Raw genomic sequence first — 120,921 nt, 5'->3', positions numbered from 1 at the left:
CTGGACATCAGGACCCCAGCCAGCAGCCGAGGCCCACAGGGCTTCCCCACTTCCAGCTCTGGACTAGGCCTCCAGGCTAGGAAGTTTGCGTCCTCCCCCAAGGACCCAGTCCTCATTGGCCTCTCCCTGGCACAGACGGGAGGGCAGGGGCTTGGCCCAAGGAGTGCCAGGGCTTGGCCCCAGGAGTGCCGGGGCTTTCCCTGACTTCCTGAGGTAGAGCAGAAGGGCCCCCGATGGGCCGGCTGGAAGCTCACTCCCCAGGCCCCCCAACCTTGAGGCCTTTCCTAAGGCAGCAGGGAGACATGAGGGATGATCCTGGGTAGAGCTGGGGAGCTTGGGGAGCCTGGGGCAGGAGCAGGAGGCCTGAGCCCGGGGCTTCTGATTCCAGTCAGACCCCCTCAGAGGGACAGGGTGGGGGACAGATGCAAAGGGTCCCAGACCCTGGGCCCCCCAGGCGGGCAGCAGGCTGGGGCAGGGGGAGAGCTGTCCCCATGCCCTAGCTGCGGTACGCACGTGTCCAGCCCAGGGGTGAAAGGGCTTGGAGGAGTGGCCGAGGTAGGTCTCCAAGCCAGGGCCTTCAGGGGGCCCCACCCTGGAGACACAGCTCTGAGCAGGATCCCCCGGCTGATGCCTGCAGCTTGTGTGGTCTTTCAGAAGAGGGGACCCCCCTGGGTGCTTCTCTGTGGAGCCCCCCAGGGCCAAACAGTGGGCCTGCCTCCCACTCTGGCTCAGTCAGGGGTGTTTTCTCTCTCCCCAAGGTTGGTGCACCCCAGACTCACATAACAGGGACTTCTTAAACATCACTCAAGCCTAAGAGGGGACAGACCTGCTTTGAGCATGACAGGAGGTGAGCTGGCAAGAGATTCACCCCTGCGCTGACAGACAGGGCTAGGCCCCAGGAGGCAGTGTTCGAGGAGGGGTGAACCCCCTAGTGTGTCCCTGAAGTCAGAGAAACAAGACTGGAGGAGGAAGGGCAGAGGCCCAGTGGCCCCCCATCACTGTGGATGTGCCCAGGACCCGGCCCCTGTGGGGCTGCCCCATGGGACAGTTCTGTGCCCCTGCCCTACCACCACCCCACCCGCCTCCGTGATGGGGCAGCACTTGATCCCTGTCCTCCCACCACAGGCCAGGCCTGGAGCCCCATCACGAACCCCAACCGTTTCTTTCCTTCTCTCATCCCAGTAGCCCCAGCTCCAGGCTAGAGGGGTACCTCGAAGCCACGTGGGCTGGCCTCCTGCTCTAAGTAAGTGCCGTCACAGGTACCGTTTCTCAGAGATGCCTGTGCCAAGGCCTGGCCTGTGCTCAGTGACTGGCTAAGGAACCCTGAAGAGACTCGTGCAGGCACAAGGGTGAGCCCCACTCTAGACTCACAGGGGACATGAGGCCCAGTGTTGTGCTGGAGTGTAGGTCCCTGGGCTTGGTGCTCTGGCACCCACAAGCCTGGCCCGCGGCACAGGAGCCTAGGCAGAATTTGGGGGAGGGAGGAATGGGTGGTTGGTGGAAAGGATAGAGGAGCTGAGGCGGTGGGTCACAGGTGGCCCAGCCAAGGCCACCAGAAGGGGACAAGATCTTCTCTAGGGTCCTGGTTGCGCTAAGGGCCTGAGGCTGCCCTCCGAAGGGTCCCTCTGGCCCCAGCAGCTCTAGGGGCCCTGCAAGAGGCTGAGGCGATAGTACAGCAGCTTTATTGACCAAACTTAGCAGCAAGAACACAGGGAGGGTGGGGCCTGTAAGATCCAGCCTGGCCAGGGGTCTGGCTCCTAGAGCCGAGTCTGGGGACCCCAGCGTCTCCCCCAGTGCCCTCCTGGAGCTGACCTCATTCCTGCTCTGGCCCCTCCTTAAGTGAGGACAACAGGGGGCCAGGGCCTGGAGGGGCTAGGAAGGCAGGTGGCACCCAGGGCAGGGCCAGGACCGGGCCTGTGCCTGTCCCAGCAGCCGGGAGTGGGGGGCGGGGGTGGTGATTCGTGCGGGTCAGTGGGGGGTACAGTGCGGGCAGACGGCCAGGCTCACCACACAGAGCACTTGTGGACAGGGTTCATGGGTGAGTCCTTGGGGCAGTGGAAGGCCCGGCCAAACTCCTCAAACTGGGAAACACTGCCCAGCACCCTGGGGTAGGAGCAGAGACCCATGCCATGTGGGTCCCAGTGGCCACCAGCCCCAGCTGTCCCCTCCCACTCCAACCTGCTCCCACCCCGGACACAAGGAGGGGCGAGGCCCCGGCAGGCAGGTGGGATACCTGTAGTGCTCAGGTGCATGCTTGTCCGTCAGCACCTGCAGGTAGATGGACTGCGACCTCCTCTTGACGCACCAATTCTGTGTCCCACCGGGGTTGAGCGGGGAGGGGAGATGAGGCTGGGTGGCCACTGACTAGGCCCTGCAAACCAGGCCCTAATCCCCCATCAGAGTCCATGGGGCCCCTGCCTCTGAGGCACAGCTGATGGGACGGGCTGGAAGCTGTGCCCCCCACCCGATACCCCAGCCGCAGCCCGGCCCACCTGGGCAAAGGCGATGAAGAAGAGCTGGTTGTGTGTATACTTGAGCCGGTGCAGCGGGTGCTCTGGGCCGTGCTCACGCACCCACTTCTGATAGGCCTGGGGGCACAGAGCGTGGAGCTGTGGCGCCCCGGTGTGGGGACATGACTCACTCTCCACCCAGTCAGTCCCTCACAGGCCCCAGCCCTGCACACCACCCACCACGCCGAGCCCCTGGCTCTCTGCCTCCCACCTTCCCAGAGCTCTGCTCCCTGACCAAAACAAACCCAAGCAGGAGCCACCCCCTCCAGGCAGTGCTCCCAGAGGTGCAGCCTGAGAGTCCCTCCTTTACCAAGGGACCCTGGGCCCAGCACAGCCCCCAACAAGGCCAGAGCTCAGCAGGACGGGAGGGAGGGGTGCCTGTGTCCACAGCCTAGCCCTCCTCGGACCCCACTTTCCCCACCCAGGATGGAGCGTTCAGGCAGGGGCAGCTCACATAGTAGGCCAGCTTGAGACCACCCATGTCTGCGATGTTCTCGCCAAGTGTGTGCTTCCCATTCACCTACCAAGAAGGGAGGAGGCTGGGGGCTGCCTGGGGCCCACTGGCATCCCTCAGGCTTTGCCACCTGGGCCCCTGCCCCGCCCCCTGCCCCCTGCCCACCCTCTCTTTCTCTTTGCTGAGGGTTTGCATGAGCCTCCAACCCCTTTATGCTGCATGTGCCATGTGAGCCTATGTGAACTCATTTATGTGCCCCAGTGAGGTGCACGCAGACCCTGGGCATGTGTGGAGACCTGGGCGCAGATTTGTCCTGGCACATGCGCGGGCACATGTGTGTGCACTCTCCTAGTCCGCGTCAAGCCAGCCTGAGGGACACAAATGCAGCAAGAGGGTCTCACCCGCTGACTGTAGACGGTGAAGTTGTCGTAGAGGTGGACAATGCACTCGGCCTTGCGCAAGAAGCGGCTGTAGGAGGCCTCTGTCCACCAGTGCATCAGGTTGCCTGAGCGGTCATACTGGCCCCCTGTGGGCAGTGGGCAGGGTGGCCAAGAGGGCTCCACTCCCTGAGCACCCTCCTGCCCTCCACCCGCCAAGGGGGATGGAGGGGCCCAGCACTGCCCTGCCCCGCCCCCCTTCCCCCCCTCCCCTACCAGCCCTCAGACCACCCACAGGCCTCACCCCAGTCATCGTAGCCATGGGTCAGCTCATGCCCGATGATGGTGCCAATGCCCCCGTAGTTCAGAGACCTGGGCCCACAGCAGCACCGTCAGCGCCAGCCTCACCTGCTCCCTGACAGCCCTGCACTGCTGCCCCGCCCTGGAAGGCCCAACTAGGCCTGGAGGTGGCATCTGCATAGTCCTGGGGCACTCAGCTCCCTTGTGGGATATGTAAAAAGGACCGTGGTACCAGTGCGGCGGCCTTTTAGGAAATAACATCTAATAAGCCTGGGACTAGGGGAGGAGACAGGGGGGAAACTGAGGTACCTCCTTTCTGTCATCCCTAGGGCTGCTCCACTTTTGAAACATCTAAAGAAGCCTCAAGCCAGCTAAGGGGTACTTATGACACTTTAAAATAAGAAAAAATAAAACTACATTTTTCTAAATAACCAAGGGCAAGTTGAGACTGGGGACCCAGGGTCCACAGCTGTCATGACCCTTGGGCCCAGCCTGGGCTGGAGGCAGTCTGAGCAGCCCCTCTGTGATGCACAGGCAAGGCCCCAACCACGGCTCCAGCTAAGGCCAGCTGTGTACTCACTGTGGGAAGTCAGGGTCATACAGCGTGGGCTGCAGGATACCTGCTGGGAACACTACAGGGAGGGAGTGGTCAGTGTGAGACCCACCCCCTGCAGGCCCCACTACCTGCCTGGACACACCCCCTTACCCATCTGGTTCTTGTTGGGTAGATAGTAGGCATTGAGGGCCTGTGGTGGGAGCAGCCATCTGTGGAGAGGAACTGGGGTTAGGTCGGGGAGCCCACACTACCTCCCCAACTCCCCTCCACCTCCTAGGCTTCTCCTCCTTGGAGGCTGACCTGGTGGCCCAGACCACGGCCATGTCCTGGGCCTTCCCCAGGCTGAACCCCACCCTGATGGCTGCCTCCCATGACCTGCATAGGCTCTGTGGCTCCCAGAACAGTGTGGCTAAGAGACAGTTTGCCCCACCAGGCTCCTGGTGTTTATGACTGGCCTTCTCCTATGGCAACCACCCTCCAAGCCCCCAGCTCCAGGCCAGGCACCCACGTGGACTTGTCCACCTCCTGCCGGATCTTCCTGACTGACAGCTGGATGCTAAAGCGGATGCTGTTCAAGATGTTCTTGAAGTAGGTCTTCTCGTGGACCTCAAACTGCATGGAGGCAGGCAGCGCTCAGCACAGGCCAGGGGCAAGGCCAGGCCAGCAGTGCACAAGCCCCATGCGCTCCCAAGGTCTCTCAGCGGAGGGTGGTGGTTCCTCCTCTGCGATGGTGTTGGGCCTCCCTGGGGGTGTCAACCAGGGGCCTGGAGAAGTCTGGCCAGCCAGGCTGGTCAGGGCAAGCTGAGGGCAGACCCACCTCATACTCTTTGTCCACAGCCTCCGGTTTGAGCAGGAAGTCCGGGTAGCCCACCATCACCATCATGTATTGGAGCTGTAAACCAGAGGGTGGCGGGAGTGGGGCCAGGGCCTCAGGAGACTGCCCCATCCCCCAGGGGAGAAAGCTCTAGGGCCAGCCTGGGAGTAGGGCCCAAGGAGTGGGGATAGCAGGCTGGTGATGCCAACTCCACAGGAGGCATTCTGACTCTTCTGTTATCCTCAGCACCTGGCACACAGCAGGCGCTCAGTAAGTGTTTGCGAAACCAGTAAATGGGAACAGGGCCCCACCTCACCTTGGCCCGGGCAGCTGCCTTGGTCTCAGCGTCCATCCAGTCCAGCTCCTCCAGGCGCTGGCCCAAGATGTACTTGATGTCTTCCACCAGCTGCTGCACCTGCAGGGTCAGAGATCAGGGATCAAGGGTCAACCCAGGAAGCCCTAGCTTCCTAGCTAAGCCCCCAGTACCTGGCACAAGTGGTACCCCTAATCATCAAGCACCACTTCCTAACCCCAGGGCTTGGTGCTAAGCACCAAGGGGGGACTTTGGAAATGGGGATACAGGCCCTGCATCCCCGGCAAAAAGCTCACAGTCTGGAAGAGGGCAAACCACCCAAGAAAGGATCATTTATGTTCCTCAGGCCACACCTACTGAGCATGGCAGAACAGGGAGGGCAGGAACTTGATGGGGAGAGTTTCCAGTGGCTGACAGACCAGAGTGCTTCCTGGGGCAGGAGGCCTGGGGAGAATAGCCTGGAGCCTCAGAGAGGCTCAGACCAAGGGGCCATGTGAGGACACCCGGCCTAGCTCAGCGCCCGCACCCCAGCCCCCAGCCCAGGGAAGCCTGACCTTGGCCTTGCTGGTGGCTGAGAAGTGCTCGTGTACAAAGAGGGCCCCAAGCGCCATGCCGAAGTGGCGGTTGGCCTGGCCTAGGCACACACGGGCCAACTCCTGTGGCTTGTCATTGCCCTCCATCTCACGTGCCAGCTCATGCAGCGCCTCTCGGAATGGGGGTGACAGGTGCTCACTCAGGACCACCACTACACGCCACACCAGGTAGTTGTGCAGGATCCTGAGGACCAAGTGAGGCAGCAAACCTGGGTGTCCACGCGGGCTCACGTGCATGGGCCACCTGAGGGCACTGGCCCCCTCTCTCCCCTGGCCCACCCCACACCTCCCAGCCTGGGATCCCACCCACCACCCTCACAGGAGCGAGGGGCACTCCAGGCACGCGGAGGCAAAACCCAGAGTGGCCCAAGCCCCAGTCAAGGAGGAGGGCTGGGTCCGTACACCTCAGCACACAGCTCCTGGGCCTGATGCTGAGCGGTCACAGGCTAGCATGGTTTTCTGACTTGCTATGGGGTGGAAGAGGGGGCATTTGGGGTGACTGTCTGCCTCAGGGCTGGCCTTGAGAGGCCCCTGATCCTCCCCACAGTGGGCAGAGACCAGAGAAGCTCTCCCCAAGGTGGCCCTGGGATGGCAAAGCTGCAGCCACTCTTTCCCTTTCTGATGTCCAGACCCGCTCAAGCGTCACCATCCCCAGGTGAGGATACTGCAGCTCAGGAAACTCACAGCCCTGCCTGTGGACCCAGAGACTAAGGAAGGCCAGGTCTGAACCCAGAGACCTGGACTCCTATTCCAGTGCTCCTCACCTGCCTTCCCAGTGTGGCTTCTGGACAGAGGTGGAAGTGGGAATTCAAAGCTCAGCAAGCAGACAGATGTGGGGTGCAGGAAAGGGGCCTGGAGGGACAGGTGGGCAGTTGTACCTGCGGGGTGTGGAGCGGATGAGCTGGGACACCTGCTGCATGTAGTCCATGGCCAGCAGCACCACCTCCTCGTCTTCCGAGAAGTCCTCCTGGAAGATCTGGTCCAGCAGCCATTTCCACCGCAGCTATGGGGCCACGGGTGGGAACAGTGGGGCTGGGCGTGGCAGGGACCATGGACAGGGAAGGGACCAGGGAGAGGCAACAAGAGGACACAAGGAGCCACAGCCATGGAAAGCCTTGCCCATCGCTGGGGCGGGGACAACAGGGAGACCCAGGACCAGCCCCTCCCACCACGGCAGAGCATCACTCACATGCGGGGTGATCTTCTGCAGCTGCCCCAGGGTCACCTTGTTGTACGCGGAGCTGACATCTCGCCGGAGGTCATCGTACTCTGACACAGTAATCTGGGGTGGAGACCAGAGTTGACCCAGCCCTGCCTAACGGTCCCCTCCCTCAGCCCACAGCAGTCCCCTGCTCACATTGGCCAGCCGCTGCTCCAGCTGCAGGATCTCCTGAGCCTTCTGCTGCACAGCATCGGCACCCAACAGGCTGAGAAGACGCTCCATGAACACCCGGTACGCTGCCAGGATCTGCACCAGGAGGGAACACGTCAGGGTGTGGAGGGGAACAGTGGCCGGCCTTAGGCTGTCCCTCCTGGGGCCCCAGGCCTTCCCTGCAGCCCCATCCCACATCCCCACACCTTCTCACTCTCCTCATCCTGAGCTAAATATAGGGTCCTTTCAGGCAGGGTGAGCCCGTCCTGGTCAATCTGGGGAGAGATGGGGGGTCAGAAGTCAACATGCCAGGTTCCTGCAAACAGCCTCAATTCCCACCCAGATGCCCAGGACACCCACTGCCACAAGTCCCAGGAATACAAAGATGCTACCCCACCCCTGACCAGCCTGGCTTAGGGGGCCAGAGGGGAGCTGCCCCATCCTTCCCCCTGTGACCCGGTCCTTCCCTCCTAAGCCTTCATAGTCCCCCACCTGTGAGGGGCACTCCTCCCCCACGCCCCTCACGAGAGTTGGGGCGCTGGCATTCCTATCCACCCCAGCCCCTAAGAGCTGTAGCCACAGGGCATCAGCACACCCTCGCTCCCTATTCTTAAAACCTGCCAGAGGGCTGGTAAATTGCGGCTCCCGAGGCTCAGCTAAACACAGCAATTACTCGAGGGAAATTACTTGCGCCCCCCTCCGCTCCTCTCTCCTCCCCTTCTGCACGGGTCGCCTGGGCTCAGGGATCATGCGAACCTCAGGGCCCTGAGTCCCTGGCCGCGGGCTGCGTGTCTGCGGGCTGGGGGAGGGGGAGACACTCACGCGGATGACGTAGCGCGAGGAGTTCCTGTCGTCCAGGCTGACCGTGAGCGAGAAGAGCGCGGAGGCGCTGTAAACGCCTTGCGCCTTGTACAGCAGCCGGTTGAGGTCCCAGCGCGCTGCTGCCCCCGGACGCTCGGCGGGGCCGCCCAGGTCCCAGCCCCCGCAGTCCTCGATGACCTCCAGCATGGGCCGCGGGCCGAGCCGCTCGATCTCGCGCATGTCCAGGCACGAACGGAAGAAGGCGCGCACCTTGCGCTGGGCAGCGCCGCCTGGCCCACCCCCGGGCCGCGCCAGCAGGCGCCGCAGGCGCTCTTCATTCTGCTCGCCGATGGCCGCAATGGTGCCGTAGGTGAGCTTGTCGTCGGGGATGGCGTGGCGCCGCAGCCAGCCACCGCACGCGAAGGAATAGAAGTCCTGGCACGGGTCTATGCTGGCGTCCAAGTTGGCGGCCAGGAAGCGGGCGGCGCGCGCAAAGGCCTTGCGCTCCGGGCAGCCCTCGGAGCAGGCGCCGGCCCCCGCAGCGCCCGGGCCCAGGTACTTGAGCGCCAGCATGGCGGCTAGGATGGCGCAGAGCCCGGCGGCGAACACCAAGCCCGACAGCAGGCACACCTCGCGCCGATTCCAGCGCGGCAGCCCGGCCCGAGCGCCAGTGGCACTGCGCCCAGCACCCAGCGGGAAGCTGGGAGGCAGCGAGGCCCCGCGCGCACCACCCGTGCCGCACCGGCTCACATACTTGACCTCCTGGAACTCGTCGTAGTGCGCGGTCATCGAATACGGGGTCTCCATGGTGCCGCTGGCACTGCCAAGGAGCCCCTGGCTATCTTGGTTACAGGATGCGCCGGGCCACCGGCCTCCTCGAGGGCCTTTGCATGGCCCCCCAGCAGGAGCTGCAGGAAGGTAGACGCAGGCTTGGAGAGGCGTTGGGATCCTACGGGGGCCACAAACAAGACGAGGAGGGGCTCAGGCCGAGGTCAGGCGCTGGAGGCCACCCTGAGGCCCCAACAGTAAGCAGGCCTGCGGCCTGGCCTCCTTCCACCACTCGGAGAAAGAGGGAAGAGGAAGGCTCAGGATGGCCACTACCTCCCACACACACGGTGGCGTCCTTTGACCTGCCTCCTCTCTCCCTGCACACATACGCCCGCCACCCATTTGGGAGGCCCCTGGTAAACAGCAGGGAAACACCGGGTACGGAGCCTGGCACGTAGTAGGCCTTCAGTGAAAGGCTGTTACTCTTCCCTTTGCCTTTCTTGTCTGCGACCTGCTTTGGCCAAAGCCAGGTGGGGGAAGGGAAAAGCGGAGGCTGGAGAAAGGAGGTGCGGTCTAGGTCGCGTCTATGCAGACCCTGAGGCCGTCTTCGGCTTCCCGCACTGGAACTAGACGCTCAAGAAAGAGACTCGGAAACCAAACTTTGTCCTCGCGGATATACGCAGGGGCACCCCCAGCTCCGTCTCCTGTTCAGTGGCCAGAATGCCCACCAGCCCCTTTTCCAAGCGACGCGCGCCGGCTGGCCCAAGATCTGGGAGAAAAACCCCCGACGGCCCTAAGAAATTGGAACCGGTACCATCCCCTGCCTACCGGTCCCCGGTCCCCTCCCTGGGCTGCTCCCAGCATCAACAGGTTCTCCCCGGAACCCAAACTTGGGCGAAGTTTCACCCCCGGAGCCTGCCGTGCGGCGCCGCGCAGTCCGCGGAGCCGGGTAGCCGAGCCCAGGAGTAGCAGCCGCACCCGGAGCCAGAGCTGCGAGGATGCAGACAAAGCCTGGAGGCTCGGCGTGGCGGTGGCGGCGGAGGTGGCTGCGATGGTGGCCGCAGCGGCAGAGGGGTCGGGAGCCACTTACCCCGCAGGTGCGCGCCCGGGCCGAGCGGGAACGGAGCAGGTAGAGCCCGGGCCGCCGCCAGAGCCGGGGCGGGAGGGAAGCGGAGAGGGGCAGGCGGCGGCTACCTCCGTGCGCCCGCCGCCGCCTCTGCCGCCGCGCCGCGCCGCCCGCCGGCCCCGAGGGAGGGGGCGCGCCAGCGGCTCCACCCTCCCCCGCCAGCCCCCTCCCCGCGCCCCCTCCTTCTTCCTGCCTCCATCCCGGCTACCTGTCAGCTCTGTAGCAGCTCGGGGGCGGAGACGGCGATTGCGGGGACACTCTCGAGGGTCTTGCACAGGCTCGGGGATCAGGCGTTCCAGCTCCAGCTGCGTCCCGGGAAGAGCGAGGGCGCCTGCTACTCCCGGGAAGGGTTCCCCACGAGCCGATGCCCCGACGCGGGACTGCCTACAAGCTGGAGATGAGATGCCCACCGGACTGGAGCACCGCCCAGGGAGGACTCCCGGAAAGACTGCGGGTGCGCTGAAACAGTGCCTGTACCCGCCTGGCACAGTGCCTAGCGCAGGGCAGCCTTCAATAAGGGGGCTTCCTAGTCCTCCCCTTTAGCAGCTGCCCATGCCAGCCCTCCCCGCAGGCGTCTGGATTTTGGTTGGCCCTGGTGGAGCCAGAGTCTCGGAAGCTGCGTCTGGAAGGGGGCCCTGCACCCCTCCGCAAGTGGCCTTGGCACCCACTGCTAAGGAAGCCACAGGCTTGGGAGAGAGAAAAGGGCTGGCAAGAAATGAAGGGGTCCCTCCTTCTGGAGACAGAGAGGGCAAGAGCCTTCCTGCCCTGCCCAGCAGCCCTGGTCCTCAGACAGGACCCTGGTATGTGGACTGCTTGGGGGGGACAGACTAGGAAGAGGGGACTCTGAATTTATCCACCCACTACCTTTTTCCCAGACACCTTGCAGTTTTGATGTGTGACCTCCCTCCTGAGGCTCCCGGGTCCAGAGGGGAGCCCCTTCTGCCTGGCTGACCACTGTACCCCACAGGTACAGGCCTGGCCCATGTTGGGCACTGGGAACTTGGGGATTCCTGGATAAGTACTAGTTTCTGGAGTTCTGTTTTCTCTGCCCTGCCCTACGTACCCCCTCAGCTTGCCGTGTCCCTAGCAGGGGGCCCCCAGAGCACCAGCATTCCCAGGCCTGACCATTCCAACCTGCAGGACTGGCCTAAACAGTGCTTGAGACAGTCCAAGATGGCCCCATACGATAGAAACTGTGACAAAGCAAGGATTCAAAGGACCTGTGGTCCTGTCCCCTCCCGGGGCTGCTTTCAGCCCAGCTACTGGGTCCCTGGCCTTCAGCGGACCCCTCTGCCCCCACTCTGCACGTCCTGTGTCTGTCCCTCTGTACATCTCTAAGCCTGGTCTGGTACGCTCTGCCTCCGCCTCGGGCCGTTTCAGGGTCCTCCTCTGCCCCATACGCTCTGCTTGGATCCAGCTAATTCTACGGAGAAGTGGGATTATGTAAAATGTGATCCCGTAGGGGGAGGGGAGGGCAGGGCGGCGGCAAAGTGGCTCTTTGTGCTTTTAATCTGCATTTTTCCCTCAACGTTCCGTCTCCAGGAGGATAATTTTCCAGCCTTTTCAGGCCCTGATTGGTATCATTTCTCTGGCAATGACAGCTTTTATTTTCCCTGAAATGAATGCCGTGAAATTTCCAAGAAATATAAAAATGGATATTGTCTCAGGGAGCCGACTCTCTTCCGACAGAAAGGCACAAAGGCAAGCAGGCTTCCCAGGGACCCTGCTGCTCCTCCGCTGGGGGTGGGGGACTCATCCCTCCTCCCTCCCAGGGGGTCAGCTCTTGGGCCCCCCTCCTGGCCATCGCTCTCCCAGACTCTCAGCTGCCACTGATCTGTTCCTGGCCTTCCCACCCGGCTAGGCCGCCCTGCCTGCTTCACTATGTACCTGCTCTGTGCAGAGCTGCGCGCCCCACGCCTGGCCCCACAGGCTCCAGCTCCCGCCCTGAGCGCAGTAACCAGGGCCACGGGAGTTGACTGGAGATTTGACCCCCCGAGCCCTCAGTCCTGGTGCCCCACACAGTCCACCAGTGGAGTGCCGGGGCCCCGCGTCCTTTGCTCCTCCACCCTCTCGCAGAAGGAGAAGCTGAGCTGGTGAGTGGAAGATGCCAGGCGTCTGGCTTCCAGCACCCACACTCTCTTTCTGAGGCTCCTAGTTCCAGTGCTCTCCTGCCCAGCCCCCAGGTGTCAAGTCACACCCTGACTGAGGAGTAAGAGAACACAGGACACAGCAGCACCCAGCCAAGCCCTGAACAAGGCAGCCAGAGGCCCACCTCGGGGTACGGGTGCCACGGCCAGGGCTTCCTTGGAGAGGGGCGGAAAGGGCGCAAGGGAGCTGACCTGAACCCCTCACCTCTGCCTCTTCCCTGAGTATGCCCAGTACCAGCTAGCCCTCCTGGGTGGGATACCACCAGGCCTGGGATCTGGGGAAGGGGTGAAGAGCAACCCCACTCACTGGGGGCAGCAGTCCTCACACTAATGACACATCTATTTATCACCTCAATGAAGTGCTAAATGCTCCACTCCAAGGTGGGCTGCCAGTGTGAGTCCAGACCTGGCCCAGCCTGGAGCCCAGCATTATTAGAACTGTTTCTGCACCCCTCTGGCCCACCTGTGTGTGGCATTTGTCTGTTCCTCCAGCCCATAGGCCTTGGAGTCCCCCAGGGGCTGAACCCCCCATCCCTGCCTCTGCTCTGAGAGATGCCCCCAGCCTCCACCCTGCCCAGCCAGCCCCTGCGCCCCCCCACCAATAGTTCTATGTCATCTTCTGTGCCCTGGAAAACATCCCCCCAGCCAGCTCCCTCTCCCCACCCACCCTCCCCGGGCTCATACTATCTATTATTCACAGCACAAAATGGATTTTTAATTTGAGAAATGAAATGACTCTCCCAAGTGGCTGGGGTGGCAGGGAGGGGGCAGGGAAGGCCAGAGCCTTGGTGTGATTGTCACAGGGCTGATGCAGACCCTTGTGGAAAGCTGGGTGCTCACAGAAGACCTGGGGAGCCCCAAAGGCTCATGTGACCCACCACCGAGCCCATGCCTTCATGTCGCCCTATTACTATGACCAGATGCAGTGAGAGGTTGCCTGTCCATCCTGCCTGAGCTCCCAGTGGGTCTCCTCCCGGCCAGGCAGGGGGCTAGTGCATGCTGGGCCCGGCACCCTACTTCAGATTCTTGAGACCAGGAGCCGCCTGTGAGCCCCCTGGCCTGGTCTATCTCCTCCTCAAATTTCCTGGACCTCCCTTCACTCGGCTCAAAAGTCTGCCTGTGCAGTCCACTAGCTGAGCTTCTCTGCTGGCTCCCAATACCATGGTATGCCCACCCCAGCTTGGACAGCTGCCCTGGCCCCCCCACCAGCCTCAGGCTCCCAGGCCTCTCCTCACCCCTTATCACAGCAGTCGCACTCCGAATGTGCCCACGAGGCAGTGACCTCTTTACCATCCTCCTCTGCTCCTCTCACTGTCCCCACCCTCCACCTCCCTCTTGCTCTGGTCACTCTGGTCTGGTTTCATTTCCCAGAACTTAGCTGGCTCCCCCCCGCCACAGGGCCTTAGTACTTGCTGTTCTGCTGCCTGGAACACCGTTCTCCCGTCACCTCTTCCACTGGTCAACCACTCATCCTCCTGGGGAGGTCAGTTGTCTCTTATCTGGTCAGGTGCCACCTCCACGGGCTGCAGGCGTGCCCCCCTGAGCCCATTACACTCCTGCAGCTTACCCACTGCAGCCCAGAGCCCCCCAGACGGTGCATCTAATGGACGTAGACGGATCTCACACAGCTGCCACTGGCTCACAGAGGCCCCAGAGCCAGGCCCTGCGCATACATAGCACCCCCGCCTGCAAACCTGCCTAAGCTCTCGGGTCCTACACAAGACCCATCGGGTGACAGAAAGTCATCTCTCTCCTCCCCACTGCCCTCCTGGGGGGAGGCTGCCATCTCACTATACACAGGTGCTTCTCTGGGGTCACCTACCAATCTCTAGATACATTTGTTACTTCATACAAGAAATTGATGAATACGTTTTTGTTTTAAAAATCTCAACTGCACAAGTATTTTGAGGGCAAATGCGAAGGTCCTCCTGCACACATGTTCTCTCCCAACCTTCCTCAAGGTAAGGTAAGGTAAGTCCTGTAACTTTATTTTTTAAAATAAATGGGACACCACAAGACGTGTGGTTTAGCAACTTGTACGCACAGGCTTATGAGGCTATATACAGGTTGTCTTGCCCACACTATCTGGTCTCGGTATCCAGAGGCCTTCCCTGGCATCGGCCTCTCACCCTCCCTCTTGGCCCACCTCCGCCCAACCCCTCCCTGGCTCCAGCTCCCTTCCATCTGCCCTGGAGCTTGCACCCAGGTGGTAGCAGAAGCACCCAGCTCTGCCCTTGGGCCCCAGGGACCACCCACCCCTGCCCACCCTGGAAGCCCACCAGGCTCCTAGACAAGCTCTCCCTCAGCATGCCCTCCCCTTCCTCCCCTGCTTCAGGGCCCAGGCCTGGCATTGCAGCCTTGGAAAGCTTCTCACTTCCTCCACCCCTGCCCATCCGTCCTGCTTCAGCTCTGGCCAGGAGTGCTCTCTTCCTTGCTGGAGGAAGGGGGTCTCATCCGCTGCCCCCCAGGCACCACTGCATCCTGCCCATTCCTGCCCCACATCCTCTGAGACCCCTCGTCATGGCCTCGCAGGCCTCCTCGGTCTGGCCCCACACCCCTTCCTAGCCTCCTGGCTCATGCCCTCCTAGATGCCCCCTCTCCTCAAGGAGCTCATGCCCCCACCTCTGTGCTGGCCGTGCCCTCCACCTGGTGCCTTGCCCCAGCCCTCTTGCTGTTGGCTCCCAGTTACATGGAGGACACTGAGGCCCAGAGAAGGAAAAAAAAGTTGCCCCAGTTCAACCCGCTCACAAACACTGAAGCTGAAATTTAAACCTGTGCCTGCTGCATTCAGGGTCTCAGGGACATGCGCAGTCTGAGCTAGGAGACAGGCAGCTCTGTGGGGGGACAGGCAGGGCACTCAGAGCCCAAGCACCGGCGACGTGGAGCCAGAGGCCTGGCTGTGATCTCAGCCCAGGAACTGTGTTGGGGGTGCTGAATCTGGGGGTCCAGGCAGGTGTCAGGGCTGGCTTTGACCAGAGACCTCTGGAGGAATCTCAGGGCCTGCAGCCAGGCCTTGGCCTCCCTTCTTGACGTCTCTCGCCCCAGGGCCCTTCCTGGATCCTCCTCATCTGACATGTCCAGTTGTTTTCTGTTACCCTGGGTACATCCTGTACCACGTTGGTCCCCACGTGACGTTATCTTGTGACTTGGCATTTTCATCTTCTCTTCCTTAGCTCTGTTGGGACCCCAGATTTTCCTATCACCCTGTCCTTCCCGCCAGCCTGAACAGCAAGGCCTTGGAGGCCTTGGACACAAGGCTGTCAGAGGTTTGGGGCAGACTGGCAGAGCCAAAGCAGGGCAGTGGCCATGCAGAGTAAGGAGGCGAGCAGGGAGAGGGTGAGGCCTGCAGGCCCCCTGGGCTCAATGCTTGACGGACTGGCCACAAGTGGCTCAGCTCCTGCTGCAAGCTGCAAATAAAGCCACAGAGACTGGATGGATAAAGGAAGGTGAACCCCAGAGCTTGGGGTGCCCCTCCCTGTCAGGGTCACCATGGCCACTGCCTATGACTGCAAGGAGTTGGGGCTTGGACAGGCAGAGCCCAGAAAAGCCAGCAGGACCTGAAGGCTTCACAGGGTCGCTGGGCCAAGGTCCCCTCCCCCAGCACTCCATCATCATTTCAAGTAATTGGAGCTGAAGGGGATCTTTAGCTAATTAAAGATGAGGCCACTAATTGTCCCTCGGAGGAGAGAGAACAGGGCTGCAGGGGGGAGGAGATAGACAGAGGCTCTGAAGAACTGAGGGGGCTGGGAAGGGCCCTGGCCCTGGGTGAGGCCTCCCGCTGTGTGTTTGGAAGGGCAATGCTATCAGACTCCCTGAATGGAACTGTGGGACAGAGGACAAGCCCACCAGAGTCAGAACAACTGTGTGCCACCAGAAACACCCACGCCCACCTCTGCCTGCCTGCAGCCCTGGGCTGAGGTGTGGATGGCAGGGGGCTCCCACAGACATCTCTGGAGGAGGTAATGGCTCAGGTTTGAGAACAGGCAGCAGGTGCCAGGGTCCCCAGTCCTGGGCTGGCCCCCAGCAGGAAGCCCACCCGCCCAGTCCCTACCCTCCTACACCCTTGGCAGAGGCACCAACAGCCGATGCACATCCACACATCAGCCACACCTGGAGCCACCCTCACCCAGCACCATGCTCTCCTCCCTGCACAGTGTCCCAGGGCCTTCTGTCAGCACTACCAAGGAGAGTTACACTTTCCTATTGCTGTGTAACAGATTCCTACAAACTTATTAACTTAAAACAACACAAATGTATTATCTGTTTCTGTAGGTCAGAAGTCCCAGCATAGCATGGCTGGATTCTCTGCTCAGGGCCTCACTGGGCTGATGCCAGGGTTCCCTAAGGCTCAGGCTCTGTTCCCTTCCAAGCTTATTGGCTGAGGCAGAATTCAGTGCCTCTACTTGTAGATTCAAAGTGTCCACTCTCAGCTGGCTGTCAGCCACAGGCTGCTCTCAGCTTCTACAGGCTGCCATATCCCTTGCACTGTGGCCCCTCTGCCTCCAGACTCATCAGTGGACCATGTCCTCTGATTTGAATCCTTGTCATGCTTCAAATCTGTCTTCCTTTCATTGACCAGCCAGAGAAACTCAAGTAATTAGGTCTGCGTGTCTCCCTATCTTAAGGTCAGCTGATTCAGAATCTTAATTACATGGGCAAAGTCCCTCCATAGCAGTACCTAGACTTGTGTTTGGCTGAGTAACAGGGAGAGTATGTGTGTGCACCAGGGACCAGGCACCTTGCGGGGACATCTTAGAACTCTGCCTACCACAGGGAATATGGGTCCAAGAGCAGAGGCCATGCTAAGAATACTAGGACCTGACTTCTAGGCCAACTTCTGGACTTTAAGTGCTACGTTGTCTCATTTAATCCTCACAATTCTAGGAGTAGGTGCTATTATTATCCTCATTTTACAGAGGTGGCAAATTGAGGGCCTGTGAGGTTAAGTGACTTTCACAAAAGTCACACAGCTGGTAAGTGGCCAAGCTGGGACACTGGGGTAACAAGTTCTGACACAGACCTGACTGTGTTTTCTTGGAAAAGTTGTATGATCTCTCCAGTTATGAAATGAAGGGCACTGATGCCTGTTCTCCACGGATCAGTAAACCAGACTCCAGGGCCCAGATTGCATGGGATCAGTGGGTTCTGGCCCAGTCCATCCTCAACCAGTGCACATGTATGGCACCCAGTGAGATGGGGTGGGTCTGGGGTCGTCAGTGTCAGCCATCCAGTTGCAGCCATTCTGGCTTCACAATCCATGACATGATGCTCCCTGGCACTGAGGCTGGGAGGCTTATGGCTACAGAGGGCCCCTGATACAGCCACAGGAACCCCAAGATTAATGGCCAGGAAATTGCTGCTCACCCCAGAAGGCTCGGCTCCTTAGAGAACAGACTAGGGGCTTTCAGACCTTTGCCCAGGAGTAGCCATGTGTGTTGTGGGATGGGGGGAGCTCTCCAACCTCCTAGCTGGGTCTCTCCCAGCTCAGCTGGGCAGGCTCTTGTTGGCTACAGCTCTAGAGGGGGAGGGGACCACGGAGGTGGCAGTAGCCGTCTGCTCCCCCCTCCCTGTGAGAAAGACTGTCAGTCAGCCCTGGCGCAGGCCCCCCACAGCCAGCCCGCCCGACCCCCACCCCCATGCTTGAGCTGCCTCCCTCAGTACCGGAGCTTAATCATAACATGCATTAGCTAGGGCCTGCTGCCTGCAATTACTGTTTCAATCAGCCACCCACCACCCACCACCCCCAGCCTCAGGCCACCTGTGGGGACTCCCCATCCTGCCCTCCCTGTCCCCTTCTCCAAAGGCAGCACAGGTGCTCCAGGCTGTGCAGATAGACAAAAAGTGACCCCTGGCAGCAGGGGCCTGGGGCGGGGACGGCCAGCAGACAGGGGGCTATAGCTCAGGGTCACTGGCAATTATTTTAAAAGCCTGCTGCTTTCCCAGCGAGGCAGGCTCATCCTGGGGGCTGCATTGCCCAGGTTGCTGACGCTTGCACACACACTCAGGTGTTTGCACATGCTAGCCACACACACACACACACACACATACACACACACACACACAGGGAGGTGTGTACCAGGCAACACACGGACCCCTAAGAGATACTGGGTGTCTCCAAGGTGTGAATCCACAGGAAGATCCCACCTGAGTGACCAGCCCTCATCCTTTGGGGTCTCTCCCTACACAGCCCTTCCCATGCCCCCTCTCCCTGTCTCTGGCACAGACCACTTCCTGTCTTTTGGTAACCCCTCCCCAGACCTGGGGCCCCAGAGATCCGAGCTGACTTTGGAGGACTTTCTGTTCTATTCAGCCTGAGAGCTGGGGCAGGGGGAGGGGAGGGAGGGTTGCTGGAGGAAGAGGGGAGAAGGCAGACTTGGCAGGGGCCATGCAGGAGGGGACCGCTGTTGTGCTGTGATTCTCTCTAATTGCTGTTTTGCTGAGAGGTAATTAAAATCCCTTTTTATTTCACACGTCAGAGCCCTCACCAGCATGCGGAGAGGGCGCAGGGGGAAGCTGGGAGGCGGGGGCAAGACAGGGCCAGTCGGCCTGGCACAGGGAGGGGCCGGGGAGGCGGAGCCTCTGAGCCTGCCCCGCCAGCCAGGAACCCACCAACAGGACCCCTGAGCACCCAGGGTCTGGCCCTGGCCAGGATCTGTGGAGCCCAGCAGAGCCAACAAAGGCCGTAAGAAGGAAGTGGTGACATCCAGGGAGCGCCTTCTATGTACCAGGTGTTCTGCTGAGCTTCCAACGTACAGGACTGTTGCAAAAATAACTGCTACCAGGTAGATAACACTGTCATCCCATGTGTCAGGACAGTGATAAAGCTGAGACCCAGAGACTAAGAAACAGCAAGCCCCCCGGCTTGTCAGTGTTGAAAGTGCATCTGACTCTAAACTCAGAAGTACTGTGCCAATGTGCCCACTCCGGCCCACATAGCTGTCCTCACCTGCAGAGCCTGCCAGAGTTCCACAGCCCTGCCCTGACCCTGCTCAGGACCCTGCGGGAAGGGCCACAGCCACAAGGTTCCTGCCCAAGGCCAGTGCACCAGTGCCATGCCCGCCGCTCTGGACCTCGTGGTCACCTGCTGACAGGCCCCTGGGAGCAGGAGAGCCAAGGCTCTTCCTGACTATCAGGACCTGTGGACACTCCCTGGAGGCCTGGGTGAGGCCAAGAGGCCATGACCAGACAGGGGCCTGGACTGATGCCCAGTCAGAGTCAGGCTGGAAAGGAGGTGGGCTAACAGAAGCTGGGCCTCGCTGGGTGGGGCAGGTGAAGGTCGTGGAGCAGTGCCTCTCTGCTTCCTACTCCCCTTCTCTTTGCCTGTTCACTGGGACCTGGAGTTGTATGGCCCCATCCTGCTCATTATCCCCATCTCCACCACCACCGCCCTCATCATTTCCATCACCATCACCATTTTCTCCAAATTCTCCATCTTCATCATCACAGTTATGACCATTATCACCACCACTTTCTCCATTATCACCATCATCAACATTTCCACCCAAATCGCTGTCATGATCATCGCCACCACCGTCATTGCTATCACGGTTCACACTGTACCAGGTACTGTGTTAATGACAGACATTTTACCTCATTGAATCTCCACAATAGCCAAGAAGTAGAAGCCAGTATCATCCTCCTATTTTTCAGTTGGGGAAACCAAGGCTTACAAAGAAAAAGCCCAAAGTCCCAGAGCCAAGAAGTAGCAGAAGCCAGATTGAACTTAAGCTGCTTGACATTAGAACCCAACGTCAGAACCACCGCATGTTACCATATCTCCGTGAAGGAGCGCAAAGAGTCCTCCGTCTCCAAGGGTGATGTCTCAGGACACAGGACAAGGTTGTGGCCAACAGAAAGGTCCCCCCAGCATGACAGCCTCCTCCTTTTCAGCCTCGGGCATTGGCCTTGACATACTGGCCACTCAGCGGGACTAGGAGGGCAGTCATATCCTCAGGGACGAGCCAGGTACCTGCCACCCTGCCTGATGTCTGATGGGAGCGGGAGAGGGAGGCTGGGGACTGCACAGGAAAAGACCAGGGGAGTCCCTAGTCCGTAAGCAGGTGCCTCAGCCTCTGGCGGGCGGCTGTGATGAGCCCTGTGTCCATGCAGCTTAGTGGGCTGGCAGCTATAGAGCAGTAGATCCAGGAAGTAAGGGAGGGAGAGAAGAGGTAAGGACTGACCCCTGGCTGGGGGTGCTCTGGGTCTCAGGGGCACGCAGCAGCTGGTCTGGGGGTAAAGAAGGGTCTTATTCATGATGTGCCTCCAGTGCATAGTGCTGGCCATAGGGGGTACTTAATATTTAAAGAATAAAAGAATGAATGAAAATATTTTCAGAATTAAAACTGTCCCCTAATAAAATTTGACACCCAAGGAGGTATCTCCCCATCATCGGAGGAAAGGGATGAATACATTGGGTCCTAGAGTCAGACTGATCTGGACTAAGTCCCAGCACCCCCACTTCCCAGCTGTGAACAGGCCCTTGGCCTCTTTAAGCTTCAGGTTCCTCATCCCAGACTGTGGACAATGACGTCCACCTGAGATGTGAACGAGGAGGGCAGGGAAGAGCCTGGTCCCAGGGCCATGCCTCCAGGCCAGGGAAACAGCCCAAGTGGGCAGACCTCATCTAAGCACCCCAGGAGGGACAGCTGGGGCCACCAGAAGTCCCAAGCCTCCCTTCTCCCTCCTCCTCCAGGCTCCTAGGGACCTCCTCCCCACACCCCATTTCGCTCCACTGAGGAGCAACTGGGCATGGCTGATGGCAACAAGACAAACTCCCTGGCCAGCTGCTCCAGTGCAGTAAGGAACCTCATGGGGCAGGGCCAGGAGGTGAGGCTGGGGCGGAGGCGTCGGGAACAAAGCTCCCAGAATATCTGGGGGTTGCTGGGATGTCTGGGAAGGTGGCTCCGTGGAGGCCAGTGGCATCTCAGACCAGGGGTTGAGGGCTCTCCCTGACCTGCTGAGCAACTTGCTGAAGCTCTTCTTGTCTCTGAGCCTCAGTTTCCTCATCTGTAACATGGGAATAATTACAGGACCAACCTCTCAGGACTGCTGTGGGCTTTATTTGAGGTTAAGCCATGAAAGCCCCCACCAGAACATCAGGTGTACAGTGGCCCCCCACCCCACACCTGGGCATTGCTGGTTCCCCCAGGGGGAGCCGTGGAGCCCCCTCCCTGCACATCTGTGGCAGCAGTGCACACCACTCTCCCCTCCTATCAGTGTTCCCTGCCAGCTAATGGGCCAATTTTTTAGCATTACGGAGATTTGGCCAATTTTGCAGCCCTGACAGAAAGGCGCACAGAGTGAACAGTTGCCTGGGGGCGGGGCGGGGGGCGGAGAAGGGTGGGAGGAGGCGGTGGGGAGGGGAAGGGGGCGGCAGGCACCCCCTATCAGGCTGCTCCTGCCCGGCTGCTCTAAGTGCTGGGCAATGGGGGGTGGAGCCAGTGCGGAGATTACAGAGATAATTAGCCCCACCATGCCCCCGCCCCCTGCACTGGCCCGACGCGAAGCACTTTGCATAAATTTTCTTTTAATCCTCCAATAACCCTATGAGGCCAGTTCTATTATTTGCTCCATCCCTCCCGGTGTGGAGCTCAGGCACCGGAGGCTCGGAGCTTGCCCAAGGTCACAGAGCCAGGAAGTGATGGGGTTGGAATGTGAGCCGAGGCTGAAAGCCAGGACTTTTAACCATTACTGAGCTCAGTTTTTAACTAAAGACTGAGAATCAGGCCTGGACACCTCCCACCCACTCATCCCCTCCCCCACGCACACACACAATCTCCTCAGCCTCCGGGGCTGCTGGGAATCCTGATTAGGCACACAGGGATTCTCCTGTCCTTCCCCTCCAGGCTGAGGGCAACTCGGCTTGAAGTGTCCCTCTGGACCCAGCATCTCTGCAGGGACAGCCTTGAGCAACACAACTGCCAGGCATATGCAGGGCCCCAGCCCAGAGCTGGCCTCTGCCCTGCTGCCCAGGCTGTGGGCTGGGGACCCCACGCTCCCTGGTGTCAGTGCCAGGCTGGAAGTGGGCATCATCTGTGCCCTCCACCACACACTCTAGGCTCTTCTGCAAGCAAGGAGGCAGATCTGCCAGTGAGAACCCGGGAGAGGAGGGGGTGGATGCTCGGGCAGGGGGAGGGGGCCGCGGTGTTCCATGCATTAAGCGATCAGAGAGCACCATATTTCATGGCCAGCAATCGCAGCCAAGACATCAACTACTTGGGGAGAGCAGCCTTAAAAGCCTTTTGATTTTATTTCTTCCACTTCATTTTTTTTTTTTCCTTTCCTTGCTGGTGTCCTTGACAAGGCTTCCCTTCCCCCTCTACTGCCCCTTCCTCAACCACACCAGGAGGCCCAGGAGCCTGAGGAGGGGCTGAGACCAGGGGCTGTGGGGCTGGGGCACTTGCAGGCCAGCCTGTGTGTGCATATGTGGCTGGGAGGCTGCTCCGGTTCCCTGTGTCCCTGTGCGTGCACCTGGGCACCGTTGTGTTCATGTCTGAAGTGTGCTCCCCGGCAGGCCCTGTGTCGCACATGTGTGGGCCTCACTATGCACGCACCTATTTCCACCAAGGTAAGAGGTCTGGGGGCAGGGTCAGGGAAGGGTGGCAAATTTCGAGGGCAAAGAGGAGTAGGGCAGAGAGAAGCAGGGAGGTTGCACTCAGGGAGCCTTGTTGGACCAAACGTGGACCTTAATGGAGACCTCGGAGGTCCAGGGCGTCCCTCAGAGGGGTGGCGCACCGAGACACAGATGTACCCCCGCACACACGAGCGGACACACATTCTCTCACACACGCAAGCACACTGCAGAGGCCCAGGGCGCGCTTGGTCGCCGCGGGAGTCCTGGCCGGGCGCCCATGGCGTCACAGCCGCCCGTGACGTCACCGCCCCCGCCCGCGGGGAGCTCCATCTCCGTCTGGTGGCAGGCGGCGGGGAACTGCACATCTGTCTTGTCGGGAATTAGTTAATTGAATCAACCGGCCCGAGCTGCAGCAGCGACCTTGGCCCTGGCCCGGGAGGAGGGCTGGGAGCGCGGGGGTGGGGAGGCTCGGCCTGCAGGGTGGCGGGAGGCAAAGGTGATCGCCTGGACTGGGGAGGGAGACCCCGCTCTTCCGGGAATATTGGTCAACGTCTGGCTCACGTCCCCAACTCAGTGAAAACCCAGGCCGAGGGCCTGGGGACCTGGGGAGCTGGCTGGGGACCAGGCCCCTGCGGACACCGCCGCGGGGCTCTTCTTCCCCAGGCCCCCCCCCTGCGCGGGCCGCTTGCCACCGGCTGCTTCTCTCCCACCCCGGCGCTTAGTGCTCAGGCTCCCTTCCACCAGTGCCTCCGCCCCGGGGCAGAGCACGCCGCGGACTCCCGAGCTCTCCGCGCTGCAGTCCCCGCCCCGGCCTCCGGAGGGCGCGCTCCCGCGCTTGGAGCGGCCGCCGCCTCCAGGCCTCTGTCGGAGCCCTTAAGTGCCCCGGGATTTCCTCCGACTCTGGCTCCGCGCTCGGCCCGTTCCCTAGCCCTGCGTCCCTCACCTCGGACGGTCCCGGACCTGCTCCGCCATCACCCGCACTCCACCCTCAGGAAGAGACCCCTGTCTCTTCCCACTCTCTCCTTCTGAGCTCCTAAGAGACAAAATACGGAAAGATGCTAAGAAGTCAGGCTCTCGGAGAGATCCGGGTTCCAGTCCCAGCTTGGCCTCTTGGGAGCTGCAAGACTTCGGCATGTAACCTACCCTCACTGCGCCCCAGTTTCCACATCCGACGCTGGGAAATAATAAAAAGAACCTACCTCACTGGGTAAAATTAAAAGATATGTGTAAAGGGCAGAGCTCAATGTACTGTGGCTCTATAGGGGGTAAGGCAAAAATGGTTCAGGGTGTGGTTTCTCTAGAAGGGTCCCTGGGCACTTAAATGATGAAAGAAAGCACCACACTGGGGCCTGTGGTGGAGGAACAAGGACCCTGGGAGGGGCTGCCAGCTGGACAAGCAGCAGTAGGCTGCAGCTCCTACTCAGGCCCAGTGCCTGCTGGCCCTAGCCAGGATTTGAACCCAAGTTCTCAGGCCTCAAATGTCAATCACTCTCCTTTGCTGCTCCTCCCACTCGGAGGACCACTCAGTTGCTAGGAGACAGCAAGCCAGTGGTTACTATGGGAACCAGGCTGCTGTGGAGTGGAAAGAGCTGATGTCCAGGCAGCAGATGGTAGGCTCCAGGTAGGCTCCACAGTGCCTTCCCTGCCCTTCCCATAGAGACAGCTCTTGGCTTCCACCGCTGGGGTCTGGGTTCCAGGTGGCAGATGCTCAGTGACAAGGCCTGAGAGGGACTCATAATGGTAAGTTACCCTGGACACTGCCCCTGTAAACCAGGAGCTCTGGTGGAGGATGTGGCCCTCAAAACAGGGCTGAGGGGCAGAAAGACTAGGCCAGGAACCTTACACTCCTGCTTCCCTCAAATTGGCTGCAGTCATTCTTGCTCTGCAACAGCTACCCAGAGCTGATCCTCTCCCCAGGAAACAAGATAAAGGAAGGGTAGGACCATGGTAGGGCACAGAACCATGCCAGAGGGCTCTAGACCTGGGAAAATACCTCAGTTTTCTCATCTGTAAGAGGGGGATGATACTAGCCCCTTCCCACAGGTACTGTGCTGAGAAAATTAAGAAAGACAAAGCACCCTGGCTGTCACATAGACTTCACTAACTGTGACCTGGGGGATAATAAGGTCTAAGCTTCTCTGAGCCCCTATAAAATGGGGATAATAATATTATAATAGTGCCTCCATCTTAGGGTCACTGTAGGGCTTAAATGAGTGAATACAGGTAAAGGGCTTGCCAGGGCTGAAGGACTATATATAGTGTTAGCTGTTCTATTTTTACTGTGAATGCTCAACAGACCCCAGGGGTCCAGGTCACTCTGGGCCCAGCTTCTTTTCTCTCTCTCTCTGTCTTGGCTGAAAAGCTATCCTCACCCCTTGCTAGGCACTCTAAGGAAGAGCAGAAGCAAGAAACAGGACTCTGGGAGGCCTCAGACCTCCTCTGCTCCAAGTTCAGCACCTGGAGCCAAGGAGGCTGGGGCAGGGGGAGTAAGGAGGTGGCACTGGCAGCTGAATTTGTTCATCGGGACTGTCAGGCCCTTCATCTGATCCCTGAGGAACAGCACAGAGGCTTCGCTCTGGATGACAAACGAGGAGGGGGGAGGCCTGCCCTGCCTGGACTCCGGGTGAGTAATGGTCTTGCATTAAGATATTAGGTCTAGACGACAAGAAATGTGCTTCTGGTCCCCCTCCACCCCAACAAAGGCAGGAAGAGAGCCTGGGGAGAGGAGGAGGCTTCCCGAGGACCAAGCCCTGGGAAGGCTCAGGGATGCTGGGGCACTGGAGAGGGGACTTGGGAAGGGGAGGGGTGTGCACAGAGAGAGAGAGAGCAAGAGACACACAGATACAGCCTAGAGAAGAGAGAGGGAGGGAGGGAGGCAGAGGTGGGGAGTGGGAGTTTCAGAGCCAGTGACACAGACTCACTGAGAGGGGCAGGGGTGGCAGAGAGGGAGGAAGGGAGAGGGAGAGGAGAGGGACAGAAAGACAGCCAAGGACTTGGAGAAGGGGTGCAGAGAGGGACGCGCCTGTGCTCACATGGGAAAGGATGCCTTAGTCAGAGCCAAGGACAGGCTCTGTAGGTCAGCCTTCAGGGGAGGCCAGACTAGAGGCCTGGCTTCAAGGCTGGCTTGGGGTCTTCAGTGGCCCTCTATTTGGTCCTGAGCCTCCTGGGCCAGGTGGACATGGGTGGGGATGGTGGCCCTGTCAGAACTGGCTTAGGCCAACAGGCAGGGCCTCCAGCCACATGGACAGCACCCTTCCACAAGCTGCCTGCTTCCTGGAGGAGAAGACCAGACCCCAAGGGTGGGGGTCTGAGGCAATACAGAGGGTAATTTCTAGCTTCAGGCTCCTACACTACTCAAGGATAACCTCCCTTGCTGAACCCCAGGCTCCCCAAAACCTGGATCCCGTGATGCAGGGCTTGTAGACTGGGGGCCTCTGGACGAGGAGGAGATGGGGCCAGGCCAAGAGCAGGGCTCAGAGACAGTGGCTTAGAGATGAGGGCTTGAGAGAGCCCAGTGGGGCAGACACACCCCAGACAGACGGAAGGGGTTAGCCTGCCTCTCTGTTACCATGCTCAGCTCCACCCGGCACCCTCAGAGGTACACTGTGTACCTCGGCTCAGCAAACTTCGCCTGCCTAGCTCCCCACTTTCTGTTGTGTCACCCTCCCCCCACACACACACAATTCATGTGACCTTGCTGTGCCTCCCTCAGTCTGTGTAAAGCGGGTGATTGCAGCCGCTGCCGCATGACTCTCCGTGAGGCATCCCTCAGTCACTTCCAGAAGGACGCCTAGAATGGGCCCTGACACGTGCTAATGGTTCACTGAACTTCACAAATGACTGTTGATTGTATCATTCCCCCAGGCCCCAGCCAAGACTGTGAGCAAGATGATACCTAGAGCAAGTCCTTGTGCCCCCTTTGATTCCCCAGAGGGGCCCGGGAATCCACTGCGCACCCCTTTAGGCTTACTGGGCTTCTGCAGGCAAGCAGTAAGTACTGCAGCCTGCCCCTGGCCCGTTCAGTTGCCCTGCTCTGCTCTGAGGGCCCACCTGACTGAGTGTGCATGTGTGTGAGTGTGTGCGTGTGCATGCACATGAGCTGGGGAGCAGAGGTCTACAAGCCTCCCAAAGGAGAGATGCTCAAATACAACGAGGCAAGGGGAAACCCCAAACCGCAGGCCCAGGGACTCATGTGCCAGGGACTGGAGGTCAGGCACCCAGCTACCTCCACTCTCTGCCCCCTCTCTCTGCCACCCGAGCCTGCAATCCAGCTTTGTGGTGTCTCACCCAGATGCCCGTGCTTGGGTTAATGCTCTGTCGTTGCCATCTTTGAATGGTTAATAACTGTTGAACAGGGGCCTTGTAAATGATGCAGCTGGTCCTACACTTGGCTCACTTGGGATTACACAGGTGGGCAAAGGTGCCCAGGGCTGTGGCTTGAGCAGGGAGAGGGCGATTCAGAAAACAAAGAGGGGCAACCTTGGGGAGGGGTGGGACAGGGTGGTAAAACCATGGGAAAGGCAGAAAACGCGAGAGGCTCACCTCCCTGAGCCCCAGAAGGAAAGGCAGCAGCTGTGCCCTCCTGCTGCCTAGGCCTGAGAGTGGGGGCCAGGGAGGGGGTCGCCGTGCAGGCGGTGCTGGTGAAACCCACACCCTCTCAGCTGCGGTCACTGGCAGCAACCACAGTCACTGAGATCTTCCTTCCACTGCCCCAGATCTCCCCCTGAGTCGCCTGGGTTCGACTCCTTGTTTCAGCTAGGCGACCCCTTGATTTTACTTGGCCACCAAACCCTCCCTGGGGTGCTGGGACTTGGTCCTGGGCTTCCGGTTCCTTCAAGGGCGGCATCCCTCCCGGAGCACCACCAGGAGGCGCCCCACACCTGCTGGCCTCCTGGCCCTGATGCATCGGGGAGGTGGGGAGGATGGGCCGGCGCTGCAGCCAGCGCGTCCTCCGCAAAGCCCTGTCGCGCGCTCCGGCTCGAGCCCCCATGGCGGGACGGAAGTCGCTCCAGATCCTCCCTCCAGGGTGCTGCTTAGCCTTGTCCGCCGTCCCCTGCTCCGGTCACTCCCAGGACCCCCCCACCCCCGGAGTTCTGCTTCCGGCGAGCTCGGGGACAAGAGCTGGGCCTGATTGGGGCCACACCTGCTGCGGAGTCACTTCCCCCGCGCCGCCCAGGGCAAGGTTGGAAGGATTAACTGTTCCTAAAGCTGCTTTATTCAGAAAAGGCCACCCTAGCTTGAGGGCAGGCCTGGAATTAGGAAGGTCAGCCAGCTCTCTGATCCGGCGCTTCTGGATACCGAGATTCCACCCTCTGCCCCCCAGGAGCAGTCTCTTCAATATGTATGTATTTTAAATTAGTAGGTAATACATCCAAATTGTTCAAAAATCAAAGCAATACAAAGTAAAAAGCCTTCCTGCCACCCTGTTCCCGTGCACCTGCCCCCAACATAACCCCAAGTAACCACTTTAAATAAATTCTTGTATTTTAAAGAAAGTAAAAAGCTATGCTCTTATTTTTCCTCCTCTCTTTGACAAAAGGTAGCATACTACATAACTGTTCTTCACATTTTGTTTTCACTCAATCTGTCTTGACATTCTATCCATAACAGTAGAGTCCTAGTTCCTTTTTTACAGCCGCATAGTATTTTACAGTGTTGCTGTATATACAGTGTATTCAACTTAGTCCCTTCTTGATGAGTACCTGGGTTGTTGCTCCTTTTTTGCTCTAACAAGGTTGTAGTGAATATCCCTGTACACTCATTTCTCTCTCTTTTTTTTTTTTTTGGTATCATTAATCTACAATTACATGAACAAGATTATTCATCATCTCTTGAGTATGCTTTTGTACATATCTGTAGGATAGAATGCCCTGAGTGGAGGCACTAGTTATAGAACAAGGGTGTTTGTAATTCAGGCAGGTATTGGAGCAGGTACTGCCAGTTGCCCTGCAGGTGCACCGGGATGAGGCTCTTTCTCAGCAGCCTCACCAACAGAATGCACTGTCTAACTTTTAGATTTTTGCGACAAATTCACTTGTGTTCAGTGCCCCCAGGAAGCCTGCTTTGACCTTCAGACTGTAACCCCACTGCTTGTGTCCTCCCAGAAACTCAGGCCTTCTTCACAGCACCTTGCACATTTGAAATGACATACATGATGTCATTACTATTAATGATATTTTGTCGTTCAGTGTTTGCCTACTTCAACCTATATGCTCCATGTATCCCAGGCCCGGCGCATCAGAGACACTGAGTACCCCTTGACTGGCTGGGATGCCCCCATCCTGCTCCCCCTGGACCCCCAGTGTGTACCAGATCCTAGTAAGTGTTTTGCCTGGGTGGCCTCAGCTCCACCTCTCAACCACCTTCTAAGGGATGCACCCGTACTAGCTCTGTTGAGCAAATGAGGAGACTGAGGCTCAGAGAAATGGTGATTTGCTCAAGGACTCACAGCCGGCCAGTAGGGAAGTCCTCAGCCATTGTTCTCCCCTGAGATGCTGGCTTTACTTCTTCCCTACCGTAGTCTGTGGGGACCCCAATTGCCAGGAGTGATCAGGCCAGGTCAGGGGTGCCCCAAGCTCAGGACTGGCCCCTTCGCACCACCTGCAATGATGGAGAGCCAAGCTGGGAGCTGGCCTGAGCCCCTGGGCTGCAGCCTCAGGGTCCCTATTTGGTGACAGTGCCAGGGCCACAGTGACCCAGTGACTGTGCAATCAGCAGAGTCCCTTCCCGGAGGCCCCACGGCTGCGCTGGCTTTGTGCCTGACTGTCACTCTGTTCCCCAGTGGCTCTTTGTGGCGGCTGCCTGCCTCCCTGCCTCCCATTAATCATGTGTGCAGGATTTATTTTCTCCAGCAATTTATTTCAGCAAATGCCGTCTGGGTGTGCCCGCAGGTGGGCAGGATGCTCTGCTGCCACTGGAGTCACAGAGCCCGGCTTTACTGTCAGGTTGACAGGCATGATTCGCCAGCACTCCCACATCAGACGCCACGTCTGGTGGGATACTAGGGACCCCATGGACCAGCCCCACCCACACATCACCACAGCCTCAGGGTTCCAAGCAGCCTGGATGGTCCAGCTTGCCCCACTTTCTTTACTGGGGTTCTGCCACCCCTACCAAGGTGAGCTGGACAGGGAGAGAGTAGCCTCCACTGTCTGCCCTGAAACAGGCATTCAGAGGCCACTGCTGAAGATGCAGGTGGTGGTATTTTTCAGTTTCCCAATCTAGAGAAGAAGGGGGACATCCTTCCTCCTGAACCCCTCCTTGCTGGCACTGCTGGGCAACCCAGCCCTGATTCCCACAGCAGTCACAGAGGGAAACAATCAGCTGCCACTTCCCCTGCCCTGCTGCCACCACACCCACTACACGTGTCCACGGCGGGGGTCCTTTTGGTCCCATCTTTACCTCAGCTCTTCTCTCTAGGCTGTTTCTAGGAAGCCCAGTAAGCCTAGAGGGATGCACAGTGGATTCCTGGGCCCCTCTGGGCCTGAGTAGTGGACACGGCTCTGAGGCCAGGACAAGAGCAGTGACTGTCCTTGGCTGTGATTTCAGATCCTAAATTAGCGCCCCACTAACAGACTTCGGAAGCAGAAAGGAAAGGACTGTGGGCAGTAGAGGCAGTGGCCGTTCACCTGGCCCTGGTCCACACAAAGCCCTTTGCAGTCCCTCCCAAGCCTCCCACCCCTGTAGGGGCCCAGGTCCCAGCCTATGGACACCTCTCGCCGCCCTTGGTATCCTCCAGGTCCAGCCTGCAGCCCCCGCTCCCAGCCTGCCTCACCCTGCCCAGCCTGGCTGCCTCTAATGCTGCAGATAATTCCTGCTGTCGCAAAGCCATTACCCTGCAAATGGGCCTTGCGCTTCAGCTGCGTGTGTGTACGTGTGTGTGTGTGTGTGCGTGCGTGCAGTAGAGGGGGCGCTTGTGGCAGGCAAAGTGCCTTGTTTATACCGTACTCACCACCATAACTGCCTTGGATTGGCTCCCACCCTCCACACACCCCCAGCTCTACCCTCCCAGCCTCTGCTGGACCCCCAGTGATAGGACTGGAGCTTGGCACAGGGGGCAAGACATCTGGAGGGTGGTGAAGCCTTGCAGAGGGGCCCCTTCTACTCCATGCCTGGCAGCGGGACTCAGAGAGGAGCGAGGGGCTGAGGCACCCCAATGTGGCCTCCCAGGCCTCAGAGGCCCTACGGAGTAAAGCTGACCTGAGCGTGCAGGACAGACACTGGAAGGGCATTGGTGACGTCCGTGGTCCTGGTTTCTCCTCTTCCCCCTCGATCCAACTCCTCCAGCCCCTGGTCTCCCCACCTCCAGGTCTGCTTCAGGGGGAAGCAAACTCTCTACCCTTTCTAGAAGCACCAACCACCTTTGCGTCAAGCCCTCGGCAAACCCTGGGACACACATGTGGACCCCAGGAGTCATGGCTGGGCAGGAGGCCAGGGTGTGGCCTTCAACCGCAGATGGAATTGTTTTTTACTCTCTGGTCCTCCATTTTCTTGTGATGTGGTCTTGGCCAAGTTACTCAACTTCTCTGTGCCTCAGTGACCTTATCCAGAAAATGGGTCTGTTAACACCTCCTCAGTTATTATAAAGAGTTAATACACTGTAATACATTGAGCCACGCGAAATTGCCTATATTCAACCAACTTTGGGCATTCATTACTATTTACTGGGTGAAGTACTGCCTCGCCAGACTGTCATCAAGGTTTCCTCTTGCGCCCTACGCTTTTCTGCTCGTTATACGATCCATGTTTTGCATTGCTATAGATGTTTCTTGCCGGTTTTAAAATTCAAGCAATGTGCAAGAAATCACAAAGAAGAAAGCAAAAAGCTAAACAAAATAAAAACAGATCTCCCTCTCAGAAATAGTAATAATTAATGAATAACCATCATGTCCAGAAAACCCTTTTTACATTGAAGCAAATAGAAGTTTAGAGAGAGAATGTTAAGAGAGAAAATCTGGTATAATGGTATTTGATTGAATGTTTTAAATATAATTCATTAAATCTCATTTAGTTTACTTTAACAAAAGAAAATAAATGGAAATAACACTGAAGGAAACCAGATGACCCCTGTAAGTGTCTCTTTGTCACAGAGGCAGTGTTTCCTAAAAAGATCATCTCAGGTTAATAAAAAGACTTGAAAGCAATAAGAATAAAAAAATATTGATTAGGAAGACTCTGTCATGGAGGAGGAGGAGAAATGTGAATATTACAGTAGAAACTGAAGATGTTAAATTAGCAAGTTTTGAAGAAACACAGCTGACAGCAAGACTGAGAAAAGAGAAAGAAAACTTACAGGGAGTGATTACAAGAAAGAAAGAAAAAGGACCAATGGAAAAAAGGCGAAACAGAATTGTGAAATGGTTTGTATTCTCTTAATCACAGGTTTGAAGAGCGGCACCCAAAATTTTGCCCCTATTCCATTTAAGAGAATTTTGCCTAGATGGCCCCTCCTTATCTAAAGGTTCCCATCATGTTTAAATGGTAAGAAATATGGAATTTCTTGTACTTTGTACATATTGATATTTTTAAATAAAGCTGTTACTGGCCTCTTTGGAATGTATATGTCCGTTTTGATGGAAAGAATGGCAAATTCGTATGTTCAACCTGAGAAACAAAATGCCCATCCCAGAGCCCGGTCACCGTGGGGGCTTCCCCAGCAGATGCTGTGGGCGGCATGGGGCTTTCTGCACCATAAACTGATCTGGGCCTGTGTTTTCAATTTTTCTTTATTTCTATTTTCCTGGTAATGTTAGCAAAATTCCTTTGAACTCTCCAACTTTTTCACTAAATGAAGAGAAACAGAAGTTGGGGTCTATGATTAAAACAAAAGTAGAGCATCCCCCAGGATCCCCGAGGCCAGGGTAGGGGGGCTGGCCCCTTGGACAAGGCTGGACTGAGCCTGAGGGAAGGGGCTGGGGATGACCCCCTTCTCCATGCTGCGTGCGTGGCGCCTGCCCAAAATGTTGGGTGAGAAGCGAGCAGGGAGGCCTGAAGCCTCGACAGCCACAGAGAGCCCCCCATACAGGTTCCAGGGCCACCGCATTCTCAGAGACCTGAGGAGCCTGCAGGGGACGGCCCCCTCCTCAGCATCCCCCACCCCCAGGAAGCACCCCTGACTCTCCCTCTTCCAGGCAAGTTCAGCCCAAAGCAGAGGTGGGGTGTCCAGAGCAACAGGCACAGCTGACAAACTGAAGGTGAAGGCAATCCATGAGGGAGGCCCCGTGGGGCAGGGGGAGCCCCTCTGCGGCTGCTGCTCAGTGTCCCCCTCCCACCTGGTCTCTGGGCTCCCATATTCTCCTGTGCTTCCCAGGATCGGGTCCTCACGGCCCTCAGTGCATTCACGCAGGGAGACAGCTTCCTGTCCGTGCCAGCACGTCGACGAAGTCCTCCTCGGGAGCAGTATGGCATGCTCTCTCTTGGCATTCTGGAGGCTGGAAGTCCAAAATCAAGGTGTTATCAGGGTCTCAAAAGCTGTGTAGGAGAATTTGTTTCATGTTTTTCTCTTACTTCTGGTGCTAGCTGCAGCCCTTGGCGTCCAGCCACAGGGCTCCAGTCTCTGTTGCCCCCCTTCTCCCCGAGGGTCTCTTCTCCCTGTAAGGACACACTGGATTAAGAGCCCACCCTACTCCAGTATGGCCTCAATTTAACTAATTACATCTGCAACAACTCTATTTGAAATAAGGTCACATTCTGACGTACTGGAGATTAGGACATTAACATATCTTTCGGGGGACACACTGCAACCTGTAACAGGAAGTGGCTCACCCAGGTTCCCCCGGAGGTCCCACCAGAAGCCCAAGCCTCAGCTCTGAATCATGTCTGAGCAGCCCTTCATCCCAAGAAAACCCTGACTTCAACCTTCTCTCATTCTTCAATGCACTAGAAGCCAACTCACGGCCACTTTAGTCAGCGGGGCCGGCACCGCTGTGGGTTCCCTATCCTGTCTGAGGACATTGCCCCCAGAGGTGCCTGGTCAGCTCTTGGGTGAGTCTCCCTCCCACTGACTTTTTCCTCTTACCCATGGCGGGGCCCAGGAGTCAGGGTGGTCTGGGGTGGAGGAAGGGGTGAGCCATGGTCTGCAGGGGCCTGGGGAGGGAGGAGGAGGAAGGTCATCCCCGCAGGACTAGAGACCTGGAAGGGCAGCTTCTGCCCCAGATGGCAAGGGCCCAGGTCTCTCCTCCCCATTTCCAGGGCCCCAGGGGCCCCGCTGCCATCCTCCTCTGTGCCAGTGGGGAGGCTGTGAGGCTGGTCCATGGCACGGAACCCACAGGAGCCTGCTGACGTGAGCCTGCTAGGGTTTCCCAGAGATATCAGCCAAAAGGCCCACATCTTTCCCTCCTCCTTGAAGTGGGGGTTCAGGCAAAGACTGCCTCCACCTGTGGGGGGGACAAAGGGGGACCACTGTGACCAGTGAGGAGGCAGAGAAACCAGGGGCTAAAGAGTCACTGTAAGTCCCTTCAGTCCCTTCAGTGTCCCTCCTTCACCCTGGGCAGTCCTCCTGGCCCTCCCTCCCACAAAAACAGGAAGCAAAGAGGGAAGAATGTGGGGGCAGCAGAAGAGGGGGGGACCAGCTCCACTGCCTATGAACCAGGTGACCTCCCTGAGCCAAATTCCTTCCCTGCCTGAGGAGATAACCTGGGGGATCCCCAGGAAACGTTGCTTCTGTGCCTGAGCCAAGCTCCAAGAAGGGGCGCTGCACAGGCCGGAGCAGAAGGGGCAGCAGGCCAGGCCCTGCCTCCAGCGTGGAAACAGAGTCCAGTGGAGCCCCGGGGGAGGAGCTGACAGGGCACCCAGAGAACCCAGGCCTGTTTTGGACAGACTGGGGTTGACGTGACAGCAGGCAGGGAATTCAGCCCCAGAGCAGGAAGAGGGGCCAGTACCGGTCACCCGGTTCCGTGGCTGTTTAGCAAACACTGTGCCAAGCTCTATTCTAAGTGCCTGCGACACCACACGGGGGAGGTCTGCAGTGAGACAGACAGCTCTTCTCTCCTGAGGCAGGCAGAGGGCAAACGGGCAGGCTCACAGCTGCAGGCAGCTCAGACCTGTTTGCTGGGAAATCTCCACTTGTCGGATACAGATTTGAAATGATTTCATTTTCCCAGGTGCTGTCTTGATGGTGCTGGGTGGAGGCCCCTTCACCGTTGCAGGGGGCAGCCCCCCACTCGACACTGGGCCAGAATCCGAGCCTTCTCTACCCACCAGCTTCAAATCTTCTCCTTCTGGGCATTGTCCACTGAAACTCCAGTTTCTCAATTAACACAAAGCTTCTCTCCCCTCCCCGGGCTTGGGTGAAGTTGCAGAAGCTCTATGGGGTATGGGGTGGGGAGTGGAGTGGGGGAAGATGGGTCCCTGCACCCCTGGTTCTTCGGTCTTGGGGTCGGGAGATAGAAAGGGGCACCTGCTCCTGACTTGCCTGGGCCAGGGAGCCCCAGAACCACAGCTGTGGCCCTAATGCTGTTCTTCCTTTTCTACCAGCGTGAGCAGTACTGGGGGACCAACCTGCCTGTCAATGGAAGGTTCACCTGGGTGGCTCCCCGGGACACAGGGCCCCACAGTTGGTTGAATATTCTGCGGCACTGTCTTGAAATCCTTAATAATTGCTGAACAAGGGGCCCTGCGCTTTTGTTTCACGCTGGGACTCCTGGAAATTAGGTAGCCAGTTCTGCCTTCCAGACATCCGTGTATAACAACAATGTACAGCTGGCAGCAATGGGCCACACTGCACTTTACCCCCGGCACTGCAGTGGTCCCAAAAGCCTGAAGTCACCAGTTTCATCCACACTCAGGCCAACTCTGAGGCCTGTGGGCACACATGGAATTACCCTCTGAAAATTCTTAGGGACCAGGAACCTCAGAAATCTAAGCAGGGGACTAGCAGCCTCTCCCCAGTTAGCAGCTCCCACCCCACCATCACTCCAGGCTGGTCTGCAAGTCCTCTAAGTTAATTTCCACCCAGGCACTGCAATGCTAGCCTCTCCTTCTTGCCAGGTCCTTTGATTCCTGAGTAAGGAATTCCTTGATTCCTCTGGGGACCCCACCCCTCTTTCTAGCTTAGCTGGAGAAGTGGGGGAGGATGCTCTCTCCACAAACACTGTACCACCCAAACGCCCCCCAGTCCTTATTTCCTGTCCACTGGTGTGGGGTATGAGTGGGGCTGCAGGGAGGGTGTAGGTCTGATAGCCAGCAGTGAGCCCTGTAGTGGGGGTTGGGGGTGGTCCGGGGGCACAGCCCATTCAACTAGCCTGTGGGCAAAGGAGCCCCTTGTAACAGGCAAGCACCCCGTGGACAGCCTGCAAGTGAGGCATGATTGCGCTGAATAAAATCCAAGAGTGTGATGTGATGGAGAAGCAGAAGGCCTCCACCATATTCCTTCATGTCTGTGAGAGAAGCCGACAACAAGCAAGCGCACCAGCCACCAGTGATGAGCTAAATAGCATCATGAAGGGGGGATCTAGACCTGGTCCTCAAGAGGGGCCTGTGGAAGTATATGAAATTGGCCCCAGGTCTGGGTGGAGTGCGTGTGGAGGAGGGGAGAGAGTCCCCAGCTATGGGCACAGGAAGTGGTAGTGGGGCCAGAAAGGGCAGGGTGGGGTTTGAGTGGAATTGCTATGTATGCTGTAGTTCCTGCCGGCAGTGGCGAGATCTTTGCCCTGAGGCCAGCTGGGGCAGGACAGTAACCAGCCCAGCAGCTCCTGGTGCTCGTGCTCCTCCTGCCTCCTGCCCTGAAGACCAGTGGAGGCGAAGGAGGCGAGGAGGCTCTGTACTGGTGCTCTGGCCTGGCCTGCCTGGCTTTGGCAAGATCCAAGCAGCTGAGCGGCCTGGATGCTGAGTGGTCATGAATCCCCTCCTCCCTGAAGAATGCCCCCGGGGAAGTGGCCACAGGGGGCTCCAAACTGGGAGTTTGCTGCAGGCCTTAATCCCTTCAGCTTGGATGCAAGAGCCTGCAGGCCAAGATTTGGAGGCCAGGTCAGAACTGTTAGCCTTTCCCAACCCACAGGCCTGCAAGGCTTTCCTACCCCTCTTCTCTGCTTTCTGGATCCCTTACCTTGAAGGCTTTTTCTTGGAACCACAGATAATTTTCCTTTGGACACTTCTGTTTATGCTTCAAATATGGACTGTGTTGAGCTAACACTTTCTCTGCCAAGAATTTGGAGACTGGATAAAAAAGATAGGCCCCATCTTATTTAGGTGGTTAGATATTCTGATGAATACAAGTAACTTCCAGCTTCATAATATTCACCCACAACAATCCATACTCAGTATTTTCACAGCATGGTGGTAACTGGGGAGGGGGAAACAGGGTGCATACATGGTGTGCTGGTAAATGCTGAACTGGCTCTCTGGGGCAAAACAGCTCTGATGTGTAGCTTTTGATGATTTCTGTGGTGTAAATACTCCTACCATGACTGACTGCAAGCTACCAATGTGATGTCACTGAATGCAGACTTGGGAAGTGATGCTGATGACTGGCTCTCAGGAGCCAGTCTGAGCTGACTCCAGCTCACCCGGGGGAGGGTGGCCACTTCTAATGGAGTTCCATGGGGTGGGAACCTTTTTGTGGCCAGTGCCTAGAGAGGTAGGGGGGAACCAAAATGCTGGGGCATCACAGTGGTCAAGGGGGAAGAGAGTCTTGGGAGGAAAAAGAGGTCATGGGACATCCTCTGCTGCCTGGGGGCATGGAAGGAAGAGGTCAGAGAGGCTGCTGGGCTTGGCTGCCCCTCTCTGCATCTCACCCCCTCCACCCCGGGGCTCTTGGCTCTAGGCCCTCTCCACAGGTCTGGGGTTCTGTCTTACAAAGGGGGGCAGATCCCCATTAGAGGCCTGTTCACCTGGGCAGGAGCAAGGGCTGGAGAGGAAAGGATGTGTCACCAAGGAGAGTCTGACAGAGTGCACTCTGGGAAAGGACCAGGCCTGCCAAAACCACCCCGGGTCATTAGCAGCATGAATTTGGGTGCCAGGATTCTTTTTTGGCCTCAGGACAGTCTGTGGGGCAGACGGGCACTTCTCTGCCCCAGGTGGGAACCCAGCACCAGGAGAGCTGCACATTTGTGGCCCTTCCCGTGAGACCCCAGAAGACTTCTTCCTGCCAGGTCAGGGTCATAGCAACTGAGAACAATGCCAGATGGCTGAGTAGGCACTGTGCAGGGAGGGGCACACGTTCTGGGATAGCATCAGAAGCTGCTGGGGCCTGTCCTCCCTGACATGGGCCATTGCTGGGGCCTTTTATCTCCCGCCTTCCTCCCTGGGCCACGCCAGCGCCCCGCCTGCCTCTGCCTCTTCCCACACCACTACCCCCAGTGCAGCAATTACGGCGCTAATTAGGGCACTTTGATCATCGCTAGCAATGGCCACACAGGGGAGGGACACTACCAAGCAATTAGGGGTAAGGGGCTGGGACTTCGGGGCCTCTTCCAGGGGAAGGGTGGCCAAGACCCTCAGGCAGCCCCCACCCTTCTCCCTCCGGGAGTGTCTGCCCCCGGCACAGCCAGAAGCTCCTGGGAGAGCAGAAGCAGATGGGACCCCCCCCATCCAAACCCTGGAGACTGGGCCGGCCCCTGCCCACCAGTACCCCTCTGCCTGGCCCCCAGCCCAACCGTCAACGCTTCGGGCCCGTCCAGGCCCCTTTGATGGGGCCGCAGAGACAAGAGCTCCTTTGACAGAAGGGGGGCCTCAGAGCCGGGACAATGGGACTTCAAAGGTGAGTGTGGAGCCCAATATTCTGTTCCTCCCCCAAGACTGACCCCCCTCCCGGGTACCCCAGCCTGTCCTCTATATAGCCCCCCAAGCCCCATTTCCCTGTGGGATCCCAGGAGTTAAGGGCCAGGTGAGGGACCCACTCAGGGAAATGGGTAATTCTGATGTAAGAGAATAGAGGCAAATGATTTGAGGGACAAGAAGACAGTACCCAGGGGGAGTAAGGCAGCGGGAGGCACATGCCAAAGGACACACTCCTGGAGGCTGGGCCCCGAGGGAGAAAGAGGACAGGGCCTCCGGCTCCTGGTCGCCATGCTGCTGGCCGTGCTGCTGGCCCTGATGCTGCCCCTCCCAGACTGGTCTGCCCACGGGCACCCGCTGTACATGCGCCTGCCCCCCAGCACTCTGCGAGGTGAGCCCGGGCTGGAAGGGAGCTGCCTGGGGGGAGGAGGAGCACAGAGACGCGCGTCCCAGGCAGGGGAATGCAAACTTGCCGTCCCCACTCACAAGGACCTTTGCCCCTCTGCTCACCCTGCTGGGAGAAGGAGCCAGGGACTGGGGGAGAGGAAGGGGAGGCCGAGGATGGAAAGGGAGGGGGACTGGCCAGCAGTGCCATGGGTGTGCTCTGGGGAAGGTTCCCAGCTTAGCAGGAGGAAGGGGCCCAGGACAGCACTGGGCCCCAAGGAGGGCAACACGACCACAGCTATGCTGCGTCAATAAGCCTGGTGATGTGATGACTGTCCCTTTGGGGCACCAGTCTTCCTTTGAGGTTTTTAAGGAAAGGCCCTTTTCAAAGATTCCAGCCCAGCTCAGTTGAATGACAGATACGTTGGGCTGAGAATCTGGGAGCATCTGCTCTGACTCTGCAGCCCGGGAGGTCTCTCTCCTCCTCACTGGTGAGCCCAGCCTGCTTCACCGTGGGTCTCCCAAGGGCTCAGGGCTGGGCACTGAGAACAAGCCTGAGGCTCTTCAGCAGCCAGATGTGACTTGTGCCCCATGTCCTAGCAGCTCTGTCAGCCCAGGGCACGAAAGCATTACAGGCTGCCCAGAGGAGCGCTCAGTGGATGGTAAATCGCGTGGCGATGGAGATTCAGCACACACTGAATGAGTGCCGAGGCTGTGCCGACCACACACCCCCATGCCCTGGTGAGCCTGCACCTACTAAGCTCAGGCGGTTCTCCTGCCCAGCCTCCCCTCAGCCTTCAGACTTGACTCCCTCTTGGGGACAGAGACTATGGATCTGCAGCCAAGACAACACTCATGAAGGTCTCTCCAAGTGGAAAGGGCCCGCCAGGCTAGGGGCACAGCATGTGCAAAGGCATGTGGGAGGGCAGGAACGGTCTGGGCTCACTGGTGAACGGGGAGAAGTTTGTGGCTGCCAGAGCAGGCCCTGGCTGCCTCCATGAGGGGCTGGGGGCAGCGGCGGCGGGGTAGAAGGCACAGGGGTAGGAGATGATAGCGCAGAAACAGGGCTCAGGCCCAGCTTCGAGTAGGGGAAACGGGAGAGGGTGGCAGTAGGGCACAAAGGTCTGTTTCTCAGCAGGACCTGGGCGTCCCAAGCCTCAAGCCCCCCTCCAGGATCCATCTGAGCCAGGTGAGGCTGAAAGGCGGAAGGGGGCGGGACTGAAAGCAGGGTGGATCCTGGAGGCGTGTCGATGGTGAGGATGGCCAGGACTTGTCCCTTGTGACTCAGATTCCCCTTTTCTGGGGCCGTGTGGTGAGAGACGCCCCGACACAGTCAACGTGACGCGGGCCCATGGCCGCATCGTGGGGGGCAGCCCCGCACCGCTGGGCGCGTGGCCCTGGCTGGTGAGGCTGCAACTCGGCGGGCAGCCTTTGTGTGGCGGCGTCCTGGTGGCAGCGTCCTGGGTTCTCACCGCGGCGCACTGCTTCGCAGGGTATGTCGGCCCAGGACCGGCCCGCCCATCCGCAACGCGGGGTCCAACTTTTCCCGGGTGGTTGGGAGGACGACCCGCGCGAGGCCGGTCTCTGCTGCCCCCTGGCGGCGACTGCCGCCCTCCCGGGCTCCCTGGCCTCAGGCTGCCCACGGAGGGCCTGTCTACCCTGTCTGCATTCGGCCCACTCGGAGCAGTGGCTTCTCCACGGCCCGCCCTCCCGGCCCCCAGGAAGAAACAGCCCGGCGTGCTGTCTCGCTGGGTGGTGCCCGTAGGCGGAGGGCAGAGTTTCCAAAAGACCTCGCTGCATCCTTGCCTTGCCTATCATTGGCTGCTCGCCCTGCAGCGCCCAGAACGAGCTTCTGTGGACGGTGACACTGGCCGAGGGGCCCCAGGGGAAGCAAGCGGAGGAGGTGCCAGTGAACCGCATCTTGCCCCATCCCAAAGTAAGAGGACAGCCCCCAGGCCCTCAGAGTTGGGAGCAGCATCCCCACCCTAAGCCTGACACTGCGCGCCACCCTCTTCCCAGTTTGACCCCCGGACCTTCCACAACGACCTGGCCCTGGTGCAGCTGTGGACGCCGGTGAAGCCGACAGGGGCAGCACGCCCCGTGTGTCTGCCCCAGGGGCCCCGGGAGCCCCCGGCAGGCACCGCCTGCTCCATTGCGGGCTGGGGGGCCCTCTTCGAAGGTATGGGGCAGGGCGTAGGGGGTGAGCGCCCCTGGAACGGGAAGTACCGGGAGGGGCTGGGGTGAGGAAGGTCGAAGGGCTGGGTGTAAACAATCCGGCCTAGGCCCAGCTGCGGTAGTAAAATGCCGACCCATCTTGAGCAGGGAGAGGAGTCAAAGAGGAGTGGGAAGGCGGACCCTGCCCTCAGGCCTGAGAGCCCCCCCACTGCTCTCCTGTAGACGGGCCTGAGGCTGAGGTGGTGAGGGAGGCCCGCGTGCCCCTGCTCAGCACCGACACCTGCAGAAGGGCCCTGGGCCCTGGGCTGCACCCCAGCAGTATGCTCTGTGCCGGCTACCTGGCTGGGGGCATCGACTCATGCCAGGTATGAGCCTCAGTTGATCGGCGAGCGTTGGATGGGCCGCTTTCCAGGGACAGGACAGTCTCTTTCCTCCTACAGTCAGGTTGTCACTCAACTTCTCGAAGCCTCTATGTCCTCACTGCTAAAATGGGGATGAGTGGTAGCCCCAGGAGAGCTCTGAGCTGCCCTACCCTGCCAGGTGTAAGGCCCGCACGGGAGGGGAAAGGTCACTGCAGTGCCCTTTTTTTTTGGCTCGGGTCCCCGCAGGGTGACTCTGGAGGCCCCCTGACCTGTTCTGAGCCGGGCCCCCGCCCCAGGGAGGTCCTGTACGGCGTCACCTCCTGGGGGGACGGATGCGGGGAACCAGGGAAGCCCGGGGTCTACACCCGTGTGGCCGTGTTCAAGGACTGGCTCCAGGAGCAGATGAGCGGTGAGCCTACGGTTCCTATTTCCTCCAACACCCCCAGCCTAGAGTGTCTCGCTAACAGCCAGGGGACGAACCCGTCTCCAGCCGGCCCAACCCTAGCCCCCTACTGTGTCAGTAAAACCAGTCTCCCCCGGGGCAGAAAGGTGGGAGCCAGAGCTCAGAGCAGGGACTAAGTTGGCCCCTGCCGTTCCCCGCAGCGGCCCCCTCCAGCCGCGAGCCCAGCTGCAGGGAGCTTCTGGCCTGGGACCCGCCGGAGGAGCTGCTGGCCGATGCCACCCCGCCCTGTGCCTTCTACGTCCGCCTGTGCCCGAGGCCCATGGGACCCTGTGAGCGCTTGGCGCACCAGCAGTGCCAGCAGCGCCGGCGGCGATGCCGTCAGTCCTGTTAGGGTGCCGGGCCGGGGGTGGGGTGGGCCGGGGTTCTGACCCACATCTGACCGCCGCTCCGACCCTGTCCTACCGCAGAGCTGCGCTCTCTGGCTCACACCCTGCTGGGCCTGCTGCGGGGCGCCCAGGAGCTGCTCGGCCGGAGTCCTGGGATGCGACGCCTGGCCCCGGTCCTGGCTGGCCCCGCTGCGTCGCTCCGGGAGCCTCCCAGGCACCCCGCCCGCGAGCAGGGTCTACACGCAGGTACCGGCGCCCTCGCAGCCCAGCCCCAGCCCCATCTCTGCGCGGCGGAGGCTGTTTCCTAACTCTGCATCTCCCCGCTATCGTGGGCGGCAGGCGCGCGGGTAGCGAAACGGGGGCCAGAGCAGCGCCGGGAAGCCAATGATAATGACGCCCTCTGGCGGCCGAGTAGGCCAAGGGCTGGCAGAGGCCCGAAGGGTATTCTCAGGGGTCTGCCTAGGAAAGCAGTCACCCCGTGGGGCAACCGGCCACCCGCTCTCCCTCCACCCGCAGTGGGGCGGATGACTCTGGGGGTTGACTTGTGGCTTTGGGCCCTCCCAGTGTCAACAGAGATACTGGGCTCTGTTATTCCTTAATCTCTCTGAGCCTCAGTTTCCCCATCTATAGCATGAGGAGAAATCTGCCCACAGGGAGTTGAGGTATTGACTCCATGCTGGTGTCAGTTTTCTGTATTTCTAGGGCCTCTCCCTTTCCTGCAGGCTGTCCTGGGCTGAAACCCCTGCAGCAGAAGTTGGCCACCCTTCAGGGCACCCATGCCTGGATCCTGCAAGTCCCCTCAGAACGTCTGGCCGTGGACTTTCAGGAGGTAGGTCCCAAGCTTCCCAGATTCCTTCACAGTTACCTCACAAAGCTGACCTGGTCAGCCCTGGTGGGTAGGGGGATGCAAGGGGTACCCTCCCCAGCAGGAGGGAGGACCTCTCCCCCAGCAGCTTGAGGTGGAGGTGATGGTGGGGATCCGAAGAGTGGGGGCTGGGGCACTGAGTGGGTGTGAAGGTATAGGGGGAAGGGGAGGTGCAAGGGGAGGGGTTGTGGGGGTATCCAAGTACGCAGGAAGTGTGCAGGGTTGCTGGGGGTAAAGAAGGGGAGGGGGACCTGGGTGAGAGTTTCTGGGGGCCAAGAGGAGGGAAACAGGAATGGGGCTGTGGGCCCCTGAGCCCCCTCCTCCCTCTGCAGGTCCTGGCAGAGCTGGGCTCCAAGACGCTGACCGGGCTCTTCCGAGCCTGGGTGTGGGCATGTCTGGGGGGCCGGCGTGTGGTCTTCAGCGGCCTGGTGGGCCTGGAGCCCGCCACACTGTCCCGCAGTCTCCCCCGGTTGCTGGTGCAGGCCCTGCAGGCCTTCCGCTCTGCTGCTCTGGGTGAGGCAGAGACTAAGGGACCCCAGATGGGTGCAAGGCAGAGCCGGGAGCTGGGAAGGAAAGGGCACCATCCACTCAGCCCTCAGCTTCCCCCTGCCAGGCAGCCGTAGGCCATGTCTGGGCCTCCAGCCCCCAGTCAGGACCCACTGCTCCCAGGGGCTTGGAGGCTTCAGGAGTCCTAATGACCAACTGTCAGTGCCACAGTCAGCTGGGGGGTGGGGGTGGGGTTCTGGGCCCTGCGTGTCTTCCAGACGCACCATCAGAAAATCACAGCTGCTTTAATAAATATTATTTATGATCTACACAGACAACTCTGGAGCTTTCTTGGTATGGGAACCAGGTGGGTGGACATTAGATCTCTGGGGGTGTGGCCCAGGCAAGCCCAGCTTCCAGAAGCAGTTGGCAGAGGTTACTGGAGAGGGGCTGCAAAACCCCCCATCTCAGACACCTGTCTGCTTCCCAAGAAATGGCAGCAGCTGGCCTGCCTGTCGCCACTCCTCTGGGGTGGTACGTTACCACCAGTGCTGCCCCACTGCTCTTCTGAAGAGTCCCAGCCTGGCATCTTTGTCTTGTGTCCTTGGACTCTTTCCCTGCTGGCCAGTCCCTGTCCCCACCCCCTTGCCACCTGCTCTGGGTTCTCTATCCTGAAGCAGGGGCTAGAGGTGTCAGATTGCGTTTCCGGCTGCCTCTTCCCTTCACCACCCACCCCCACCCTGCACCTGTCCCCTCTCCCACCCACATTCCCCAACCCTGCAGACAAGAGGGGCAGATGCAAGACGCAGTCGGAGGGAAGGATGGAGGGGCCTGGGTTGATGTTGGGGCTGCTGGCCACCCTGGTCGTGTGCGGTAAGAATGGACATCACCCCGCCCTGAGGAGGCCCTCAGGATGCCACCGAGTCTCCATTGCATGGTGCCTTCCTGCCCCTCCTAGCATCAGACCCAGCTCCGCATGCCCACCACCATTTCTCCCCAGAGGGGCTGACCACCAGGACCCTGCTCCTGGAGAGGGTTGGATTCCCCTGCTTAGGCCAGTCACAGGGCCCCGCAGGACCCCAGGGCAGCTTCCTTCCTGGGCCTCCTCCCAGCATCTGTCCTGTCCCTGTCCTTCCCCAGGCAGCTGGGGCCTGAATGAGGAGGAGCGGCTGATCCGGCACCTGTTTGAGGAGAAGGGCTACAACAAGGAGATCCGGCCTGCAGCGCACAGAGAGGACAGCGTGGAGGTCTCGCTGGCCCTCACGCTCTCCAATCTCATCTCCCTGGTGAGGGGCCCCTCCGTGGGGGTGCTGGGGAAGGGAGGGCAGGGACAGTGTCCTGGAAGCCTGGTTGTCTTGCAGACTAGGATGGCCATGGAGGAAGTTCAAGGCTTCCAAACAGCCCACGGTGGCTCTTCCTGCCAGGAAACGTGCTCCAGCCATTCTCCATGCCCTGCACCCCCACTCCCTCCAGCTTCGGCTCCGGGTGCCCCATTATCACACCCATGACACACGTCAGAGGTCGTGTGCCCTCCCTGCTCCGTGGTCTGCCCACCCAGTCCTGACTGTGCAGGCTTGGGGCAGGAGTCTGGTCGGGCCAGTTGCCAGGGTTTCCCCTGGGCGGCACCTGGCAGTAGGTGCCTGGTGAATGTGTGCAGATGAAAGAACGTGGCAGGCCCCTGGGGGACAGCCTTCCTGTTTGATTACAGAAAGAAGTTGAGGAGACCCTCACCACTAACGTGTGGATTGAGCATGTAAGTAGAACACCCCAGTGGGAGCAAGGGGATGAGGGTGCAGGGCCCAGGCTCCCTGTGCTTGGAGATTTCCAGCCTATCCCAGACACTGTCTTCCAGGCCTCTGCTCTGTCCTGCCTACAGAGAAACTCAGGTCCACCACCTTTGTGTGGATTAGGATTCTTCATCTCTGGGAAAACTGTCACAGTATCCTGATTTTATTAGAAAACACTCTTCCGCCACCTGTCAGAAGGTCATAATACAGACCATGAGTTTTCTATGTCCACAGTGGAAATATGCTCCCTTAGTTGTGCAGTGTGCATCCTGCACAGATGTACGTGACAGTTCTGAGTCCCCACTCTGTGTGCGCATCCCCCAGACCTCCTTGGTTACAGTTCCTCGGCCCTGTCCAATCTTCTGCCAGGGAACTGGGGGCGTGGGGAAGCCTGAACAACAGCAGAGCCCACTGCTGACACACCCGGGCTTCCAGGTCTGGATAGACAGCCGGCTGCAGTGGGATACCGAAGACTTTGGGAACATCACCGTCCTGCGCCTGCCTCCGGACATGCTGTGGCTCCCAGAAATTGTGCTGGAGAACAAGTTGAGTCACAGTCCTTGGCCTCCCCTCCCTTCTCTGCCTCCTCCTCCCTGCCAGTTCCAAGCTGGCTGATGCTCACTGTGGCCCTTGTCCCTGTCCCCCAGCAATGATGGCTCCTTCCAGATCTCCTATGCCTGCAACGTGCTCCTCTCTCCCTCGGGCTCTGTGTACTGGCTGCCGCCTGCCATCTTCCGCTCCTCTTGTCCCATCTCCGTCACCTACTTCCCCTTTGACTGGCAGAACTGCTCTCTCAAGTTCAGGTACGCCCACTTCTCCAGCCACCCCTCACCCCAGGGCACCCTGCCGGGGCCGAGGAAGGTAAATGAAGCACCCTTTGCAGAAGCCCCTGCCCTGCCCTAAGTAGAGTGCCCTCCCCAACAGTGGCCCCTCCACCAGGAACCTCCTGCACTAGCCCTTCCCCTCACGGCGTCCCCAGCCTGTGGCTGAGGACCACCCTCTGCCCACTGCCCCCCTAGTTCGCTCAAGTACACAGCCAAGGAGATCACCCTGAGCTTGAAGCAGGATGAAGAAGGGGGCCGCCTCTACCCAGTGGAGTGGATCATCATCGACCCCGAGGGCTTCACAGGTGCCCGGAACAGCAGCTGTTGGCTGGGCAGGCCCCTCAGACACATCTCCATGGTACAGTGGCACTGACAGCTGGGACACAGACACACAGGTACACGGACATGCAGAGCGACAGACAGGACACACACAGACTCTCATATTCACTGACACGAATCCAGCACACTGGAAGGCAGAGAAGTACGACAGGGGGCAGGGACTGTGTCTCCAAGGCAGAGACAGAGGGGTGCCAGTGCCCCGTTCCCACCCCACCCCAAGCCAGAGACCCTTCTGGGTCTGAGCAGGCTCCCTGGGGGTGGACGTGGCTGACAGATGGATGTGAAAAGTGTGGCTCATCTTTCTGTCCCTGGAGAGCCCAGGGGTGCAGTTGGAACTTTGGCCATCACCCCAAATGTGTCACTCCCATCCTTTATGTGTGGCCAGGCTCAGCTCTTTCATGGGGCCCCCACCACAGGCCCCTGTCCTTCAGAGGAGACCACAGCCCGCTGGTCCCAAGGCTGGTACCTCGCATGGGCGTGGGCATGGGGTTCTTATTCTCTCTCGCTTTCTTACCCAAGACTTCTTATTCAAACCAATATATAGCCTCAGATTCTATTTTTTCCAAGGAGAAAAAAAGATCAATCCCAGAGGAAAATTTCTCCCTTGCAGACTGAAACCTCCACCCCAACACCCAGGGAAAGACATCTACACACAGAACCCTTCTCTGGGCCCTGCAGGCAGGCCTGGCTGTGCTTCTGGGCCAGCTCACTCCACCCAGCCCCTCATCCCATCCCCAAGGCCCCCCAAGGCCTCCGCAGACCAGACCCCAAGATGTCCATGTGCTGCCCTCAGAGAACGGGGAGTGGGAGATAATGCATCGGCCGGCCAGGATCAACGTGGACCCCAGTGCCCCGCTGGACAGTCGCAACCGCCAGGATGTCACCTTCTACCTCATCATCCGCCGCAAGCCGCTCTTCTACGTCATCAACATCCTGGTGCCCTGTGTGCTCATCTCCTTCATGATCAACCTGGTCTTCTACCTGCCAGCCGACAGTGAGCCTCAGCGCCAGTCCCCAGCTCCCAGCCCGCCTGGGGCAGCCTCTCCCTGTCCGTGAGGACACCGAGCACCCGCTGCCTCGGCCCTGCCCCTCACTTCCTTCTAGGAGCCACAGGGGACTCACCACTCCTGGGGCTCCCTGCCCAGGGCCCGGGCACGTGGAGCACAAGGGGAGCCGTGGGGAGGGCTCATGACCTTGTCCAGCATCCCCAAATGGACAGGGTCCCTGGGGCGTTCTCTTTCTCTTGGACCCTACTTGGCCTCTCACAGTGGGCTTCCCGAAGACCCTAGGGAGATTCACCAGACTGTCCCTCTGTCAGGGCAAAGGTCAGGTCTGTGTGGTCACCATGTGTGACTGGGGGGACACACCAGAGGCCATCAACCATGACCCACTGGGTAGAGAATGGGATCTCTAGAAGCCAAGGCGTGGGGTATATAATGCACTCACCTGGTTGTAGAAGGGCATGTATAGTCTGTTCTCACTTGCCTCCAGAATAGTGTCAGAATGTTTACTATGAGCAGTGCACCATGAGTTCCAGAGATGCACGCAGCCCAGGCCCTGCCCCTGGCAGAGCGGGTAGGCGCTGTAGGACTCGGAGCGTGCCTGAGGGGTGGCAGGATGGGAATGGTTTCCTGCAGGAGGCAGTGCTTGAGCTGGAGACAGGTTGGGAGGAACCGTGCAGATCCAGGGGGTGTGGCCCTGAGATCACGGCGGTCACTGCCCAGTGTGCTCAGGAGCTCAGCAGGGAAGAGCAGGGCAGTGCTGGGCGGGGATCCCTGAGTGAAGGGATGGGAACTGGGGTATTATCCTGGTGCTAGGGGGGTGCCCCGGGAAAGCTGTGCGGGGGGAGGGACACACACAGGTCTGTGACTGTAAGAGGGCTGAATTGCAGGGGTCTGGCTAACATGTAGCTGGGATTCTCATGACACTGGTGTCAGGCAGAGTGATGAACGAGCATTTAACACACACTCTCTCACTTCGTCCTCACCATATTTAGAAGTTGAGAAAACTGAGGCATGGAGAGGTTATGCTACTTGCCCAAGGTAACCCAGCTGGTAAATGGCAGAGCCAGATTACCACCCAAGTGCTCTGATTCCAAAGCCCATGATATTAATCAGGACACCATAGCATTGCCAACAGTGGAGCAGGGGCCACGGCGGGACCTCCTGGGTCCAAGGCCAGAGGTCGCAGCTAAGTCCAGGCTCCCCCAGGTGGCGAGAAGACGTCAATGGCCATCGCAGTGCTCTTGGCCCAGTCTGTCTTCCTGCTGCTCATCTCCAAGCGGCTGCCCCCCACATCCATGGCCATCCCCCTCATTGGCAAGTGAGTGCTGGCCCACCCCACCACAACCCCCCAACACATGCCACCCTCCGTGCCCCTGCCATGCCACTCCCTGGGGGCTCTAGGCCGAGTGTGTGCCCGCAGGTTCCTGCTCTTCGGCATGGTGCTGGTGACCGTGGTCGTGGTGGTCTGCGTCATCGTGCTCAACATCCACTTTCGCACACCCAGCACCCACGTGCTGTCCGAAGGGGTCAAGAAGGTGAGGGTTCTCAACAGGCAAGACCTGGAACTTGTCCAGATGCCCCTGCACAGGAGAACGGGGAGCCACCCTGTTGTGCCAAAGCGCCAGCAGCTGCTACCCACGCCTGCAAGGATGACTCCCAGGAGTAGTGATACATGAAAGATGCCAGACACAGGAGAGCACAGACTGCGCACCTTCCTTCCTATGAAGTTCAAGGAAGGGCAAAGCCAGTCTTTAGTGAGAGACGTCAGCATTGGGGTTACCTCCCAGGATGGGTAGGAACCGATGGGGGGCAGGGGAGGTATGACTGAACTCTTTTGGCATCATGTTGGATATCTTTTCTGGGTGGTGTTCACGCAGTTGAACGCATCTGTAAAGGTTTGTCTTGCGATGTTCTTAAGGTTTGCTCATTCTACTGTATGTTTGCTTTACTGCCACTAAAAAGAAGTGAGGAATGTAGGGTGAGGGTATCTGGGAGAGGGCTGTCCTTGCCTCTCGGCCACTGCAGGGCTACCTGGCTGTTCTGGAGCAGCTAACGGTAGTTAGCAACTTTTTTGACTTTTAAGCATTTGAAGTACAGAGCTAAACTTTTAGGGCATTTTTCTTTTTTGTTTTCATGTATAATTCATTTTCAACAAAGGAGTAGTGCTCTGTGCTGTGAGCAATAGGGAGAGTTGAAAGCACCCGCAGTGTAGGGGATCAGGGGACTAAATGACAGTGTCAGACAGGGGAGCACTTTGTGGCTGCCAGGAATGGAGTCACAGATGTTTGCATGTGTGAAGGTGACCCGTGTTTGTAAAATGGCCTTCCTGTGTCCCCAACATGCCGCAGCTCTTCCTGGAGACCCTGCCCGAGTTCTTACATATGTCTCGCCCAGCGGAGGATGGGCCAAACCCTGGGGCCCTGGTTAGGAGGAGCAGCTCCTTGGGCTATATCTCCAAGGCTGAAGAGTACTTCTCACTCAAGTCCCGAAGTGACCTCATGTTCGAGAAGCAGTCAGAGCGGCACGGGCTAGCCCAGCGCCTCACCACTGCACGTGGGTCCCTGGTGGCCTGGGATTTGGCTCATGCATGGGAAGTGTGGTGTGGGCAGGCCTCATGCTCATCTCTGGCCTGGCATCCATAGGTCGGCCCCCAGCAGGCTCTGAGCAGGCCCAGCAGGACCTCTTCAGCCAACTGAAGCCAGCTGTGGATGGGGCCAACTTTATCGTCAACCACATGAGAGACCAGAATAATTACAACGATGTAAGTAGCCACAGGGTTGCCATGTATAGGTGTTCAAGTAGTGCACTGATCAAGTGGACAGAGTTCCCATCAGAGACACATGCCAACTTAGATGAAGAAGGTCATAATGGGTACAGATTCCAGGCCCCCCCAGCGAGGGAGAGCCCTGCCTAGAACCCCATAGCAGCACATGGCAGGCACACAGCTCTGCCCTGTTAGGGCCACATTGTCGACGTCCTTATTATCTCTTCTTTCTCCCAGCTGCCAATCGTTTTCTGTCCACATTCAACTCCAAGTCTGATACTCCAGACACACCCAGACATTTAAAAGGCAGCCTTATATGGTTGTTTAATATTATACAACTTTAAAAATCCTCTCTGGAGAAAGGGGTACCTTTCTGCAGTCTGCATATGGGTGAGCAGCTGCCCTGAGTGGCGGAGACAGGTGAGGAGGGTGGAGAGGGGCCTGTCCATCTTTCACTGTCCCTGAGAGTCCTGGTGGTCCCAGCTCCTCCCCAGCTCCTGGGGCCCTGCAGTGGCATGAGGAGGGAGGCTGTGGCCCTGCTCTCTCTCTCCTGAATGGACAAAATGACCAGCCCTGCCTGTGGCTGGAGGGGGGCTGGGCCCTTGCTGAGGATGAACTGGCTTGTCCCATCTACTGCAAGCCTGAGGTGGCCCCCGAAGATGCACCGAAGCCATGCTTCTGTCCCCGGGCCCCAGCTTGGAGCATGGGTCTGTGGTTTGAGGCCTTCCTCTATCCACTCTGTCCATCCCCCTTCCCCAGGAGAAGGAGTGCTGGAACCAGGTGGCCCGCACAGTGGACCGACTCTGCCTGTTTGTGGTGACGCCCATCATGGTGGTGGGCACAGCCTGGATCTTCCTGCAGGGCGCCTACAACCAGCCTCCACCCCAGCCTTTCCCTGGGGACCCCTTCTCCTACCAGGAGCAAGATAAGCGTTTCATCTAGACTGAGCCTGCCCTGCCCGGCCTGGCCCGGCTCCCAGGGCAGCTTCTGGAGGCTTGAGCCCAGGGGGTCTTGCAAGCCTGGGGAGAGACGAACTGGGCTTCACTGAAAGCCTGGGAGAAGCCCACTCGTCCACAGTGGTTCCTCTGCAAATAAAAGCAGGACCCACCAACTAGGTTGAGAACGGACATCTCAGGGGGTGGGGCAGGATGACCGGGGGCAACGCAGGAGCTCAGGGGCCAGAGAGGATGCCACTCAGGCTGGCCTTTTGTGGGTCAGGAAGCAAGAGTCCTCTCCTTGCCTGCCCCCGCCCCCAGGTGGGCGTAGAGCAAGTAGGATCCTGTGCCTTTATTTCCAGCCCCTCCCACCAAGCCCTTAGCCTCAGCTCAGGCTTCTGAGGTCCCCCCTGGAACCGAGGCTGGGGATGCTCCTTAAGGAAGGAGGCTCCTTAGGGAAGGAAGATTTGGGCCAAGGTGGAAGCCACAGGGTTGGAGAATGGCCTTCCCCAGCCCTTTCTGCTTTGGCCACTCTGTCTGGGTCTGTCAGGGAAACTGAGGTTTGGGGTGGAAGGGTCAGGCTCAGCATCCACAAAGCCAGGGGTCAGTCTGTCACCCTCAGGTCACATGATCCTAGAGCCCAGAACTTAGGCCTTCCCCAGGAGTATCCCCTGGGCACCTACTCTCCTTCCCAAAGTAGGCTTTCCATGCAATGTTTGGGACATAGTTATACAAAAAATTATTCTGTGTTTATCTGAAGTTTGAATTTAACTGGATATTCCGCATTTTTATTTTCTAAATTTGGCAACTCTACCCCAAAGGGAGCTCCTACCAGTCTTATCCTAAGGACTAAAGGCTGAGGCCATAGGAGCTGGGAGCCACGGCAGCCCACCCCATCCCCCAAAGATGGCCCCAGTGATCCCCGCCTCCCGGCACTGACACCCGTGTCGTCCCCTCCCACACTGCACCAGGTGGGTCAGTGTCATCAGTAGGAGGCAGAAGTGATGGAGTGTCGCTTCTGAGGCTGTTACAAAAGACACTGCAGCCCTTCCCTCATTCCCTCTCTCGGTGGGACCCCTCACTCAGGGAGGTCAGGGGACATGACGAGCAGCCCTACAGGGAGGCCCACAGAGCGAGGAACTGAGGCCTCCTGCCCACAGCGACATGAGTGACCCTGCAAGTGGATCCTCCAGCCCCACCGGGGCCTTCAGATGAGATCACAACTCTGGTCAATATCTTGTCTGCAGCCCCATGAAGTCGCTGAGGCAGCACCACCCAGCTCAGGCACTCCTGCATTCCTGACCCTCAGGAAATGTGTGAGATCATTAATGCTTGTTGTTTTAAGAGACAAAGTTTGGGGACACTAGCAATGGAACCTTGGGTGAGCCACTCCTCATCTCGCAGCTTCATTTTTTTTATTTGCCAAATGTGTCTATACTAAGTCCAGCTCATGGGGTGTTATGAAAATTGAATTTTCTAGTAAGTGCAAGGTACTTAACTGTGTCCTACAAATTTAAGGGGTGGTTATGTAACTCATTCCTCATTTGTGAGCCTGAGTCGCAGAGGACAGGCCTGCAACGGTCTCCCGCATCCAAGCCTGACTGTTGACAGAGAGGATTGAAGCAGGTGCAGAATTCTTGATGTACAGGCTTCATCTTCAGAGCTCAACCCACTTCCCTCAGAAGGAATCAGTGACCTCATTAGCTCAGTTACCCTTTGGCTTCACAGGAAGCTGGCCCCTGCGGGTGTGACTTCTTGGAGAGGGAGGAGAGAGTTCCACGGAGGGCCTGAATCGGACCCCTCAGCCTCTGTCATTGCTTCTCTCTGCCACACGGTGGTGCCCTGTTGGCAGTAGGTCCCATATAGTCCAGCTGCCAGGAGAATCCGTTGGGTCAGGGCCTGCTCAGGTGGCTGTGGATCTTCCAGAGAAGGCAACACAGAATGCCACACCCGAATGAGTGTGCCTCTTGTGCAGGTTCCCAGGGTCACAGAGGGTCGGCAGCAGCACCAGTCCTCCAGCACTCCAGCCCCAGGGCACTGTCAGGACTGGCCCACTCTCTGGGCGACATGGAACTCTGTCTCCTTCCTCTCCAAGAAGTCACACCTGCTGGGTCCAGCTTCCTGGGAGGCCAAAGGGGAACTAATCTCCCCAGGCCCGCAGGGCTACCTACCCTCTTTCAAAGGCAATAAGTCTATTAGGAGTGCACTGAGCTGCAAGGAACAGAAAACCCAGAGAACCAAGGTTTAAACAAATAAGGTTCCCTCTTCCTCACATCATAAGAACCGCAAAGTAGTGACTGCCACACTGGCTCAGCTGTCCCACAAAGCTGTCAGGAACCCGGGCTCTGCGCCCCCTGCCCAGCCCCCCTCCTTAGCAGGTTGGCCTTGTCCTCATGCTTGTCACCCCAGGTTGCAGGCTGACTGTCACAGCTCCACACTTCACATTTATGTTCAAGGCAGGAAAGGGGCGGCCCTTTCTGACCCCTTTTATCAGGAAGCAAAAGCTTTCCCCTGAAGCCCCTCTGCCGACTTCCACAGACACCCCATTAGTCAGGAGGCTATCTCATGGCCACCCCTCTCTACAAGGGAACTAGAAAATGAGCATTTCACTCTTCCAGCCTCTAGAGAAAGTGGAGGGGAGCAGTTATTAGATAATGAATGGTATCCATAGAAGCTTTTCTCCTAATGGGTCCCATACCTCTCCTCCTAACCACTCCAGTGCAGAAATCCCCACTCCTCCTCCTGAGATGACCTGCCCTCCGGGGAGATTTCTCAGCTTCTCTCCCAGAGCAGAGAGAAAGGGAGGAAATGGCAATGTAAATCTCATACTCAGAAAGGTGGCAAAATTCCTATCAGAGGGAAGTTACCTTCCATCATGTTCCTTTCGCGCCAGACATCTACAGGGAAGGTGAAGGGAAAGTCAGACACACTGGAGCATCAGCCGGACCACCTATGCCTGGGGCATGGCAGGATGGGCGTGGGCATTATTTAGCAGAAGGCATTAATGATCTTTGGTAAAGTGTGGTCTTAGAGAGGAGTACAGAGGGGGAGGGATACTGTTCTGTAAAATGGGTGAGGGAATTGAGTCTGGGGGCACCAAAGGGCAGAATGGGGAGAAGGGGCTGGCTTGATAAACTCCAAGAAAAATGAGCTATACACCCAGATGTGCAGTGAGTGTGGAGCTTGCAGGGGCGGCATGGGGGCTGTCAAGGAAAACTGAGCATGGGTCCCAGAGCAGCATGAGGACAGAAACTGACAAGCAGGGGAGGCAGGTGCCGCCACTACCCCTGATCATGAGGTCCTGGCAAGGACAGGAGAGCTTGTGGCCCCAGTGCGGGGGGCTGGGCTCTGAGCCAAGCTCATTTGGCTCTTCAAGAACAGGACATCTCGAGGGCTGACTTCTGGCTTCCTGACACGCATTGAAATGCTGCAGACCTTATTCACTTGGGGGCAAGGGGGTAAGTCCTCAAATGGTGCTTTCCCTCCAGCCCTCAGAGGCCTCCACCACCCTGTCCCCCAGTTGCTGAAGGGTAGATGGCATGTATGGGAACCTGCATTTTCTGTCTTGCCCAATTACTGGGACATTCTGACCTGTCTGCTTGGAAGAGATGGTCAGAAGACAGGTGGCCTGAGCCGGCTGCTGGGCCCTCAGCTCCCCTCTTTGCCCCAGCCCGAACCAAAAACCATCAAGTGGATGGAGCTTGGAGCTTGTTTTCTGGCCCTCTGGGTTTCCTCATCCAGCTCTCCTGAGGGCCACAGCCTTGATCCTGTCTGCCTGCCCCCTGGACTGTGCACTCCCAAGAAGCTTACCTCTGCCTATGTCCCCTCGGGCCTGCCACGTGCTGGGGACTCCCTAAGTGTGGATGACTGATAAATACTGAAGAGCCTCTATGCAGGGCCTGTCCTATACCCAACATCCCTGAGTTCCAGAACTTCCTCAACCGCCTTCCTTCAAACATCACCAAGCCCATGTCCCACACCTCAGAGACTGGGAGGATCCTTACCTGGCGCCCTAATCTGCGTTAAGGTGTCAAAGCCTGGAAGTCATGATCTATCTTTTCCATAGGCTTTACCCGCCAGTGTCCTGGCCCAGTGGGGTGACCCATGAAGATACTAGGCTGGTGGGACAGGTTTGGGGTCCTCATCCATGTTGTCACAGAGAAACTCAGGTACCAAACATGCTTTCCCAAAAGCCTTCACACTTCCTCAAATCCTGACCCGCAGGACCAGAGCAGGAAGAGGGAGCCTGCGTCAGGGCCCTTCCTCAGCACCCTGCCCTCTCCCCGACACGCGGCTGCCCCTGGCTGCACCCTCAACCCCCAGCTGGAACACGGATAGCGGGCTGGGACGGTTGAGTCTGAGTGGGGATGGAGACTGGACAGGCTCCGTTGGGGCAAAAGGGGCCCCTCTGCCCTCCCCAGCCCAGGTAACCTGAGCTCGGCATTGTGTCCATCCTCGAACAGCTGACATTGCTGCGGTCAGACAGCTGGTGGGGCTGGGCTGCCTGGCCAGGCTGGCTGGGGTGTGAGCTGTTACATGAGACGGAGAGTCTGCATCTCTGCCCCAGACCTGGGAAGCTACAGCCCCAGCTCATCACTGCAGAGAGCTGTGGCGCCATGCACGGGGGCCAGCGGCTGCTGCTCCTGCCCCTGCTGGCTATCAGCCTGGGTGTGGACACAGGGGGTCCGGGCCAGGGTGGGGGAGCCCTGGAGTAGGGGCCCAAGGCCTCAGCGGATAGAGGTGCAGAAGGCCACTGAAGCCTGCCCCCCACCCCCAGCTCCCTGCTTCTCCACATCACTCCCTCCTGCGGCCCCCCCCTTCGCTCTGCCTCAGCCCTGGCCCCCAGGCTCATCACTGCCCTCATCACTACCCGTTGCAGGAGCCCAGGGCAGGAACCAGGAGGAACGTCTGCTCTCAGACCTGATGCTCAACTACAACCCGCACCTGAGGCCAGCCGAGCGTGATTCGGACGTGGTCAATGTCAGCCTGAAGCTCACCCTCACCAACCTCATCTCCTTGGTGAGCCACAGGCCTGCAGGATGGCTGGGGAGGAGAGGGCCAGCACACACAGCCCTGGGACCTGCTGGGGAGTGGAAGCAGCTGGCTCCAGCAGCCAGGAGAGGGAAGGGCCCCACAGGGGAGAGGGAGGGTGGAGCTGGAAAACTCCCGTGGGGTGTCTTCCGGGGCCCAATAGTAGTCTACAGGGACTAACATCTGGGGAGGGCAAGTGATACAGGCTTAGCCCTCTGTTCTGCACCCCTAGAATGAGCGAGAGGAGGCCCTCACCACCAATGTCTGGATAGAAATGGTGAGAGGCCCCCTGCTGCCCTCTTTCCCACTATCAGGCCACCCATGCTCAGACCCCAAGGCCCTGAGGGCTGTCTCTCCTGCGTTCCCCGCCCCCCCCATCCCTGCCTCTTCTGTGGCCCCTGGGCTGGACTCCAGTTCCTGGGGGTGTGGCACAGCCGAGAGTAGGGGTCTGGCAGCCTCTCTCCCCTGCAGCAATGGTGTGACTATCGTCTACGCTGGGACCCACAAGACTACGAGGGCCTGTGGGTGCTGAGGGTGCCATCCACCATGGTGTGGCGGCCAGATGTCGTGTTGGAGAACAAGTGAGGGGGTGCAGGCAAGAGTGGGGGGACCAAAGGGCCCAAGGGCAGCACCCAGCAGGTCAGCGGGGCTTTGGGAAAAGAGGTGAACAGAGGGTGCAGACTGGGTGTGCCCCAAGGAGCTGGGGAGGACTGGACGGAGCAGGTGCTGACCGGAGGGCCCAGGGCTGGCAGCCCTGGTTCTAGGCCTGGCTCCATTACCTCCATCACCTCTGGGCTGGGATGTCTGGGCAGGCTGCTCCCCTCCCTCTAACATGGGGTTGAAGACAGCCCCTAGAGAAGCTGTCTGGAGTCAGAGTTAGGCATGGAAGGGCTGAGCTCCTGCTCCGGCACTGCAGGAGCTTAACAGGTATCAGCCACTATCCTGACCGTCCCTGAAGAGAGCTGGAGGCAGCGGTGATGGGGTGGGCCTCAGGAGGCGGCAGGAGGGGTGCAACAGGAGGTCGCTGCTGGGAGGTAGTGGCTCCCTTGGCCAGGTGGGGACCAGGCAGGGGCAGGACAGGCTGGGACGGGTTGGTGTCCCCCGCCCCGACCACATGGGACACAAGGCTAGCCTGGGGTGCAGGTCTCAGCCAAGTAGGGGGCTATGAGCCCTCAGCCTGTGGCCTGGCCTGTGTGCAGTGTGGACGGCGTGTTCGAGGTGGCTCTCTACTGCAATGTGCTCGTGTCTCCTGATGGCTCCGTCTACTGGCTGCCCCCTGCCATCTTCCGCTCCTCCTGCCCCGTCTCTGTCACCTACTTTCCCTTCGACTGGCAGAACTGCTCCCTCGTCTTCCAGTGAGGCCATTTATTTGGGGGGGAGGGGGTGGCTGGGGATTCAGGCTGCTGCTCTAAGGTGGGCCCTGGCTGGGTGGGGGCTGAGAGGCTTCTGACCAGGGGCCTGGCCCCATCTCTCTGGGGCCTCTGTACCTGTCTCAGGCCCAGATACCTGAAGGCGCCTACATCTTTCCTAAGTCCCAGTCCCCACTCCTCCTCCTTCACTGCCTCAGTTTCCCTGCCTGTGCCCAAGGGGAGAAATTAATGACTGGGGTGGGTGAACGGGAAGGCACATGCATGCCCACAACATGAGTGCTACCCCCCCACACACAAGACCACTACACCCCACAGCCCTGCGGAGAGGCAGGGGCTGGTTCCGTTTCCTCTCCGTAAGGGAAGGAAAAGTCTGTGTGAGAGTTTGCCCGTATTTTAGAGGAGCAGCCTTATTACAAGGAAACCTTGCAGGGAGACCCTCCTCAACAAACAGACCCAAGAGGTACAGACACTATTTCCTTTGTTATCCATCGGCCCTGGAAGCAGTGGGAGGGAGAAACACAGTGGCCCCGGGCTCTTGGCGCTGAGCCAGAGCCTCCTGGCCCTTCAACTCAAACTTCTCTGGACCCCAAAGAGCCCAACTCCCCCCACATCTTGCTGCCAGGTTGTATAGAGTGTTGGATGGACTCTTTGAGGCAAAACTGCCCACAGTTGCCCTCAGATCACTGTCTATGTGACTTCATGGGTGGGTTTACACACACACAAATTTATCCTCTTTCTCTCCGTGGCTTCCAGGTCCCAGACCTACAGCACCAATGAAATCAATTTGCAGCTGAGCCAGGAAGATGGTCAGACGATCGAGTGGATTTTCATTGACCCCGAGGCCTTCACAGGTAACCTCCACCCAGGGCCCTGCTGGACCTGGCTTCAAAGGCAGAGCCAGGCCGAGATCATGCCCCCTCCCATGTAGCTCAAGATGAAAACTACAGTAAGCCATAAAATGTTTTTAAAGGCCCAATGAAGTTCTGATTTCCCAGGATAATCACTCCAGCTCCGGTGGGAGGGGTGTAGTATGCAGTATCCTGTCTGTCTCCCTCCATGGTGCTCCTTTGGGCACACACTGGCTGTGCTGCTGTCGGGTCGCGTGCGCCGTGGGGATCTGCCCAGCCCCCACCCCTGGGACCCACCCTAGCCTGCTGCCTGCAGAGAACGGGGAGTGGGCCATCCGGCACAGGCCAGCTAAGATGCTGCTGGACGACGCGGCACCAGCCGAAGAGGCGGGCCACCAGAGGGTGGTTTTCTACCTGCTCATCCAGCGCAAGCCCCTCTTCTATGTCATCAACATCATCGTGCCCTGTGTACTCATCTCTTCTGTCGCCATCCTTATCTACTTCCTGCCTGCCAAGGGTACCTGGAGCCTGTGGGAAGGGAGCCATGACCAGCAGCACAGGGGACAAGTTGGGAGGGGACAGAGTGACACTATTCTGGGACAAGGGATACTGGGCTCTTGTAGAGTGAGGGGAGGTATCCCACGGCGGGGAGGTTGAGATTTGCTCTTAGGACCTCTTGGTCACGGGCAGCGGGTGGCCAGAAATGTACTGTCGCTATCAACGTGCTCCTGGCCCAGACCGTCTTCCTCTTCCTTGTGGCCAAGAAGGTGCCCGAGACCTCCCAGGCGGTGCCACTCATCAGCAAGTAAGGCCAGTCTTCATGCCTGCCACCCATCTCCTCCTGTCCTTTCTTGGCAACTCCAGGCACTGCCCACCCGCCACCTCCCCACCCCCATCCTCAATGGCAGCCCCTCAGTCCAGGAGATCTGGGGAATCAGCCGCTAAGGGTAGGGGTGGCACCTGGGAATGGAGTGCCAATAGGCCAGCCCTGCCTCCTGCCCACGCCGCTTCCGCAGGTACCTGACTTTCCTCCTGGCGGTGACCATCCTCATCGTTGTGAATGCTGTGGTTGTGCTCAACGTGTCCTTGCGGTCCCCACACACACACTCCATGGCCCGAGGGGTCCGCAAGGCAAGGCCCTTCCCTGCCCCCACCAGCATCCTCCTGCTTCTCCCCCCAAACCCTGACCCTAGGCATTTACATTTGCTGCCACACTGAGTAGCAAACCTGCCCTGTGCAAATCTTGAAGCATGTGCCCAAGGGGATTTATGATAATACTGAGTGCTTACAATGTGAAAGGTGTGTTACACACACTAACTTATTTAATCTGCATAGAAGCTGAATGAAGTGGGTATTAGTGTCATCTGATTTTACAGATGAGGAAAATAAGGCACAGAGAGGCTAAGTAGCTTATCCAAGATTGTACAACTACAAAGTGGAGGGGAGAGTTCTGCCCAGGCAGTCTGGCTCCAGGGTCTGTGTGATCAGCAGCCCAGCTGCAAAAGTCAGCTAGAGCCCTTGTCACAAATGCAGATGCCAGGGCCATGCCACACATCCTGCCCAAACTAGCAGGGGTACTGCCGAGAAACTTGTGTTGTAACAAGTGCCCGGGTGATTCTGATGTGCACGAAAGTTTGGAGATCCGGGCTCAGCATCTAGTACAGAACAGCACTGAACCAGGGACAAGCAAGCCACTGCTCCCAGCAGGCTGTCTCTGAGTCCCTGGCAGCATGAGCCCTTCATGCCAACCTCTACCTTCTGCTCTGAAGCCAGCCTGGCTACCCAAATGCCGAGGTCTGTGGGCTGCGGAGCTAAGCTGCCCAGAACATCCCCTCTCCAGGTGTTCCTGCGACTCTTGCCCCAGCTGCTGCGTATGCACATTCGCCCGCTGGCCCCAGTGGCTGTGCAAGATGCCCGGCCCAGGCTACAGAATGGCTCCTCCTTGGGGTGGTCAATTGCCGCAGGGGAGGAAGTGGCTCTCCGCCTGCCTCGCAGTGAACTCCTCTTCCGGCAGTGGCAGCGCAATGGGCTGGTGAGGGCAGCGCTGGAGAAGCTAGGTGAGGCGGGGCTGTGGCGCTGCGGGCACTCCTTCCAGTGACTCCAGACAGGGAGGACTGTCTGTTGGCCAATGCACCAGGCGCAGCAGATGAGTGCTGGGCGAGCGTCCAGGTTGGGGGGAGAGGGACATGGGTCCCTAAGAAGAGGCCGCTTTCTCAAATGTTTCCCCTCCTTTCTACTCCCAAACCTCACCTCTCTCCTCAACAGAGAAAGGCCCAGAGCCAGGGCAGAGCCAGGAGTTGTGTGGCAGCCTGAAGCAGGCCTCGCCAGCCATCCAGGCCTGTGTGGAAGCCTGCAACCTCATTGCCCGTGCCCGGCACCAGCGGAGCCACTTTGACCGTGTAAGCCAGTCCGGGGGTGGGGTTGGCGGTTGAGTACCTGGTGAGGGACGTGGACCTGAGAAGGGGACAGGATGAGTCAGGTGGCCATTAGGGCAGGGGATGGAAAAAGTGGCATTGGGAATGGGGAGGGCAAGGAGCATCAGAGCCAGGGAACCATGAAGAAGCCAGGCTGAGGCCTTGAAGTAGGTGAGAAGGGCACAAGGAGATGGAGAATGGAAGCCTGCTGGATGGCCAAGGATGGTACCGGGATCAGAGCAGGCTTGGTGTCTCCTGTCCTCAGGGGAACGAGGAGTGGTTCCTGGTGGGCCGCGTGCTGGACCGTGTCTGCTTCTTGGCCATGCTGACGCTCTTTGTCTGTGGCACTGCTGGCATCTTCCTCATGGCCCACTACAACCAGGTGCCTTTGCTGCCATTCCCTGGAGACCCCCGTTCCTACCTGCCATCACCTGACTGAGCCAACCAACTTCTGTTAGCCATTGGGAGCCTTAGCTGTGTTCCGCTGCTGCTGAGGTCATGAGTGTGCCCTTCGGGAAGTGCCCTCCAGAGCCATGTGAGCCAACTGGCCTTGAGAAAAGCTGGGGAAATAAAAAGAGAGAGCTGGAGTCTTGGAGTGGTTGGGAACAGGCTGTGGGCAGGGCAGACTGTGGGGTCAGTATCCACGTGGCACTGGCTAGCCAGTCCTGGTGATACCCTCACTTGAGGAAAGCATTATCAACTTCCATCATTTCGGAAGCCCTAAAGACTGTGTTCTATATGACGTCCCCAACTAGGCAAGGTCCTATGCCTCCAAGCCTGGGTTTCCCCTCCCTTTCGCGAGTGGTCTGCAGGCTCCTAAGGGAGGGAAGTCAAGAGAGATGAGAGGAGTAGCAACCAGTGTTCTCTCAAAAGAGGACAGCAGCCCACTCCACCTGGCATCTCCCTCTCCTGGCTTCTGGGAGCTATAAGCACCTAATACCTGCGCCAGTGACCTTTCCATTCACATGCATTTTTTGTCACTGACCACAAAAGATTTCATGGTTTTTACTATCTTTTTTTTTCATTGTTAAGAGCTCCTCGCAGCAAAACAAGAGTCTTGACAAAAAAACAAGAGTTGCTATTCTCCCACGTTTCAGATGGCCTAATTGGGGCCCAGAGTAAGAGGGGCTCCCCAGGACTGGTGGCTAAATAAGATTTGGAGTCCAAAATTCCCAACTCTGACCCAATTTTAGACACTCTAAGAAAGATTCTAGGGTCTGGATAATGGACCCCTCTCCATTCTCTTCTCAAAGACCAGGGCATTTGCACTGGTCCCCAAAGGACGGTTAACATGAGGAGCAGGGAGGCTGGGAGGTCACAGGAACCCTGGGCTCTGCCTTCTGGTAGGAGACCCTGGGTCCCATTTAGGAAACAAAATGGCCAGCTGAGGTCTTCCTGGGAGAGATACATGGCCCTGCTTTGAGAGAACAAATGGGGCCCGAGTTCTGTTGGTGACAAGACAACTTGGGCAAGTCTTTTGTGCTCCCTGAGCCTGTTACCTCATCTGTACACATGGGCACAGACAGTTCCTATCTACCCTTATCACAGGATCAAATGTTCAGGTGAAGGCGTTTCAAAATGTGATAGTGTCCCGTAAAGACGTGACAATGGGACATGGTGGGAGGGAGTGTTGAAAACCTCAGAAATAAGCCCTCCTCCAAGTACAGTGCTCCTGGCTTTGGAGCTCAGTGACCAGCAAGGTAATTTCGTTTACTCCAGCTAGTGTGTCTTGAGTGCATGGCCACTCTATATTTGGAGCAGAGACTTAAGAGCAGGGAGGTAATTTGGTGACGGTGGCACGGTTTCTGGCTTCTGTAATGCTCTCACTAGCTTTGTCACCTAGGGTTAGTCTTTAAACTTCTCTGACCGCCTCAGGGGCGGAGATTAGCTCTGTAGCTCCTGGAACAAGTAAGCAAAGACGCACAGCAGCTACCACAGCTTGAGGGTTACTGTGTCTAGCGCCTGACACTGATTATCTCGCTCGGTCCACCCGGCAACCTGCAGACGCCGGTTCTGTGACCCAGTACCGCGGGTACCGAATGGACACACCCTCGGGGAGGTGAAGAGGGAGTCCAGCCCCGTGCAGCCCGCCCTGGGGGTGGAGGGGGGATTTACACCAAACGATGGGTCCGAGCCCGCGCTGCCCCCTCGTACGCGCGCCCCGAGGCGGCCGGCGAGGACGGGCACACGGCCCAGCCCTCCGCCTGCGCAGCCGCCCTGCGCGCGCGGGATACCCGCCCCCGCCCCCACCCGGCCAGCGCGCCGACGTTCCGTCGCGCCCCGCGCAACCGGAAGTGGCCGGGCCTTCGGCGGAGGGACCTGGCGGAGCGGAAGTCACTCCGTGAGGCAGTAGCGGCAGCGGCGGCGAGAGGATGAACAACAAGTTCGACGCGTGAGTGGCGCGTGGCCGTCCCCCGGGACCCCTTCCCACAGCCGTTCCCCGCGTCCGCCCCTTTCGGGGCCAGTGGCGCCGTCGCAAGGTCTGCGGCGCCGGCCTCCCTCCCGGGGCTGGGCTGCGGGCCAGCCAGGGCCCGGGCGGCCGGAGGAGAGGAGGGGGCTGCGGAGGCGGGGTGCGGGGATCCCGAGGACCCCAGGGTTGTACGGACCGAGGGGAGCGCAGGGGCCCGGGGGTAGAGGAGGTGGCGTGCTGTCCGTCAGATTTTAGGACGCCCGACCCGGTGGGTTCGATGGGTGCAGATCGCCAACGGCGTGGAGGGGTGGAGACCTCAGCGGTTTGGGTGTTCTCGCAGCCCGGCCCCCCTGTCTTTGAATCCAGCTTTCCTCACACACTCACTCTGGTCTGGCCGTGTCGCCTCTCCTGTCTGAGTCTGTTTTTCCATCTGCAAAGCGGGGACGGTAACAGAGCCCGTGTCCTAGAGCCGTGAAGATGCAATGAGGTAATGTGGCTGCTGCGCTCGGCCCAGTGGCGGTTCAGTTACCGAATTCTGAGAGCCTCCCTGAGACTCCTTCTTTCTTTCTCATGCCCCTCCTTTCCCTTCTTCCACCACACTTGATCAGAGATGCTGGGTTTCAGGCCCAGTGGGTATTCCTGTCATCACCTCCTTCTGCCCCCTGCCTAGCTCCAGCATCAAACAGTTGGGAGGTGTGGAAAAGAAAAGTATTTTTGGATATTTCCCTCCAGCAATTGTATCTTGAGATTAATGATGTTCTTACTTCTAGTCGTCTAGTAAAGCTCTCTGATCTAACAAAGACCTGGATTTCCAGTCCCAGACCCGCCAGTCACCAGTTATTTGACAGCAGAAAAGTTACCCAGCCTCGGAGCCTTTGTTACCCAAACCACAGTAGTGGTTAGTGCCCTACTGCTGCACTGGGGTGGGATAGGGATCAAGTCATTCAGCCATGCTTAAAAGTATTTTGTAAATTGCTAAATAGTGACATATAAATGTACAGTGGAATTACTGTTAGTTTAGATTGTGAACTGCTGCTGCTGATGGGAAATTCGTGTTTTTCCAGTACAATGAATGCTAATGCACAAATTCAGGTGGCTTGGATTCCAGTAGCCCAGGCAGTAACTCAGAAATGTTTCCTGGTTGCTGAGATGTCTTTGCTACTTGAAAAAATTATTTGGCAGGTCACTACAGCCTGCCACTTCTAGCCTGTTGCGTAGCTGAGCCCATCCCCATATGAACCCTCTTTTCCCCATAGTAAACTCTGCAACACGTAACTCCAGATCTAAATCCCGCCTCACAGAGCTTTCTGCAAACCCTGTACCCCTTCCTCACTGCATTGAACAAATCAGTGTTTCATGTTAAGGAGACACTGGGTCGTCTGGCCCCGCTTACCCAAATCATTTGGAGGTCTGCAGTAAGCTAATTTAAGAATGGTAATGTTTCCACCGGCACATTACCTGCTAGAGACTTTTTATGTATTATTTCTACTCCTAACAACCCTGCAAAGGGGATCTTGTTACCTCCTTTTACAGGTAAGAAAAATGAGGCTCTCTGAGGTAAAATAACTTGCCCACAACGAAAGGAAGGGCCATATGGTGGGATTCAAATCCAGTTTTATTGCTTAATGGTTCAAGCACCTCTTGACAAAAATTAACCTGGGTCATTTTTAATTAGTTCTAATTATTAACTGCCCTTAAACTGAGCCAGGATTTTTTAACATCTGTCTTCTGTATAAGCAGGAAAAAACAAGGCTTTCATTTGCAATAGCAATTTACATCAGCTCTCCTGCCCCTAGTTTTGTTTTTGTTTTTCATGCAGAAAGTCTGCAGTTTTTAGAACATTATTACATATTTGCCTTCTACACTCTTTACCTAAGGAAGTGGACCAGTTTATCAGAAACGAAAAGTCTAGTGCCTGGAACTAAGTACAGTAATTGGTAATCTGATGGGCTCAGATTAAGGAGGAACTCTAGCCTCTTTTGCTGTGTGGCTTTGAATTCTACCAGCATAAGTAAAAACAATTATTGTTCCCCGCCCCCACATCTATTGCCATTGATCCTATTGACATGTAAAACCCCACGATGTTTTCACTATTCTGCAGTCCCAGTTGTGATAAGCTTGGTTTTCAGATGTAGATGTCATACTTGATTTTGTCCCTATTCTCTCTGCTAGTTTTTGGCCCATTCTTAGCTCTTGCCTCCACCATTTATTTGGCACTCATCCTATGTGAACTTGCATTGCAAAGATTTTAGAAAACCATTCATTAAACATAATTTGTTTTCTGCCTCTGTGTGACGCTGGACATGTAAAGGTGAGTTAGACTCAAGTTCCTACCTGCAAGAAATTAGTCTAGTCAAACAATGTGCAGATGTACCTGGGCAGAAGATCCCTGAGCTAACTAGGAGCCATTAATTAAGTCTGGACAGCCTCAGAGATGATAATTGCCTGCCTGAGTCTATGGAGCACTGATTTTAACTCTGGATTGTTATCTTGGCTCAAATCCAGTTCCAAGCTGGAAAGAGTAGCCTCTCAAGATAGGATGCAAATGACTTGCCTTAAGTGTAGGCTCAGAGGACAGGTAGCTGGTCAGCTCCACCCTCAAGAAATAACCTCACAAGATGAAAATCGATTAGGGTTTCCATTTACCGTCACAGAGAAGAGTTGGGCAGTGTGGTCGAGGGATCACAGTACAATTGTTTCTTCTCTGACATGATTATTTTTTATATTCTTTTATTGCTTTTAGTAGTGATTACCACTAGAAAGAAAGGAACTTACTATTCTTTGCTTGGGACTAGCAATATGAGATGCTGAGGTGACTGTGTCACTCTCCAACATTTAAAGGGAAGGGATCCCAGAGGAAATTGGGGTAGGGGGAGAGCTGAGAAGAGAGGGAAATGGTTGAGTCCCTGGGCTATGCCTTGAAGAAGAGAGGTAGGAGTGTCTTGGGCCTATGCCATATAAAAACCCTTGAGATGTTCTTGATCAGGAGACAAAAAACTAGCCTGACAGTATAGCTGGGACAAGTGCAAACATTTATATAGGGGATTTCAGAAGAAGGGAGCCTGACTCAGCTTAAGGAGAGATTAGGAAATATTTCCAAGAGAAGTTGGCCCTCAGTCTGAGTCCTGAAGGCAAGTAGGGGAAGGGAAGTTCTCAGAGAGACCATGTAATGAGCAAGACAGGAGTGAGGTCGAGGAACTGCCAGTAGGTTGATACCACTAGAGTGGAAGGAGTTTGTTGCGGCCAGGCAGGAGGTGGTGTCCTGTGTAAGCAGAGCAGGGCCTTGATATCATGCTGAGGCCTGAATGTGGTGCCTTCTCTCTTGAGGCAGGTCCTTGGGAACAGGCACTCTGTAGTACCTGATACACACAGTAGGTACTTGGTAAATGCTGTGGGACTTATGTGCTAGACAGGCCCCTTTTGGAAAAGAAAACAAACCAACTTAAGTTTAATAAAGGGGAAGGGGTATTGTACACTCAGTACTGGTCTCCCAGAAATCCAGGGAGGTTGAACTAAGCCAGCGAGATGGGAGCATCGCAGACAGCCACTGGCCTGCCCACTTTGTCTGCTCATCCACTTCATTCCCTTCCTCCCTGCTGGCTTTCTCTGCTTTTGCTCACTGTGTTTCCCTCATGATTTTTCCATATGGCCCTCATATGCTGCCCCAGCTCCTGAACCTGTGTGATCTTTCATCTCTGGGTGAAAAGCTAAGGGAGAATTCTCCGACTTTGAGCTTGGCTCTGATAGGTTATTAGCCAGGCTCTCCTGCTCTCTGGCCAGGTGCCCTTGGCTAGGGTGGCGGTGGGAATGTCCATGGGGAGCAAATGACCACCTGAGTATACCCTACAGCTAGGGCTGTGGAGTAGGCAGAGCAGTTGTCACCCCACCACATGACTAATACAAATGCTTTACAGTGTGTTTCAGTATCTGTGTAGGGTAGTATCATTTCTAGTACCTTTCTTGAGAATTACCTAATTCCCATTTAACTAGTCATTAGGGCCAGAAAGGTAATTTTGGTGAAGATCTGTGATAAGCTAATGGTCCAGCTCTAGACTAAACAGCATTCTTACTATCTTTGTGAACACACTTTCCATTGATTTTTTTTTTGTCTGAATCCAGTGCACTTTAGGTGTACCTGAACGTCTTAGGGTAGTTTCACTTCTTTTAAAAGGCTAGTGCCTGAAGTACATTTGACTGTTTATAAGGGAGGAAGGCATTCATTCCTTCTTTCAACCATTTTTTTTTTTTCCATTTAACATTGATTCAGTATCTTCTTGTGCTAGATCTTCTTGTTAGGGCAATATCTTCTTGTCCTAGGTGCTACAGTTACAAAGGTCAAGAAGGTAAATGTCTAAGGGATCCCTCTGTCTAATAGGAAAAACAAACACGGGAGGAATGGCACAGCAGGTCGAGGGAGTGGTGTTCACAAACAGTGGAGATGTGGGAATATAGGCTGCTTTGCGAGGTAGGGGAAGGGACAGAGTAGGTCAGTAGGCAGGAGTCAGATTCTAGTACATTTGAAGTACATTCGTGCAGGGTGGGCACCAAAGGGCAAGGACAGTGGAGAGTTTGGAGCATGGAAGTTAAATGAGCAGATTCTTTCTTAGGAAGGTCATGGTTGTGGGAGTGTGGAGGATGAATGGAGGGAGCAGCTCATTTGAATCAGGGAAACCACTTGAGAATTTCCTGTAATAATTGAGATGATAGGAGGAGAGGGCCTGAACTACAGCATTGGCAGTGGGGGAGGGATAAAAGAGATGGTTAGAAGAAGTCACAAGAAAGGTAGGTAGGTTTTTAAACTTCATTTGAAATGCTAAAGCAGTTATTTAACACAGAAGCTCTTCTCGTTATTGACTGTTTATTATTGTTACTATTTTTATTTTAAGGTATGATTGATATACATTCTTACGAAGTTTTCACATGAAAAAACAATGTGGTTACTACATTTACCCATATTATCAAGTCCCCACCCATACCCCAGTGCAGTCACTGTCCATCAGTGCAGCAAGTTGCCAGAGATCCACTATGTCCCTTCTATGTGATATAGTGTTCTCCCCGTGATCCTCCACACCATGTGTACTAAACATAATACCCCTCAGTCCCCTTCTCCCTCCCTCCCCACCCGTCCTCCCACCTTTGGTAACCACTAGTTCATTCTTGGAGTCTGTGTTTTGACTCTTTATTTTTGGCCAAAAAAACCCCCAAAACAGTCCCTTTAACTGTTTACCTCTTGCTTCTTTGTGCAGCCTATTGGAAAATTGCAAGACAGTGCTTTTTGGAATTCACATGTTACCTAAGGGGCATTTCATTTTTGTTCGATCCTCCTAATTGCCCTTCTGCATTCCCTGGTCCTTCTTCCATCTCATGTGCTTCTCATTGCCTGTATTTTGAGTAACTTCGGTTGATTGCATGGTTGTTCATTTGACCTGGTGGCTTTGTCAGGTAAGCAAGAATCAGTTCAGTCATGGAACAACATTGTTTTGTCTTCTCATTCAGATTAAAAGATGATGACAGCGGGGACCATGATCAAAATGAAGAAAACAGCACACAGAAAGATGGTGAGAAGGAAAAGGCAGAACGGGACAAGAGCCAGGGTGGCAGCAAGAGGAAGGTGAGTTCCCTGCTGCAGGATGTAGTTACCTTTGGACTTGAGACTTGATTATCTATTGGAATTGGTTTATCTGGGAGACCTTGGATTAACTTGATAGCACCCTGTTTTGGAATACGTAGTTTTGTTCCTTAATTAAAAAAAAGGGATTGTTGAATCACTGGAGTTTATTTTGGTACTTAGAGCTTTTCCCTTGTCACAAGAGTCCCTTAGCCTGAGGGACGGAAGATTAATCCTGGTGTTTAACAAGGCTTTTAGTTGCTTCATAAGCTGCTGTTGAGTATTTAAAATCCTGCACGTTCCTTGAAATTCTAAACACTTTAGTCAGTAATAGTCTAAGCTGAAAGTGACTTGGAAAATAAAATTAGGAAAATGAGAGATACTGATCAATTTATTTCCTCAAACATGAAAGCAGTTATTAATTCATGTGTTCCACAATATTGAGTACCCTCTGAATGCAAGCATTTTAGGTGCTAAGAGGACACAAAGATGAATGAGACTGTGGATCAAGGAGCTTATGTTTAATATTGGCAGTAATAATAGTAACTGACGTTGAGCACTTACTATGTGCCAGGCACTATGCTAACAAGCACTTTACATCAGTTAATTTATTTGAGTCTCTCAGAAACCCTGTGAAATGATTGTTACTATTTTTCGCACTTTTCAGATAAGCAGCTGAGGCACAAACACGTTAAGCAATTTCCCCCAGGTCACTAGTCAGTAAGTGATAGAATGTCATAGAGAAGGCGGTACTTGGCCTGGGAATACATTGAGATAGACACAGACATAAATATCTATGATAGGAAAGAGAAAGTTTAAAAAGCCATAAGAACACCAAAAAAATGTTATAGGAACTTTGAATCAGCTAGCCACTAACAAAATTTACTGTGTAAGCAGAATTTTGGGCACATTGCAGGTAATCGAGGATGTATCCTTTTTAATTGGGGAGGTGGTAAGGGGTGACACTGTAAAATGTTTTCTCCATCTCTGAGTATTTGAAAAATGTCCAGGATTAACACATCCTCTCTAATTCACAGGCTGTTGTCCCTGGACCAGCAGAGCATCCCCTGCAGTATAACTACACTTTCTGGTACTCCAGGAGAACTCCAGGCCGTCCCACTAGCTCACAGAGCTACGAACAGAATATCAAACAGATCGGCACCTTTGCCTCTGTGAGTACTTAGTGGTTTAACGTAGTGTGCCTTGGTGACACATTCATGCCCCCGTTTTATCACTGTGTTTATTTACCCTCTTGGTGACCTATTTAGGATCCCGGTTTCTTTAGTTGACTGAGTCCCTGAGGGGTCAGGATGTTCATTCTTAAATATTTCTCATTAGACATTCATTGGTAACATACATAGGTGTCAACAAGTATGTGAATTGTGGAATTGATCAGAAGGGGACAATACCGAAATACAGCTTTGTTTGTTTAAGCAGCTGTGTGCTGAGTCCTTAGTATGCGCAAAGCCTCATGGGGGACACAAAATTTTATAGTACATGGAGTCTGTTCTCATGAAGCTTGACATTAGAGTTCAAAAGTTTATTTTGTATTTAAGAACCTCATGTTAGGGTTTTGGATATTTTAGTGATTATGCATAAAAGTATCATCTTTTTTCTGTGTTCAGAAAGAAAAGTGAAATATCTTAATTGTTCTTGACAGTACCATCAGTGTAGAAAGCCCAGGCTCAATTACTTGAGTAAGTGGAGGAACCAGCATTGAACCTTAGGTTTGGTAAGCTATAAAAGCCACATTCAAAAGCCCATGCATATTTTTCACTCTTTAATACATTAATATGCATGCCAAGAGACTCCAAGTTTTAAAATATTGCTTGCTAGACAAATTATATTTACCTATTATTAATCAGGTATATAACTGGTAATCAGATCATCTGATCACTATACTGAGTTATATCATTTCAACCAGAAGCAAAGATCTTGCTTTACTTGGCCTGTTTTACAGTGTACCCTTTTTACTGGTAAATTTACGCTTTTTTGAGACATGAAAAACAGCTTGTGCCCTGCTTCGTATTTGGTTCAAGAAATGTTGAATGAGCTCAAAGCACTCATAAGGTTCTAAAATGAACTGGGACCTGCCCTTAGGGAAATAAGTCACACCCAGGAATTTCTCTTACAGGAGACAGTGAAAAGTGCTGTAGGGAAGGCGTAGCTGTAGTGCTTTCGGAGTACAGAGGAAAGAAGGAATTAATTCCTATGTGGAGAAAGCCTCTTTGGAGGAGACAGCTTAAGACTGAATTTAAAGAATTTGAACAGCTGATAAGAGAAAGGAATTCTTGGCAAAGGAAACAATAGAATTAAACTTTTAAAAATATCTATACTTTCCTGACATTCCAATCTATCACAGAAAATTTGATTACCTGCTATGTGGGAATGCTAAACATTCATTACAGGTAGAATAGCAGCCATTATGTTAACAACTGGCTAATGAGCATCTTGAAGATCAGAGGAGAAACTGAACTGGGAGGAAGTTCTTTTTCAGGATTCTGTTCAGGGTTTTTTTTGGTAATTAATATTTCCAGCATTTTTCCTTTCCTCTTAAGAGAGGCGTATATGAATTTACCCAACTGGATAAGGTGCCAGGAAGGTTTTTGTTTTGTTTTGGATGTATGTTGAGTTGAATAGAGTTTATCATCAGTTCTTAGGATAATGCTGCTTTGATACTCACTGGGTGTGTGGCAGAGTATTTAAAGTGTGCTGTCATGTAATTCAAGGCATTAGGAAATATCTCATAATTAGTTAAATTGTTCACAGAGACATAGTCACATTGTGAAACCTTTTATCAACTCCAAAGCAGTATTTTCCAGTGGACCTTAATATCCAGTATTTGGTAATTATTTAAAAGTTTTATAAATCAGGGTGATTAAGAGGGCAGTGTCTTAAACTGGAAAGAGCATTGGACTTGGGGAATCCCAAGGCATCTTTATTCTGGTGCTTGACTCTGTGGACTGGGACAAGTTCTGAAAATATTTTCTCAACTGTAAGAGGAAGAGTAGTTGAGATGATTTCTGAGGTCTTTCTCCACCTCATATTCTGAATCTGAACATATATTTTTTTGGTTTGAAAAATGCAAATTGCCTAAAGAGAAAGAAAAAGTCTTTCCAAGTTTAAGAGTATTTCTTGAGCTGCTGAATTGTTTCTCTTGTGTTTTAACAATTAGATTGGAGGAGACCACACCTAATAAAGTAGTGCTTGATTGGGGAATTAAAGATTGCTGGTTACTTCCTTCCCACACCACGCTCCAAATTCCTAATTCAGAGTGGGCCACAGGTTCTAGTGAGTGTACTTTGTTTCTGTCCACTGTTAGGGTGGAAAAAGATGATTGCTCAGTGTATGTGTGTGACCACTTCCTGTCTCAAATCTCTATAAAATTAAGCATAGCAGTTGCTACATTGAAGACCTACAAATGGCATTCTTACTTCTTTGTAACATGAAACACTTCGGTGTTCCTGCTCTGTGGAGAAATTGAGGACCAGCTGTTTCCCACAGTGTATGGTCTGTTTTTCCTCAGTTGCTGTCCAGTGCCCATTTTCAGCTACACATGGCATCTTGCTCAGCAGTGTGTTAGCAAAGACCAATTGTTTCTACAGGCTGTTCCATGTGTACTCTTTCCTCCTAAAGTGTGCTTTTCATAAAGGCCAGTACTTTGTAGGTGCCCTCTGAGTTGCAGAGAAATAGGGAAGTAATCTATCCTATCAAGTAACTAATGAGAGAAATGGGAATAGCACAATCAGTATAAATGAGCATACATCTGATAGAGAAATATGTCTGGTTATCCAACAAAACTCTGAAGGAAGGACAAGGAAAAACACAAATTTGCTAGCTAAGAGAGACTTAAACCCTAAGTTTGAGAAGCTAAGTTCTGTGTGGTTTTGGACTGCCCTGGCCTTAGCAGCAGTACCATGGTATAGAGCAATGCATCAGTTGTTTCCATCACTTGTGCTCAGTAACTAAGCAAAACTAAAATATTTCATTGTAGCTAATGCTGTCTGCCAGTAACCAGTCTTTGATCAAGAATTGATCAAAGTTCAGGTTATAAAATAAATGTTATGGGGATGTAATATGCAGCATGCTGGCCATAGTTAATAATACTGAATTTTTTTTAAAGTGATTTGGTCCTAATAAATACATTCAGGCTGAGTTTATGTGACACTAAATATATCTCGAGGCTAAAGGGTTTCCATTGTGTGAAACAAAGTCCTCTTACAGCCTGTGACGGGAAGCCCTGCAGCTTCCTCAGGGGCGCATACTCACGTGACCTCACCCACTTCTGGCTGAGGCTGGCACTTTTAACCTAAATAATTTATTCTTACATCAACAATATTACATTTTTTTTTATCAGACTACATTATGCTTTCCTCTAACACCTTCCTTCCCACATGAAATCCCCCAAATGAAAATGTGTCCTCTAGAATGTACAGCTTATAGCAGAGTGTCTTCCATGTTTATGCTTTCCTCTTAAATAAACCTTGGTTCATTCAGAGAAAAAGAAAAGACACATCTTTTGTACTCCTGGGCCCTTTTCTGCAGGTGGAGCAGTTCTGGAGGTTTTACAGCCACATGGTACGTCCCGGGGACCTGACAGGCCATAGTGACTTCCATCTCTTCAAAGAAGGAATTAAACCTATGTGGGAGGTGAGGACTGAGAACCTTGGGCCGCCTTTCTGCCTTTTTTCTTTAGCCCTGCCACGTTTGAAGTATTTCAGAGCTTCTCTCAAAGCTGCGTCACTATTTGGTACATGCTTGGAACAGGGCCTCCAGGAAAATGCACTGATGCCATCGCTTATCTGTGCGGGTGGTTTTCAGGTCGTTTCGTCATGAACATGGTCTGTAATAACATTAAAGGGTGGTTTTTTTTTTAATTACCCTTATTCCCATAGGACTGGTTTGTGTGTGTGTGCGTGTGTGTGTAATATACTATCATAGTACACACATTATTAAAGTGGGTAAAAAATAAGCTTACAGGCTGAGCTTTAAGATCTCTTTGCTATAATCCCTCTTCTATTCTGACACCAGGGCAGTTTTCTGGATGACAGATGTGGTCTCACACACCCCAGTTAGAAACCTAATGCCACCCTTCACTGCTCACATCATCTTGAACCTCAGCCACCCTTCAGGGCTCATTTCCCGTCACCACTAAAGCTTCCCATCAGTGAGCTGGATCTCGCTCTTCGCATCTCCCTGTCTCAGTTTGTACACAGACATGTTCTTCTAGTGCTTGCAGAGCCCGTCATCTGCTTTACCCAGCTAACTCCTTTGTCCCTCAACACCCAGCCTGCAGGGGTCCTCCTGAGTGTTCTGTCTTGTGCTGCTTCCACTTACTGAGCATGACTCTGTTGCAGCAGCACTTGTCAGACTACTGCTGGGATTCGTTTTCCTGTCTCTCCCTACTCGCCTGGGTCTGGGTGGAGACTGTGGCCTCATGTCTGTATCTGAGACATGGTGACACTTCGTACACTTTTAGCAAATGACATGAGGAATGATCTGTGTTTGAAATCTGATGATGTTTCATTTTGATTCCTAAAGTTCTGGAAAAAAAAGGATAATTTTTAAAGGTTCTCTTTAGCCATTTTTTGAAGTGGTTTTTACCAAGGATCCCCACCTTGGTTTTCTTTTTTCCCCATTTATTGTTTCCCTAGTCCTACCAGCATATTCCCTATAAAGTTGAGTGATTGGAAAATGACTACACTTCTTACTGTTCAAGTGGCTTTTGACTGCCTAATGTAGAAGAAAAAGAGCTATGAAACTGCATGTTAACTTTAAGGCTTCCTCTTTCACAGGATGATGCAAATAAAAATGGTGGCAAGTGGATCATTCGGCTGCGGAAGGGCTTGGCATCCCGTTGCTGGGAGAATCTCATCCTGGCCATGTTGGGGGAGCAGTTCATGGTGGGGGAGGAGATCTGTGGGGCTGTGGTCTCTGTCCGCTTCCAGGTAAGCCGCCTCCGGGCAGGTCTGGGGTCACGTGTTGCCTTTGCTCTCCTCACTGCCTTCCGTGTGCTTTGATGATTCCTTGTGCTCCTCCTGTAGGAGGACATTATTTCAATATGGAATAAGACTGCCAGCGACCAAGCAACCACAGCCCGAATCCGGGATACTCTTCGGCGAGTGCTTAACCTACCTCCCAACACCATCATGGAATACAAAACCCACACCGACAGCATCAAGTACGTGTTGGGGGCGCTGGGGGGTTGTGTCCCTAAGCTTAGCAGAAGTAGGTCCTCAGCTGGGCCCAGAGGAGTATGGTGTACAGGAGACTGACTTAGGGAGAAGGGGCAGAGCAGTCTTCCGCTCTAGTGCTTCTGGCCACTCGTAGCGGTTCTTTGCTGGCAAGGCCCCCTCCCCACCTGCCCTGTAGGGTGCTCTGTGCCAGAGAGAGCCCGTCTACAGAATCCCCGTTGCACCGCCTGGGCTTGCTTTATTTGCACAGGCTGTCTTGTCTTTCATTTGCCATACACTATCTTAAAATGAAAGACAAAGCGCTTTTCCTTTTCTTGCTGTTTTTTAAGGTAATTTCACTGAACTGATCAAGTCTTGCTCTCTGTCTGCCTCTCACCCCACTTTGGCATGTCTTTTTAACCTGTTAGCTTCAGTCTGTTTTCTTTGTCCTGGGATATTGACTTCTTGGGAATGAGGATCCCATTTCCGTGTGTGTAGAGCTGAAGTGCTAAAGGAAGCAAATTAGTGTGTTTTGTGGGCATAGAGAGCAGGGACGTGTGAATGCCGAAGGAGGAACGAGCTCTGCGGTCCACCTGGGTAGGACTCAGGGCATGGAGCTGACCGTGCACGGGTGAGAGTCACTGGTTAGGGCCGCTCCTTCCGGGACTGAATGTCATAAATAAACTCAGGTTATCAAGAAGAAGTTGTGGGGTGTGGCTGGTAGATTTTTCTCCAAACTGAAGGAAAGCTAGCCAGCTGGGGACCAGGCCTTGAGGTCTGATTTTCTCCTTTGACTCCCGTGTCAGGATGTGCCTGTGGCAAGTCTCTGCCACTCTGCCCCTTTTCCCCGTCTGTACAATGGGGGGTACTAGTGCTTCACCGGACAGAGTGGCCGTCAGGCTGATGTAACCTTTGCAGCTCTTCATCCTCAGATGGAGAATGCTCTTACAGGGCCAAGTATGTTACTGCTGTCATCATTATCAGCAGCAGTGATATCATCATCATGTTACTAAAGACTAGGAATGAGCCCAGCACTTGTGTTCAGCAGGCAGGCTTGGGAACCTTTCCCATGCATTCAGACACAATGTGCGTGGGGTTGGCTTAAACTAGCTAAGTGCTAAGTGCCAATTCTTAACTGGGAACACTGCCACAGGAGTTGGTCCGTAACGAGGTGGCTGGGTGTGACTCATCATAGCCACCAGCAGTTACTAGCCAGCCATGGCCCTGGTGGCTTGGCTTAGCAATCCTGTGTGAGCTGTGTTTTTCTCTAGGCAGATTTTTCCTATTCTGTATCTGGGATAGAAGTAGTTTCTGCTTTCCAGCCAGACGCAGTCCAGGCTGGACAGAGCCACACCCTCTTTTTCTATGACTCTGTGTTCAAGGTTCCCAAATGCCCTGTCCCATTCCCCCAAAAGCAAACTTTTCACATGGATAGGAAAGGGAAAGAGATACTTTTCAACTCTCCCCTCTCCACTGTTCCCTCTCTCTGATACCCTGGGACAGTTCTTCCTGACTTGTGTAGAACTGTGTACGAGTTCTTACAGCGTCTAGGAGTGCCTGTGGGCTTTTTGCCTTGGTCTGTTGCTCGCTGCTTTTTCCAGAGGTCTGCCTAGTACACCAGCCCTGCAGCTACAGGGACCGGAAGACCCTCCTTGATACCCAGATGCCACTTGCCCTAGCGTCTCCCTCTCTTTCCTCTCCCAATGTGCCAACCTTTTGCACTTCCACTAGAATGCCAGGCAGGCTGGGCCCCCAAAGGCTCCTTTTTCAAAACCTCTGGAAGCCGCGGTTGAATGTGCCATGACCCTCTCCCTGTCTGGATGGCACCATCATTGAAGCTGGCATCATCGGAGTCTCTTGTTGTGTTGGCGTGCTACCTGGAAGATCCTTCTGTCCTGGACAAGAGGAATTGGAAGAGCATTTTATGTTTTAAGAACAGGCTGACACGCAGCAGCTACAACAACAGCTGAGATCACTTAATAAATGGTGCTAAACTAGCTTGTCTCATGCTCTTGCTCTTTATGGTGCATCAAAGAAGTGGCCTTGCAGACTGACTGTCACCATATTAAGGAATGGCACAGACCTCTCCATGGAGGGCCATCTGGGGAATGCTGCCTCATTTCCATAAATCCATTGTATATGGTCACATGGTATTTTTTTCCAGTTCTGCTGAGTTCTGATGTAAGGAGGTGACATCTAGCTCTCACAACGAGACTCCACTTTCTGGTACTTGAATTTTAGTTCCCATCTAGTCACACTGATGACAAGAACAGGTGATTTCTGATTTAGAATTCAGCTTGAAAAGTCTCCTAAGGTTGGAAAGGGGGATCCTTGGCCTTTGCTTTGCTGACTTTGCCTTTACTTCAAAGGAATCTCTTGCTTGAAGGTAAAGCCCTGCTTTCTTCCCATCTGTATGTGGCTGTACGTATGTAGCTTTCTTGCTTTGTGTTAACGGGGTTTTCTCACTGTGCCAAAGCTGCCCACGCCACAAGCTCTTTGCCAGCTTTCTCCCTCTGCTTTCCCTTTAGGGCCAGATCATCTTCCTCTTTGAGCTAGCCTTGCTTGCCAGGTCTCTAGGTTCTAGAACTTCCCTTCCTCCCAGTCCCCAGGATTTTTGTGCATCAGGATCCGAGGTGTGGAAATGTCTTCCTCCTGGGTGACTCTGCTCCTTAGGCTATCTGGTGTTGGCACCTGCCAGATCTGTGTGCTTCCTGGCTTGGCTTACATGTGTGGCAGCTTGGCCTTTAGGCTCCTAACTGCATGTGGAATTTCAACAGGCCTCATGTTACTTTAGGTTTTCTTAGCACCTACACCAAAACTCAAAGTAAGTGATTATTGTGGACACTAGGTCAGGTTGCCTGATAGCATCTGTGAGGGTGGGTGGCCATGGGTATAATGTGGAGTTTTCCAAATTTGGCTATCCCATTTTGGCAGTGACCCTGCCCTTGTTCCATCCTGACTGACCACCAGTCTGTCTGTGGCCTGGGAGCCCCACAGAACACACACTGGGACTAGCGCCCTGGGCTCAGCAATCTGGAGGCATGTGTGTGTCAAAGCTTCTGTGTTTATTGCATATCCAGAATTGGTTGACGTACCTAGAAAACAGGAGATCTGTTGGTAATGGAAATGCCTGTTCTCTGTTCTCAGCATTTGTCAGAGAATTCCCTTCTGTGGCCCCTTCCCTCTTGCTTCCACTATTACATGTTATCAACCTAAGTTCAGTTCATATAAAGTCTGGGGGTTGAGCTCGATGTCACCTTTCAGAGTAGGTGTTAATTAGAAAGCACTAAACTGACTGTGAGACCCCTCTGGTCATTGCCGCATAAGAACAGAGGTTAGAAGTCTTCGGCTTTGTTCTAGTCCTTGTGGCTCTCCCACTGGTGTGGCTTTGTTGGAGCGAAGGAACAGCATTTGCTGGGACTTGAGAATTCAAGGAAAGGAAGAAAGAGCCAATAGCTAGGCATCCCCAAGTACTCTGGAGATGAGGGCTGCTGAAAGTGGTGAGGGACCTTTTTTTAGGAGTGGCTTAGAATTCACAGTCGAGTCAAGCAACCTCTGCCTTGCTATGTTTCAGTCCAAATTCCAGTGGCCTTTTTCAGCTGTTTGGTTTCTCCAGCTTTCCCCTAATCACACTGCTTCTAGCCTTTTTCTTGCACTCCTTGGTGAGCTGAGCAAACACTGCTGCGTTCTGTGCCGGGTGAGCTGCTCTGCTGCAGATCAGATGCCTGCCTGCTGCCTCCTACCCTTGGGTATTGCCAGCAGTTCACCCCTTAAGGGTGAGCAGGTCCCATTGAGAGGTGGGAGACTGGTTAAACTGAGCTCAGGGGCATGGCTCCTCTTAATGAGGCCAGTCAGTGTTGGGGTTTCATAGGTTTGGGTCTTTGCAAGCATCAAGTGACTCACTGTAGCCTCCATTTTGAGGAGAAATCTCCTAACAGCCAGGCCTGCAACCCAGAATCATGGGACCACCAGGACAAATCTCTGGGCACAGAGCCATAAAAAGCAACATCGCCTTTTGTGAGGGAATTCCTCTTTGGAATAGTCCCACTGAGTCCTTGTGTGCTTCTGTCCTGGAATGGAAAAGGGGAGACAGGGCCAGCTTCATTCTGTGGGCCACAGTGCTGGGGAGACTGACCAGACACCTTTGCAGAGAAAGTTCAGGGTAGGTGACTTCTGTTTTGTCCCTTTATTCTAGAGGGGAAATGGGTCAAATTTTGGGGACTTCCCTTGATCATATCTACATTTCATTGTATTTCAAGGTTGAATTTTATAGGCAAGGATGAAGCAACCCTTCTGTCATAGCTAAATCGTAGCCCAGCAGGCCTGGGTGATGCCAGCATAATTACCAGCCTGGCTTTTTGTTTATGAAATGTCCCTCCTACTGATACTCGGGACCGAAGCCAGACTAGCCGGAGGCTGAGCTCGCCCGTGAGTGGTGCGGGCCGGCTGACTGCAGGCTGGGGGGTGGGGGCAGGGGCCAGCCCAGAGTGGCCCAGAGCTGAGATCTCTGCTCCTAGGATTTGCTTTCTGGTAAGTGAGCTGGGACGACAGTGGTCTTTCAAGGACTCTGTTACTCAATCATGAACCTGTTCACAATTCCCTGTAGGATATGTTGATCTCAGGATTTTTTTTCTTTTAGAAACTCCATTCATAATGATACTTTTCACATTTAACTTGTTCTTTACCTTTAAAAGAAGCAAGTTTTAATATTATCTAATATAACTAGAATATTCACACCTAGCTTTGGGTGTGCATTGGCCTATAAGAACAGGAGGAAGGGTACCAGTGACTGTGGCCACTGTTTATTCCCACTGAATCCATGTGAGGATTTTTCCTTACCCAGAGTCTTCATGTTGAGGTTTCTTATGAAGGAGACACTTCTGAAGAAAATGTGAGAGTCGTTTAGTGCTAGAATGGATTGGAGGGGAGCTCTGGGATCCCTGTGTCCGCAGGTTCTTGCTAGAGAACTGCTCTGTTTGCACTAGTGTAGGCCTTTGTGGAAACAAGGATAAATGAGGTGAAGCTTCAGCACAGCCATGTAATTTCTTGTTGATCCCCTAACTTGCTTAAAATAGAATTTAAATCTCCCTGTTAGAACGAAGAGTGGTTTCCTGGGCGGTTGGCCAAGCACTGAGTTTTTGCTTTGCCCTTATCTGCATTTGAAGTGAAGAGTGCTGGCCTTCTGATGTCACTCCTGGACTCACAAAGTTCATCGCGTTACTCTCCCTCCAGAAACGGCTGTGGAACAGTGGTCTTGCTGTGGAAACTGAGTTTGTGAATTGATAAAGACTGGCACGCTGGTGTGGCTGGCTTACGTTTTTCTTCAATTCACTTAGCATATACGTGTAGCTTTGGTCATAACTCTGAAGAAACCATTAACTGCAAATCAACCTCTTATTCTAAGAGGTAGATCATTAACTTGTAAGTGCTGCAGTTCAAAAGGGAAATGCTGATGAAACTAGTATAAATATTGCCTGCAAGAATTAATTTGTTGTGCCAGGTCTCTCTCAATCCCTCCCTGTTTAGAAAAAGGAAAGCTATCTGTAGAAGGCCTGGAATGAAGTATATGTTAGTGGCCATAATATTAAACCTATAGTGACTAATGAACAATGTTGTCACCCTGGGTATTGTCACCCCGTTCATGGAATGGAATAACTGATAACAAGGAATTTTAGGTTTAGAAGCACGAAATTACCCATTTTTACATATGTGTATCTATGTGTGTGTGTATGTAATTCCAGGAACTTAGTAGACACTCTGTCCCTAATGGGGCTAAGAAGTGGCCAGGGCAGAAAGGTAGGGCACCAGCTCCTCTGAGAAAACTTGAGGCGGGTTAGGGCTTCCTGATGAGTGAGGGATCTGGTTTTCTCCTGTTTGGTGGCCAGCAATCACCAAAGGCTTGTTCTTCGTAGAGCACCAGCCTACAAGACTGTACCCCTCGGTCACATTTCTTATCCCTTCGTAACCCCAAATCCTACATTGAGTTAGTCAGCATGAAAGTTGTAATGAGCATTAATCCCTGGAAATTTTCGGCTGTTGTGACCTACACAGCTTAAATTTTAAGGTAATAGTTACATGGATATTTTCAGAAACAGGCACCTGATACAGTTTTGAGGTGAGTTTAGAAGGGTCAAAAGGTTGGAAATGTGGAAGCAGAGAAAGTGGTATAATGTCCTCACTGCATCTTTAGACTTCATCATGCTGTTGGGTACCTACATTGACCCTCAGTGAGTCTGGACAAAAAAAGACAGTTTCTACCACCTGCCCTCACACCCCCAAGCAGAGTGCTGCCGCCTCTCCTGTGGAGGTGCCTCCAGTGACGGGTGGGCCTGGCTCTGACCTCACTATGAAGGAGGAGATAGGAGTGTTGCAAATCCTCGAGGGAATAGTGAGGGCCAGACTTGGCCAGCAGAGCAAGCCAGAAGTGTCCAGTGCCCCTATGAGGTGCTGGCCACCGCTGCTGATCTGAGGGGGGAAGCCTGGGTGGGGAACCGCACTGCTGGGCTGCCAGGTATCTGTGGGTCTCACTCGACCCCGAGGGTATCTGAAATGGGATGTGGGATTATCATGTCTGCTCTCTCTTTGTTAAAAAGCTTTTGATCTGAATGTGCTATTGTGTTTTTTTGTCTCTGGTTTGTTTGCCAGGGCCTGGGAGGAGTTTCATGGCCTGGTGAACAGCAGCGGCCGCTGATCGGACGCTCCCCCTCTGTCTCTCACACTCAGGGTAGGGCCTTGTCTATCTTCTCTGTAACCCTGTGACATACCTCTCAGCCATAGGACCCCTCTTCCCAAGGGGATGCCCTCTCCCGACAGGAACCTGCTCCAGCCTCTCCTCTTTGATGATCACAGCCTCAGAAAAACACTGAGTCCAAAACCACTGGATTGTTGTCCTATGTGGGTCACATGTCTCCTGGGGAACCCTGGACAGGTGGCTTTCATTATTACCTCTTGTTTTCCCATTTGGAAAATGAGGTTCAGCAGATTAACATGTCTCAGGCCTCTTGATAACATTTCATGGTTATAAATGTGCCACAGATCTTTTGTCTTTTGCCCAGATGTGGCCATTTTTAAATTATCCTGCAACTAACAGGGCAGTTCCTCGGGCCCCAATATGGGTTAGGTGAGAGGTATGTCTTGTTTGCTGGTGGTGGTTGTCAGTTGTGAGGAAGGAGTGATAGAACTTGAGGTAGTGCGTTGAGGTAGATGTCAGGTTATACTGTAACTAAGCCGTCACGTTTACTGGCAGACAGAGGCCCTGGGATCAACTGAACTGAAGGCTGGGTCAGCTGAAACATTCACTTTAAGAACATTTGTATTTCCACTAAGAGAGCGCCAAGTCCATGTCTGTCTTGTTATCAAAGGGAATTGGGTAAAGTTATTCTGGATAAGAGGGATGGATGAAAGTACAGAATCAGCGTGGCCTGGCCTGAGAGCATAGTCCTGGACATTTACCCACCATCCACCACCGTCCCTGCGAAATAGAGAATTTCTAAAATTGAAACAGAGCATGTCAACAATGGTAGTAGGGTGCTTCAGAAGTCCCCCTTCCCACGCTTCTCAGGAAAAGGAGACTTGCATCCCTTAGATGGGCTAGAAGAGAAAGGAGGACGCTGAGGGACAGGAGCAGGTGGCCAGGGTCTGAGTTCCCTGGCGGGCCGATGTGATGTATGACGGCCCCAGGGCTCTGGCACACACCGTGATGCTGCTCAGGCCTTCTCTCTTAATAGTTTAATTCCCTTACTATTAAATGAATTCTTAGATGATAATAGTAGATTTTTTAAAATTATAGTTTACAAGGTTTCTCTGTAAAACACAGTCAACATAGATTTCCAGATGGCTGCTAGCATACCCAAGGAAGGGTGAAAAAGCTGCATCGGCTCTGATATTGGGCACATTCACTTGCAAGCTGAAAAATAGCAGATACTCAAAATAAGTTACATTTCCAGAGGCCTGGTGCTATAATGAGATTGTTTAAATAACATTATCAGGTTTAATTATTTCTAAAAGTCCTTTTTTCTGTTTTGTTTTAAATGCTTACAATTGTGTATGATGAAAAAGGCTTTTGTCATAGTTTTATAGGCAGTGTTTACTTCTTAAAGTGCATATAATTGTGGTACCTTTAAAAATCAGTAGTATTTTAGGTTCCATAAAAAAGGGGCTTTAAAAATGCAGTAATGAAATTGAGATAGTTAGAATGGAAAAAAATTTTAAACTATTCTTTCTCCCCTTAGCTAACACTGAATCCCCCAGAATAAATATCTTTGAATTGCTTTGAAAGTCATGTATTTGCATAATTGTTATTTTTGTAGTCTTTGTTGTTTGGGTTGCCCCCAACGCACCCCACCCCCATGCAGCAGACAAAGGAAGCACTTGACGGTTTAGGTGTTACTCTTGAACCACAACCTTGAAAGGCTGAGTATTAGGGTCTAAGCAAAGAAAACAACTCACTACATTGTCTTAACAGACTTACAAAGGACTTCACATTTCAAGTCTGTTGATACAACCTTCAAAGAGGTGTTCTCATTAGTGCACCTCGCCTGTGTGTGGGGGTGCTGCCACTTCAGAGGCCCCGACACTCCAGCCTTCTCTTCTGGCTTTGCTTTTCCCCCTTCCAGCTAGATCATGGAAATGAAGAAATAAAAACTGCTATTTAGGTCATTCTTCTTGAACCACAAATACTTTTTCTCTGTTAATGTATTATGCCATTACATGTAGCTGCTACTGTTTTAGGGCTATTTCATTTGACCTCCATTACAAATAAGTACATCCCTTTTAACCGTGGCTTCAGTACATTCCCATTTAGCTGCTGGGGGGAGATTCTGTTACATGTATGTCTGGGTCGGCAGGCACAGCAGTGATCTGTCTTGTTGGGGAATGAACTTGGCATGATCACTCAGTGGGAAATTAGAGACTGAAATTTGCCCCACTGAACCTGGAGAGGGTTTGCATTTTATTTGATATGCAGGGAGGGAGGGAGAGAAGAAGCCAGAGCTTGCCCGCGGTGAACAGCTGAGAGCCAGAATGTTCCCCTGAAGACTGTGTGTACTTGAGCCTGTAGGCCTGTGAGTGCCCCCTGAGGGCTCCCTGCAGAGCAGAGACTCAGGCAGGGCTCCTCCTCAGCAGCTCCCAGCTGCCCCTTGAGGACCCAGAATCACTTGGTGCCCCTGCTGGGCACCAGCACAGTGACAGGTTGCTGCAGGAGGGGCATTCTGAGGAATCGACTGCCTTCATCCTCTGTGGCCCACCCTCAGGAGCTAAGCTCTACCTTAGCTCATTCTTTTCAGAGTTTGAACTTATACTTTCTCTAGAAGTACAGAAAGGCAATCATTTTGAGACACAGAAGGTCAGAAAGCATTTCAGAGTATTTGGGCACGTTTTCCCTAAGATGCCTGGGAGTGTGATGCTGGAAACCAATTCGGAGGGGGTGCTGGTATTTCTGTGGCTCTGCTATCAGGACAGAGGCTCACCCAGTAGAGAAAGACTTCTGACTTACGCTAGCACTGTGGCCTGTCAGCTCCCCTGTCCAGTGTCCTAGAGGGTAAAATTCCCCTGGGATAAGTTAAGGTATATTGTCAGTACCTTGTCTGAAAAGCTCCTTTAAATCCATCCACTAGGCTAAGTCCCAGTTGCTTATTTTACATAAATTCACAGATGAAGATGTAACAGTTTCCTTCAAAAATATCTTTGTATCACTGCAAAACCAAAAGAAAACCATAAAAGCCTCCCCAATAGCCCCTGCACCCGCACAGCACTGCTAGGGGGCTAGGGGGGCTGGTGCCTGGAGCTCACTGGAGTTTTTCAATTGTGGTTTGCTTTTGAAAAAGAAGTTGCCTGTGGCCTCTGCCACTTCCTGCTTACATTCTCCCTTTCCCTGTTTCTAATCTCTTGTGTGCTGGGCACATGGGCCTGGGCTGAGGGACGACGTAACTGAGAATCAGTTCCCGGCTGGTTTGAGGTGAACACATTGCTCACACTAAGCATGGCACCAAGCTATTCTCAACCCACTTGATGTCAAGAGGCTGACTAAAGCTGCCACCAGCCTTCTTCAGCCTGTCATTGTCAGGAGCCTGTCACCTACACTCATTGCTCTTTGTTTTCATTTACATCAAACTCTGGGGAAACTCAGGTGGATTCTCCAGCTCATGTGCTCTTCTCCTCCCCTTTCCATTTTACAAGGAGACCTTAGAATAATGGTGACTTCTTAGGTTTTCTGGCAATGAAGAGATCTCTGACAATAGAAATAATCAGAATAAATATTCAATATCTGAATGGAAATGTGTTACAGAGTTCGGTTTACCTTCCACAGAAAGAATTTGTTTCTGGCCCAACCCCAGCACAGAGCAGAAATGCTTCCAAAAGACAGGATGACCTGCTGTGGTGATGCCTTAACCTGAAATGCTCTTTGCATCACCAAATGGCTGAAAGGGCTGGTGCCGTCTCTCTGCCCCGAGAGAGGTAATTCTTCCATAGCCAGAAAACTCTAATTCCCGCAGCCCCGCCTTTTGTTCACTTGTCTTATTTTTCCCTGCTGCTGACTTGTGATCCAGTTGCTCTATCGGGATAGAGGTGGCATCAAAAGGGAAGAAGCTGAACAAAGCAAACCATTCCTTCCTGATCGCTTCTCTGTTATCAGAGGCGTCCTCTGCCACACAGACTCAGCTCCACAGCACATCGGCCCTAAGGGGCCTCAGGAACAGCACACACACATCAGTCACACCTGATTTCCTCCGTCTCATGATCGGATGTGTTCCTTGTCCTTCGCTAGCTACTTCTGGTACTCCAGTGGGGTCTCTCCTTTTGAAAGACCTTTTAAAAAGATGATCACCCCATTAAGTTCCCTTTGTGTTCAGTCTTAATGCCTTAGATGGAAGTCGTTGAAGTACCCAGTAGCCATTGATACAGGGGCTACATGGTCATGCATGTCGGTTATAAAAATACCAGCGGGCTTTCAGGATAGCATCAGTTTCTTCCCAGACAGAGTTCACCCACACCAGCTCCAGCCTCCCCTCTCACAGTGCTGGTCCACGCCATCGTCTTTGTATAGTGAGCAAGGGCTGTTCGTGACCGCCTGACTGCCCGCCGCCAGGACGGAGGAGCATCTGTTAGCCAGTAGCAGGAGGAAGCTGCTGTTGGGATGGGCTGACCAGATTCTTTCTTCAGTGTGTATTTACTCTGGACCAATTGCTATATGCCCAATCAATTGTAGCAGTTTTAAATAGGCCAGTTAAGGCCAAAGCTTCTAGAATGTCTCATTAAGGTTGAAAGGAAATAATGACTAAAAAATAAGGTCCATGAGTACTTGTTTCAAAACTTCAGACAAATTTAAGTGTGAAATTCTGTGCCACAGCAAGAGATGAGGTGACCTTTAAAGCACCTTTCAGCCCTGAGATTTTTGGGATTCAAATGGTGATGTGAAGTACTAAAATGTTGTTGAGTTTCTAGTATGGAACTAGTGACAGGATTACTAGTGGGTGGCTGAGCCTGCCTGCATTCAGTAGAAGGCAACTAAGAGCGCACCTTACTATATCTCTCTCACACACATGTGCACACACACACACACACACACACACACACACGCTCTCTTTCAAGAATTATAGCTAAGTTTCTAAAGTGTAGGGTACCCAGATTTCACCCACTGGAATATTCTTTCGTTAGCTGCATAAGTTTTGAACCGTGGGTTGATTGGTTTTGTGAACACATGATATTGTCACATGGTTCTTTCAAAGTATATGTGTGTATGTGTGTGTGTAAGAGAGAAGGGTTTCCCTCCCACTCAAACTCCAGTTATAGCCCAGTTTCTGGTGTGCTCCCTTGCCCAACTTCCACCCCAGGTAACCACTTTTGTTGGTTTCTTGTGTAGCTTTCATAGTTTCTTTATGTCTGTACAAGCAAATGGAAACTATGACCCGATTTCCCCCGCCCCCACTTACACAAAAGGTCATGGACATGTCCAGTCACACTGTTCTGCCCTCAACACATCAGTTTCTCTTGGAGAGCTCTTCCTATTAGCAGAGAGCTTCCTTGTCTTTTTTTTTTAGGTTGTACAAGTGTCCCATTGTAGGAATGTGCCGTGACACTAATATTTAACCAGTCCCCCATTGGTTTGCATTTGGGTTATTTCTAATCTTGCTATTGCAAGCAATTGAATCAAGTGTGGAAGGGACTTGGAGGTGGTTTGCTGTGTTGGCTTTAGATTAGTGAGGAAGGAAAGTCCTGGGGTGTGTTGTGAGGGCCCTAGAGCTGCTGAGCCCACATCTCCCCTTGTGTGTGTTTGGCTGCTTATATAGATGATCTGTATATTGAATGCTCTATTTTCTCCCATTTTTTCTTTCAGGGACAATTCAAGCTTTCGAAATACAAAAATCACATTGTGAAAGTACACACGCTGGCAATAATCCTTTTCTGTATGTGTGTCTTTGTCCGAAATGGATGGGAGGTCTCCAGCTGGCCCTTCCGCCTGCTCACTGAGGGAGGTCCCTGAGCCGCGTGCTCCCCCTTTGCACTCATTCCTGGAGGACGGATTCCGCTAGACACCTCCAGCATCGCTGACTTTATAAAGCGGAAAAACAGAAAACGTGACTTTGTTTAGACACACTTTTTTACTGGGGTCTTCTGGGGGAAGGTCCGCCTTCTGTTTTGCTGTGTGCTGTCCAGATAGATGCCCGTTGGGCATTCTGTGTGCTCTTCTCTGCTGTGTGAAGGGCACTGTGACCACATGTACAAGCCAGAGCTATCGACGGAAAGTTACCAGTATTATGAATGTCTGTGCATCCAGGAGAAGCTTTTTGTTGAAGAGTCCCGGAATAGCTATAAATGCTCTCTTCTAGCTCTGCCATTAAATTATTGGGACATTTTGTTTATTTCTCTCCCCTCTTACTCCAAGCCCATCACTTTCTGAAAATATGTTACTAATTTTGTGTAGTCTCCTGCTTTATGCCCTCCAGGCTTCCCTCTTGTGGGACTTTAGGCACGGCTGCACTTAGAATTTGCATCCTGTGGGCCGCACTGGTCCTAGTATGAGGTGGCTCAGGGGGTCCGCCTTGGTAAATTAAACTGGAGCAGAATCCAGTTTGATGAGGAGCTAGATTGTAAGAGGTTCCAAGTGCAGGATTTGGAGCAAGGTCAGTGCCTGAATCCATCTTCCCAGAGGAGCAGGGCCAGTGTGTCCTGCCTGTTTGTGGGTTCTCACATGCCCCTCACTGAGGAAGGGAAGCAAAGCCTTCTTGGCACATACTAATGATATGGTAAATTCTGTGATCCTGAAGTTGCGGCATCTGAAGAAAAGGTGAGCATGATGGACGGTTTTCTTTGTATGGTTGTGCCTGTTTCCAGTGGTTGGAGAAACCCGCCTTTAGTCCTCATCCCTGGGTATGTATGTTAGTGAATGTGCGCCGACCCGCGGTGCCCAGAGAGAAACCTCGTGCAGGCTGCTGCAGGCGTGCTTTAAGGATGGCCAGTCGCGTGCCAGAGAAGCCGGGTGATCTGACTCCAGAACGCCTGAAGTCAGGGAGGTCAGAAGAGCGCCTTGGATTGAAGCAAGTACCGAGTGTGCACCCGACTGCAGCCTCCAAGGGGCATGTCCTGCCTGGCTCTTGTGAGCACAGATCGCAGTACCTTAAATTAAGGCCTCTCCTAAAACCTACCCTTGAAGGCCAGGGCCTTAGCCACCTGGTCTCAGAGAAATTGCGTGAGCATTTCCTTACTGTGTTCATATTAGTCTCTCCCTTCTTTCTGACTCCTGAACACCCTCTAATTGCCCCTGTCCCGGGATGCTTTTTCCTAAAAGAGCGGGACTGCGGGGGCCAAAAGGGAGGAGCTCCCGTTACAGGCAGAGGTAGATCGGATGGGAGGGTAGCGCAGTGATCCAGGAATACAAGGAAGGAGTTCTGGGTCCCAGGCAGCTGTGAGGGGCTCAGGCAAACAGGAGCAAGGCTGCTCCTGAGGGCTGTCTAGACCCCAGGGAGGTCCTCACCTCCCCCTGCACTCCGATTTGCCAGGAAATTCCAAAGAGCGACACTGGGAGTTGCCCTACTTGGGGCATCAGCCTGGCTTTTGCATGGGTACATGTGTGTGTAATGTGCTCATGAGGAAGGGTTTTGTCCATATTCATATTTTTGTGCTTTTTTTTTGTAGGGAGGAATCTCATTTGTTCAGATTTTTTACTCTCTCATGTTTTCTAGAGCTGCTCGTGTGTCCCTTTCCTCTTTGTCATTGCCGTATTTGAAAGTCATCTTTACCTGTCTGAAATAACGCTTGTCATCCGCTGGTTAGAACGGGAGTCATTTCCGCGAGGCACGTCTCACGCCCAGAGCCCTCACAGGCACTCTTCCTGATGGCTTTAAATGCGAGTTTAAAGAGGCAGTTTATCTAAACCGCCCATTTTCCAAACTGGCTTGAGAGGTCTTTTCATTTCTTTTTGACTCCATGGGCGTCTGCTGTGCTGCGATACGAGTTACAGTATTACCTGTGCGACAAAGGTGGGAAAGGTTCACCAGGGCCAACCTAAACGTGTAGGGTGCTGGTGGGCGATGGGTGGGGTCACTGCCCACAGGCAGGCTGTTTTCCCGTGACCCCTCTGCCGGGTTTCCAGGCCCTGACTCCACTCCAGGACTCTTCTCATTTTATCAGTGAGTGAGTATGTGTGCGTGTGTGTTCCTGTGACACTGGCAATGGCAATAATTTTCCACCCAGAGAGAAGCTGGTGGCCCACAGTGCTCCAAGAATGAATAAGAATTTGCCAGAGGAGCAGAGGCGGTGACAACTTATTTCATGTTGCACTTTGAGAGCAGTTGTCTACTGCAGTAATAAATGGAAAATATGGGCAAGAACTAGGTTGTGGACTCTCCACTCCAAGGGAGGTGGGGGCACGGGTAGCTCGTCGCTGCTAACTCTGCCCCCCCGTGCCTGCGCTTCCTTTTTCCCGCATTCCTGAACCAAGTATGTGAAACAGTCCAGGTAATGCCAGCATCATTGACATAACGTGTTACAAAAATATTCTCTAGTTAGTACTAATCATTGCCAAAATGCCGTTTACATTTTTAATATCAATATAGTTCATTTCAATTCTTCTCAATTTGGGGTAATATTAGAATGGAAAGAAATTCAAAGAATTCAATTTTGAACTAAGAAGTCACTCCACCAGTGCCCATGTGACATGCCAGGAGAGACATTTGCCCAGCGTCAGTTACTACTGAGAGAGGATTTAAAACAATACGGTCTTGAGACTGTTTCAGTAGACACTCCCTTTCTGTGTCTGTCAGTCATGGTCCAGTAGGAGACATGAACCATGCAAGTTACCTCTCCCGTAGGATGGAACCGTTGACGCACCAACTAAAAAGGCAAAAAGAAGGCACTGAAGAATCGAGGAGGCCGCAACTCTGAGAAGAGCTGCCTCGGGATGGGCCTGCTCACCTGCGGACGTGTCTTGATCTTGAGGGTGTCAGGAAGCTGGCCCTGGGCCTGATGGAAATGGTAACTGCCTTCTGCTGTGGCTCTGGGAACACGCGGAGGTGGGGAGAGGCCAGCAGGCGTGATGCAGGGAGGAGCACGGCCCTGTTCTTTGTCCAGCATGGAACCTTCCCTCAAGTGCACCTGCTGGAGACTCTGAAAGTGCAGACATGTTACCAGTGGGCTTCATCAAGGAGGTGTGGCCTATGGGTAAGACTGGTTTGCGTAGGAAAGTGTACCAGTTGTTAAACACTTACTCTGTGCTAGGCACAGTGGTAAGTTGACATGCATGATTCACTTAGTCTCAGTAGCCCTATGGGTAGGTTATTTTGTTCCCCATTTGACAGATAAAGAAAGAGGCCCTCAACCTCTGACAACTCACCCATCCCCAGCATCTAACCTCCTCTAACTGGTGTGCTCCCACCTCCCCCACCACGCCCTCCCCAGCCCCAGCCAGGTAGCAGCCCTCCCTTGAGCCTGGCTCTGTTGAAGGACTGCCTGTATTTCTTCACTTAATGCTCTTCCAGCTCATTTCTTGGCCAGACTGAGTTCCTGGGGCGCCTGAGATGCACCTCTTCTTGCTTCCACATAGTGCACCTGCTGTGAGAAACTCTCTCTCCACCCTGTGCCCACCTCTGCCACCCTTCAGATATTGTTTCCTCCAGGAAGCCCTCCTGGTCCCCTGAATTTCTTGCCGTGTCCCCACAGCACGGGCCCATGCCAGTGCCCTTGTGTGTCCCTCCTGCTAGGGGTGGTTCTGTGACAGCAGGAGGCATGCACAGAGCTGACTTAGAGCAGACACCCACAGATGCTGGCTGGCTGAAACACTTTGGCCAAAAGCAGATTTACAGGACGCTTTGGTCATCGTGGTATTCCACACAGCAGTGCTTCTGAGCGAAGAATTCATTTTAGAGCAAATGCAGTGCAACAATGGGCTCAGGCTCACAGTTTCCTGGTCCTACTGACAGCCCATCATCCAGAAACAGTGGTGAGAGATCCATTCTGTGTTGGAGTTCTGTTCATTGGGAATCAATAAATACTTGTAGTTTTCCAGATGATTTACTTGGATTTCCCAGGTATGTGATCTTACTATCTTCAAACAGTGAAAGCTTTATTTTCTCCTTTCCAATTGTTGTATCTCCATTTTCTTTCTCTTACCAGATTGCATTGGTCAGCACCTCCAGCACCTTAAGTCATGCTGGTGATAGTGGGCTTTCTCTCTTGCTCCCGGCTTGGTAGGAATGCCTTGAATAGTCTCCATGAAAGGGCTAAGATATATTTTATTCTGTTAAAGAACAGAAGAAAAGGTGTAACAGAGGTGTGGCAAGAGGTTATGGATGCATGACTTGTTTAGCTAAGCAGTCCCTAATATAATGAACAGTTGGATTATTTCCAGTCTTTTGCTAATCGGAAGAAAACTGCAGTAGCTAACTCTGTTTACATACCCATCATTTTGCACATGTGCGTGCCTGCATAGAATAAATTCCCAGGAGAGGATTTGTTAGGCTAGGTCAGAGTAAATGGATTTGATAAATTGTATCAAATTTCTTGCCGATTTATATTCTCACAAGCAGTATATGAGTACCTGTTTCCTCGTAGCCCCACCATGATCTTGCGATTTATAAGAAATACATGTATTTGGTCATTCAGATGACCGATATATATCTGGTCTTCATCCTTGGTTCCTGGCTAACAGCTTCCAAAGCCTTGGAATTTCCTGAGCAGTAAGAGCGATGGGAGCATCTTTTATAGTATTTGGTCTCTTGTCCTCAGTTCCTAAAAAGCCTTCACAGTAATAAAGGTGAAACGGGTGTCTTGTTATTCACAACAAGCCCCTTTTCACCGCAACTGGGTTGATGTTAATGAGGTGACTTTTGAAGCATTTAAGAATGGGGCTGGTTGCCAAGGGAATCAACTAAAAGTCTCACCCTCTGATTTCCTACGAGTGGAGAGGGGCTGGAGGTTGATCCCCAAGGATTTAATCAGGCATGCTTCTGTAACGAAGCCTCCATAAAATCCAGAAGGAGAGTGTTTGGAGAGCTTATAAGTTGGGGAACCAGGACACCTCCATGTGCTACCGTGTCAGGCCCCCAACTCCACCCGGACAGAAGGTCCTTTGTTAGGGCCCTCACTTTATGTATATCTTCATCTCGCCATTAATTCATATCCTTTAATATCCTTTGTAATAAACCAGTAATCTAGTGAGTAAACTCGTTTCTTGAGTTCTGTGAACCACTTTATAAAATTAATCAAACCCAAGGAGGGCGTAGTGGGAATGTCTGATTAATAGCCACTTAGTCAGAAATACAGGTAACAACTTGGGCTTGCAATTGGTATCTGAAGTGGAGGCAGTCTTGTAGGACTGAACCTTAACTTGTGGAATCTGATTCTACCTCCAGGTAGATAGTGTCAGAATTGAATTCTAGGACACCCAGATGGTGCCAGAGCGTTGCTTGTTAGTATGGGAAATAGACACATGCACACACACACACACACGCACGCACGCACGTACACTGGAAGTGGGAGCAGAACACAAATACCCACCAAGAGAGTATCTTAAAAACTTTGTGATTTTTGCTAATTCTAAAAAATGTCTCAATGTCATTAAGAGTGATATTGAGTTTATTTTATATATTTAAAAACAATTTTTATTTGCTTTTCCGATTACATAGAAAAATTTACCATTTTTGTGTGGAGTTGCTGGTTTTCTTATTGACTTCTAGGAATTCTTTTTATAGTAAGGAGACTATCTCTTTGTGACGTGAGCTTGACCACTGCAAAAACCAATACAAGCTAATGAGGAGTCCAGGGTGGCTTACCCATTGTGGTGGGATGAGGCCTCTACTGTGTTGGTGGCCAAGGATGGACAAGAGAGTTGAGGATGAGTTGCATCTCTTAACAAGAAAACCTGTTGTATGCAGGCAAGCTTGACTTGAAAGTGACTACTTGTTAAACTTACTGTGGAACCTCTAGGGTGTGAGAAGCCCAGGTGCCCAGCAGGAAGAGCTGCAGCTGTGTCCTGCTTGCAGGGACTGATGACATGTCCAGCTCCACTGACTCTTCTCCCTCTGGACTGTGTGGGCCAGGATTCTGGTCATGATTTGTTGATGTGCTTCGCTCTCTACTTTGTGTATTCATCGCTGCCTCCTACAGACAGTCCTTTGCTCTGATCTGCTGGGATGTCAAGGACTTTATTTGCAACCCATGAATGCACAGACCAACAGAGCTGCAAGTATATTCTTTCATAGATTGTCTCATTTTGCCCCAGATGTTTTCACATCCAAAGTCACTTTATCTGAATCTATCGTAATCTTTCTTTTTATGGCTTCTGGAGTTTGAGACATACTGGAAAGACCTTCCTTGGATCTATGTATAGAGAAGGGTAAATGTTTGGAAGAGCCACAGGGCAAGGGGAGGGGGGGGCAGATGGAAACCAACTACACAAAAGGATTTTCAAGGCATGCCAGGGTCCTGGCTTGGTGCCCCACACCAGGAAGGAACAAGTCTAGTCTCCGGGTTCAGGAATTGGCAGGGCTGATGAGGCTGAAAATGGAGGGCATAAACTGGAGAAGAGTGCTGGCAACCAGTACCTGAGGTGGTTAGCCAAGGCACTTAGGCAGGAAAGAGGGTGAATCATGGCAGAGCAACAGGGAGGGGTGGAGGCCCCAGAGAGGCCAAGTGGCAGAGAGAGTAGGACTTGAAGGAGACCGGAAGGAAAGGGCTGCAGATACCTGACTGCAGGAAGAGAGAGACTCCAGACAAAGACCAGAGGGTGAGCACGGGAGAGAGGTAGAAGGTCAAGGAGCCAGGAGGAGGGGAGAGGTGCGTGGGCCGTGATGCCTTCTGGGAGAGGACACATGCTAGAGCTCAAAGGAAGACCAAAGCCAGGGGTGAATAGCCCACACCATCTCCTAACTCGGCACATCTCCGCCCAGACTGTGCATGGAACTCACCAGTGCCCGAGCCCAAGCCCTAGTCATTCTAAGGAATCACTGTCTTCTTAAGTCCCTGTTAGTTTATTTTATACTGAAATGGAGGAGCATGAATTAAATAAGACCAAGAAGACACAGAGATGTATTGTTCATCTTAGGCCCAACCACACGGATTTCCCAACATCTGCCCCGATGCCTCAACTACCGCAGCGCTAACAGCCCCAGAGCAGAGTCAGACCTTATTCCCTAATCCCCAGCTCATGGTTGTGTAGGATGCTACTATGAGAAGCTGAGTGAAAAGTGTCTGGGAACTTTGTGTACTGTCTTTGCAACTCCTGGGCAAATCTAAAATCATTTCAAAATAAAAAGCCCAAAAACTGGCACAAGAGGTGATGCTTGATTTGAATGCATGGCCCTTGCTCTAAGGTGGGGCCTGGTTTCCTGCTCTCCAGCGCGGGATCCTGCAGCTCCCTCAGGGCCAGCACCAGGGCGTTGGCCTCCAGGCCTGTCACTCAAGGATACTCAGCCTGAAGCTCCACCCACCAGGCTCCACCTCCTCCGCTTCACGACCTAAGTTAGCACAAGGCCTGCAAGTGCTCTGGGCTCCTGACTCTGACTGTGAGCAAGCTTAGCCTGGCAAGAAATGAACGTGAGACCCACTTGGTACAAGGGAAGCACGTCTATGCGCTCACATCAAAAAAAGCCATGCTTATGAGGCTGAATGAAATCCCCACCCACCCTGACCACAACAGAAGTGGTGGGATCCCAGGTGGCAAGTGGTAAAGAAAGGGACCCTAGAGGGAAGGTCTGGCTCCTAAAGAACCAGCAGGAAGGGGGCAGGGGGTGCAGCTCCAAGAGTGCAAGGCATAGCCCACTTTGCCCATCAAGGAGCCCCTCCTGAGCCCCAACCTGGGTGGGCTCTGGGTGGTACACACAGGCATGGGGCTGAAGCCTAAAGGGAAGGGGCACTGCCACCAGCTGTGGGTCATTCATAGGCCAACGGTTGGTCAGACTGTCCCAGGTTAAGGCATGCTAAGGCAGTCACATGATCTGACCAAATCATGGCAAAAGGCAGGAAAAGAGGACCATCCAAGACTGGATCTCCAGGACAACCATTGCTAAGATCTAAGCCCGACATGAGCTGAGGCCAGCAAAAACCGCCATGGGCAAATAGGATCGTTTAATTGATGATCAGAGCATAAAAGGAATGAGAGCAATTGGTGTGAGATCACCAGAGGAAGAAAGAACTGCCTTCTCTTTTGGAAAATGCATTATCAGCATGGGAAGTGGGCCCAGCAGCATAGGTGCAGACAATGGCTCCAGAAATTATGGATCCCCAGCACTAACCCAGGCAAGAAATAGGATGTGTGCTGCCAACTGGGGGCAGGGAAACCTAAACTTCATTCTCTGGGAAAGGAGAGGGGTGCAGCTAACTGCACACAGGGCCACTCTGCAGAATGGAGGGTCTGAACAGGGAAGGGTGGCCACTGGCGCTGCCTGCAGAACAGCTGACACCCAGGAGCCATCTCCTCTGGAGGGGAACGGTGACAGCAGAATGGCTTCAAATATTTGAATGAATGACTGTGGAAAGTGGCCTTGAGCAGTAGAACTAGGACTCCTGGGTAGACGTGAAAGACAGGATTTAGGCTGAAAAAAAGCTTCCTGGTAATTCGAGCTGTCTAAAAATGGAGAGGCTGGCTTCAGCAGTGTGGGCGAACAGGCAGAGGCTGAAGAGAAGGCCACTTGTAGGGAATTAACCATGGAGATCCCAGTGGCACACCCTAGGGTAGACCAGATGGCCTTAAAGCCCTTTTGGCTCTGGTATGTCAAAGAGTCTCAGAACTGAGGATGGGGGAGCTAACTTCTGCCACTTTTCTAGATACTCTGGCCCTAGGGTACAGTGGGGTCACACTGGCTATCTGGCTGTTGTCTGCTGGTGAATTATGCCCTGGCACAAGAGCAGCCAGCAGCATGCCAGTTTGGCCACGAAGGTGCTAAATGTCCAGGCTCTGAGCCCCTGGCCTCCTGGGAAATGCTCAGAGTATATTTATAAAATGATGGCCTGATGGTGAACTTTCCCAGACCACAGCTGCCAGGAAGTGGTAGGCAGGGGTGCTTTGAAACCCACCACAAGCTAGACAGGAAATTCCTCAAGAAATAGGTCAAATGAAGCGACAGACGATCTCAACCACTCCTGCACTGGTCATGCATCCGCCTTCCCCCCCCAGGACCCAGAGGCCCCGGGCTCCTGCTGGTGCCCTTCCTTCCATGCCTGGTCCTCCCCTCATGGAACGAGCTGCTATGCTCAAGCTTCCCTCCTCCCCAGACAACAGCACGGTCATTCGGTGCCTCTCTACACACACCTTCGCCTTCTGCCGTGGCTACACCAAATACATTTTATCCCCCTTATTTTAATAAGTGCTCATTTGATAAACTGTGGTACATCCATACCATGGGATATTATGCAGCGATAAAAAGAAATGAGCTGTTAAGCCATGAACATGGAGGTAACTTAAGTTCAGGTTGCTAAGTGAAAGCCGCCGGCTGAAAGGCTTACATACCGTATGATTCCAACTCTACAACCTGGAAAAGTCAGAACTACGGAGGTGGTGAAAAGCTCAGTGTTTCGAGGGTCGGGGGGAGGATAAATTGGTGAAGGAGAGGGGATTTTTAGTGAAAAACTATTATTCGTATGATACCAGAATGGTAGATACCCGTCATAACACATTTATCACAACCCATAGAATGTACAGTGCCAAGAGGGAACCCTAACATAAACTGTGGAATTTAGTCAATCATAACGTATCACTATTGGCTTGTCAATTGTAACAAATATACCACACTAAATCAGATGTTAAAAATAGTGGAAACTGGAGTAAGGTCGAAGAGGGGATCTGGCAATCTCTATACTTTTTGACAATTTTTCCTGTAAACCTAAAACTGCTCCATTACAGAAAGCACAGACAGGAAAAAAGAAAAAAAGACTGAAAAATCCCTTCTCTCTCTCACTCAGAAAAATATTCTCACTACCAAAGTGTGTAAGCTTATACTACATACACATTAGAGATCTCCAGCTGAAGGGATCGTTCTGTGGACCCGCCACTTCTTGTGGTCTTCCTATTCTATTCTGGAATCATTAGACTCACAGGGAGTTGCAGAAATAGTGCAGAGAGGTCCCTGCACCCTTCCCCTTGCCTCAGTGGTTACATTTTACATAGTTTGCATAGTACGATATCAAAACCAGAAAGCTGATGCCAGCACGGTTGGACATTCTGTCCTGTAACGGGCACTGCTTATTAACAATGTGTCATGAACATTTTTCTGTGTCAGTGGTTACATTTCTACAGTGTGTGTGCTTTTTTGATGGCCATGTAGTAATTTATTGTGTGAATTGTTGTAATAGACTCAACGGTCCCTGTAGTTGGATGTTAGTTTATTTCTGACTTTTTGCTGTTACCAAGGGCATTAATTTTAAGAACAGTTAACATCCAAGTGTATTTACTCTAAGTGCCTTCCTGATAGAAGCCCTCGGCATATATTGGTTCATTTAATCTTCCAACCACCATTTGACTCAGGCACTCATTTGTGCCCCCTTTATAGAGGGAGACCCTGGAGCGCAGAGAAATGAAACACTTGTCCCACGTCGACCAGAGCCTGGGCTCTTTGCCACAGATCCGCTCTGCACTGAGAGGCACCCTCTTCTGCTTCCTTAGGATAAATTCCTGTCTAGAGAAGTGCTGGGTTGAAGTGAATGCACCTTGTGTCAGCTGCAAACAGCACAACCAGCTCACACCACTGTGGCAGCTGTGTTGGTGCCCTGCCTGTGTCTGCTGGGCATTCATCCTATAGGTAGACGGCTGCTTTTGCTTGCTGTGAACATGAGTCTCTTTGTTTCAGGACTTTTTTCCTTGACTCTGCAAGCACACAAAGCAACTGGAAGTCCCAATTGGCTAATGTCCCTGGAGGCAGCTTCCAACCAGTGGCTGTGATTCAGTGGTCCCACAATACGGTCAAGGGCCCAGTCTTATCATCTGTCCACTATGCCCCCCACCCCAGGACGGCCTCATCCTTGGCACCATCCCTCATTGTGGCAAAATGGCTTCAGCACATCCAGGATTCAAAATGTATTCTTTTCCTTCCAGAAAAGGAGGAAGGGCAGGAGTCTGGGAGCACTTGCCAGAGAACAAGGAATCTTCTTTCCCAGTAGCCCCAGCAAACCTCCCCTGGAGTCTCTTTGGTTTGAATAGGGTAGTGACCAAACCTAAGCCCGTCATTTGGCTAAGGGAAGGTAACTGGGCTACCTGGTCAGTCACTGTGGCAAGAGGGTGGGATCATCCTGGTTGGATTAAGATGATCACCCCTGGTTTTCGCCTAGCAGGGAAGCCAAGGGACATTAGGAATCACAACGTGAACCACCTACCTTAAAGGGTTTTGACATGTACCAGCAAATTGCTGCTCTTCAGAGAATACCTACTTTGGTGCACATTCTCCCACCCTGGGTTTGTTATTATTTTTAAACCTTTGCCAAATTCAAATGTGAGAAAGGGTATTATTCTATTTTGGACATTGTATTTGTTGGATATTTGTATTTATTTTTTGTTTTAGAAATTGCCTACTTATTTTCTATTAAAATAACATCTTTTTAATGGATCTTTGAAGAGCCCTTTAGAGATTAAATATACTAATCTCTTGCCATATCTGCTGCATATATTTTTCCCAGGTTGTCATTTGTTTTTGAATTTTATTTACAGTATTTACATTTTTACCTAGTTATGTTTATCAAGTTTTTCTTTAGGATGTTTGCTTAGTTCTCCTATACTAAAGTTATTCAACTTTAACCTATAATGTACTTTCTTCCCGTAAATCTGGTGCTTTTGGTTTGTTTCTGCATTTAAACCCTTAAGAAATCTGGAATAAGGTGGCTTAAGACATTACATACGCATCCGACGCTATTTTCATTCTACGATGTTAACCAGCTTTTTAAAACACATTTGTGAAACATTCTTCTCCCCAAGAACTTGAAATGCTTCTCTTACCACATACTAAATTATCATATATGCATGGGCCCACTTGTGGATTTTCCATTCAGATCTGTGGAGCTGAACAGCTATTTCTATACCTGTAACATGCGGTTTTAATAACCATACTTCAAGATATCCATTATTAGCAATGAGAAAGTCTTACATCATGGCTCTTCTTCAAAAAAAAATACATATATGTATTAGGATTACTTCTAATGTAATGATTAAACTGAATATGGATTTTTAATCTTAGTATTTTTATAACATTGTATATTATTTCCAGAGACATGCTGTATATTCTTCTCTACTCAAGTCTCCTATGTCTCTCTGCAAAGTTATCTTATTTCTTACTTTTATTTTTGTTTTAAAATTTAGGTCCTATACATTTTTGTTAAATTCATTCCAACATACTTTATATTTCTTATTATTGTAAATCATTATATGCTTAATTGAAATTACTACAGAGAGGATAGGTATTATTTTTGTAAATTTCTCTTTTAACCACCTTTTACTGAAAAACAGCTTATCCTAAATGTGTTGGTTTTATAGCATGTGTGTGTGTGTACACAGTGGTTGACTGGGAATTTTCAAGCAGATAACCTGACCATCTTCAAATCATGATAACCGCTGTCTCTCTCTTCCCTGTATTTATACCCCTTTACTATTTCTTATGTCATTGTGTTGGCCAGAATGTGAAGAAAAATATCAAAATGATTGCACTGCTACTGGGCTTCCTTCCTTGTACTGATTTAACGGGAGCTTCTAGGATTTCCCAGAAGTTAAGAGATAAATCCTCTTTATATCAATACAAGGACTCATTCTTTGTTAATTTACTAAGAGTTTCTATCAGGAATGGTTTGGTTTTCATTAAGTGCTTCTTCATAGATAGCAAATGATCTTTTCTTTTTCTTCACTCTATTAATGTGACAAATTTCATGAATAGGTCATCTCGTTTTGAACCATCCTGGCATTCCTAGAACAAATCTACTTGGTTATGAAGATTCGTTACGGAAGTACAAAGTAGGACTTGATTTAGTAACACCGAGACACTGTTAGCTCCACGGGCGGGACTTGCTGCCGGCGTTTCCCTCCTCCGCAGCATTTTCATCATCTTCACTGGTTTCTCGCTTCCCAGTTAAAACAACCTTCCCTGACCCCATCCCTCTTTCTTTTCTTCCCTCCCCAGTCTCTGAAGTGAATGCTCGGGGCCAGTAGGCACAGCTTCTTCCCCGCGCACGCACGCCTGGAGCCCGTCCTCCTGCTCGGGCGCCGTCAGCACTGTCTCTGACCTTGGGAGCGCTTCTCTGGCCCAGCGCTCTGGGTGGACTGTCCGGCCGCGGGGCTCGGCCCTGACTTCTCCATCTCCTCCCGGGGTGACAAATCCAACCCTCATCCCTTCGGCTCCTGCTCCTCACAGCTTCTCCCACGGCCAACAGGACCTCAGATTGGTGTCACCTGGCTGTCTAGGCTCTTGTTTCCTCTCCCCACCTGCCCGCTAGACCCGAGATTGCACCGTCACCCCAGATCCCACAGGTCTAAAACACAGCTCCCCCCCCCCCCCACCGCCTCCGTCTTCCCCCTTCTACCAGCTTCCCACAGCTCTGGGGGACGGAGAAACTCCCTCTCCCGGCAGGACGGGCTCAGGAACCTTGGCATCCCTCCTCCTCTCTGGAAGCCGTGTAGGTTTCATTGGATGCGCCTCTCACGTTTGCCCTTTCCGCCTTCCCCCCATGATGCCCTCCTACGCCCTTAAAACAGAATCTCGTCCTATCCTTCCAAGCCCTGCTAGCCAGGTCACTGGGACCCCGTTTGACAGACAAGGACGCTGAGGCTCCTGGAAAGGACGCAAGTGTGCCAGGCCGGGCATCTAGGAATTGCAGCGCCTGGGCAGAGGTGGGGAGGCAGGGGGAGGGTGGGGGTGCATGCTCAGCAGACCCCTCCCTCCAGAGTCCGCCCCAGCTCCCTGAGTGTCTCACTGTCCCCTGCTCCATTCCCTTCATCAGCTGGGGATGGGGTCAGACGCCCAAACACTAAACTGCAGCCCCCAGTCTTGGCGGGATGTTAAAGAATGAGGGACCAAGTAGTCAGGACTCTGGCCCCCAAGCGGGACGCGGCTTTCCTGTCCGAGACTCCCCGGCCTCTAGATCTTCAACACCGAAGCTTAATACCTGGGAGCGAGCGGGGCAGGGCAGGTGGAGCGGACGCGGTCTTTGGGGTCGGGCCAGCTTTGCTGCTTGCTAGTTGTGAGCCAGGTCCTCATCTGGGAAGGTAATGCCTCCTTATCCCGTAAGGCTCCGTTAGCATCCAGTGAACTGAAGTCCCAAAGAGCCCGGCGCAGTGCCTGGCCGTGGTGGGAATCAAAGAACTTCCGAGGATACTGGTAAAAGTTGGTGTCAAGGGGCGATCTTCGCGCGAGTCCGGCACCCCCCGCGCGGGACGGGATGGCCGCCGCAGCGCCATCTGGCCGTCGCTCTGCTTTGCTGCAGTTCGGCCCTCCCCCCGCCAAGGAGCAGAATGAGGCCCCAGGGACCTACCCGCCACGCTGGACCCTGGGGGCTGCTGAGAGGGGTGGGCAGGGCTCGGGCTCTGTGAGTGTCACCTGGGGTGTTCAGGCTCCCGTCTCCTCTTCCAGCCTTCCCACTAGACCTGAGATTTCACTGCTATGTAAATTCACCAGGCCTGAAAGGGAGCCCCTCATCGCCTCTCGTCTTGCTCTGGGCCTCTCCCTCATCCGTGACTTCTTTCAACAGACGGGAAATTAATGGAATAACTGCACAATAATTTCTTTCACTTTCAAATGCTTCTTCAAGTAGCAAACCCCCAAAACAGGACTTAATGTGCATATTAAAATTTAGTATATGATACAGCAGCATTTCAAATCACAGTATTAGTCAATAAAGGGGCTGGAATGTTTAATTGAATTAACTATTAAAACAGAAAATAATCTCATCCCCTTCTCTTTCTTTCCCCTCATTAAATATTAATTATTGGCGTCCTTCCTTACTTTGTCAAAAAGCCGCAGGGCAGGTCCGGATGAAGTAGTTGGCTGTGGTTGGAAGGTTTTGAATGGCGGCCAGGCTGTGAAGACGCAGCAGCCTAGAGGAGCCGGGAATGGTTGCACAGGAGACCGTGAAGGTGAGTAGGCTTGTGGAGAGAGTGGGACCCAGGGCCCTCACTGGCGGAAAAGCAGGCACAAATCTGGACTGGGGTGGGGTGAGCCCCGTGGTGCTGGGTTGGGATTGGAAGCACTGGTCTGAAGGCATAGTATTCAGTATGTAGAAAGGAAGAACTCCAGATGTATGTCTGAGTGTGTGTCTCTGGGTATGTATACGTACACACACATATTTCCTAGCTACGTCCACTGGAAAGGCCAGTGGACACAACGCCCCTGAGACAGTGACCACACCCACCACCCAGGTCTTGGTTACCAGACACCCAACTCCACGGAAAGGAACCAGAGCTCCTTGGGGAATGGAGAGGAAGAGAAGTACAAGATGAACCTGGAACATCCTAGTGCTAGAGAATTAGGAAGTGAGCAAAGAATGCAGGGACATTCAGAAAAAAGACAGAAAGCTAAATTAAAGGGGCTTCCAGTCGGCAAATGTGGGATAATTTGAACATCAAAATCACTAATGTTAGTAACAGATAATAATCCATTAAATAAAATAAGAACCCAGGAGTCCATACTGACATCAGTGACTGAATGATGCAAGAATGGAAAGCTCTTCCTCCCAACAGAATGCCAGCTAGCAGCTGTAGAAAGAAGGGTGACGGTGGAACACCACGGTTTGGCGGCCACCACAGTGAGAATCCGTTCCAGCAGGAAACATGAAGGCAAACCAAAAGCAGCAGAGGAAGGGGGTGAGGGACCATGTAAAGTCTCAAAGTACCTCCCCACCAAACATTTACTAAATACAAAGGTAAGAAAAGGAATTTTACAGTGGAGAAACCTGGCATGTGCCATCCTTATCAAGTGAATAAGTTATTACCACAAGTCATGGGACAGAGAATATCAGGTGCCACCTGCTAGGATGCAAGGGAGAGGACACAGCAGGTGGGCCGTGCACTTCTGGGTCTAATCATGAGGAGACACTGGGCAAACCCAAATTGAGGGACATTGCCAAATGGCCTGTACTTTTCAAAAATGTTAAAGTCTAAGTGTCGAAGAAAAACTGAGGGGCTCAGTTGGAAAGTGGCTGGAGAGGCCAGACAACTGCCATCCTGTGAGATCCTGGACGGGAGCCTTTGCTCCAAACTGGTATTATTGCAGCAACTGGCAACATTTGAATAGATACAGGGGAGTTCTTTGTACCATTCTTGCAACTTTTCTGTAACTTTAAAGCTACTTTGCATTCAAATGTTAAAGCAATTCAGGGCTGAGCTACCTGCTCAGAAGAACACAATCTTCTGCTTCCTGCCCTGAGAGTGCCAGCTGGGCCTCCCGTGCACTCCTGCCAGAAGCAACTAGACGCCTGGACAGCATGCCTAACTGGCGGTGGGAAACAGGCAGCACTGGAGAAAAGGGAAGAAAATGAGGCAAGTCCTACCCTTCCCCAGGCTTTGTTCCTGAGGTGAAATCCAGACAGGGCACAAAGAAGGGAAACCAAACAGAGCCTGGCCATCTCAGTGGGTTGAAGAGACAGAAGTCAAAGCCTGGGGGTGCTGAGGCGGCTAGAACTGATAGCACGGAGAGGCGGGGGAGGGGAAAGCAGATAGAGACACACATCTGCACAGGATCCCTGGAATTTTTGGCTGCACACCCATTTGTAGGTGCCTGGGACAACACTCCCTGAGGCCAGACAAAAGCTCCTTTCAGGGAAAAGAACCCTTACTGCACAGTCATAAGTGGAAGAATTCCAGACTTGCAAGAACTAGGAATTATTTGAGTTCCCACCAGCCAAAATGAAGAGATTTCACTGAATGCACAGGATGTTCAGTAGAGAGCCCAGAAGTACCACACCTTAAAAGTGGGGTTAACGTAGTCACAGAGGTAAGGCTACTTCAGACCAATCTTGAAAGAGCTTGAAAACAAGTCTTAAATAGATCAAAGTGATCTGCAAGTAATTAGCTGCCTGCCATAAAAACTCCCAATGCTCTTTAAAAGAACACAACAAAATCCAGCACCCAAAAACAAATTTCACAAAGACTGGCATCCAATAAAAAAAAATTACTTGACATATGAATTAGAAGTAAAGGTGGCCTTTAGCCTGAGAAAAAACAGACAATATAAATTGACCAGAAATGACAAAGATGATAGAATTTCTCAAATTTCCATTTTAAAATGACCTCCAACTAACAGTCCTTGATGAAACTTGAAAATGAGACAATGCTTCTTATCCCCCTTCGTAAACTGTTTCCACCCAATGGCACTGAGGTCAGCTCCCCTGTCAGTGGACAGGTGGCTGCACTGACCTTAGAGCCCCTACTGGGTGGAGGCCCCATCCTTTACACATCAGGCCCCACTACCTGAGGTTTTAATTGCAAACTTCTGTTTCAGGAGAAGGCCACCTCCTACGGGAATCCCTCCCTCACTGCCAAGGTCAGGTCCCCTGTAATATATTTTCATTGCCTTATTTTTCATCCTGGCCATTTATCACAGTTGGTATGAATTCATGGGAAAGTTTTATTAATACCTGTCTGCCCCATTAATGCTCTGAACCCAAGAACTGGGGCCAGTGTGTTCTCTGAATCTTTAGCCTGAAGTGTAGTCAGTAACTGGCACAGGGTGTCATCCATAAACATTTGCTGAATGAATGAATGTATACAGAACAAACGCTATGGGCAAAATGAATTTGTCTTTATTGCAAATTTTTAGAGGTTCATTGACGAACCAGTGGTATGCAGAAGAGGGCGCTCCAAACCACACGCCCCAGGATGAACTGAGACTGGCCAGGTCCTGCCCCAGGTGTGCTTTCCGAAAGCAGGTAATCCTTGGCTCCTGTCTGACTCTCTTTTGATAATTTGTTTTTAACAGAGGCCTTTCTCCGAAGTGTCACCCACTCAGTCTCTTCAGGTCATGATCTGTAATGTTGAGAGCATCGCCCTTACAGGTGAGACTGTCCCCAGACCTAAGATGGGAGACGGCAGTAGCTGCTCTTTAAAGCCCCTTCCAATCTTGAAAGTGTATGATTTTTTATGTTAACCAGGCTCTTTATTCTGCTTCTTTTTTAACTTCAGCTTTATTGAGGTTTACTTGCCGTTTAAAATTGCAAGATATTTCAGGTGTACTTGTGGGGACAGATGCATACATTGTGAAAGAATTCCCCCACCTAGTCAATTAACACATCCGCTATCTCCCATAATTATTATTTGTGTGTGTGTGTGTGTGTGTGTACATTTAAGTTCTACTCCCTTAGCAAATTTCAATTACTGTGTTTAACCATCCAATTTCTGTTCTAGTTGTGCGGGTGCCGCCACTAGGTGGCACTTCCAGTTAAAGTTCCCTCCCTGGCGGGGGGGTTTGAAATCCTCTTGGATTTAAACCCGGACTGGGGTGGGTCTTAGCGGAGGAGAGAATCGGTGACTAAAAGCGTGCCAGGTCCTGCCGTCTCCTGCAATCCGGGGCCGGGGGTGTTGGAGAAGCCCGCGACCGGACTCACCAGGGATGCCAGGCAGAGGGGGAACCTCGCCCTCACCGCTCCTCTGCCCCGGACCCACCTGCGTCTCCCCTCCCGCGGCTGGAGGGGGCCCGGCAGGGATGCAGAGGCCCTGCCAGCTCCGCCTCGCCCCCCCGCGCGCCTTCCGAGTCAGGGTGCGCTGGGTATGACCCCCGTGGCGTGCCACCTGGGGGCACCCTCATACATCTTTCTAAAATCGGGATTCCCAGGCCCCGCCTCCAGGGCCTGGGCTTCTGGCGGGCGGGCGGTTACTTCCCAAGGTACTGGGGAGATTAAATAGGACAAATCCTAGCGTCCGGTAGTTCTTGAAAACGAAATGAGGCAAATGTTCATTCAGCAAATGTTTATGGATGACATCCTGTGCCAGTTACTGACTACACTTCAGGCTAAAGATTCAGAGAACACCCTGGCCCCAGTTCTTGGGTTCAGAGCTTTTTTTGGTGTATGATTTCTTTATTTCTTGATACATACACACGAATGGTTCAAAAGTATGATCACCTAGAAAAGCTGACTCCAAAAATGCAGACAAGGTTTCAGTGAGCATAGGTTTCCTGTATGGTGGAGGTAACGTATAGTCCACTATTTACATGCTCATGTTTCTAGCCCAAGTTAAGCCACCAGAAAAACATGGAACAGCCCCAAGTAAATTTGGGAAGCCAGAGCTGTGATGAAACCTAAGATTTCTCAGAAAGAGTTTTATGTGGGGAGCCTCTACTTCTACCTTGCCTAGTGCTTTCCTGTGGGTTTCTCAGCATGAGTACAAACCTCACAAAACACCTTCGAAGACTGGGTTGCCCAGTGTCACAAGTATGGTGGTAGGTCCAGCAGGCTGAATTACAGAGGCCCTTTATATAACATTAAGAGCAAATCAAGGGCCAGGTTCTGAAACCTGAATGTTAAGCTCCTAGTATCGTGTGCAGCTCATGGTAAGTGTTAGTAGAAGGGGAGATCCTATTATTTTTACTGTTGGACGTTACCAGTTCAAGTGCCTAGGACTTTGGACACAGGTGAGGCCCAATAAAGATTGCTGAATGAATCCACCATTTCTGGTAGCAAATCGGAAGAGACTACAAGTGTACCCTGTCTTCCCGGTGTGCGGTGGGCACGGCAGGGTGGGGGTGGAGTGGGGTGCAGGCTCAGAACCTGCTTTATTCTTGACATTGGTAATCAAGAAAGTATAGGTTCAGATTTCCTGCCCCCTCCCTCCCCTCTTCCTTCCTATTCAGGGTAACCATCAATAGAATGACGTTGCAATTACTTGGAGCAAAGAGAAAGAAAACCACCGGACTTGTAGAGCAAAGGAAAAGAAAGGAGAGGCCAGGGGAAAAAGCATGAAGTACAATGACTTTTTTGATTCAGACATATCCACTTCATAATGCATTTTAATAGATTCAGTCCTATTGTAAAACAAAGATTTTTTAAAAGCACAAAGAAAATAAGCTCTTAAAATGAAAATGAAGGTAAACATATGGAAACATATTCTGATCAGGAGGCTTGGTTACATGAAATATAAAACTCATTTCAATTATTCATTAATTCCTTCCTTCATCATCATCATTATTTTTTTAATGCCTAAGTGTGCTAGGCTCTTTCTTGGGGACCAGAGATTCAGAGATGACTTGACTAAAGACCCCCAAGTAACCCCCCCGTAGGAAGGACACGTGTAATCATGAGGGGCTACATCCATTTTGAGGGGTGTTAAACTGCAGGCCGCTGGGGAGGAAGGCTTGGTTCTCCTCCGGGGACCCACTCTGCCTCCCCCATGTCCCCCAAGGCTCCTCCTCCTTCACCTTCAGGCTGAGCGCCTCCCCGGATGCAGACTCACTTGTTCCCCGGGAGACTGACGTGATCTGAACCTGTGTCTGCGCAGAGCCCCCGCCCGTCTCTGACAGTGGCTGAGTGTGATGTACGGGCAATCTTGTCCCTTTTGTCTCCTTCATCTTGAAGTCAGTTAACACAAAGATTCTCCAGGTGGGCACGGGAAAAAGAAACACCAAAGTGCTGGCATTGGCTTGGGATAGTCGCTGAGGCCACTGTAGTTACACACAACTCCCTGTAGGATGGGGGGGGAAGGGTCCACAAACACTGACTTTCATCTCCCACCCTTCCTTACATTTCCAAAGGTGGAAGGTGAGGGCTCAGGGCAAGGTGGTCTCAGCATATGCCGAGAGGGGATATTCTGACCATGCAGATTACTTCTCCAAAGTCCCAGGGTTGGGGAGATGGGTTCAGTTCAGACTGAGACTGGTTTGTGTCTGTTGCTATTCATTTCTGTCCACAAGCCCTGCCCATCACCTCCTTGAGGCAGGTGTGTAGAAATGCTGTTCTGAGGAGGCGGAGGTGGAGGCTGCCCGCGGAAGGCTGCCCTTGCCCCCTGCCCGCTGGACCTGGAGCTGCAGGGTGCTGGAGAGGATACAGGCTGGAATTCCACGGCTGCTGAGGCTGCCCTGAGCCAACCAGCGGAGGGCGGAGCTGGGGTCTGGGAATGTGCAGGACGGAGAGATGCCTTTACCGATGCCTGGGCAACGTGGCCTGTCCTCTCACCGGGTACTCCTCCTGGGAAGGCCAGGGAAGTGAGGGAAGCTGGCGTCTTGACTAGCTGGTCTGTCTTGTTCTGTGGTCCCTGAGACCTGTGGCCTGGCCAGGTCCCTTTTCCAGGGGACTTCCAGGCAGCGTAGGGCCCTGTCTGAGTACTGAGCCCTATGCCAGAGGTCCACAGTGACGCCCTTCTGGGGCAGGTCTCTCTGCGGAGTGATGCACTGTCCTCATTTCTGCCTGTCTTCTTCCTTCATGCCGGGGTCTCGCCTGGGGTCCACGGATCCCCAAGGTGACTGTGGACAGAACCCAATGAGTTTGTGAACTTGGATGAAGAAACCAGTGTCTTTATCTTTATTAACCTCCAGCCAAAAGCCAACACTTTCTTCAATCGTGTTTGCCTGTGACCTTGCAGGGTTTTGTATCACCTCATAGTTGTTGCAGGGAGCTTGAAATACCATTTGCATTATTCTGTTATGAAAATCCTGACATGTTAGACCTGCTGTTAATGTATTAGCCAAGAAGCACCACATAGCACATGTTGTCAACGATGTTTTGATCATTGTATTTTGATATAATTACCTTTCTTTGAACTCCCATATATTTTGTTTTTTGCATTTCAAAACATTCTGTAAGAGTCCATAGGTGAAGAGGATGGAAGTGTCCAGGGCAGGGGGAAGGCCAGGGACCCCTGAGGTCCATCTTTTGAGGTTTTCATGTCCCTGAGGATCCACCTGCAGCTTGCAGGGCCCAGCCAACAAGCTCCAGCCAGACCAGAGGGCAAAGGCTCCACAGCCCTTCTGGAGGGGCGAGGGAACCAGGATGACCAGCTGCCCCAGCAGACTCCCACCCCTGCCCATGGGGCCCCTGGATCCCGCAAGCGGGAAGGGGGTCTCTCCTGAGAAGATGGCAGCTTGGTGAGTTGTCCAAAGCCCTAAAGCCAGGTGAGGACATGCTCTGCACCTGAGGCATCCCTGCGGTCCACAGTGCCACCTTGGGAGGAGGCTGTCCAGCCTGTGTCACACACAGTACCTTCGTGATTAGTCCTTCCTTAGCTGGAGGGCCCCAGTCACCTGGGAATGAGGAAATAATTGACAAGGCCCAGGGCCCCAAGTGGGCGCCGTGTGGCAGGGTGGCCCGCAGTGCTCCCAGCTAGCTACTCACCAGCCCAGTGGTTAGGCCGAACAGTTCTGTTTGTCCTCCCAAACCCCAGAGATTCCAGGAACTAACCCTGAAGCCCTTGGGGCAAGAACTGTCCCAGCAGTGTGCTGCCAAGAGGAAGCCTTTGCCCACACCCAGAAGAGAGGGCAGGTAGGAGCCAGATGCTCAGCCTCCCACCCACCCGCCGGCTGACTCCAGGAGCCATCTGCGATGTGGCTCCTGGCGACCTCCAGGGGGCAGTCTTCTGAGACTTCCTGGGCCATGCTTTCCTAGCCAGAAGGCGACCTCCTCCAGCTGGCGCCCAGGGGTCCAAAAGAGCAAGTGGCCAGCAGGGGTCAGTGTCTAGCATAAAACCAGCTCACCTGGCTCTTTACCTGCCTGACCCAAAATGGAAACCTTAACACCAGGCATGAGTTTCAGAGTCTGTGGCATTTCAGCTTTGCTTTATCCTAAATTCTGAGTGATCCCAATCAGCTGGGCTTGGAGCACCACCCCTACACTCAGTTTCTTCCTCTCTTGGATATTTTATTGACATAAAAACGAGCATGAGCTTCAAAAGACTCCAATAAGAAAATTAAAAGGCAAGCCACAGTCTGGGAGAAAATATTTATAGTACATATATCTGGCAAAGGACTTGTATCCAGAATATGTAAAGAACTTTCCAACTCCTTAATAAGACAACCCCCAAAAATCAGCAAAGGTTTGAACAAACACTTCACCAAAGAAATGCATGGATGGCCAATAAAGACAAGAAAAACTGGCCAGTATCATTAATCACTAGGGAAATGCCACTTAAAACCATAATGAGACATCATTACTCACCCGTTTGAATGGCTACAACTTAAAGACGGGGCATAGCAAGTACTGTGAGAAGAACAACAACTGAAACCCTCAGACATTGTCAGTAGGCATATAAAATACCATTTTGGAAAACAAATTAGCAGTTTCTTAAAAATTGAAACATACCATTTTACTTATGCCCTCTCATTCTTACATAATTAAACTAAAGAAATGAAAGCATATATTCACAGAGGACTCTCATGAAATTTTCATAGCAGCTCTATTAGTAATAGCCCCAAATTGGAAACAATCCTAATACTCGTTCTTAGTCCATTCAGGCTGCTGTAATGAAAGTACCACAGACCGGGAGCTTATAAACCACAGAAGTTTACATCTCACGGTCTGGAGGCTAAGAAGTTCATAGTCCAGGTGCCGGCCAATTTGGTGCCTGATGAGAACCCTCTTCCCAGTTTATCTCTTCACTGGTCCTCCCCTGGCGGAAGGGGGAAGGCATCTATTTTATAAGGGCACTAATCCCACTCAGGAGGGCTCTACCCTCAAGGCCTCATCTCCTCCCAAAGGCCCCATCTCCAAATACCACCACATAAGAATTTGGTGGTGGCGCGGGACAAAAACATTCATCCTACAGCTCTCATCATGAGTGATGAGCAGATAAATGGATTCTGTGTGTCTATATGGTGGACTAATAAAAAGGAACCCCAACTGATGTTGGAGGACACCATGGATGAACCTCAAAATCATTTTGAATGAAAAAAGCCAGACAAAAAAGTACATACCATATACCCGGATTATATAAAATTGTAGAACAGGTAAAAGACATGAAAAGTGGCAGATTACCAGGGACCCACGGCAGCCGTGCCTCCACCACAAGGGGCTCACCCCACTGCCTGTCTGTGCGCTCCTTGGTGGGCACCCTCCCATCTGCACCAGGCTGTCAGCCAGGGTCTGTCTGCCCTCCAGAGACCTTCCCTGACCCCCTGGTGCCCAGTGGTTCCCCTGGGTTGCCTGCATCACAACACTTTGCTGCAACCAGGGCCTGGCACAGAGGATGCCCTCAATTGTTGTTATTGAATGAATGAATGAATGAATGAATGAAAAACAAGGGCTCATTCTATCTCAGAGATAAGGAAACTGAGACTAGATGGCCATTTTCCCAAATTTACCCAAATTAGTGGCCACATCAGCCGCTAACACCTAGTCTTAGACGTTCTCCCTATTCCAGGAGAAGGGGCAGCTTTCTAAGGCTGGTGAGGACGGCCAGGCCTGCAGGGATGGGAGTGGGGTCAGGACTGGGCATCAGACACACCTCGGTTTGGTCCCCTCCCACCACCAGCTATGCACCTCTGGGCCAGACACTTACCTCCTCTGAACCTCAGTGAAATGAGTAAATATCAGTAACCTCAGGGCAATGCGGGGCTTGAACAGGAGCCTGCAGGACAGCATAGGCACGGTACAGAAAGCCATGTCCAAAGAGTTGGGGATCAGGGCAGAGGAATCAGTCACTCATTCTTTGTTGTTGTTTTTGTAATTATTGAAAACAAAACAAAACCCGTACATAGTCCAGTAGTAGATACAATTGATTAGTTTTCTGATATTGGAGGAATAAATTAGTTCTGTCACACCCCTCCAACCTGGCCCCACCTTCTTCATGTATATGCATGTATACCTACATATAGTGTTTTATCTGCAGTTATAAATAGTATATACATTGACAAATTTTCTTTGTACAAAGTCAAGGTTTATACTGTATATAGCCACCCAAGTAACCACGATTCCTGCTCCTCTCTCGGCTTTATATTTAAGTAGATTTCATGCTCACCACCAGACCCTCCGCTAGAGACTTTCCACACCCTGTCTTGTTTATTTGGGTTTGTCTCTGGGTGGTGCTGCCCGGCACAGAAGGGTTTTTGTATTTTGTAGAAGAGGTCCCGGCTTGCATTCCCTGAGTGTCTGGCCTGATCTTTGCAGGAATGCTTTGCTGGGGAACACCTTTTTTTAGGCATAGTCATCCGTAGTTACTTTAAAAAAAATAAACTTGTATTGCAGCACAATGTTGTTCCAACTATTTTCTGCGGCGGTGTAATGAACCACCTCGAAACTTAGTGATGTACCATGTTAATAGCAGCATTACTCACAAAAGGTGGAAGCAATCCAGTGTCCACTAATGGATGAATGGATCGACAAACTGCGTAGACGTGTAATGGAATGATACTCAGCTTTCGTAAGAAAGGAAGTCCTGACACATGCTACAGCGTGGCTGAACCTTGAGGACACTATGTGAAGTGAAATAAGCCAGTCACAAAAGGACAAATACTATATAATTCTCATTATATGAGGATCCTAGAGTAGTCACATTCAGTGGCAGAAGGTAGAAGGGCAGTGGCCAGAGGCAGGGGAGAAGGGAAAAGGGGAGTTGTTTAATGGGTACAGAGTTTTGGTTTTTCAACATGAGAAAGTTCTGGAATCTGTTATGCAACTATGTGAAGAGCTTAGCACTACTATACACTTCACAATAAGTAAGATGATAAATTTTATGCTATATATATTATATTTTTTACCACAATTAAAAAAGCCTTGGTTATGTAAAATAGCCACCACCATTTTATTAGGTTCCTAGGCTGAGTCAGGTGTTTGGCACAGGGAAGGTGGCCCTTCTCTGCCCCAGGATGTCTGGGACCTCAGCTGGGGCTGGAAGAGCTGGAGCTGGAAAATCTACTTCTGGGAAAATGCCATTATTCCCATGTGTGGCACCTGGACCGGACAGGCTCCTCTAGGCCTGTTGGCTGCAGCCCCTCAGGGGACACCTCCAGTCTGGCAGCCTCAGAGCAGCTGGACTTCTTACACGGTGGCTCAGGGTTGCAAGAATGAGTGGCCTTTCATGACCTACTATTAGAAGTGATGCCATGTCAATTCCAGCATGTTCTTTGCCCCACCTGTCACCATAGCTCATCCAAGTTCAAGGAGTGGGTACATAGACCCTCCCTCTCAATGAGCAGAGTGTCAAATCATTTGTGGTCATGTTTTAAAACTACCACAAACATAAATGCAAAAAAGCACACTATCCACAAGGGTATTGCATGATGAAATTTTGCAAAATGAACAATTCATAGTTACCAACCAGATCAAAAACTAAAACATTACGAGGCACTCAGAAACCCCTCTTGTGTCCCCTCCCTGCCACTCCCCTACCCCCATCCCTGGCTTCTGACACTGAAGGTTACTTTTGCTTGATTTGAACTTTATAGAAACATTCAGGATGTTTTCTTTTACACCTAGTTTCTTTCCCTCAACCTTACATTTACAAGACTCATCTGTGGCTTTATGTGTTCAAACAGTTCATTTTCACTGACATATAGAATTACATTGTATGAATTTGCCACAATTAATTTATCCATTTTACCATTCATGGACATTTTGGGTTGTTTGCGGTATGGGGCTTTTATTAATACAACTGCTATGAACATTATTATAACTGTCTTTCATTATTATATATTGGTTATGTAATATATATCATTATATATGGCATTATACCTGAAAGTTTCAGTGCACACATGTAGGAATTTGTTCAGTATGTGCGTAAGAATGTATCTATTCTTTGCAACTCTTTTTGCCCAACATGATTTCTGTAAGTCATTCGAATCGATGAAAAATATGCTGTAGTTTATTCACAAAAAATGGTGGTTTCCATTTTTTTCCACCTACAATATGATGTAGGGGAGGAAAAGTATCTTTTTCCTTCTACTCTTCTAGGTTCTCAGCTGAGTCTCTGTAACAAAAGACAGATTAATAAGAGAAAAGCATATCCATTTATTTCATATAGGTTTTATGTGACATGGGAGCCTTCATAAGGAAATGAAGGCCCAAAGTCAAACATGCATGTTTGTATGCTGGATTCGATGATGAAGAACGGCAAGGCACAGGAACGTGGGATAGGACCGAGGGCTGGGGGCTGCACGCAGGGGACTGTGGGAACCGAGCCTGTTCAGATTCCTCTTGGTGTCTTGCAGATAAAGATGCCACTGTCCTCCAAGTACAGGGAGGGCACTTCTCACGTGAGGGTCTATGACCTGCTTCAGGGAAGATCAGAAAGCCTTCCTACACCTGCCATTTCTCAGATTCCTTCAGCTTAAAATGTTCAGTATGCCAAGGTGCCGTATTTTGGAGTAATGTGTCCTGAACTCCATCAGTAACTGTATTTTTAAACATGAGCCTCATATTTCTGAATCTGTGTGCATTTCTCTAACATACACACCTAAGAGCAGGAGGATGTGGGAGACTTCCAATGGTCATGCCAGTTTGCCCGCTCGCCGGTGGTGTCTGAGGGTTCTCATCTGGCCAGACTACGCTTTGTCAGACCTTTGAATGTATGTGAATCCGATGAGTAAGAAATGTTCTGGCATTGCCAGGGCAGCTTATACTTCATCTCCCTGATTATCAGGGAGGCAGAGCACCTTTTCCCATTTGTCGACCATCCAGGTTGCCTCGGGTTCATTCCAAAGTCTGTACTTCAACAGATTTCAGCACAGACCATGGAATGTTATGTATGTGCCGGTTACTTAAGACTTAACTCAGTATTAAGATTGTGTGGCCCAAGGATGTGCAGAGACTGGAACCCTCAACCGCTGCTGGGAGGAAGGTAAAATGATGCAGCCACTGTGGAAAAGAGTCGGAAGCTCCTCAAAAAAGTTAAACCCAGAATTACCCTATGACCCAGCAATTCCAATCCTAGGTATATATCCAAGAGAAATGAAATTGAATGTCCACACAGAAATGTGCATGTGCACGCTCACAGCAGCATCCATAAGAGCTAAAAAGTGGAAACAACTCAAATGGCCATCAAGAAATGAATGGATAAAGAAATAATGGTCTATCCATGCAATGGAATATTATCATTATAAAAAAGAAAGAAGTACTGATACCTGCTACAACTTGGGGGAGCCTCAAAAACATGAAAAGTGAAAGAAGTCAGACACAGAGGTCATATATTGCATGATTGTTTTTATTTGAAATATTAAGAATAAGCAAATCCATGGAGAAAGAAAGCAGCTTAGTGGTTACCAGGAGATGGGAAATGATTACTTAATGGGAGCAGGGTGTTCTGGGTGATGAAAAGGTCTTGAAACCAGAGAGGTGATGGTGGCACAGCACTGTGAGTGCTCTAAATGCCGCTGAATTATACACTCCAGAATCGTTAATGGTTTTGTGAATTTTACCTTCATTTAAAAAAACACAATTTAGAGTATCAACCAATATATCAGAAGGCTCTTACTGCATATGTGGCTAATACATTCTTTCTCCTCATATATTGATCAATAACTGAAACTTGACTTAGCCACGGCCTATAGAAACAGGGTGACATTAATCTGACACCTACTAAGTGCTTTACAAGCCATGAGTCATCACAGTATCCTTGTACATCTGTGGGTAATATTGCATCTGTTGTGTATATGGGGAAACAAGTTCAGAAAGGTTAGGGAACGCTCCAAGTCAGACAGCCACTGGGTGACAGAGCCAGGACTCACCCCACTGCTCTGCCCCTCCCACCTGTTTCTGTGCTGAGGACTCCTGGGTCACATCTAAAGGGAGGAGCCGAAACAGTTACTACTATCAGAGCCGAAAGGCTATCTTATGGCATCGGCCACATGTACAGACTGTCCGAGAGCCTGGGGGGCAAATGAAGAGTGACATCCCCGAACTTTTTTAGAAATGCTCCCATCAGCAGGACCTTGCCAATGAGTTTCAGCCCCTGGCAAGTTCGCTATGGATTCAGTGTGACCAAAGAAAATGAGAGTAAAACATTTCTTTGGGGTGAAAGGGTTATACCCAACTTTATTTCCATGGTGGCAGGTCAGTCACTAGAATCCCGTTCACTCAGAGAGAGTCTGCATGCAGCAAGCCGGTCTCTGCCTCTGGGCCTCTCTGCCAGCACATTCGCCTTGCCCAGCCGTCCTCTGGGCCTCTGTCCTTGGCACTGCCACCACTCCAGCCTCTGATCTGCTCTCCTGCAGCCTTGCAGTCATACCACCGTGTCACCTCCACACCACTGGGTGTGGGAGCTCTTTATATAGAGTCAATAGCAACGTATTGCCCACATGTGTGTAGTGGGCTAGCCAACCAGGGCCAGGTGAGAATCCCGGCCACAGGACCTTTCATTTTATCCACAAGCAGATTCCTGGCAATCAGGCAAACCTGGGAACCTCAGCGGTGCACCCCGCTCAGGGGGAGGACATCTGCGCCTGCTCTCCCGGAGGTTCCTGCAGCTGCTGCCGGGTCCCAGGCTGGGCAAGTAAGCTAGGGCCAAGGGCACCATGTGATCTTTATTTTAGGATCTTATCCCCAGGTTTGGCACCCATGGAGCACTGGGGCAGATTTGGGTGGATCTGAGCACCCTGTTGCACGTGTGTGGTGGGGCAGAGGGCGGGTCAAGTAGGAGTGGGTTCAGACCAGAGGGAGTAGAGGCTGGAGCTGAGACCAGACAGGAGCTTCTCAGCAGCAGAACTGCTTCCACAGGTGCGGGTTAGTGCAAGGGGGCAGTGACTACTCTCATTTGTCTCTTGGTCTGGAGTTGACTGACATGGGAGCCACTAGCCGCAGGTGACACTGAGTGCTTGAAATGCGACTGGTCTGAATTGAGATGAACTGTCAATATAAAATACACCCCAAATTTCAAAGTCTTGGTATGAAATGAAATAATTTAAGATATTTCATTAGTAGTTTTATATTGATTACATGTTAAAAGATGCTATTTGGCATATATTAGGTTAAATAAAATATATTGTGAAAATTAATTTCACCTGTTTGCTTTTGTATTTGAAAACATGGCTGCTACAGAGAAGACAAGTAGTGACTCTAGCATCTTACTACGCTGATGGACAGTGACTGTTACGCGGTGTGTTGGGGGAACTCGATAATAGGGGCAAATGTAGGAAACACAGCGTTGCTCATGTGAAACCTGAGCATAAGATTATATATCAGTGATACCTTAATAAAAAAAAGTGGCTGCTAGAAAATTTAAAATAAAAAATACATATTCTAAAATAAAATTGTGCATTCTATTTTTACTGGACAGCACTTTTTGGACCAATCCCTCCTGCCTATGAATGGAGGGTAGATGGACAGATGGAGTGGTCACTTAGGAGGAGGGCCTTGCCACGGGTTTTAATGCTCTTCCCAGCAGACCTGGGCATGCCTGCTGTAGGGAAGGAGGGAGGAGAACTGACCAGCCTCAGCAGGCGGGACCAAGAGTCAACTCACTGGGCGAAAGCCAGGAGGAACGTCTCCCCAGGGAGGCACCAGCCCCAAAGGGCTTGGGTAGGGAGACGATGTGGCCACGTGGGATTATCTTCTGACAGCCACCACCCAACCCGGAACCCCCAGGGTGGTGGCGGGGCCTGGCTGCCCCCTCCAACTCTGTAGGACTAATTTTCGCCCACTCGTAGTGACTTGCTGCTCCCAGCAGGTGAAAACTAGGAAAAGGAATTATTTTCTCTTTTAGCAACACTTGCCATCTGGAGTCTTTTCGTTCTCTGAGTAGACAGCGGAGGCCCCCCAGGGACTCTCAGTCTGAGTTCATTGGCCCTCTGTGGAGCTCCCTGGCAAGTCCAAGTCCCCCCCAAAACATGGGGGTCAGAGCCTCGAGGTCTGGCCCGGGGCCTGGAGTCTGAGGCTTAAAAAGCTCCCTGGCTTTTGCTTCCAGATTCTCCGCCAGGACTTCCTTGCGGCTATGCCAGCAGGGGCCTTCCAGGGCCTGGTAGGGGTCCCCGTGGAGGCCAGTGTGTCAGGCCTTCTTTCACACTGCCTGGGCTAGAAGACTGGTGAGAAAACCCATTTAGGTAGTGTCTGTGGGCTTGGCACTGGGGAGGATGCAGTGGCCTGGGGAAAGATGTGTGAGGCACTTTAAGGGTTTCCCAAACGAAGATCTGGAACTTGCCCTGGAGGGGACATCCCTGGAGAAAAGGAAGAAGTAATTGAGGGCCTCTGGAAACAGCTACAGGGGAATAGTTGAAGGAAAGTGGGTGGGTGCTATAGACAAAGGGCAGAACTCCCCCAGCCTTTGAGTGGTGTACTTTCTGAGCCTCAGCTCACTTTGGCCTCTCACTTTCTGCCGGTCATTATTTAATTTGTGGCCTCCTTGCAGAGGCTACTTCTGGCTCTATTACCTGAAGTTGAAACCTGCTCCTCACTTCCATCCTAGACTCGTCTCTGCTTTATTTTTGTCTTAGTACTTTGTGGATAAAGTGAAAGTTCCTGTGGCCAGAATTCTCACCTGGCCCTGGTTGGCTAGCTCACTACACACGTGTGGGCAATGTGTTGCTATTGACTCTATATAAAGAGCTCCGCCCAGTGCTCTGGGAGACACAGTGGCACGGCCACACGGCTGCAGGTGATCAGAGACTGGAATGGTGACAGTGCCCAGGACAGACTGAGGCGGCTGCAGGGGCAGAGAGACCTAGTGGTAGAGACTGGCTTGCTGCCTGCAGACTCGCTCTGAGTGGGCGGGATTCAATTGATTGACCTGTCACTGTGGGAATATAGTTGGGTATAAACCTTTTCACCCCAAAGATGTTCCATTGTCATTTTTCGATCTCATTGAATCCATAGTGAACTTGCCCAGGGCTGAAACCCATCAGCAAGACGTACTTATTGTTATCTAACACACCATATGTTTTTGTCTTGCTGACTGTCTGTTCCTCCAATCAGAACGCAGTCCATAAGTACAGATACCTTGTTTTGTTTGGAGCTGTTCTCAAACACCTAGGACAGGACCTGGCACTGGGTTTACGTTGGTCAAATGAATGAATGAGGTCTTTCATTGTGTAATGCGTCTACACCTAAGATGGGGAGTCTGCTCACTGCTGTCCTGTGTGGATAGCAAAAGGCAAGAGGCAATTTGAAAGTCCATTAGCAGGGGAGGAGCTATATGATTTATGCTACACACAGAATAGAATGCCTGGCCACTGTTGAAAGAAATAAGGCAGATTAATGGTTCTTAAAATGTGGTCCGCAGACATCTGATAACTATTTTGTGATACTAAGAACATCATACGGCTTTTTCAATGTGTTGACATTTGCACCAATGGTGCAAAACTGATGGTGGGTGAAACAGATGTCACCTTAGCCTAAATCAAGGCTGTGGTACCAAACTGTATCGAGTCATCCTGTTCTTCACCCTTGTGCATTCCTTGTTTTTGTTTTCATTTTTCTGTTTTAAGTTGCAGTTTCACTTTCTGAAGAAGCTGAAGAATTTTTAATTTTATTAATTTTGGTCCTTCAGGAAATGGCTTTTTAATATTTGCTGTGATGAAATTGCAGATAGAGCACCTCTGCAGACCACAGCATGGTAGTCGTCTAGAGAACAGCGTGCATACGATGGATCCGGAGCAGAACTAGCCCCCTTTCCAAAGGAACATCATTTCTTACGCCACAGAACAACTGATAGGCTATGACTATTAGTGGTTGGGTAGCTGGAGCGCCTTCTTGAACAACGAACAAAGCGAACCTGCCACTTCAAGGTAAATGGTTGATAGCACAGGTGACCCTTGAACAACATGGGTTTGAATTGTGTGGTTCCACTTATGGGCAGAAAGTTTTCTATAAGTATAGTAGAAAATTTTTTAGAGATTTGTGACAATTTGAAAATGTGTCTTTTCTCTAGCTCACTTCGTTGTAGGAATACAGTATACAACACATGTAATGTGCTGTAAAAATATGTGTCAATCGAATGTTGTCAGTAAGGCTTCTGGTCAACAACAGGCTATTAGGAGTTAAGTTTTGGAGGAGCCAGTTATATGCAGATTTATGACTGTGCAGGAGGCTAGTGCCCCTTATCCCTGTGTTGTTCAAGGGTCAACTGTTTGGCTATGAATCCTAACATTTGAGTTTCAAGTAAAAACTAAGATTTTGGAAAACTTGAATATCGTGTAAGTGAAATGTGTCAACATGGCCAACACAAAATGCTATGAAATTATGCATCAGTCAAGGATCCATTAAGTGTGCAAGATAGAGTAATAGATTTTAATGTAACAGTGTGAAGAGTTGATTTTGTATGCTTTCAGTTTCCATGTTGCGATTAAACTTCAAAAAAACTCACTTTTCTGCCTTTTGGTGTAGTGTCAAAGAAGATGATAACCACAATGATCTGAAAAAGCTATTCAAATACTGGTTCCTTTTCCAAGTATATTTCCAGCCATCTGTGGAGGGCCAGATTGTCTTTATACTCTTCAAACAAAGCAACAAATTGCAACAAATCAAATGCAGAAGCAGATGCATATCCAACTCTCTCATCCTAAGGGAAACATTAGGGACATACAAAAATGTAAAACAAGGTTTCTTCTCATTTATGTTAATAAGTAATGGCTTGTTGTCATTTTTAAATAACAGATTTATTGAGATATAATTCACATAAAATGAATACTTTTGAA

The 120,921-nt window shown here is 52.8% G+C and overlaps 5 protein-coding genes and 3 long non-coding RNA genes across 24 annotated transcripts; 6 read left to right on the top strand and 2 right to left on the bottom strand.

Moving 5' to 3' along the window:
- Positions 1-1,666: 1,666 nt before the first annotated feature.
- On the bottom strand, positions 1,667-11,430 carry ECEL1 (endothelin converting enzyme like 1). Of its 7 annotated transcripts, none has more exons than XM_017640319.3 (19): positions 10,193-11,430; positions 8,112-9,039; positions 7,496-7,564; positions 7,275-7,385; positions 7,107-7,199; positions 6,796-6,920; positions 5,879-6,101; positions 5,682-5,768; positions 5,328-5,426; positions 5,015-5,089; positions 4,706-4,809; positions 4,348-4,406; positions 4,222-4,273; positions 3,646-3,713; positions 3,366-3,490; positions 2,965-3,030; positions 2,493-2,588; positions 2,234-2,310; positions 1,667-2,103 (listed from the first exon to the last, which is right to left on the bottom strand). In XM_017640319.3, the coding sequence occupies exons 2-19, from the start codon at positions 8,895-8,897 to the stop codon at positions 2,004-2,006; spliced, it is 2,415 nt and encodes an 804-aa protein (XP_017495808.2). In that variant the 5' UTR covers positions 8,898-9,039; positions 10,193-11,430; the 3' UTR covers positions 1,667-2,003. The 7 variants fall into 7 exon arrangements, with proteins under 7 accessions (XP_017495808.2, XP_017495810.2, XP_017495807.2 ...); XM_017640321.3 differs by lacking the exon at positions 10,193-11,430 and adding an exon at positions 9,949-10,077 and having other exon boundaries at positions 2,234-2,371; XM_017640318.3 differs by lacking the exon at positions 10,193-11,430 and adding an exon at positions 9,949-10,077.
- A 12,848-nt stretch (positions 11,431-24,278) lies between these two features.
- On the top strand, positions 24,279-27,029 carry LOC140844729 (uncharacterized). Its single transcript, XR_012123210.1, has 3 exons — positions 24,279-24,444; positions 25,087-25,327; positions 26,569-27,029. It is a non-coding gene; the product is annotated as an uncharacterized lncRNA (long non-coding RNA).
- A 5,419-nt stretch (positions 27,030-32,448) lies between these two features.
- On the bottom strand, positions 32,449-42,341 carry LOC140844921 (uncharacterized). Its single transcript, XR_012123459.1, has 3 exons — positions 42,205-42,341; positions 33,211-33,294; positions 32,449-33,134 (listed from the first exon to the last, which is right to left on the bottom strand). It is a non-coding gene; the product is annotated as an uncharacterized lncRNA (long non-coding RNA).
- Positions 37,796-43,753, top strand: PRSS56 (serine protease 56). 3 transcript variants are annotated; one of them, XM_017640327.3, is made up of 13 exons: positions 37,796-38,086; positions 38,292-38,809; positions 39,406-39,543; positions 39,941-39,991; positions 40,091-40,295; positions 40,639-40,738; positions 40,822-40,981; positions 41,200-41,342; positions 41,586-41,748; positions 41,943-42,119; positions 42,210-42,374; positions 42,851-42,957; positions 43,326-43,753. In XM_017640327.3, the coding sequence occupies exons 2-13, from the start codon at positions 38,710-38,712 to the stop codon at positions 43,614-43,616; spliced, it is 1,800 nt and encodes a 599-aa protein (XP_017495816.3). In that variant the 5' UTR covers positions 37,796-38,086; positions 38,292-38,709; the 3' UTR covers positions 43,617-43,753. The 3 variants fall into 3 exon arrangements, with proteins under 3 accessions (XP_017495816.3, XP_017495813.3, XP_017495814.3); XM_017640324.3 differs by having other exon boundaries at positions 37,797-38,086; positions 39,938-39,991; XM_017640325.3 differs by having other exon boundaries at positions 37,797-38,809; positions 39,938-39,991.
- A 60-nt stretch (positions 43,754-43,813) lies between these two features.
- CHRND (cholinergic receptor nicotinic delta subunit) lies at positions 43,814-51,903 on the top strand. Of its 2 annotated transcripts, none has more exons than XM_073217981.1 (12): positions 43,814-44,352; positions 44,620-44,765; positions 45,188-45,232; positions 45,702-45,811; positions 45,914-46,069; positions 46,286-46,395; positions 47,169-47,423; positions 48,640-48,751; positions 48,854-48,968; positions 49,782-49,986; positions 50,076-50,194; positions 50,957-51,903. In XM_073217981.1, exons 1-12 carry the CDS (start codon positions 43,836-43,838, stop codon positions 51,137-51,139), a joined length of 2,073 nt encoding a protein of 690 aa, XP_073074082.1. In that variant the 5' UTR covers positions 43,814-43,835; the 3' UTR covers positions 51,140-51,903. The 2 variants fall into 2 exon arrangements, with proteins under 2 accessions (XP_073074082.1, XP_036853601.2); XM_036997706.2 differs by having other exon boundaries at positions 43,818-44,352; positions 47,223-47,423.
- A 217-nt stretch (positions 51,904-52,120) lies between these two features.
- On the top strand, positions 52,121-61,382 carry CHRNG (cholinergic receptor nicotinic gamma subunit). Of its 4 annotated transcripts, XM_073217982.1 has the most exons (14): positions 52,121-52,448; positions 54,514-54,590; positions 55,199-55,301; positions 56,012-56,151; positions 56,396-56,440; positions 56,635-56,744; positions 57,363-57,518; positions 58,287-58,384; positions 58,698-58,898; positions 59,072-59,186; positions 59,398-59,512; positions 60,222-60,438; positions 60,647-60,780; positions 61,061-61,382. In XM_073217982.1, exons 3-14 carry the CDS (start codon positions 55,280-55,282, stop codon positions 61,232-61,234), a joined length of 1,527 nt encoding a protein of 508 aa, XP_073074083.1. In that variant the 5' UTR covers positions 52,121-52,448; positions 54,514-54,590; positions 55,199-55,279; the 3' UTR covers positions 61,235-61,382. The 4 variants fall into 4 exon arrangements, with proteins under 4 accessions (XP_073074083.1, XP_073074084.1, XP_073074085.1 ...); XM_073217983.1 differs by lacking the exons at positions 52,121-52,448; positions 54,514-54,590; positions 55,199-55,301 and adding an exon at positions 55,334-55,558; XM_073217984.1 differs by lacking the exons at positions 52,121-52,448; positions 54,514-54,590; positions 55,199-55,301 and adding an exon at positions 55,666-55,800 and having other exon boundaries at positions 58,726-58,898; positions 59,146-59,186.
- A 1,648-nt stretch (positions 61,383-63,030) lies between these two features.
- On the top strand, positions 63,031-87,560 carry EIF4E2 (eukaryotic translation initiation factor 4E family member 2). 5 transcript variants are annotated; one of them, XM_036997757.2, is made up of 8 exons: positions 63,031-63,187; positions 68,702-68,816; positions 69,851-69,985; positions 73,359-73,463; positions 74,609-74,761; positions 74,858-74,994; positions 81,632-81,710; positions 87,321-87,560. In XM_036997757.2, exons 1-7 carry the CDS (start codon positions 63,168-63,170, stop codon positions 81,675-81,677), a joined length of 711 nt encoding a protein of 236 aa, XP_036853652.1. In that variant the 5' UTR covers positions 63,031-63,167; the 3' UTR covers positions 81,678-81,710; positions 87,321-87,560. The 5 variants fall into 5 exon arrangements, with proteins under 5 accessions (XP_036853652.1, XP_036853655.1, XP_036853651.2 ...); XM_017640335.3 differs by lacking the exons at positions 81,632-81,710; positions 87,321-87,560 and adding exons at positions 63,546-63,692; positions 76,718-76,983 and having other exon boundaries at positions 63,086-63,187; XM_036997760.2 differs by lacking the exon at positions 81,632-81,710.
- Positions 87,561-101,184: 13,624 nt separating this feature from the next.
- Positions 101,185-109,239, top strand: LOC140844922 (uncharacterized). Its single transcript, XR_012123460.1, has 3 exons — positions 101,185-101,279; positions 102,403-102,521; positions 107,800-109,239. It is a non-coding gene; the product is annotated as an uncharacterized lncRNA (long non-coding RNA).
- The last annotated feature ends 11,682 nt before the right edge of the window (positions 109,240-120,921 follow it).

The sequence above is a fragment of the Manis javanica genome, chromosome 12, assembly GCF_040802235.1.
Source record: "Manis javanica isolate MJ-LG chromosome 12, MJ_LKY, whole genome shotgun sequence".
Taxonomy (NCBI): Eukaryota; Metazoa; Chordata; class Mammalia; order Pholidota; family Manidae; genus Manis; species Manis javanica.
The sequence above is the reverse complement of the archived record's forward strand: the minus strand, read 5'-3'. Positions and strand labels throughout refer to the sequence as shown.

Coding starts and splice junctions, on each gene's coding strand:
- ECEL1 (XM_017640319.3), bottom strand. CDS start 8,897: ATGGAGACCCCGTATTCGATGACCGCGCACTACGACGAGTTCCAGGAG. Junction 4,407..4,705: donor CAGGAGGTGGACAAGTCCAC/GTGGGTGCCTGG, acceptor TCCTCTCCACAG/ATGGCTGCTCCCACCACAGG. Junction 4,274..4,347: donor ACCCAACAAGAACCAGATGG/GTAAGGGGGTGT, acceptor CCCTCCCTGTAG/TGTTCCCAGCAGGTATCCTG.
- PRSS56 (XM_017640324.3), top strand. CDS start 38,710: ATGCTGCTGGCCGTGCTGCTGGCCCTGATGCTGCCCCTCCCAGACTGG. Junction 40,739..40,821: donor GCATCTTGCCCCATCCCAAA/GTAAGAGGACAG, acceptor CCCTCTTCCCAG/TTTGACCCCCGGACCTTCCA. Junction 41,343..41,585: donor GGGGCATCGACTCATGCCAG/GTATGAGCCTCA, acceptor GGGTCCCCGCAG/GGTGACTCTGGAGGCCCCCT.
- CHRND (XM_073217981.1), top strand. CDS start 43,836: ATGGGAACCAGGTGGGTGGACATTAGATCTCTGGGGGTGTGGCCCAGG. Junction 47,424..48,639: donor CTTCTACCTGCCAGCCGACA/GTGAGCCTCAGC, acceptor AGGCTCCCCCAG/GTGGCGAGAAGACGTCAATG. Junction 49,987..50,075: donor CCAGCGCCTCACCACTGCAC/GTGGGTCCCTGG, acceptor TGGCATCCATAG/GTCGGCCCCCAGCAGGCTCT.
- CHRNG (XM_017640331.3), top strand. CDS start 55,749: ATGCACGGGGGCCAGCGGCTGCTGCTCCTGCCCCTGCTGGCTATCAGC. Junction 58,899..59,071: donor CTACTTCCTGCCTGCCAAGG/GTACCTGGAGCC, acceptor GGTCACGGGCAG/CGGGTGGCCAGAAATGTACT. Junction 59,513..60,221: donor TGGCCCGAGGGGTCCGCAAG/GCAAGGCCCTTC, acceptor TCCCCTCTCCAG/GTGTTCCTGCGACTCTTGCC.
- EIF4E2 (XM_036997756.2), top strand. CDS start 63,168: ATGAACAACAAGTTCGACGC. Junction 63,188..68,701: donor ATGAACAACAAGTTCGACGC/GTGAGTGGCGCG, acceptor CTTCTCATTCAG/ATTAAAAGATGATGACAGCG. Junction 69,986..73,358: donor AGATCGGCACCTTTGCCTCT/GTGAGTACTTAG, acceptor CCTTTTCTGCAG/GTGGAGCAGTTCTGGAGGTT.